Source organism: Podarcis cretensis (genome assembly GCF_951804945.1).
Source record: "Podarcis cretensis genome assembly, chromosome: 14".
Lineage (NCBI taxonomy): Eukaryota > Metazoa > Chordata > Lepidosauria > Squamata > Lacertidae > Podarcis > Podarcis cretensis.
The window spans coordinates 787807-895289 of NC_137183.1; the positions used below are offsets into that span (position 1 = coordinate 787807).

The window sequence follows — 107483 nt, forward strand, 5'->3', positions numbered from 1 at the left end:
GCTGTGCCAGCCACTCCTTGAAAGCCCTGCCAGGCTGAGAGGGGGGAGTGAAGTGGGTTCAGGGTTGAAATGTAAAAAACAAAACAAAAAACAGGAAGGTGAGGGAACAGATAGGCTATTTTTCTACCACAGGCTGACACAATATCAGTTTGTGAAGAATTTATATTTCATATATGCACAATACTAGCTGCTGGAAACCACAGGAGGAGAGAGGGCTGCTCTTGTGCTCGAATCTTGCTTGCAGGTTTCCCACAAGCATCTGGTTGGCCACTGAGAAAAGAGGAGACTGGACTAGATGGATCTAGCAGGCTATTCTTCTGCTGCCAGGTTCAAGAAGGTAGTTCCCTTTTCCTTCCCATTACAGAGACCAAAACAAAAACACCCACCCACACCCCGAAGTTAAACCTTGCCAGGAATTCCCTATTAAAATGCCATTTCTGGGCAGCCTTGGTATGCTCAGAAGCCACCCTACATAAGAGGAAACCCACATACAGCTCCACAGACATATGGCTACACTTGTGCATACAGACCATGTCTCACTCACAAGGGGTATTTTTTAAAAATTGCACATTGCTGCAAATATGTGGAGAACTGAATTTAAGATTACAAAATGAGAAAGTGAGGGAACTAACAGTCCAACTCCCATCATTCCTGCCCACTGGCTAGGACCAGCCACCCATGAGGCAAGCTGTGGTGACTCCTCAGGTGACAGGATCCACATGGGTAGCAGATCCTGATGCAGAGGTTTACTTTCCCCTTGTTTCTGATCTGCCCTCACTCCTTCTTCCAGGGGGGAGACGGCATTTTGTGGTTTGCCTCAGGTGCCAAAATGTCTTGGGCTGGTTCTGCCATTGGCTGGGGCTGGTGCTAGCTGGGTCCAAGAACATCTAACAGACATGAAACCCCCCCCCCCAACCGACCCAATACTTACCAGGACCAGATTAACTGCCTTCTGCCCTCAGGTGGATGGAGGATCCTGTCTCACTGCCAGTGTTAAGTAAGACCCAACTACCCAATCCACTCAGTTTCAGGACCTGAAATGGGAACATGCCCCACAGAACTTGGCTGGAAAACTGCACTGCAAAATTTGGAAACTTTCTCAGGGTGGTTGTGTTTTGGTTTACGTATTGTTTTGGAAAACACAATTTTGGCAGGTTCACTTTCAAAAGTGAACGTAATTTAATTTCTCCCTCCTCCCTTGTTGTAGTCCAACAATGTCCAGAGGGCTCCACATTCCCCACTCAAGGACTCCACAGGAACCTCCATGGAAAAGCCCAGCTCTGCTTGGGACTTGTCTTGCAGCAAAGCGACAGCCTCCGGCAGTAGAAAAGCAAGATTGATTATAATGTGCTGGTCCAGGGGGGAGATTACCGCGGGGCGAGGTCCAGGACCTGAGTCGAGGGTTGGCAGACAGTCCTCCACAGCAAGGAGCCGGGCAAGGACAGGAACTCTGGGGGAACAGGACTGGGTGCTGGCTGAAACAGCTCTTCAATGACGTTGCTCCTGCAAGCTGGGACCGAGCTGACTGGCCTTTATCATCTCTGAGGCCAGGGGCGGTCCCGGCCCCCAGGTGACCCGCCTCTCCTGGCCTTAAGGCGAGCACTCCTCCTGGGAGAAACCAGTTCCCTCCGCCTCTCTGCCCTGAGCCTCTGCAGCTCAGGAGAGGCCGGTGGGTTACTGGACCCAGGGGAAGACTCACTTTCCCCTGACAGGGCTGGGAGAGGAGCACCTGCAGGCAATGGGTCCTCAATCACCCCAGGAGCCAGAGTGGATTCATCTGGTGCCTGCTCCTGAGGATCCGGCACAGGTGCAGGCGCTTCAGGATCAAGGCCCTGCCCCAGCTCAGCCGGCCCTGGAGGCGGAACTCCTGTGTAGGCTGGGATTCTTCCGGTTCAGCCTCTGAATCGGATTCCCAGGCCATCACAGATAAGGTGGAGGGAAGCAGACCTGATAAGGAAGAGACCAGGAGGAATACGGTCAGGCAGCAGAGCAGCTGGTGGAACCCCATTGTTCATGGGTCTTTTTAAAATAAAATAAAATATGCCAATAGGAAACATCTCTTTGTGACCTGCATGACACTGGAAGACCATCGCAAACTGCAGGGACACTGGTGACCCTTTCCCAGGAAGACTTGGGGGGAGGCCCATGGTCCAGTGGCAGAGCATCTGCTTTGTGCAAAGGCCACAAATTCAATCCCAGACATCTCAGAGAGATGTAGGAGCAGCTGGACATAGAGAATAGGGCTATTTTTTCATGGACACGAATCACCCCAGTCTCAGATAAGCCAGCAGGTGCAATGTTAACTAAGCCAGTTGCTATGGCAACAGCCCAGTGCCCTCTATAGATGATTAAGGGATATCAGCTCAGCAGTCTGGGCTCTTGAGCTCATTGGCCAGTCAGTGAGTCTCTCTGTGAGTCGGCGTCTGCGCTACGTCTTGAAGCTGGAGCAACAGGGAGACCACAGGAGGGGAGAGGGCTGCTCTTGTGCTCAAATCCCGCTTGCAGGTTTCCTTGGGGGCATCCGGTTGGCCACTGTGAGAACAGGAGGCTGGACCAGCTGGACCCCTTTGGCCAGATCCAGCAGATGCTCTGCTTTGGTTCTTAAGAGAAGGTCTCCAGAGCTGCATCTCTTATGTTTAACTTTCTTTCACTAGCAGCAGCAGCAGCAGCAGCAGCAGCAGCAGCAGCAGCGGGAAAATAGGCTTCCTCCTGCTTGCCTCTCCTTGCAAGCAACAGGGGAGGGAAGGGGTGTTTGATTCCCTGAGACTCGGTCAGAAAGGAAGAATGTGATCTGAAGGGAGGGAGCTGGAGGACAGGCAGACTCGGAACGTCTGGTTCCAACATGTGGCGCAAACAAGTTGTTAAGCCCTCTTGCACAACAACAGCATGGAGTCTGTAAGCAAATCCAACACATTCCCACTTCCTAACCTGATGCCTCTGGGAAGCCTGTCAGGGCAAAGGCCCTCTTCACCTGAGGTCCCCACAGACTGGTATCCAGAGCCTGCTCCCTCTGTGTGCTGGAAGATTCAGGACAGAAAAAAGAATTTTTTCTGTGCACAGTGCAGAGTTAAACCATGGAACTCACTCCCACTAAATGCAGTAGAGGATTAGACAAATTCATGGAGATTTCTGAGTTGGGGTTGAACAAAATGACTCTCGGCTTCCCTTCCAATTCTATCTGGTTGGCCACTGTGGGAACAGGATGCTGGACTAGAAGGGTCCCACTGGCCTGATCCAGCAGGCTCCTCTTACATTACTAGGTGCTTATGTTATTTAAATCTGGAGGTAGCATTTAGCCACAATGACTAAATAAGGCTATCAGGCCACTGATAGCCTTATTATTTACTTATTTGTACTCTGTATTAATTGTATCAACTATTAATCCCACTCTTAAGCCCCAAAATGCTCCCACAGCGACTTACACGTTGCTTTATTATTAATGCTCCTTACCCTCAGGCTTAATTTTAAAAAAACACACACACACACAAGAAAATAACACATCACAGAAGGAAAATGGACTAGGAGGATGGAGAACAAATCACAGACTTTGGAGTTGGAAGGGACTTCCAAGGCTCATCTAGTCCAACCCCCTGTAGTGCAAGAATCTCAGCTAAAGAATTCCTGGCAGATGACCATCCAACCTCTCCTTAAAAACCTCTAGTGAAGGAGAGTTCTTCCTGATGTTTGGTCAGGAAGCCATCCTACTCTTCGGAGCAGCAGAAAACAAGCATGCTCCATCATCCATATGACAGCTGTTCAGATATATGAAGGTGCCTATAATAGCACCTCCATGAATTTTTCTAATCTTTCCTTAAATGAAGTTGCTAAGTTCCCATGGTTGGGATTCTAGAGATTGCCCCCCCCAATCACCCTCACAAGCTGGCACCTCTAGTGAAGCAGCCACTGTCCCTCACATCCTCCGGCCTCTGGCCAGCCCTATAGCTTCAATCTGAGTTGTGGATATTTTTGGATATAGTATTTTTTGATATGGATTGAAACGAGAGTAGCAGAGGACTTTTAAAGAATGTTTAGAGAATGCTCCCCACTTTACATGCTTTCACTTTTGCACAGGGGGCCAGAAACGTAACCCCCACATAAGTGGGAAGTCGTCTGTAGTCTATTGCCAGAGCAACACCTGCTCTTCTGCTCTTAGATGCCACCTCTGCAGGGAGCTAACCATGGTCCTGTTCTCCTGCAAACTACCCTGGACTCCATCAAAGCTTGTCCTCTGCAAACTCCAACCTGGAGCAGGTCAACCTCTCTGGAGCGAGACTGTGTGTGTGTTGCTTGGTGAAATTGCAGCAGTGGTTGTCGTGTTGTAGTCAGGGGTAGGTGATGCTTCAGTGCTCTGCATCTCTCTCTTTCCAGGGTTAGCAGAGCTGGAATATATGGGGCAACTTGCATGCCCCCCCCCGATGTTGCTGGATGTTGCTCCCATTGGCCCCGACCACTGGTCACACTTGCTGGGGCTGTTGGAAGTTGTAGCTCAACAACACCAGAGGGCCGCAAGTTCCACCTCTGTGAATGAAGCTTAGTGAATCCCAGCTCAAAATCCCAGCCATCATGTCAGAAACTGGGTCTGATGATATGGAGGACAGGGAAGGGAACATAATCAGAGATGGCTGCCCGCCTTCCAGCTGGCAGGGTTAAAATATGAGGTGGAGCTGTCAAGTTCCTCATAGCTACTTAGTTATGCAGCGGGTGAAGGGGACGTTGCCAGGGTCCTGCCCTGCTGCTGCTAGCAAAAATCCACTGAGAAATCCATCCCCCCTGGAAACACACACTTCTGTAAGGGACGCTATATTGGAAGACTGGTTGGATCAGGGCAGTAGAACTCTGGCCCTCCAGATATTATCATTAATGTCATCATCATTATTTATTAAATTTGTATACCGCCCTTCATCTGAAGATCACAGGGTGGTTCACAACATAAACATATGAAACAAAAACACAGAATACCCTGTATACCCATCGTGTTGTTGGACTCCCATCATTCCTGACCATTGCCCATGCTGGCTCAGACTTGAGGATCCTGGAGACCAACATCATCCTATACCAGGGATGGGGTGGGGGTTCAGATTGAGGGTCACACTGCCTTCTGGACAACTTTCCAGGGGCCACATGCCAGGCAAAAGTAGCAGAGCAACCCAGGAACATTTGTGAGGGATGATGGGTGTTGCATTGCAGGAACATCCAAAGAGCCGTGGGCAGTGGCAGACCTTGGGGTCTCAAATTTCAGTGGTGCCGTGTGTGTGATGCCAAAATTTGGCACCCCGGCCTCTAGTCTTCCATTCTACATCATAATTGTGGCCCCATGAGATTCTGTGTCCAGTGCAACTGAACCTAAATCTGCCTCTGCCAGAGGCTGCCCATCACTGTCTTAGAATCCAAAGTGTGCAATCAAAGTGTGCGAGACGATCTGAGGTTTGTTTGCTGGCTTAAGTGTCTAGTTCTCATGATTACAGAAGTTTGAAACTCTTCTTTCGGAATGGGCTAAATGATCTGAAACAGGAGCACAAGTAGAAGGAAGCTTGTTGTTCCAGAGGCCTCATGCGTCAGAGGTCTAGGCATAAGCACTGTGCCAGGGCTGTGTGGTATTTTGACTGGGACAGGAAATTCATGTTGCAGAACTGGTGCACATTGGGTCTGCCTGGTTTATGAAAATGACATGGAAATCACAATGCTGACATAAGAACATCGGTAAGCAAATTACTTGTTGCTTCTCTGCATTTTTCAGCAGCAGGAGTTACTGACTCAAGGCTTAAAACAACATTCTGGTACCGCGAGAAACTCTGGAGTAAGTCCAAGCCAGGCCTGGTTTCCTTTCTATGCTGTAATTTATTCTCAATATTTCCCTGAGAAAACAAAGCCCACGCACCAGGCCAATCTATCAGCCAGCAAGTGTTGACAGTAACTAACTCCACTAACTTTGACATCCTCCCAATCAGCCAAGGAAAGGCGCCTGCCTGGAAGCAATTTATACCTACGGACGTGGACATCCACCCCTCTTCTCAGAATCCTGTCTTGTAGGCACAATTGTGAAGTAGATTTGAATAACAAGAGGTCACGCTCCACCCATAGCTCTTTGCTCCTGTCATTGCTCCCTTTCCTGCATTCGCCCACTCCCACCCCAATCCACTGCTTCCCAATCCACTGCAGCGAGGAAGGTGAATCTCTGGTTCATCGGCTGGGTGTGACTGCAGGGCACCCCTATCTGGCCGGAGGCCTCCCATCACTGCTGCCAAATCCTTTCCATTCTGAAATCTCTTCATGTCAAGTCCAGGCTTGCTAATCAAGGTTGACACAGACATACCTATCTGCCTCTAAAGTATTTGCAAATATGTCCTCTTTCCCCCCCATCCCTCTCTGCCCCTCCCACTTTCTTACTGACCACACCTGCTCAGAATACACATTTGGGGAGGATTCAGATGCTGCAACAGCTTCTGCAAGGGTGAGAAAACACACACTTGAATATGCATGACTATGCTTGGTGAGCCACAGGAAATGCAAAAGGTGGTTACAGGAGTACCATCTCACCTGGCAATAAAGCACATGCTCTGCATGCAGAGCCCCAGGTTCAATCATTTGCAGTTAGAACAGGGGTGGCTAATCTGCAGCCTTCCAGTAACTGCTGAATTACAATTCCTGTCATCCCTGGTCATGCTGGCTGGGACTGATGGATTTGAGTCCAAGCACATCTGGATAGCGAACCTGTGACTCTCAAATCCATCAGCCCCAGGCACTGTCAAGGCCAAAGGCTCTCCGAGTTAGATGGCTCTCAAGTGGGACAGCTGGAAATGACCATTCTTGAATGAGAATATACGAAATGGCCTTATACCAAGTCAGGCCATTGGTCTATCTAGCTCAATATTGTCAACACTGATTGGCAGCAGCTCTCCAGGGTTTCTGACAGGAGGCATCCTTGGTCCAACCTGGAGATGCTGGAGATTGAACCTGGCACCTTGGACAGGCAAGGCAGACACTCCACCACGGAGCTACTGCCCTTATGGAGACCCTACCAATCAGAGTCCACAATACTGGGCCACAGGGACCAAAAGCCTTTCTCATTACAAGGCATTTCAGTATGTCCAAGTGCCTCTTAGAAGCTGTAGAATGTGCATTGATGACATGGGGGCAGGGAGAGGCATGCATGGTGTTCGGCTGAAGCTCAGATCAGACTGTGTGTCTCCAGCTCATTTCATGCTCTCAGGAACCCTGAAAAAGTTCACAGAATCATAGAATTATACAGAGTTGGAAGGGAATCAAAGGGTCATGTAATCCCTGTGCATCAATGTGCATGCTTTGATGCGGGTGGGGAACTTATCTGACACATGGGATTCTCCCCAGCCCCGCCCCCTTCTTAGCCCCCCCCCCCTTCCTGCATGTATTGCATCCTGGAACTCCCATGTTGCCTCCTACTTCTTTGGGTGGAGGATAAAAGAGGAGTGTGTAGAAACCAGCCTCATGTTTCCTCTGCCCACTGTTGCCTTTGGCTCTGCCCACCCCTGAAATGTGGCCCTCGGGAGCTTGTCCAGAATGGGCTTAACATCCCGAGTTCAGGGAGTGCGTTATGATCTTCAAGATGTCAAGAGCGAGTCTCGTCCCCAGGCTATGAGCAAAGGCTCCTCAGCCAGGGCTTGTGCTGGTTGCATTTCCAGCCACAGGCTGGCAGCTCCTGGGAAGTGAGGGGGAAGAGCAGGATAGAAATAGGGGCCACCCACCCTTTCATATCACTAGCCTGAGTACAAAGAGTCAAATGGGATTCCCCCCCCTGTGCAGCCTCCCTCTGCCAAGGCAATGCAACATGTCAACATGTCTGAGCCTTTTTCAGACCATCCTTTGCCCCAGTTCACCATAAACAAAAGCTCCTGCACCCATTTTTAAAAACTAATTAATGACGATACAACAGACCCTTTGAATTTTGCCCCAAAATACACTTTAAGTAACAAACCAAGCAGAACATAAAAATTGTGGTTCCCAAGTATTGTTTTGATTTTAGAATACAAAAATTAATAATCCTGTAGTTATCTCTGTGGACAGTTTAGAAAAAAAATACAAAGGTGCTGATACCTTGTGTGTTTGTGTGATTTCCCAAAAAGATCCATTCTGTTGCACCAAAATTTACATTCCAATCCCTCTGCCTTTAAAAAAAACCACTTATTTAAGCTCACCACAACCGATCTAGAAAGTACTGTTGTGATAAGCAGCAAACAACCCTGATCTCATTCACCAATTCAGTGGGGAACTGGGCACAATTAGGATGAGAAAACTCTAGAAGATCAAGCCTGAGAAGCAGCAGAAAACAAATAATAAACTCTAAGATGACAAAAGTTCTGTTTCCAATTCGTCTACAAAACATATTTTCTCACTTCCTCTGTAAACAATGCAGATTGGGAAGCCAGCAAACCCTGAGCAGAGGAAGACAGGATGGTGTGTTCGCTGGAATGCCGTTTTGCCTCTCCGTTCAGTTCGGATGAAGAGAGAAGCTACAACATGGAGTTGGGTTGCTGATGCTGCAAGCTTCCCTTTTTGATTGTGTGCATACTGAGGGGCCTTGAAGGCACCCAAGTCCACCTAGCAATGAGGCCTCCACCTCACCTTCCCATTCCTAAACCCCCTTAAAAGTACAAGCCTGGCTGTATGGTAGGAAGGCACACTTCTCATGCCCAGATGTACTCTTGTCCAGGCACAGAGGAAAATGCAAGCCCAGCTCATCCTCCTGCCAGGCAAATGAGAGCCAGGAGGTACTAGAGGCTGTCATACATCCGCAAGGTCTTCTCCAGCTGCTGACTGACTCTCTGGTAGAAGATGATCTGTTGCTTGAGGTATGACTGCATCATCCTCTTGAAGTCCAAGATGCGCCTCTCGTGGAAATGGTTCATCTCCGCCTGCAAGGCAAAGCCCACCACGCGGCAGCGCTTGCGGATCCCATCTGCCTCCTCCTGGTCCATCTTCCCCTCGTCGCTCATCCTCTGGCTCTCCTTCACCTTGGCAAAGGCACCTGCCCGGGGGGGAGCGGGGCAGAGAGAGACAGCAGGCAAAGGCAACACCATTAGATGGAGGGTACCCCACTCATAATCCTCGGTCTCCCCTTTTAAAAGGCACCATTTGCTTTGGATGTGATTTTATGAATGCACAGTTGTTTTAAACCAGTTCCCAACTTCATTTTGGGCGACCCCCCCCACCCCTTTGGTTCATCCCCAGTGCCCCCTATCAAACCCTATAAAAGCATCATTCAAAATAGCAGTTTGCATGACCCACTAAGGAAGATATTAACACAGTAAAATTCAGACCAGTAACAATTAATTGCACATTTATTCAAAATCAAATTAAAGCTATTTAGTTTAATTAATTCAACAAAACTGATGAACACCCAGGCCCAAGGGAAACCTGAGGTTTACAGAAGCAGAAATGAGAACACAGTCTGAAAACAGTCCAATGAGGACTGAGCACGCTCAGTGGCTGCAGAATAAACTGGGTATTAATCCCTCTATCAGCGTTTCTCAAATTTGGGTCCCCAACTGTTGTTGGACGACAACTCTCATCATCTCCTACCACTGGTCCTGCTAGCTAGGGATGATGGGAGTTGTAGTCCAGCAACAGCTGGGGACCCAAGGTTGAGAAACACCGCAAGTGGATACCTGGCACATTTTTATCAGGGCCAATGAGAGCGGGGTGTGGGGACCTGGTACAATTTTCTGGTGCCTGACTGTCTGGCATGTTTTATGTAATTCTCAACAGAATATACAGTTAATGTCCAATGCATGCACAATCCTGAGTAACATTCTTGTAAACTTGTGCTGTGAACCAAGCATTTTCAACTCTATACAGATATTTGATTCTGCATTTTGACAGTGTGACAGCCCAGACACATCTTACTATGCACAGTTGCATTTGTATGTTTTTCTAAGTGAACACTGTGCAAATGCAACAAAGTTGTATAGTGCACATTGTGTTGTGTTACATGTACAAGTTTAACATTTAAAGTATAAGGTTTGTTTGACTACCATCATGGGGGTGTTGATATTATTGATATTAGTCATTAGGATCTTAATATTCTCAACAAGTACAAATATTATCATATCTATTCTTAACATAAAAATAAAATTGCACATTTATTTTATAGCCTTGTAAAATAAAAATAAAAATTAGCCATTCCGCCCTTGCTGAGGGGCCCATTTTTTATTTTATTTTTTACTGGTGCCTAAACCTGCTCTCAGTCGTCCTGATTCTTATTTTATGCTAATGCAAACCATTTCAGTTCTACCTAACCATCTCAAATAAACTGTCTCACATTCCAAGGTAGTAATGATTACCACAATATTTACCATGGTCTTAACAGGTCAGGGTTTCTTGTTGGCTTAAGTTAATTTTGGAACCAGAAGGTTGCAAAAAGACTGCTCTGTGTTCTGATCTTGCTTTGACTTCTTGACTTCCTTATATCTTCCTTAAAATCACTGTCCCCCTTCTCCAAGCTAAGCATGATGCAATCTAGTTCTTAAGTGTGGAAATAAATAATTAAAAGTGCAGTTTGACCTCAAGCAAGACAGACTGGGAAAATCAGAGAGGGGCCACATTTGGATTGTCATATCAATAACCTTTGATATAAACAAGCTTTGTGCATTTGCCCACGCAAGCAAAAAAGCCAGGAAGCTACAGTTAACTATAGTTTCCTGTTGCACCTAAACTAGAAAACTGTGGTTGATCTAAAGTTTACTAACAGTGGAATCCTATATGTGGTCTGCTCAAACATATCTTTTCTGTAAACTGCTTTTTTTGTTTTTTTACAATCAAGCAGTTAATTAATTAATTAATCTCCTAGCTAGCTAGGAGAAGTGGGGTGAGCATGCCAATATATTTTCTAGTATTTCTTTAAGCACACACAGCCCAGAAATATCACCAGATATATGGAAATGGATGAAGCTCTTACAGGAAACATCTCTCATGCTCTCTTTTGGGGTATATTAAAGAAGCAGTTCCAGCATGAGATAGGGAGATGGTTCTTTATTTGCTCAGATTACCATGACTTATAACTGGGGGGAGACTCAACCACCAAGCTTGGAAGGCTGGCTAACATCAATGCCACCCGAGTGAAAAGGACTATTGGTCTAAGACAAGGCCAAGAACAAGGCTGGCCCTACCATTAGACAGAATGAGAATCTGGGGGCCGTAGCCATCTCCATTTTCCCAGGGTCTCCTCAAGTAGCTTGCTCTGGGGCCCCTAAGCAAGTCTGCAACCCTCAGGTACAGTGGAAGATGTTGCCCCATAATCACAAATAAAATTTAACTGCTGGTCTCGTAAGAAGATGCATGCAGAAGGAGAGGAAGGCACCATCTTATCCTTTGCTTCAGGCAACAAAATGTCTTGGGCCAGCCCCCTAGCAAGCAAGAGGCATCCCGTTAGCCACTAGGGACTTCAGCAGGACTCTCCTCGTGTTCGCAAGATTCTGAATCTATAAAGAATGAAGCCAAGAGTCCTCACTATCCAGCTGCCACCTCACGCTAATGCAAATGAAGAAATAACCCAGTTTTTGGCAATAAATAATTTAGATGGACTGTCTAATACACGAGGCAGGCACAGGGGACTGCCTTCTGCTCTCGCTGCTGCACAGTGGCCACCCTTCGGACTTACTCAGGCATAAAACCGCATCTTCTGGGCACAAAAAGAAGGGATAGCATTGGAAGAGTGCAGAAACCAGGCCACCTGCTGTCATTTGCAATGTACTCCCCATCTATAATTGATTGGGTTTTGTACTTTCTCACTGCATGCACCCATTCACATCTGCTTGCAAAACTTGTGCCACTATTGCCATGGCATCTGCATTTGCACCAGCGAATTTATTCTGTCTCGAAATTATTGTATTAGATAGTTAGATTTTGAAGACTGCAAATCAGGTAACTGTGCAGCACGATCCTCTAAGTTTGATGGTACTTATTCCCAAGTACTTAACTCACAAATAAGAAAAGATTGCCATCTTATGATGCAGTCTTGTCCACTCGCCTGTTCTCACAGGGGCCAGCCAGATGCCTCCAAAGGAAACCCGCAAGCGGGATCTGAGCACCAGAGCAACTCTCCCCTCCTGCGGCTTCCAGCACCTGGGGTTCAGAATCATGGAATCATAGAATCATAGAGTTGGAAGAGACCACAAGGGCCATCGAGTCCAACTCCCTGCCAAGCAGGAAACACCATCAGAGCACTCCTGACATATGGTTGTCAAGCCTCTGCTTAAAGACCTCCAAAGAAGGAGACTCCACCACACTCCTTGGCAGCAAATTCCACTGTCAAACAGCTCTTACTGTCAGGAAGTTCTTCCTAATGTTTAGGTGGAATCTTCTTTCTTGTAGTTTGGAACCATTGCTCCGTGTCCACTTCTCTGGAGCAGCAGAAAACAACCTTTCTCCCTCCTCTATGTGACATCCTTTTATATATTTGAACATGGCTATCATATCACCCCTTAACCTCCTCTTCTCCAGGCTAAACATGCCCAGCTCCCTTAGCCGTTCCTCATAAGGCATCGTTTCCAGGCCTTTGACCATTTTGGTTGCCCTCCTCTGGACACGTTCCAGTTTCTCAGTGTCCTTCTTGAACTGTGGTGCCCAGAACTGGACACAGTACTCCAGGTGAGGTCTGACCAGAGCAGAATACAGTGGCACTATTACTTCCCTTGATCTAGATGCAATACTCCTATTGATGCAGCCCAGAATTGCATTGGCTTTTTTAGCTGCCGTGTCGCACTGTTGGCTCATGTCAAGTTTGTGGTCAACCAAGACTCCTAGATCCTTTTCACATGTACTGCTCTCAAGCCAGGTGTCACCCATCTTGTATTTGTGCCTCTCATTTTTTTTTGCCCAAGTGCAATACTTTACATTTCTCCCTGTTAAAATTCATCTTGTTTGTTTTGGCCCAGTTCTCTAATCTGTCAAGGTCATTTTGAAGTGTGATCCTGTCCTCTGGGCTGTTAGCCACCCCTCCCAGTTTGGTGTCATCTGCAAATTTGATCAGAAGCCTGTCTGCCTTCCATTGTGGAGGCACAGCAAAGCCACCAAGCCTTCAATTAGGTTTAACTGTGAAGAGAATGGGGCTTGCAGAGTGATCCTTGGTGTGGGAACAGGAGTGCCAGGAGGACGTCCTTATTTTCCTCCGTGGAGGATGTTCTGCCCAATCTTGGCTGCCCTTCAGTCTCATTTGGGGCAACACCCTTCCTGACCTGGTTAAAAATTCTTGGGCATTAGGCTCTCCTCTCCAGCTACTTTCTTCAGCCAAATCTTCTCTGGATTGAATCTTGCCTGTCTTTATTCCAACTCTTGTTATCTTCACAGGGACTTGGGGTTTTTTCAGTGAACAGAAAGCAGATAATCAGACCAATTCCAAATTAATCCAGCCCCCAAATCCCTACGTAGACAAGCTTAATTTGCTCCTCAAATCCTTCCTCTGCCAGTCTGAAGGAGAACAAAATGAAACTATTCCAAAAATAAGCAGCTAAATTTCAAAAATAAGTGTCTAGACAAAAAGATTCAGCAAGATTCTGCATACTCTCGACGCTTCCCATGTGCCAACAGAATGTTGCCTCACTTCAGGAAACCATGACTTTTCCTGCCTCCTGGTCTTTCCTGAGTATAGGACTTTGGGGCAGGTGGCAGCAGGGGTAGAAAAGCCCCCACAAAGGCAGCAGGGCTGGGAGCTGACATAATACAGATCACAGTTGAAAAGCCACCATCTAAGTTCATTGGGCTGCACCCAATGCTAGTTGTACTTAGAATAGGCCCATTGGCATAAATGGGTATCATGATCTAAGGTATTTGGATACACCCCATCAAACCCAGAGCTTAAGCTTACCCAATTGCACCATTGTAAAAGCAATGATCCTACCCCTAACCCTACTTTCCTGGGAGTAAGACCGATCCAGCTCCTAACAGTCAGGGTTGGTGAGCTTCTCCTTGGCTGGATGGCCTCCTGTCTGGGATGCTGCAGTTGCAGGATTCCTGCATTGAAGAAAGGGGACAGACTGGATGGCCACTAGGATACCCTCTACCTCTATTAATTCTATTAATTCACCAGCATGTCACTGTTTACATTAGCAAGATGCCAAGAGAATATGTGGTTGGAAATACCCACGTCCTGCCCTTCTTTACAAACTGTCAACCTTAGATGGGTGGGGAACTGCTTCAGATGTTGCTGGACCAGAATTCCCATCCTCCCTGACCACTAAGCATGCTGGCTTGGGTTGATGGGAGGCCAGAACCATCTGGAAGGCCAGAGGTTCCCCAGCCCTGTCCTAGGAGAAGAATGGCAGAGAAGAGAATATGATATAGAAGAGGTCTGAAATAGAATCCTGCAATACCCCAAAAGCCCACTGAACGCATAGGCTTGCTCTCCCAGGGGTGGTGAATTCTCCCACCCTCACTGGCTCCAGGGAGTGGGAGCGGGCTGGGAAAGGGCCTTCTCTGCGGTGGCTCCTGAACTGTGGGACCCACAGAAGTGAGTCTGGTGCCTTCACAGTGACAGATTCTGGAGGATGCTGCAGACGGCTTCTCACCCTGGCCTTGGGCACCTGAGGACAGGCCTTACTTTTATGGCTTCAAGTTGTTCTTTTAAACTGTTTTAATAATAATAAATTAAAAAATTGTCCAGCAGCACCTTAGAGACCAACTAAGTTTGTTCTGGGTAAAAGCTTTCGTGTGCATGCACACTTCTTGAGATACACTGAAACAGAAGTCACCAGACAGCGCATGGAAATGCCGTTTATCTTCCCACCGGAGCAGTACCTATTTATCTACTTGCACTTTGACGTGCTTTCGAACTGCTAGGAGCTGGGACCGAACAACAGGATCTCACTCCATCGTGGGGATTCGAACTGCTGACCTTCTGATCAGCAAGCCCTAGGCTCTGTGGTTTAGACTACAGTGCCACCCATGTTTAGTTGTTGTTGTTTAGTCGTTTAGTCGTGTCCGACTCTTCGTGACCCCATGGACCAGGCACTCCTGTCTTCCACTGCCACCCTCAGTTTGGTCAGACTCATGTTTGTAGCTTCGAGAACACCGTCCAACCATCTCGTCCTCTGTCATCCCCTTCTCCTTGTGCCCTCCATCTTACCCAACATCAGGGTCTTTTCCAGGGAGTCTTCTCTTTTCATGAGGTGGCCAAAGTCTTGGAGCCTCAGCTTCACGATCTGTCCTTCCAGTGAGCACTCAGGGCTGATTTCCTAAAGAATGGATATGTTTGATCTTCTTGCAGTCCATGGGACTCTCAAGAGTCTCCTCCAGCACCATAATTCAAAAGCATTAATTCTTTGGCGATCAGCCTTCTTTATGGTCCATGTTTAGTAATAAGTTGTAATTCAGTAACTTCTCTTTCAAGTCTATTTCTGAAATTATTTTATAATAAGACAGCTGCTTTGAGTTCCTGTATTGAATGTCCTGGGAGGTTGAAGTGTTCTCCTACTGGCTTCTCTGTCTTGTGATTCCTGATGTCAGATTTGGCGTGGGTTTGGCCTGTTTGTCCAATATAGAGAGCTGTAGGGCGTGCTGGCATTTGGTGGCATACACAATGTTGGAAGATGAGCAAGTAAATAGTCCTGAGATGGTATGTTTGATGTTGTTGGGTCCAGTAATGGTGTTGTCTGGGTTTATGTGGCAGCAAAGTTGGCATCTAGGTTTATTGCAGGCCCTGGTACCAGTGTCCATGTTAAGCCTGGTTGCTGTATTATTGTGGGTGAGGAGTTGTTTAAGATTGGGTGGCTGTCTGTAGGCAATGAAAGGTCTTTCCTCCCAGAGCTTGAGAAAGAGAACTGTTGTTGTCTAGGAGAGGTTGCAAATCTCTGATGATGAGTTGAACTGTTTTAACTTGGGAGCTGTATATGGTAACTAGTGGTGTTCTGTTATTTTCTCTTTTGGGTCTGTCTTGCTTTCAGTCTGGCTTTTTTTTATCTGTTCAACAAATCTGTTTGACTTCATCAGGTGGGTATTTTAGTTCCAAAAAGGTTTGCTGTAGATCTCTTAGGTGAGAATCCATGTCTGTAGAGTTGGAACAGCTGCAGCTGTATCATAGAGCCTGGCTATATACAATTGATTGTTTGGAATGTTTGGGATGGTAGCTGGAAGAATGTAGATATGTTTGTCGGTCAGTTGGTTTTCAGTATAAGGTGGTGTCTATGCACCCATCCTGTATTTTTATAGTAGTGTCCAGAAAATATATTTCTTGCATAGACCAGGTCACTGAATGTCTGGTGGAAGGTGTCCAGGGTCTGCTGACCATGTGTCCAGATAATAAAAAAAATTGTCAATGTACAAGAGAGGTTTGAGTGGGTAGGAGTTTAGGAAGCGTTGCTCCAAATCTGCCATGAAGATGTTGGCATACTGGGGGGCCATGCGGGTGCCCATTGCTGTGCCGCTGATCTGGAGGAACAGGTCATCTCCAAATTTGAAGTGGTTGTGGGTGAGGACAAAATGGCAGAGTTTGGTAGCAAAGTCCACTGTGATTTTATCTGAAATGGTGTTCCTGTTTTTAATATTGTGTTTTAATGCTGCAGCAGACCCTGGGCAGTAGGGTGAAGGGCAGGTGATAAGTGAATACTGTAATTATAATAAAATATGGTGTAGTGAAGTTAGGAACTTTCAGTAGGCAAACTTTGGTCAAGCTGAAGAAAAGCACTATGGGAAAACCAAAGGCCAAATGATTTATGGGAAATATACGTCTGTTGCTTTACAACTGTAGACTAACTGGCTCTGGGAGTGTGAATACTTATCTCATGCATCTGCAGGAAGGAAAACTTCCAGTTGATTAGTGGTGATTTAACACCTGGTTACTAAGAGCTGTCCCTGTGTGAATAAGGGCTATGAAGCCTCATTACAGGAGAAAGGAGGATCTGCTGTGTCTCTGAGAAGTTTGGGAGGAACCCTTTGATCCCAAGGTTTTGAGTACAAACAAGCTTCAGCTGTCACAAGCTGAGTTATTATCCAACTCGGTGACCATTGGTAAATTTTGAATTAATTAGAAATTCTGATTGGTCCTTGTGGGTCTGATTACACGTGGGGTTTTAAGGATAAAAACCTTAGGAAAGGAGCCGGCAAGCAGGCAACATCCATCCGCCCTTCTGCCAAATTCACTACCTTGTCGGCAGTCGTCATTCATATGTGTGTTCTTTGTGATGAAGAATTCCTGTTGTCTTCTTGAGATGCGGATTCAGTCGAGAACTTTACGAACTGTCTTAACTTTTCTTGTGTTCTCGTTTTGTAAGTACTGTATTTTTCGCTCTATAGGGCGCACCTGACCATAGGGCACACCTAGTTTTCAGAGGGGGAAATCAAGGGAAAAAATATGATCCCCCCCCCCAGCTCTGGGAGCAGCGGACAGGCTGCACGCAGCCTGTGCACTTCTCCCAGACCTTCTCCCTGCTATTGCGGGAGGTGGGGGAATTCCCCCATCTCCCATAAAAGCCCACAGGAAGGAGAAGGGACTGACTCGGCCAGTCAGTCCCTTCTCCCTCCTTGGGGAAAAGCCCCCAAGAGCGGCACGCTCTTTAAAGGCTGCACGGCTCCTGCGGGCTTTTCTGCGAGGTGGGGGAAATCCCCCACCTTGTAGAAAAGCCCACAGAAGCCGCACAGCCTTTAAAGAGTGTGTGGCTTCTGCTTGCTTTTGCGGGAAGTGGGGGAATTCCCCCATCTCCCGCAAAAGCCCACAGGAGCCATGCACCCTTTAAAGAGTGTGCGGCTCCTGTGGGCTTTTGGACCGAGCGCTGCGTTCCCCCACTGCCAGCCTCCAAACCAGGTCCGGGAGCAGCGCGAAGGCGTCCCACGCCTTCCCGCTGCCCCCTGAGCCTGTGGGGCTGGCGGTGGGGGGAAGCGCTGCTTTCCCCCACCGCCAGCCTCAAAGACCAGACTCTCCTGGCTTCAGCGAAAGCAACGCGAAGCCTCCGGAGCGCAGGCTTCGGAGGCTTCGCGTTGCTATCACTGAAGCCAGGGAGCCTGCTTTTGCTCCATAGGATGCACACATTTCCCCTTCATTTTTGAAGGGGAAAATGTGCGTCCTATAGAGCGAAAAATACGGTACGTTTAGCTAGCAGTGCTTTACAATGTTGTTATTTTCTTGTCTGAACCACATAAGAGATGTGCCTACTTTTAAGTATGTTTAATCTTGTTTTTTAAATAACTTTTAAAAAAGGATTTTCCTATTTTGTTCTGTGTGCCTTTCTGGGGAAAGTTTGAATCCAAAGTCTGACCGCTTAGCCTCCTACTGAACCTGTTGAATTTCTGCCTGCGATTTGTGGTAAAGCAATGCAGGGTGGGGGCAGCCGGTAACAAGGAAGAGTAACCTTCTCCCTTGGGTTAATCTTCTGGGCTATCCCCGGACAAGGGAGTGGTGGCAGCAACTACCCCTTCTGTTGTGTTTTGTCCTGAAAAAGTAAATGTTGTGGCACCGCCTTCCCTCTCCTAGCCGGGCCCCGCTGGATTGTAGGACAGGTGGGGAAGGTGGGTGTGGCCCAGCATTACTACAGATGGGATGCACTGTAATGCTGACCTTATTCACCATCCGCCATTCATTTCCTCCCAAGGAAGACAGCAAGAGCATTTGCCTTTTGGGAAGGCAGGCCAGGCATAAGCCCACATAAGACACCAGAGGGTGGGAAGGGGCCTCTCTGTCTACTGCCCCCCTCCCGCTTTTAAACCATGTGCTGAGAAGCTGCTGGGACTCACTGCTTTCCTGCTGTCCTTTCCCTTTCCTCCTGGCACTTGCGTGCAAGTAAACAGGATCTTGCTTCCCTAGGAGTTCATGTCCTCCCTCACTGCTGACCGGAGGTTATATAATCCATTGTGGCAGCCCAGGAAGCAGTTATGGAGCTGGCCTCATGACACCCCCCACCCCCACCCTGCTTACGATTCCTGCCTTTCTTCAGCAGAAAAAGAACATCTTACAGAACAGAAAGCAGAGTTTGGGTAAAGCTCCAGAGACCTCGAGATGCTGCTGCACCACAACTCCCATCATCCCTGACAGTTGGCCATGCTGGCCTGAATTCATACCGACACTTGGAGGGGCCCTCTGCTCCCTCCCCCTGCACTCACACAGCCGCAAAGGTTTCACTGATGGCCATGGCGGGGCGGGGGGAAGGGTTTGGTCTGGAAGACCCCTTGGCTACCTTTCACAGTGGGGACACAGGTTTCTGGGCAGGAGTTGATCACGGTGAGGGTTTGCCTTGCTCTTAGCACGTTTCTCCCTTTCGTCCCGAGTCTGCATGTCTTCAAAGTCCATGACACTTTGGGTGAAGGCTGTTCTCCAATTGGACTGGCAGCTGTATATAATACAGCTCGGCAGCTGTATCCATGACTGAGCAGCCCTATTTAGGATCCACTCTGCTCACCCTGAAAAGGGGGAGGAGCTAGAAAAGGTGCCCTAAACATAGTCTGCCTCCCTTTTTCCCTGACTGGATTACCACGCCCAGTGGGGGCAGCAGTGGTTGTAAAAGACAATTGAACTTTGGAACATGAAATATACGGACTGTGTTAGATAACTCTCACAATAAAGTAGGTTCCGTGATGTGATGTAGATTTCCCAGAACATTTTGACTTTAAACTTTCCAGAAGAGAATCCTATGCAAACTAGGGAGATTTGCATAGGGAATTTTTCCAGTGCCCTAGAGTGATCTAAATTCAGCATGTTTATTTTGTCTCCCATAAGCAAAGCTCAGAAGTTCAAACAAAAAAAATTCCTTCCAGTAGCACCTTAAAGACCAACTAAGTAAGTTCTTGGTATGAGCTTTCGTGTGCATGCACACTTCTTCGTGTATCTGAAGAAGTGTGCATGCACACGAAAGCTCATACCAAGAACTGACTTAGTTGGTCTTTAAGGTGCTACTGGAAGGAATTTTTTTTGTTTTGACTATGGCAGACCAACACGGCTACCTATCTGTACTCAGAAGTCCATAACTGCCAAACTGGATTTGAACTGCTGTGAGCAAAATGGATTTGTGGGAAATGCAGCGCACCAATAAATTGGCTGTGGTTATGATCCTAGGCCACCTTTTCAAACCCATCTGGCACGGATCACCACCCACCTCGCTTTTCAGTGGGAAACAAGGCAGCTCTTGCCTCTGAGCTCAAACATGACTTCTCCTTTTCCCCTGCCCTGATTCACGGGAGTGTCAGCCTACTCCAAACCCCACCTTCAATCCACAGGTGTGGTTTAGATTCCATGTGTGTGTCACCTTAGTGAGGCATGCAAACAGGAGAGATGCCCACATTGTCTGCAATTCTCTCCTTCTCTGCTCCCATCAGCCATAAGGAAGAGATGGAATCTGCTGCCACAAGGTGCAGTGACAGCTGCCGGCATTTTGGCAATGCTCTCCAAAGGGAGCCTCGTTTCCTGGACTTTTAAAGTCAGCTTTATTGAGAGTTTTCCACATAGAGTACAATAAAGAGAACTGTGAGTCAAGAAAATAAATAGAAGAGAAGCAAGAGAGAAGAATAAAGTAACAGAAAAAGAAGAGGAGAAGAAAGAAGCTCAAGGTCCTCTGCCATGATGGTATCTTGACCCTCATTCCACACACACAAGAGGGAGCTCTCCCCCCCCCCTTCCGCCAGCCTCCCACCTGGGAGATCCTCTGCACACTTCCTGTCATGCAAGGCCCCTCATCTTCCACCCACCACCTTCTGGGGTGTCTCTTCATTAGTCCAAGAAAGAAAATGCCAAAAAGCAAAGCATAAATATATATATATAGTTAACATAGACCAAGCAAAGATTAAAGACCACAGAAAGGGAAGAGAAAAAAGCAAGAAAAAACAAAAATGAAAAGAGTGCACTCAGGTAATTTTTTTTTTTCTTACCCCGCCCATCTGGCTGGGTTTCCCCAGCCACTCTGGGCGGCTTCCATAAAAACCAAAAATACACTAAAATATCACAAATTAAAAACTTCCCTGAACAGGGCTGCCTTAAGATGTCTTCTGAATGTCAGGTAGTTATTTATCGCTTTGACATCTGATGGGAGGGCATTCCACAGGGCAGGCGCCACGACCGAGAAGGCCCTCTGCCTGGTTCCCTGTAGCTTTGCTTCTCGCAATGAAGGAACCGCCAGAAGGCCCTCGGCGCTGGACCTCAGCGTCCGGGCAGAACAATGGGGGTGGAGACGCTCCTTCAGGTATACTGGGCCGAGGCCATTTAGGGCTTTAAAGGTCAACACCAGCACTTTGAATTGTGCTCGGAAACGTACTGGGAGCCAATGTAGGTCTTTCAAGACCGGTGTTATGTGGTCTCGGCGGCCGCCCCCAGTCTAGCTGCCGCATTCTGGATTAGTTGTAGTCACCTTCAAAGGTAGCCCCACGTAGAGCGCATTGCAGTAGTCCAAACGGGAGATAACTAGAGCAAGCACCACTCTGGCGAGACAGTCCGCAGGCAGGTAGGGTCTCAGCCTGCGTACCAGGTGGAGTTGGTAGACAGCTGCCCTGGATACAGAATTGACCTGCGCCTCCATGGACAGCTGTGAGTCCAAAATGACTCCCAGGCTGCGCACCTGGTCCTTCAGGGGCACAGTTACCCTATTCAGGACCAGAGAGTCCTCCACACCTGCCCGACCCTGTCCCCCCAAAACAGTACTTCTGTCTTGTCAGGATTCAACCTCAATCCATTAGCCGCCATCCATCCTCCAACCGCCTCCAGGCACTCACACAGGACCTTCACCGCCTTCACTGGTTCTGATTTGAAAGAGAGGTAGAGCTGGGTATCATCTGCATATTAATGGACACCCAGCCCAAACCTCCTGATGATCTCTCCCAGCGGCTGCATATAGATGTTAAAAAGCATGGGGGAGAGGACGGAACCCTGAGGCACCCCACAAGTGAGGGCCCAGGGGTCTGAACACTCATCCCCCACCACCACTTTCTGAACACGGCCCAGGAGGAAGGAGCGAAACCACTGTATAACAGTGCCCCCAGCTCCCAGCCCCTCTAGACGGTCCAGAAGGATGTTATGGTCGATTGTATCAAAGGCCGCAGAGAGATCCAGCAGAACTAGGAAACAACTCTCACCTTTGTCCCTAGCCTGCCGGAGATCATCAACCAGCGCGACCAAGGCAGTTTCAGTCCCATGATGAGGCCTGAATCCCGATTGGAAGGGATCCAAATGGTCCGCATCCTCCAGGCGTGCCTGGAGTTGTTCAGCAACCACGCGCTCAATCACCTTGCCCAAGAAAGGAAGATTTGAGACTGGGCGATAGTTGGCCATACTGGCCGGGTCTAAAGATGGTTTTTTAAGAAGCGGTTTAATGACCGCCTCTTTCAGCGGATCTGGGAATGTTCCCTCACAGAGGGAAGCATTCACCACCCCGCAGAGCCCATCGCCCAGCCCTTCCCGGCTTGCTTTTATTAGCCAGGATGGGCAAGGATCCAGGAGACAGGTGGTTGGTTTCACGCGTCCAAGCAGCCTGTCCACATCCTCGGGGGTAACGGATTGAAATTGATTCCATGCAACTTGACCATACAGAGCTCTAGCACTCTCCCGCCCCGGCACTGCTCCCACGGTGGTGTCTAGCTCCTTCCGAATATGAGTGATTTTATCTGCAAAAAACTTTGCAAAATCGTTGCAGGAGATCTTGGGGTCTTTACAAGGCCCCGGTGGTAAAGGTGGTTCCATTAAATTACGAACCACCTGAAAGAGTCTCCTGCTACTATTTTCTGCAAATGCAATAGAGGCGGTGAAGAAAGTCTTCGCCGTCGCTATCGCCACTTGGTAGGCTCGACGTTGAGCTCTAACCTGTGTCCGGTCAGATTCGGAGTGAGTTTTTTGCCACTGACGCTCTAGCCGTCTCAGCGATTGTTTCATCGCCCTCAGCTCCGAAGAAAACCACGGAGCTGTCTGGGCTCCATGCAATCGGAGAGGGCGCTTCGGAGCCAGACAGTCGATAGCCCTGGTTAACTCCGCATCTATATCTATAACAATTATTTAAAGTATTCAAGGTATAAGGGACACGGGTGGCACTGTGGGTTAAACCACAGAGCCTAGGGCTTGCCGATCTGAAGGTTGGCGGTTCGAATCCCTGCAATGGGGTGAGCTCCCGTTGCTCGGTCCCTGCTCCTGCCAACCTAGCAGTTCGAAAGCATGTCAAAGTGCAAGTAGATAAATAGGTGTCAGCCTACTTCTCTGGCGGGAAGGTAAATGGCGTTTCCATGCGCTGCTCTGGTTCACCAGAAGCGGCTTAGTCATGCTGGCCACATGTCCTGGAAGCTGTACGCCAGCTCCCTGGGCCAATAAAGCGAGTTGAGCGCCGCAACCCCAGAGTCGGCCATGACTGGACCTAATGGTCAGGGGTCCCTTTACCTTTATTCAAGGTATACACTCAAAGATAATTCTGCTTCATCCTGTTTAAAAAAGGGAAAGGGATGCGTCTTCCATTTCTTCCCATCTTTTCCCACAGCAACCACCACAACCTTCGAGGCTTTTTGTCCTGTGCTCACTTCCACTTGTGCCCTGGAACCTTTCTTCAAGTCCATCTCTGCTTGTCTCTTGGCGTTTCTGGTCATCAATCCATTTATAACGTCCTTAGGAGGACAAGCAAATTTAAGCACAAATTCGACCCACAGCTGCAAGGCATTTGCAAGCTTTTTTGCGGAGAAAGTCCTGTTGCTCCGCTGTGACCTCCCTGCCAATTTAGATACAGTGACAGAACTGGAGGCCCCTCAACTGTCTTCGGGTCCAGTGTTGGACCATTTCGATCAGATACTCCCTGCTGATGTGGATAGATTCCTCCAAGCTGATAGGCCCACCACCTGCCTTCTCGATCCGTGCCCGTCTTGGCTGATTAGGGCGTGTCCAGATGTTGCACGGACCCCCCTGGTTGAAATTATCAATTTGTCCCTTGACACAGGGACATTCCCAGGGGAACTGAAGGAAGCAGTGGTGTTTCCGCTCTTAAAGAAAACTTCACTAGATCCTTTAGACCTATCCAATTACCGCCCAGTTTCAAATCTTCCATATCTGGGTAAGGTAATTGAGAGAGCAGTTGCTGAACAGCTTGGTAGGTTTCTGGAGGAAACATCAGCTTTAGATCCATTTCAGTCCGGGTTCCGTCCTGGTTTCGGGACCAGGACGGCTCTGGTTGCCCTAACAGATGATCTCTGTAGACAACTGGATCGAGGTGGGTCAGGAAGGCTGATTCTTTTAGATTTGTCAGCAGCCTTTGACATGGTCAATCATGATCTTCTGGACCACCGCCTCACCAACATGGGGATACAGGACAAAGCCCGTAAATGGCTGTGCTCTTTTATCTCTGGTCGGGGACAGAGGGTGGCGCTAGGGAGGGAGATGTCGTTGCACCACTCCTTGGTGTGGCAAGTGCCGCAGGGTGCAATCCTCTCCCCAATGCTTTTTAACATCTTTATGCGCCCCCTTGCCCAGACTGTCCAGAGCTTTGGGCTGGGCTGTCACCAATATGCTGATGACACTCAGCTCTATCTGCTGATGGATGGCCACACCGACTCGGCCCCGGATACACTGACCAGATGCTTGGAAGGTTTTGTGGGAGCCGACTGAAACTAAATCCTTCAAAGACAGAGGTCCTATGGCTGGGTCGGGATGGCATGGGGATGAGAGACCAACTCCCTTCTCAATATGGAGGCCAAATGGCCGAAATATTGGGAAATTTTGGAACAAGATGGAGACAGAACAAAATTGCAGAGTTTTGAAAAATTGAAAAATAAAGTCAAAACAAAATAAAAAAATTCCTTCCAGTAGCACCTTAAAGACCAACTAAGTTAGTTCTTGGTATGAGCTTTCGTGTGCATGCACACTTCTTCAGATACACTGAAACAGAAGTCACCAGACCCTTCTATATAGTGAGAAGGTGGGGAGGGGTATTACTCAGAAGGGTGGTGGGATTGGGTGATTGGCAGATAGCTGTGATGAGCCTGTTGACGACTCTTAACGACTGCAATAAGTCTTACAGGAAAAAGCAAGGGGTGAGAAGGTGAAAAATGGCTTTGTCATGTATAATGAGATAAGAATCCAATGTCTCTATTCAGACCAGGTCTCTCCATGGTTTTAAGTTTGGTAATAAGTTGCAATTCAGCAGCTTCTCTTTCCAGTCTATTTCTGAAATTCCTTTGTAATAGAACAGCTACTTTGAGATCTTGTATAGAATGTCCTGGGAGATTGAATTCCGTTACCTTGACGCCTCCCTTTCCATGGAGGCGCAGGTTACAGCAACAGCCAAGGCGACCTTTTTCCACCTTCGCCGCATCAAGGAATTGGTCCCTTACCTTTCCCGCCCCGACCTGGCCACAGTGATCCATGCGACGGTCATCTCCAGGCTTGACTACTGTAATTCGCTCTACGCGGGGCTGCCCTTGAAGCTGTCCGAGAAACTCCAGCGGTTGCAGAATGCTGCAGTGAGGCTCCTCACGGGGTCTCTGCCATGGGAGCATATTCACCCAGTGCTTTTCCAGCTGCACTGGCTCCCAGTGGCCTTTGGCTTAGAATCAGTTTGATTCCCTCCCCCTCTTTCTTTTTCCTTTCTCCTCCTGTGATGAGGCTGCATTTTCAATATTTTAATGTATTTTAATCTTGTTTTTAAGTTTGTATTCATTCAACTTGTTTTTATTATTGCTTGTTAGCTGCCCTGAGCCTGGCCTTGGCTGGGGAGGGCGGGGTATAAATAAAAATTATTATTATTATTATTATTATTATTATTATTATTATTTCTCTCTTCAGGCATCTCAACAGCTTCCTTTGTCTTTCCAGTCCTCCAGGCAGTCCACACCATCACCTGCTGCTGCCTCACGTGCAGGCAGAAATTGATCCAAATCTCCTCGGGCAGATTCCGCGCTTTCTGCCATCTGAAGTATCTCCAGTTTGATCTCTCTCAGAATATCCACACAACATTATTTTTACCAAATTCTGTTTAGTCACACACCCTTTGGGAGTCTCTGCTTCCAAGAACTTGTGTCTGCTTACACATTCCTTTCACACAGGAATCAAACACAGTTTTGCTTTTCATAGCAAACAAGCATGCTCACAATGGAGAGTTATAGACAATATATGTTGAAGATTTAAAGCAGGTTCAGACTTTAAGTGTTTTGGTTCATTCTCATGCCTGTTAATAAGTGCTTTCTCATCTCCCAGCAGCCCATTTCTTTTCTGAGTAGCAATTAACTGGCAGACAGAAAATCCCATTCTTATTTGCTTCCAGTCTTAAAAATTGTTAAAAGGAGGTGGTTTGCTGACCTGGTGCCCTGAAAGGGTGGGCCCCATGGAAAGTTCCTTGCTCAAGACGTTCACCCACCCCCTGGAAACTTCCTTGCCTCAGGGAAGCAATTCCAACAGAACACCAGAAATATTATTGATATTTTAGAATATCTGGAATTTAGAAATGATAAACAAATGGCCTTAATGCTAATAGACGCTGAAAAGGCTTTTGATAACATTTCTTGGTGTTTTATAAAAAAAACAGATAAAATTAATGGGTCTGGGAGAGAGATTTGAGAGAGGAATTGAGGCCATCTATACAAATCAAAAAGCAAGATTGATTATTAATGGCATTACCACAGAAAATATAGAGATTAGAAAAGGCACAAGGCAAGGCTACCTCTAATAATAATAATAATAATAATAATAATTTATTTATACCCCGCCCATCTGGCAGGGCTTCCCCAACCACTGTGGGTGGCTTCCAAAAACAAGCAGGATTTAGATTAAACTATAAAATACTAATTCATTGGTTAAGAACATGAGCTTAGAGGAGAAGAAAGATTTACAAGAAAGCACACGTCTAGAGATTAAGAATAAAGTAAAATACCTAGGAGTTTGGTTCTCAGCTAAATGCATAGACTTGTATCAAGAAATCATAGAATGAAATTAAGAAAAGTTTGGAAATCTGGAGCAAACTTCACCTCTCCCTTTGGGGTAGGATATTGGCAGTTAAGATGAATGTTTCACCAAAAATGATTTTTTTATTTCAAACCATTCCCATTTTACGAGGTATGAATTGTTTTCAAAACTGGAGAAGGGCCATCGCAAGGTTAAATGGAATGGTAAAAGGCCAAGAATAAAACATCTAATTCTTATTGACCAGAGGGAGAGCGGGGTTTTGCTCTACCTGATCTTGAATTACCGTATTTTTTGCTCTATAAGACACACCTTTTCCCTCCTAAAAAGTAAGGGGAAATGTGTGTGTGTGTTATGGAGCGAATGGAGGCTGCGCAGCTATCCCAGAAGCCAGAACAGCAAGAGGGATCGCTGCGCAGCGAAAGCAGCAATCCCTCTTGCTGTTCTGGCATCTGGGATTCAGAATATTTTTTTTTCTTGTTTTCCTCCTCCAAAAACTAGGTGCATCTTATGGTCTGGTGCGTCTTATAGAGCGAAAAATACAGAATACCATGCTGCGACTGGGCTGTCATGGATTAGAGAGTAGATCATACTTAAAGACATAGATTTATTAGATTTAGAGGGCTTCAACAACAGGTTTGGTTGGCACACGTATATGGTTTAGGAGAAAGTTAAGGTACACAAGGGGTTTCTAAACCATATAATTAGAAATCACTCTATAAAATCTGGGACAAATATAAGAGAATATTGGAACCTAAAATCCCCTTGTGGACCTCCCTGATAGAGGCCATGGCAGTAAAAAGAAAAAATGCACAAGGTGATTGGGCAACGTATAGAATGCTATTAGAGGAAAATAACAATAATTTTAACCTGAAAAAAATTGATGAAATTAGTTTAGCCTTATGAGGCTTTGCCCTCGGGTGGGAAAAATATTGCGCCTGGGAAAGGGAAGTGGGAGTCAACAGACACTCAAGGAATAGTTTCGGAGAAAAGGCTTTTATTTCTACCATCCATGAACTGGTAGAAGGAGCAAGTGTGATAGTTCACAAAAGCATGCACGAGTTCACAATCATGTGAACAAGCATATATACCCCTTTCCAGTTCCCTCCCCCTTTCTCCTCCTTCCAGAGTCCTGCCCCATGAGTTCCTCTGAGCATGAACAGAAAGCTTTCTTGGGACTATTGGGACTCTTGGCACCCTTCCCAGGAAAGGGGTTTCAGAGTGTTCAGATATGTTTCAATCTCTTGTTCTGGCATGGTTCCCGGACAGAAAGTAAGTTGCAATGTGGTTCTTTAGCAAGGCCAGAAGGCATCAGAAAGGCCTGAGAAACAATGGACTGTGTTCCCTACCTTTGTTGCAATCTTTTTAGTTACAGCAAGCGGAATGTTTCTGATGCTTAGCTAATGCCTTTTAGCTGCTGAGAAAAATGATTTTGAAAAGCTCTGAGAAGCTTTGAGCCTGCTTTGGTGGGGGGTGACTTCGGGCCTAGGTGAGGTCACCTGTCCTCACCTTCCTTTATTAGAAGGTATGTGACGGATTGGCTACAATACTTTCGAATAAACAAGAGGTGGATCATTGATAGACAAACAGGATTTGAAAAAGAAACATCAAGACTAGAAAAAGAATTAGTACAAGCCAAAAGTAAGCATATCTCCAAAATATAATCTCCAAAGTATAATCTTCTACTCGAGTGGGAAACTAAAGAAGAAGAAGTGAAAAGTGGAATGGTAAGTTGGGCCTGAGACCTTGGCCATAATATCTATATGAACCAATGGGAGAGACTATGGAAAGAAGATGTCAGGTTCACAGCGTGCTATAATTTAAGAGAAAATATTATGAAAATGTTATATTGGTGACACCTCACTACAGCCAGACTGGCCAAAATGTATAAGAGTAGATTGGAAAATTGTTGGAGATGTAAAGAGGGGAGGAGGGTCATTTATGCATATGTGGAGGGAATGTGGAAATGCATATGTGGAGGGAATGTGGAATGTGGGACGTTATAAATAACGAACTAAAAAAGATGTTAAAAATCCCATTCACAAAATGACCAGAAACCTTCTTATTAGGGATAATGCCAATTGAAATAAAAAAAGAAGACCTCTCTTTATGTATGCAACATCCGCAGCCAGAATTTTAATTGCAACGTATTGGGAAAATGAAATTACAACTACAAAATCAGAATGGCAAGTTAAACTATTAGAATATCTGCAAATGGCAAAAATGACAGGGAGGGTAAAAGGGTATTAGAAGCAAAAAGTAAATCAAGAATGGATTATATTCAAGGAATATCTTAAAAATTACTGTGACAGCAAAAACCTCCTGGCAGATCTTGAATGAGTCTTGCAATGTACAGATAATATAAGTAAATTTATTGTTTCTATTTAATTTTTCTTTCTTTTTCTTTATCAAAAAGATTTATGAAAATAATAATAATAATATATTTATACCCTGCCTATCTAGCTGGGTTTCCCCAGCCACTCTGGGCGGCTTCCAACAAAACACTAAAATACAATAACCTATTAAACATTAAAAGCTTCCCTAAACAGGGCTGCCTTCAGATGTCTTCTAAAAGTTTGGTAGTTATTTTTCTCTTTGACATCTGGTGGGAGGACGTTCTACAGGGCCGGTGCCACTTTGGAGAATAGTATGAAACTGCGTAAAATACAACAAGAGTAATTCAGGTTTTTTTAGAACATTCAGAAGTCTGCTTTAGGTCTTTTTAAATGTATTGCATTTTTTTAATTTTTTTGTTGTATGGGATGGGATATAAATTGTAATATATTATATTGTTGTATAATTTTGTGAAATATGTTTAATAAAGATTTTTTGAAAAATAAAAAACCCTAAAACGTCCTTGTCTCCAGTGTGATGTCATCTTCTTCCAAGACACTGAGGTTTCCTCTCTTATCTCAAAAGGGAATTATGCCTTGATTACCTCTGACCACCGCATAATTATCTCTGCCAATGGGATCACCAGTACAGTGGTGCCCCGCAAGACGAACGCCTCGGAAGACGAAAAACTCGCTAGACGAAGGAGTTTTTCGTTTTCTTAGCCGCTTCGCAAGACGCATCTCCCTATGGGCTTGCTTCGCAAAACGAAGCTTGCCCCACAAGCTCCGGGGATAGCGGGGAAGCGCAGCGCGTCTTCCCTGCTGTTCCCGGACCTCTTTTGAAGCAAGGGGCAACGGGGAGAAGTCTCCGCGTTGCCAGCCCCGCAATCTCCGGGGACAGAGCGCGCCTTCCCCTCTCTCTCCGCGCGTGCCTTCCCCTCTCTCCCCGGCCCCCTTTTGAACCAAGGGGCGGCAACGGGGAGAAGTGATCTTCTCCCCTCCGCCCCTTGCTTCAAAAGAGGGGACAGAGGGGAAGGCGCGCACGCGCCCCTTCCCTTGCTTTAAAACAGGTCCGGGGACAGAGGGGAAGGCTCACGCGCCTTCCCCTCTGTCCCCGGAGATTGCGGGGCAGGCAACGGGGAGAAGCAATCTTTTCCCTGCTGCCCCTTGCTTTAAACAGGTCCGGGGACAGAGGGGAAGGCGCGCGGCGCTTCCCCTCTGTCCCCGGACGGTCTCCCTAGGAACGCATTGATTGGTTTTCAATGCATTCCTATGGGAAACCGTGCTTCGCAAGACGAAAAACTTGCAAGAAGAAAAAACTTGCGGAACGAATTAATTTCGTCTTGCGAGGCACCACTGTAGCTGATAACTTAGTCTGCCATCTTTCTTCCCCAGAAGTCCAAATGGAACCTCACTGCCCCGCCCCCTGGGCAGCTCACCCCGCTCCCAGGTGCACAGCATGTGTGCTGCTCTGGGTGCCGGAGCAGGCAGCTCCGCCTCTGCATAGTCCATGTATATGGAGGGCTGCAGTGGCACTTTTATGAAATTCCTATTAACCAAAAAGGGCCCCCACTTACCTGGGAGTAAGCCCCCTTGAACTCAGCGGTATTTACTTCCAAGTAGATGCATATTGGATTGCGGTGTAACAGCACAACCCCAAATGTGCATTAAGATGGTAATCATGTTAATTTCAATGGGGCTTACTCCCAAGCAAGTGGGTGTGGAATAGTTTTTCAGTGGGGACTACAACCCTGCAAACTAGTCTGAAATGGGGTCTCTGGGAGTCCTTTTTTCTTTTTTAAAAAATCTTGCACCTGCCATGTACTCACTAGAGGGCCTTACATCTCAGTTGCCCCATCTGCAACAATAATACTGGTCTACCTTATGGTTGTTTTAAAGATTACAAAAAAGGAGAATGCATTTGATATTTTTCATATCCAGCTTAGTCGTACTCAAAGTAGACCCACTAAAATTAATGCCCATTCCTAGTTTAGGTCCATTAAGTTCAGTGGGTCTGCTTTGAGCATGTCTTGTTCAATACAACCCAATGGACAACTCAAGGAAATTGTACAATCACAATCACATGCAGATTTATTTAGGCATTAAGTTGTACTGATTTCAGTGAGATTTACTTCTATGTAAGCATGCAGCCTTTATCAATTAAACGCACATAAATTGGCATTCTTACTCCCAAGTAAACATGCAAATGTCTAACTGATTTGTGGATTAAACATTGCCACCTTGGCACTATGGATATAAAACTCATTGCTGGAGTTCTGAAAGCACAACCCAAATGATCAAGGGGATGGAGCAACTATGAAGAAAAGCTGCAGTGTTTGGGGTTTTTTTGTTACTAAAAAGGGGACATGTGAGAAGTTTGCCAGGAGTGGAGAAAGAGAAGTGTTTCTCCCTCAACACCAGAATGAAGCTGCATGTTGGGAGATTCGGGACAGCTGATAGAAAGCCCTTCTTTCCACAGCACACAGTTGATCTATGAGACTCCCTCCCACAGGAGGCAGGAAGGGCCACCAACTGGGATGGCTTTCAAAGAGGGTTCAGCAAATTCTTGGCATCTTCCCATAAAAGGATCCCTCTTTCCTGTGAATAAGCCCTTTGACCTCATGAAGACTTTATTCTGAGCAGACATGCCTAGGACTATATACTGTCCATCTCCTACGTGGAGGAGAGGCCTATCGATGGCTCGGCTCTGGGATTCTTCTGAAAACCAGTTGCTGGAAGGGAGGGAAGAGGGCTCTTGGCCATGGTGAGAACAGGATGCTGGCCAAGATGGGCCATGGGCTGGATCCAGCAGGCTCTTCTTATGCTTTTACTACAGTGTCTGCCTGGGACAAGAGCCTCCCCAATCTGAGGGAAGCAGAGCTGAACTGGAAAGGCCCTTGGCAAGGCCCTCCTTCTGCACCCCCTGCAGAGCGTGGCAGCCTCGCCAGGTCTTGGCACCAAGAGCCACCACAATGCTGCCTGTGCAGTGACAAGCTCTCTGTGTAACCATGCCCATGTGCCCCTGTGAGCTGCTGATCTCTGTGTAACTGTCTGCCTTTTTTCTCAATGCCTGGGCACAGTTCCAGGGAGATAAGTCTCAGCCAGCCTCTGTCTCTGTTTCTCTCACACACAGAGACAGTGGCTCTTTGTAATGAAACCAAAAGGCAAGGCAGTGGGTGTCATGGAATCCTTTCAGATCCCTTGTTTCAATTCTGCTTTCATGCCTGACTGTTACATTTATTTATTTATTTTACCTATATAACAAAATTTATATGCTGCTTGATTACAGAAAACCTCTAAGCTGCTTACAAATTATCAAAAAAGTAAAGTTCTCAAACATATTTTAAGCAGGTGCTGAAAGGCTGCAGTGAGGATGCCTGCCTAATGTCAACAGACAGGGAGTTCCAAAGTGTAGGTGCTATTCCACTAAAGACTGACTTCTTACGAGTGCGGAGCAATCATGATGTGGACCTGTAACCAGTTCTGCAGACTGACATGATCAAAAGGGCATGTCTGGGGTAAGGCAATCCTGAAAGTAACCTGGGATTGTACTTCTTTATTGTACTATTGTCAGGGACTCAGCGGGAGCGCAGGGAGGAGAGGAGATGGAGAGCGAGGGGGAGCAATCCGAGGGCAGCGTAGGAGAAGATGACAGCAGCCCGATAGATTCCATGAGCCTCTCCAGCGAATCGGAAGATTCACAGAAGGGGGCGCCGATGGGCAGGGCAAGGGGCTACCCAAGGGGGACACCCCAGAAGCAAGGGGCCAGCGGGGACTCCCAGAGCAGCAGTTGGAAATCAGGACCAGCTTCCCCACCAGAGCGTAGTGGGGGGGAGGAGTCCCAGGTGTCAGAGCCCACATATGCACCACCAGCGAGAGAAGATGAGTCAGGGTTGACCACGCCTCCATCGGAGAGCGAGTTAACGGTCAAGAGGAAAGTTGCAGGCTGGGCGCGCGCGCCAAGTTCAAATGTACAGGCGAGCGGCACAGAAGGTAGCCCGGATAGGGAACCAGGTCCTAAAGCCCGCCGGAAGGAGGGGCAAGAATCATCAGGGTCAGCGTCAGAGGAGTCCAGGAAGGATGAAACCCTAGCGGGCAGGAGGGCCCAGAGGAGAAAGGAACTTAGGAAGAGGTGGAGCAAGGCGAGAGTCTTAAACTGGTGTGGAAGGGGAGGAGACTCAGACGGGACTTCGCCGGTCTAAGGTCGAGACGTAGAGCTGCACGCTGCGGCTTTAAAATGGAAACTGAACCTCAATAAAGACTTTTGTACATAACTACAGCCTAGCGTTGGTCCTCTGTGAGCTGGGACCTGGAGGCAGCTCTGACAACTATATTTTAAATTCTAGTCTTCCATTAACTTAGTTTGTGAGCTATTCTGCATCTGCATGCATTAACAGCTGGAAGGGAGGGGGAACCCAGGATATGAATAAAATTAATTATGTTACAAATAAATAAAATTCCCATAGGGAAAGCTGAGCGAAATGCATGCAACAAGGGGTTGAGATCAGAGCATTAATAAGCTTCCAGAGAGACTGGCTTGGTTCAACAAGCTAGCAAACAGGGGCAGCTCCAGAACTTCTGTGCTAAGGCCTCAGATCTGCTGCCTCTTTCCTCCCTTTTAAAAACTTTGTTTTGTTTTGTTTTACTTATTTTACAGCTGGGCAAAGTACAGTCCCTGCTCCCCTTCACTTTAATCTGCCAGAGGCATCTCTACAGATAATTTGCATATGCAAATTTTTATGCTGGGGGGAATAGGGCCTCAGGTCCTTTAATTCCCCAGAAATGTTCCTGTGAAAGAGCCAGTTTCTCACCCTCCCAACTTGGCCATCCTTGTTCCATCCTCATTGGGGATTGCGAGGACACTGCAGGTTAAGCCACACGGAAACTGCTTTGAGACATGGACACAGAATTCCCACCGTGGATTTCCGGTTTGCTGCGGATCGCATTGGAGTGTGAGTCTAGTTCTCTGGGACAGACTCGATCGCCGCAAGGGATTTAGGGGAAACACAAAGGCGCTGTGTACCTTTGGAAGAAGCCCGAAAGGATGTTTTGGGCGCTGGGGATATGGCTGCGCACTTAGCAAGCTCTCTTGCCCCCGATCCGCCCTATAAAGAGCAGGGAAGAAGGGCGAGATTGAGCTGTGAGTGCTAGGATCCATTCGCTACCCCATGGTGAGAAGCCTCAGGCTCCAAGCAAAAAAGCTGCAAGCTCTCCGATAAATTAAAGCTAAAAGCCAAAAGGATTAATTAATTGGCAAAAAAATCTGGATTATAATTGGCAAAAAAGATGGGATGAAAAAAGGAGGTCTGTCCTGGCTGTGATGAGCTCTACTCTGCATGGGGACTTTCTACAAGTGCTAGAGTAGCGGATTGCATTTTGTTTTTCTTTTGCTGCCAAATAACTTTCACTAAATAATTTACAGGGTTGGAAAATAAAGATGGACTAACTCCCATCCCTGTACATAAAGGGGGAGCTATAATTTGGAAATAAAGACTTACTTGAACTCTGGAAGTACGATCTTTCCAATGGGAAGTATAGATACAAGACTGCTCTACACATAGCGAGGAAACAGAGAAAAGTCTTAACAAATAAAAGATTAGGAAAAGAATTCATAACATCAGATAAGACAAAAAAGAGTAGTAATTTATGTATAGACAAATATGACCCGCAGCAAATTTTTAAAGATGAGGAGGGAAGAATGATAGCCAAACAGATAACATCACAAGGCAAAAAAAAAAAAATGTAATAGAATATACACACTGAATGAAAGAAAATTGGAACTTTATAAACTGTTAGAGGAAAAATTATTTGAATTTACAGATCAGAAAATAATATTTACGGGTGATACTAATGGGGTAGTGTCCCTGGATATAGATAGAACAATAAGAAAGACGGATTCGAAAGAAGGGAGACTACTTGCCACCTTTTTTTAACCTGGTGGAAAATCTTACATTAACGGACATTTGGAGATTCAAACACCCTTTGGAAAGGGAATATACTTTTTTCTCAGAACCACATCAATTTGCTAGAAGAATAGCCTCAATATGGATTTCCAGTGACTAACATTAAGAACGAGAAAGGTGGAAATACAACCAAGGACACTTTAGGATCATAATGCAATTTTATTGGAATTAAGAAAAGAGAAGAAAACTCACCATTTAGGTGGAGGCTAAATGAAGGACTATTAGATAATCAAATGACCTTGCAGAAAGCTCAAAAAACCCTGAGAGATTATTTTGAATTGAATTTGAATCATGGTACAGACTTAAATGTGGTTTGGGACACAAGTAAGGCAGTGATGAGAGGTTTCTTTACACAACAAAACACCTTGCAGAAAAAGGCAAGGGAGAAGAAAAAGAGTTATTAGATGAGTTGATTATGAAAAGTAATTAATTAAGAAACCCGGAAACGAACTGATAAAACAGTGTATTAAGATGTTACAAACCCAATTTTCGATGCTAATAAATCAGGAAGTTGAGTGGGTGAAAAATTGATGAAACATAAAAATTTTGAATTTCTTAATAAACCAGGGAAACTTTTAGTGTGGCAATTAAGGAAGAAGGTGTCATGTGACAAAGGTATTTGAGAGCAGAAGCAGTAAAGGAGTCTAGAAATGTGAAATGCTAAAAAGCTTCAGAATCATTTAGCATGCTGAATCACTGTGACTCATCTTGAGGATGACTCATTCCCTGAATCTGCTTGCAGGCAGACTCAGTGACTCAGTCAGTGTCTGCAGTGTCTCAATCTATGTGTGTGGTGGAGCCTGTGAAGCCTGTGCTCAGGGGAAACTCTGTGTATGCTCTGAAGCTAGTTTAATCTTCTGTTCACTATGCTGTTATTTGCAAACAAGTTTATTTTAACTCAGTAAAGCTTTTATTCTTTTACTGAAGAAGACTCTGCATTATTAATTTACGCTGTGTGTCAGAAAGGTATAAATACAATTAATAAATTGAAAGTAGAAGACAAAATAATAGATAATCCAAAAGAGATTAGGAAACAATTTGTAAGATTTTATATGGAACTATATTGGGCTCGAAAAGAAGATATAGTTAAAATCTAGGACTATTTAAAGCAGAATAAATTACCAAAGATTCCAAAAGAAAAGATATACCAGCTAAATGCACCTATTACATGATGGAATTACAACAAGCAATGGGACAAGCCAAATCAGGAAAATTGCCAGGACCAGATGGACTCTCAGCTAAATATAATAAAAAAATACAAGATCAACTAGTTTTCCACTCAAAGATATGATGAATAACAATGAGTAGAGGTACCGTATTTTTCGCTCTATAGGACACACCGGACCATAGGACGCACCGGACCATAGGAGGGGGAGAACGGGGGGGGGGGGGGAATTCTCCCCCTCTCTGCGCAGCGCCCCTTCAGTGAAGCAGTAGGAGAAACGGAGCCCCTTCCATTTCTCCTCCCGCTTCGCTGAAGGGGCGCTGCACAGGGAGGGAAAACTGTGCAGCGCCTCTCCAGCAAAGCGAAGCCTGGAGAGCAAGAGGGATCGGTGTGCACCGACCCCTCTCACTCTCCAGGCTTCAAGCGGCTATCTGCAAGCCTTCGGAGCACAGCGGGAACTCCTGCTGCGCTCCAAAGGCTTGCGGATAGCTACCTGAAGCCCCCGGAGCGCAGCCTTTGAAACCTCTCCAGAGCAGCGGGGTGCCTTCACCCCGCTTCCCTGCGGAGGCTTTGAGCAGCTAACCCCAAGCTAGAACAGCGAGACGGAGCGTTGCGGAGCGCTCTGTCTCCCTGTTCTGGCTTTGGGCTTAGCCACACAGCCTGCATTCGCTCTCTCTCACACACATTTCCCCTTAATTTTTCACACACACACACACATTTTGGAGGGGGAAAAGTGCGTCCTATAGAGCGAAAAATACAGTAAATTACCAGATACTTGGAAGGAGGCCAATATTACATTATTTCCTAAACAGGATTCGGATTTACAGTGGTACCTTGGGTTAAGAATTTAATGTATTCCAGAGGTCTGTTCTTAACCTGAAACTGTTCTTAACCTGACTAATGTGGGGGAGGGAGACAGTGCTCCTGAAGGTAGGAGTCTATCAACTGATGAAGATGATCATCCAAATGTCATAGACCAAATGGAGCAAACAGCACGCAGACCTAGTGGTGGGAGGAAAAAATCCTTAAATAAGAGACACGGGGGAATGATTAATGGACTTCAATGTCTGTACACTAATGCACAAAGCATGGGTAATAAACAAGATGAGCTTGAGCTCTTGGTACAGCAAACTAAATATGACATAATAGGCATCACTGAAACCTGGTGGGATAAGTCCCACGACTGGAATGTAATAATGGAGGGATACAATCTATTTCAGAGAAACAGACCAGACAAGAAAGGAGGAGGAGTGGCGTTATATGTCAGGGTTGTGTATACCTGTGAAGAGATCCAAGATTTAGAACCTCAAAGCCAAAGTGAGAGCATTTGGGTCAAAATTAAGGGAGAGAAGAATAACAGGGACCTCATTGTGGGAGTTTACTATAGATCCCCAAGCCAAACGGAGGACATAGATGATGCCTTCCTGGAACAGATGGCCAAGCATGCAAAAGGAAGGGAGATAGTAGTAATGGGGGACTTCAATTACCCAGATATTTGTTGGATGTCAAACTCAGCCAAGAGCATAAGGTCAAACAGATTCCTCACTGGCCTTGCAGACAACTTCATTGTCCAGAAAGTGGGAGAAGCAACAAGAGGAACAGCCATTTTAGATCTGGTCCTAACCAATGTTGATGACCTGGTTAGTGGGGTAGAAGTGGAAGGATCATTAGGCACGAGTGATCATGCTCTTCTGAAGTTTACTATACAGCGGAAAGGAGCAGCCAAGCATAGTAAAGGTAAAGGTACCCCTGCCCGTACGGGCCAGTCTTGACAGACTCTGGGGTTGTGCGCCCATCTCACTTAAGAGGCCAGGGGCCAGCGCTGTCCGGAGACACTTCCGGGTCACGTGGCCAGCGTGACATCGCTGCTCTGGCCAGAGCCAGAGCCAGAGCCGCACACGGAAACGCCGTTTACCTTCCCGCTGGTAAGCGGTCCCTATTTATCTACTTGCACCCGGAGGTGCTTTCGAACTGCTAGGTTGGCAGGCACTGGGACCGAGCAGCGGGAGCGCACCCCGCCGCAGGGATTCGAACCGCCGACTTTTCGATCGGCAAGCCATAGGCGCTGAGGCTTTAACTAAAGCGGAAAGGAGCAGCCAAGCATACTAGGACTCAATTTCTTGACTTTAAGAAAGCCGACTTCATAAAACTTGGGGAAGTGCTGGGTGAGATCCCATGGACAGTAATACTAAAAGGAAAGGGAGTTCATGATGGCTGGGAGTTTGTTAAGAGGGAGATAGTAAAAGCACAACTTCAGGCAATACCAATGAGACGGAAACATGGAAGGTTCCTAAAGAAGCCAGGGTGGCTATCTAAAGAACTTTTAACTGAGTTAAGATTAAAAAAGGATGTGTACAAAAAATGGAAAAGGGGGGAAACCACCAAAGAGGAATTCAAACAAATAGCCAGCACGTGTAGACACAAAGTCAGAAAAGCTAAAGCACAGAATGAACTCAGGCTTGCTAGAGAGGTTAAAAGCAACAAAAAAGGCTTTTATGGGTATGTTCGTAGCAAAAGGAAGAACAAAGAAACAGTGGGGTCACTCAGAGGAGAAGATGGTGAAATGCAAACAGGGGTCACAGAAAGGGCTGAACTCCTCAATGCCTTCTTTGCCTCAGTCTTCTCCGATAAAGAAAACAATGCCCAACCTGAAGAATTTGGAGCAAATGATTCAGCAGAGGAAACACAGCCCAGAATAACTAAGGAGATAGTACAAGAATACTTGGCTAGTTTAGATGTATTCAAGTCTCCAGGGACAGATGAACTGCATCCAAGAGTATTAAAAGAACTGGCAGATGTGATCTCAGAACCACTGGCAGTCATCTTTGAGAATTCCTGGAGAACAGGCGAAGTCCCGGCAGACTGGAGGAGGGCAAATGTTGTTCCTATTTTCAAAAAGGGGAAAAGAGAGGACCCAAATAATTACCGCCCAGTCAGTCTGACATCAATACCAGGGAAGATTCTGGAGCAGATCATTAAGCAAACAGTCTGTGAGCACCTAGAAAGGAATGCTGTGATCACCAATAGTCAGCATGGATTTCTGAAAAATAAGTCATGTCAGACTAACCTGATCTCATTTTTTGACAGAATTACAGGCCTGGTAGATGAAGGGAACGCACTGGATGTAGCCTACCTTGCTTTCAGCAAGGCATTTGACAAATTGCCCCATGATATTCTTGTAAAGAAGCTGGTAAAATGCGGTCTTGACTATGCTATCACTCAGTGGATTTGTAACTGGCTGACTGACCGAACCCAAAGGGTGCTCATCAATGGTTCCTCTTCATCCTGGAGAAGAGTGACTAGTGGGGTGCCACAGGGTTCTGTCTTGGGCCCGGTCTTATTCAACATCTTTATCAACGACTTGGATGATGGACTCAAGGCCATCCTGATCAAATTTGCAGATGACACCAAACTGGGAGGGGTGGCTAACACCCCAGAGGACAGGATCACACTTCAAAATGACCTTGACAGATTAGAGAACTGGGCCAAAACAAACAAGATGAATTTTAACAGGGAGAAATGTAAAGTATTGCACTTGGGCAAAAAAAAATGAGAGGCACAAATACAAGATGGGTGACACCTGGCTTGAGAGCAGTACATGTGAAAAGGATCTAGGAGTCTTGGTTGACCACAAACTTGACATGAGCCAACAGTGTGATGCGGCAGCTAAAAAAGCCAATGCAATTCTGGGCTGCATCAATAGGAGTATAGCATCTAGATCAAGGGAAGTAATAGTGCCACTGTATTCTGCTCTGGTCAGACCTCATCTGGAGTACTGTGTCCAGTTCTGGGAACCACAGTTCAAGAAGGACACTGACAAACTGGAACGTGTCCAGAGGAGGGCAACCAAAATGGTCAAAGGCCTGGAAACGATGCCTTATGAGGAAGGGCTAAGGGAGCTGGGCATGTTTAGCCTGGAGAAGAGGAGGTTAAGGGGTGATATGATAGCCATGTTCAAATATATAAAAGGATGTCACATAGAGGAGGGAGAAAGGTTGTTTTCTGTTGCTCCAGAGAAGCGGAAACGGAGCAATGGTTCCAAACTACAAGAAAGAAGATTCCACCTAAACATTAGGAAGAACTTCCTGACAGTAAGAGCTGTTCGACAGTGGAATTTGCTGCCAAGGAGTGTGGTGGAGTCTCCTTCTTTGGAGGTCTTTAAGCAGAGGCTTGACAACCATATGTCAGGAGTGCTCTGATGGTGTTTCCTGCTTGGCAGGGGGTTGGACTCGATGGCCCTTGTGGTCTCTTCCAACTCTAGGATTCTATGATTCTACCTGAAGCACCACTTTAGCTAATGGGGCCTCCCGCTGCCAACGCGCCACCAGAGCACGATTTCTGTTCTCATCCTGAAGCAAAGTTCTTAACCTGAGGTACTATTTCTGGGTTAGCGGAGTCTGTAACTGAAGCGTCTGTAACCTGAAGCATCTATAACCCAAGGTACCACTGTACTTTAAGTTTAAAACTATAGGCCAATCTCGCTCCTAAATAATGATTAGAAACTATGCCAATATCTTAGCAAATAGATTAAATACTGTATTAAAAGATATTATTCATCAAGATCAAGTGGTCTTTCTTCCTGGCCGACAGATGAAAGACAACATAATATAATAGAGATATAGTGGTACCTCGTTTTGAGTCCGGGATCCGTTCTGGAGCCCTGGACGCTCGACAGAGCGTCACTCTGCACACGCGTGTGGAGCAGTTTTGCACTTCTGCATATGCGTGAAGCGCAATTTAGCGCTTCTGTGTGTGAGTGAGTGGAAAACTTCCAGGTTTGCCACGGATGTTCCACGGAATGGACGACCGACAGAGCAGACTTAAACCGAGGCATCACTGTAATAGAATATCTGGAGGCCAAGAATGATAAGCAAGCAGCTTTGATGTTTATTGATGTGGAGAAGGCCTTTGACAATATTTCATGGACTATGGAAAGGATGGAATTTGGAGAATCATTTCTCAAAGGAATTGGTACTATATACTCTGAGCAGAAACCATACTGATTGTTAACAATGTACTGACTGAAAAATGTGACATTACTAAAGGAACTAGACAGGGTTGTCCCCTGTTGCCATTATTATTTACCGGTATTTTAGTCCTAGAAGTCCTGACGAGAACTGTAAGAGCAGGAGTGAAAGGAATTTCGGTGGGGGGCAAAGAATATAAATTGAAAGCCTTTGCGGACAATCTTGTAATAACAGTTGAAGAACCTTTGACTAGTGCAACAAAGGCACTAGAAAAGATTCAGCAGTTTGGACAAGTTGCTGGTTTTAAACTTAATAAGACAAAACCCAAAATGTTGGTCAAAAATATGACAGTACAATATAAATAATTGATCATAGAAATAACTGTGGGGGAAAAGGTCAACTATTTAGGGGTATAGTTAACTTCAAAAAATATTAATAAATTTAATGATAATTACATACCTATGTGGAAAGAAGTAAAGAGAAACTTGGAGGTGTGGGGAAGGATGAATTTATCATTTTAGGGAAGAATATCAGCTATAAAAATAAATGTGCTACCAAGAATACTATTTCTGTTTCAATCAATACCACGATCAGTGTGGTAGGGCACTTTAAAGAATGGCAAAAAACAATATCTAAATTTATCTGGCAGGGGACTAAACCAAGAATAAAATATAAGTTACTGACAGACTCTAAAGAAAGAGGTGGCTTCTCTTTGCCAGATTTGAAGTTATATTATGAAGCGTCCTGCCTTTTCTGGCTTCAGGATTGGATTTTGTTTTTAAAAACCCCAGATCTTTAGACGTGGATGGTGATGATAATAGGGTCAGGGATCATGTGAGTTGCAGTCTGGCCTCATCTGCAAGTGCCACCTTAGCTCCCTTGCTCTGGCCTCTCTCCAAGGAAAAAACAAATATCTTTACAAGCCTGTCAGCTAGCAAAGGAGGGCTGCTCAATCCAGCATCTTGTGCTTCAGCACAGCCTCCATCTGCTCGGCATCCTCCAGGCCTTGTTGGACCACAATTCCCATCAACCTTGACCACTGGGCTATGGTGGGAGGGCTTCTGGAGGGCACCAGGTTGGGGAAGGCTGCTCAGTTATCCGAACCTTGTTCTGTGCACTGCTATTGCTGCTGCCGCAGAGGCAACTAACGCCGGCTGACCCATCTCCTGCCTGTCCTGACAGCCTGTAGGTTTTGTCATCAGCCATTTCATGCACTGTTTATTTTGATTTATTATTTGCGTTTCTTTTATGGCCTCAGGGAAGAGGGAAATAAAGCAGGGCTGACTTTTAAAACCATGCAGGGCAGACACAGCAAATGTAGACAACAGGCACAGCTGAGCCTCCGGGATAACATTATGGGGGCAGGGAACAGGGAGGCTCCCTATCTATCAGATACAGGGGATGTTAGCATACATGTCCCAGTTTTCATCCAAGTGATCTGCTTTTACTGCACTTCAGCCCATGCCATGCTTTTTTTGAATCAGAGGGCAATTAGGGCATGTGACTAGAGAAAAAGCCTGCACTGGAGTCCTTAAGCACAAAATCACAGGGCGGTAGTTGTATAACATGGGAACAGCATCCCTGCCTCCTATTTCCAAAGCTCAGTGACACTGCCAGGCTTGCAGGACCCACTTGATTCAGATTATTCACCACTATATACACATGCAGTGCAATGCTATGCAAGATGACTCTGGAGCAGGGCGGGGCAATTGCTGCCCTCCAAGTGTTACTGGACTACAACTCCCATCATCCCTGACCACTGGGCATGCTGGCTGGGGCTGAGAGGAGCTGGGAGTCCCAGAACAGGTGGGCCACCCTCCCTCTGGAGCAAGGCCTGCTGAGGGTATGCCTAGGAGTTCAGTCACAGAAAACTAGCAGATCAAGATGAAGGCTGGGCTGCATTCCCTCCTCCCTGACAGACTCTTTTTCTGTATGGAAGGGATTTGGGGCAGGGAAAGGGGCCCGAGAAAAGCACTCCATCCTGCGCCAGTCCTGAAATGGTACATTCTGGCTAGAGATGTAGAGATCTTGGTCACAATCTGCACAGCATAGGAAAAGAAACTCCAGGTGTAAAAATTATCCCTGCATCACACAACCACCATCTCAATATAGCCACCCCACAGGCCTGATCCTGCAGCCTTTACCTGGGTGGAAGCACAGCTATGTCTAACATTCCCATCCTTCCTGGCTTCTGCCTCAAAAAGGGGGACACGGCAGGGCTGATGTGCTACTTGCCATCACCACAGAGGCCCCACAGGTCACCTTGTGAGCCCGCCAAGAAAAGTGTGCAGCAGTCAGATGGCCAGGCCCTTTTCCCAGAGATGCTCTTCCCCAGCACCACACTCAGTTCCTGACCTTGTTATGCTCAGTGTTCTCCCTGGGAATTTCCTGGCCCCAAGTGAGGCTCTGCCCCCAGCAGACCCCCAGCTCTCTGCCTTCTGATTGCATCTGGTCTGAGGGATGGCCCTGCCAGTCACCTTCCTCCTCCTTGGTCCCAGAGCCAACTTTTTGGAAACACAACAATGATGGAGACAAAATTAGGATGGGGAGGCTGCACCTGCCACTGGCTCTGGTGCCACCTGCTGCTGGGCTCTTTGCTTTCCCCAGCAGGCCCCAGGCACCACCGCTCAGACCAGGCCAGGTACTTGTCAGTATTGTCTACTCTGACTGGCAACAGCCGGAGCAGCACGTCCCATTTTGCCGCTTGAGGCTCCTGCAACCACTTGCTCTGCCACCGCCATGTGCCTTGCCCCCTCCGCTGCGGGCGAAGAAGCAACATCGCCACCTCTGCCGATATTGGGCAAGTTCGCTCCAATTTTGGGTGAGATCTTGCCCAACATGGCTGTGATCTTGTCTAAAATCAGTGCTGATGGCAGAGGTGCTTCTCCACCGATGGTGGAGGAGGAAGGGCAGGCGGGGCACCCCCAGGAATGTCACCTAGAGAGCTTCTAAAGCCTCACTGGCCTCATGTCTGGGCCAACTCTGGCAGCAGCTCTTCAGGGGCTCCAGGAGCAGCCCTTCCTCCCACCTGCAAGTCAAATTTTTAAACTGGACATTCCAGGGACAGAACCTGAAACCTTCTGCATGCCAAGCAGGTGTCCTAGCTTCTAGTGCTGGGCTAGGGTCCCTTCCCTATTCTCTAGCAAATGTGTGTTTTGAGATCTCAAGACTCCTTTGCTGGACTCACTGCATGCAGTTCAAAAAATTCAGCATTCAGGAATTGGGTGGAGAACAGTTCAGACCCTCCAGATGCTCAGCTGCTGACAGGAAGGTCAATGAAAGACCTTCCAAGGAATATTCCAAGCAAGAAATTGCCAGTTGGTTTCTATATGCTTAGGCCTCAGTCTGAGTTAAGCTGGTCTCTCCCACTTACAGGTGTGAAATTGCCAAAATGCCACAGCAAGGAAGATGGTGTCATTGTCAGTGATGGCTGCAGTGAAGGTCAGGGTGCTTATCTTGCAGCTGAACTTTGTACTGAAACATCACAGACAGTACATCACAGACGGTGATGAAAAGAGTTTCATCACCTTTCAGCGCTGCTTCAAGGACAGGAAATCTGTGACCCTGCAGGTGCTGCTGGATGTCAACCCCCAAAAGCCCCAGAGGCCAGACGGTCATGCAAGCTGGGAGTTGTAGTCCAGCAATACCTGAAAGACCACAGGTTCCCCCTCCCTGCCTTAACCATTTACCATGATTTCCTGTGTGTACTGAAGATAATGATTCCTGCGTCCAATGGAGGGTGCTCTAATCCTTGAAAGCCTTTGCCACCAATAATTCTAAGGGCTGAATAATTCTAGGAGCTGAAGGATGCCTCCTTCAGCAACTCCTGCAGCGAAGATGGTGCCCAACGTCTTGTTCTGCTATGTAGTCAACTACACTGAGTCAGCTTTCCTCAGAGCAGACCCACTGAAGTAGTGAGCCGGTGGTTGTGTAGTGGTCAGTGTCCGACAAGTGTCATCAGCCCAATGCATCCTCTGCACCCTTCCTTCCTCTTCCTTGTCACAGGGTTTATTCCCGCTTAGCCTCCCAGTCCTGCTCTGCAAAGCTGCCCTGTCTTTTGAGACTGCATGAGGGTGTTAACCCCAGCCAAGCTAGCAATGTCCCTTTCCTTCACAGAAACCAGACTGCAGCATGAGCAGCTGCAAGGCTTCCAACCACGGCATGCTGTCAAACCAACTTAGGCAATCAGTTGCAGAGGCTCCACAGCAACAAACCAACACAGAGCAGATTTACCAAGGCAGGTGGTGCAAAAAAACCTGACTTAAGGCTACCTACACACAAGAAAGAGCTTGTGAGAAAAAAAACACTGGATTCATTGGGACTTGCTTCCAAGCAGACACGCCTAGTGTAAGTGTGATAAAAGGAAGTGTCCCTTGTGAAAATGGTCCCCCTTCCTCAAGGGAATGAGTCCAAAAAATACCCACAATCCTTTGCTTATGCTTCCTGGGATTCTCAGCCTCTCACTTATTGTCTGGCCTTAGGGAAGCAATAAATGCCATGGCACTGTAACTCCCAAATAGCTTCTACACTAGAAGTGGGATCAGTTCCAACAGTTAAATCCCAAAGGAGCCAGGGCCCATTTCCTATGGAAAGGCTTCTAATATTTTTCAGGCAGAAATAATTCTTTTTAAAAAAGAAAAGAAAAGAAAGAAGTCTGGTTGTGAAATACTGATGGGTTCAGGAATTGTCTCCGGGGGAAGCTAGTAAGTTCAAATTCTAATTTACTGGGGGGAGGGGGATCTTATGTAGGAAACTTATGCCCCGCTGGATGTTGCTAGACTCCAGCTGCCACCCCCCTCCAGCTGGCTGGTGCCGAGTGGAGTTGTGAGACCTGCAATGTCTGGGAGGCCACAGGAAGCCCAGCCTGGTGCAGAGTTAAGTGAAATAAATATGTCACCCTTGTTATTGGACCAACACCCTGAGACTCCGTGCTTACTCCAAGGGATGCAGAGGATGCTGAACTCTAACTCACATCAGGCCCAGTCAACATGGCCAGTGGTCAAGGGAGGGTAGCTGGAGCCCAGCATCATTTGGAGATGTCCATGTTCCTCCCTGTCTCTGCTCTGCCATCGATATGGATTGGCAAACCTGCTTGCTCACCACGGAGAGTAGATTGTATGGTTCTGTTTTGCATTATTGAGGGTTTTTTCATTGTTTCTATCATCTATTGAATGTTTTTATCTTTTGCACACCATTTTCAAGGAATCAGCAACAAGCATTTTAAAATAAAATAACAATAAGTGAAAGAATTACATGTTCCTTCCTCATTGGGTTCAGATTCTTTCCTAAGAACAGCCTTCTCCAACCTGGTGCCCTCCCAGATGTTTATGCTTATAATTCCCATCAGCCCCATTAAGAGGAGCTGTAGTCCCAAGCGTCTGGAGAGGGGGCGGGTTGTAGATCGTAAGCCCCTTGGGACCCGACTTCCTCCACTCTGCAAAGCACCATGCGAGCCAATGGTCCTGTAGCAGCAACACACAATAACGTTTCACACACTCTGAGATGCTACAAGGAGGCACCACTACAGACGGCCTCTCACTCGGTTGTTGAACGCAACACCCGAGCCACACCGGTTGCCTCCTCCTCCCCAGCAGTGTTTTGCCCCTAAGGTGCACTTGGCAGCACCCTCCTGGATGGCTGCGCGCTCTGCACTTACCTTTCTGAAGATGGATGATGTCTGGGAAGTTGGAGAGGAGCCCCTGGTACAAGGAAAGCGTGTCCAGCATGAGGAACAGGTCGTTCTTGGGCTGCTCAGCAAACATCTCCCCCACGGCCTCGTAGGTCTTGCCCGTGTGCGAGAGGGCACCGTTGAGCGCACTGAAGCTGTAGGGAGGGTCCATCTGGAAGGACTGGCTCACAGCCTGAAAGGCGTTGCCCAGCTTCTGGAACTCTTTGCGGAAGCCGCCCAGGTGCTTCCGCACCAGCTCAGAAGCCACATTGGTCAGCTGCAGCACACTGTCATCCATCTTCTTGCTGAAGGCCTTGAACGTGTCCACTCTGTCCTCCACGTCCTGCAAATCCTGGTGCTCCGTCGGGATCTGGAGGGTCAGCAGGAAGCTGGCGCCCACCATCTCATCCTTCTCTGCCCGGCGCTTCCCCAGCTTCCACTGCTTGTCATCGCCACAGGTGAGGAAGTGCTGGAAGCCCTCGTACTGCGACAGCGTCGGGTGGCTGGTCATGTGGTCCATCCACAAGATGAGCCGCCGCTTGCGCTTCTCAATGAAGTCCTCCTCAAAGCGCCCCGTGGCCTGCTTCTCGGGCAGGTGGGGCACAGAGACAACGGTGAACTTGTGCAGCAGCCGGTTGTACAGCCAGTCAAAGTGTTTGTACCGCCGGTAGACTGGTGAGTTGGTGCTGCTGGGCGTCAGCCGGTAGGAGATGTAGCTCTTGATGCCTTTGAACTTGGTCTGTTTGGTGGGATCCTCCACGGAGCAGACCAGAGGGTGCGGACTGGGCCTCCACTGGGGCCCACTGGGGCCCATGTCAATATAGTAGGTCTCTGAGATCTTAGACATCATGGGGACATCGCCCAAGATGAAGGCCTCCACCCCAGACCGGACAAAGCAAGAGAAGCGGTTGAGGTTCCTCCCCACCACGCTGCCCCTCTTGGAAGACCCAATGCTGTCCTGCCTCTCCAAGGAAGGCTTGGGCCGGTAGCCCATATTGTACGGCCCAGAGCAAGACAGGTGCGGGGATGGGTGCCCGTTGGTGCCAGGCCTGCTCCTGGGCTCCTCCACCACAGTGCTGCCGTCATCCCACTCATCCCAGTCATCGTCATCGTCATCTTCGAAGCTGCCCTGGTGGGAGACACTGGTGTTGGACGGGGTCCCATAGCAGGAGGAGCCATTTCCAGGGGACCTGGCTGGGCTGCTGGAATAGTCTGAGTAAGTCGAGGCTGTCCTGGAGCGAAGGATCTCCACGTAGGACGCGGGAAAGAGGCCTGTCTCGCCACGGCTATTGGTCCCCTGCAACCACCCGTCCAACGAGTTCTCACTGAAGATGACCAGCTCTTCGTTCTCCTCGATGCTGATCTCCTCCTTGTTTTCGCTGCGGAAGCTGTAGAGAGCTCTGGCTTTCATTGCCATGGCTGCTCACTGTGGCACAACCCGCTGCTGACACAAAAGGTCTCCTCACCACAAGCACTGCCGTTGTTCCTTGAATACTTAAGTCCCTACTTAAGCACAGCACTTGCCATGTGCCTTAAAATCTGTAACACTTTTGCGAAATCAAAGGGGTTTCATAGACTTTCCCGGAAAAGACCAAAACAATTTGTCTCTTTCTTCAGAATCAGTCCTGAGGTTTATCAGGTCCAACAAGTCGGAAAGCCCTGGTCAAGGGTGACCCGCTCAGGGCAAAGGAAACAGCATTGTCAACCCCTGCCCCCCTTTCAGGTTATACAGGACTTGGTCAGATCCATGAATAATTTAGAAAACTGTCAGTCCTGTATTGATTTTATCTTGCAAACAAGTTATTCCTGAACCAAACCTGAGGTATCCATAAAAGTTAGCAGTCTCCCATTAGGTGAGTGATATCAAAGATAGGGCTTTTGTAAGGAAAGTTTATCTTTCAAAATGTATGTATATTTTTAAAATTAAATAATTTTGCTCAATTTCATCTGAAAGTAAATCCAGCATAATACACGATCATGGTGCTGGGGGGAAAAACGCCTTCAAGAAGAATTAAAAAACAACAACTGAAAAAACCCTACTGTTGTTATTACAGATTGAAAATGTTTTGCAAGCCTTTTGGGTCTGATTCGAAATCCACAACCCTCCAGAGGGGGGGGGGGATTAAAAGTCGCAAGTCCATCCAAAACTGAATGGGTCACGCCTTTAGTCCTCAGAATAACACAAACATGCACAGCCCCTCCTATTTCAACGGGGCACAGAGTTCAAGAGGACTTGTTGATGTCTTTTGCCAGGAGGGAAGAAAATGAAATAGAAACCAGAAGTAGTTTGCTGCTTTGCAGGCCTTGGGAGGGCGAAAAAGCAGGAGGATTCCACGCAGCAACGTGACTTTCTTGCCCCCCCCCCCCCCAGCTCTCCAAATAGATCTCCTCGCTTCCAGGGATTCCGCTCCGCCAGCTGAGCGTTAAATCCCTTCAAGGCCGCAGGTGCCTTTTGCTCTGGACTCCTTCAGAGCGGATCCCGCCAGCCTCGTCCGAGGGGTCTCCTGTTTCTTGCGCGGAGAGAAAGGGGGAAAGGGGCGAAAGAGCGGGGCAGGACAGTCCTTCGCGCGAGGCGGTCGCCGCTTCCCGGCGCCTGCGGAGTCCAAGTGTCAAGGGCAGCCTCCGGGCGGGCGAGCGCGGGTTCCGTCCCGCCGCGCAAGGGGAGGCCGAGCGCCGAAAGTTTCCGCGGAGTTGCTGCGACGGAGCCCGGCTGGTTGCGCCGAGAGCAGGATCCGGGCCAACGGGAGCCACTTCCGCCGGGAACGAGGCCGGGGCTGCGGGGAGGCGGAGCAGCCCTCGCCCGGCCCCCCGGCGGCCCTTGTCCGCGAGGCTGTCTCAAGCCCCGAAGGTCCCCGGGGCCCCGACCCTCCGCGGCCTCCGCCTTCTCGTCGGGGGCGCAGCGCTCCGTGACGCGCCCCAGGAGCCGGGCAGCCTCGGAAGTTTGGGGCGCCGGCTGGCCGCCGCGAACACGCGCGCACGCTCCCGCCCAGCCGCGACCCAGAGCCGCCCCGGCAGGCAGCGAGGACCGCGGCTGCCCTCTGCAGCCCGCTGCCGGAGCCGCGCCCGCTCTCCCGGGGAAGCTCGGCAGGCTCCTCCAAGTCCACGTCAGGCGGACTTCAAGAAAAAGGAAAACACAACCTCTTGTTTGTCTTCTGCTGCTACACCTCCCATCATCCGCAGCCAGCTGAGAGCTGCGAGTTGTATTTCGCAAGCTGTGCTCTACAGACCACCGGGGGCCTGTCGGCTTTGTTCAGGTGACCCACCGCTATCTTTAAGAAAAAGTGGTCCTCCCGCACCCTCACTGACCACTGACGTAGCTGGGATGGAGACTCCAGCTTTTCAGTTTTGCTTTTAAGTTATTCCAGCCAATTAACACAGACTTTGCTTAGGAATTACAGGGGATGGGAACATTTAATTGAAAGCAGTCATTTAAATTGGGCTCCCTGTGGTTTTCTATGCACAGGGAATGAGTGAAATATGGAGGGGCACGCATGTCTTTCATTTGCTTGTGCACCTGCAGTCCAAACACTGAATGATTGCATCAGTGAAAGGCAGACCCCTGGAGTGAATGTTGCACCCCAGTTCTCAATGCACACCAGAAAATCCTACACTTATTTTGAAGTTCCACTGAATACTGTGTTAAGATTATAGCTGTACAGCCTGATCCTGTTTGTTAGTGGTACTCACTGCCCTGTTGTGCTTACGTCTAGGTAACCATGTTACCTAGAACAATACTTCTATCCTATACGGATTTCAGGCTCACTTGGATAGACGTATTGTTTATTTAAGTGGAACTTGCTTCCAAGGAAATGCATTTTAGGGATTCAGGTCAGACTGGCTTGGTGCATGCTAATCCTATATGCAAAGAAAGAACTGATGCGCCAAGTGTTAAGTTGTGGGCGAACATAGCAGACGACACAGCGATTTCTCCAGAGCAGCTCTTTATTTGTAAGCTGGACAGAACTGAACAGCAAACAGCTCAGCCAGCCTGCTTTTATAGGCAGCCGGCTGTCAACATTGTAGCAACAACAACCCAGGGTTTCCCGCCTAAAATAACTGATGTGGACCTGAGTGAAAACTATCTACAGTATCCCCCTGCTGGCCCAGTGTGAGAACTTCAGTACATAACACCAAGGGTGGCTCTTTGTGTAGACAAAATGGCACCCCTCCCACATAAGAAGGAGGCATCAGCAAGCTGGGGGGGGGGCAGACTCCAAGGTCTACAAAATACAAAACAAAAAACACCCTACCAGAGTAATCCAATGTACGTCTTCTCATAAGGAAGTCCTACTGTGTTCAGTGTGGCTTGCTCCCAAATTAGTGTGCAGGTCAGAGAACGGGTTGCAGTCTAAGGAAAGGGCATGAGGGGATAAAAAAACCAACCCCATGAGGAATGAGCATGCTCAGTGGGCATGGATTGCTTACTGAATAATGGGAGGGCCCCAAAGAAGACTGGTGGGGTGGAATGGAGCACCCTGGAAAGGGGCATAGCTGGCACCCTGAGCAAGAGCACTCTGCGCTGCAACATTGTGCTGCAGGTTTTATCCCACCCTGTAATGCTGATGAAGATCTGATGCTCTTCCTGCTGCCCCTTTCCCCTTATGGCAGTTGTGGGTATCTGAACAAGTGTGCATGCACACGAAAGCCCATACCAATAACAAACTTAGTTGGTCTCTAAGGTGCTACTGGAAGGAATTTTGTTTGTTTGTTTTGACTACGGCAGACCAACACGGCCAGGCAATTGTGGGAGGTAGTCTAGGCCATGAGAGAGAGAATGACGGGCCCAGGCAAGCTCTCTGACAGAATGGGGATTTAAACCCAAACCTCCCAGGTGAGGGGTTAAATCCAAAGAGAGTCCTACTCAGAGTAGACCCAATGAAATTAATGGGTGTGCAGATTAATTTCAATGAGTCTGCTGTGAGGGGCAATAACTTGATACTCACCTCCATCCATTGCAGTCTGTTGCGGTAAATATGATTATCAGAATTGATTTGCAGCTGGTTGTTCCAACTCTCATTTATAGCTATTTTAGATTCCAATCCCATCAGGAAAGACTGCTGCCCCCAGGGACTTTATCAAGGGCCATATGCATGGATAGTGCAGTATAAATGACGCAATAAAAATAATAAGGTCCACAATGCCAGTCAGGAAGGTCACATGTGGATGCCTGCAAAAGCACATTTCATATTAGCTCTGCTTCTGGGGGAGCAACTGCCAGGTAGTGCCATCCTATGCATGTTCAACCAGAGGTCCGTCTGTGCCCCATGGGGCTTATTCCCAAATGAATGGTGCATGGCCTTGCAGCCAGGATACCATTGCGCTCTATCCATTATGCCACACATCTAGCAGCCGCTGATAGCCTCCATGAATTAGTCTAATCCTCTATGAAATCCATCCAAGTTGGTGGCCACGGCTGCCTCTTGTGGAAGGGAGTTCCACAGTTTAACTATGTGAAGAAGGACTTCTATTTATCCGTCAGGAATCTTCCCCCATTCAGCCTCAATGGATGTCCACAGGTTCTAGAAAGAGGGGAATCTTTTCTTTAGACGCTTTCTCTGTGCAGTACACAATTTTATAAGCTGGCTGTCTCCTTGGGGCAGGCGCCCTCTTCATTTCCGCCTTTACCAAAACGCTTTTGGAAATACGACCTTAAGCAAGCGGCCGAGGGGCGGGGCGGAGAATGCGCATGCGTCCCCCCGAGGCGGGGAGAGGCGAGCCGGGGGAGGGGCTTTTCCTGGCCCAGCCCTTCCGCCTCGCCGAGCGGCGAACTCCGGGGAAGAAGCCGGTTGGCCGAGGCTAGACGGAGGCCGCGGGCGCGTGACGGTCGGCCGCTCTGCACTCTGCTGGTTCGAGTCCCGCCGGGAGGCAGCGAGGCTCGCCTGGTAAGGGCGCCTGGGAGACCCGCCTCCCGCCTTGGATGGTCCAGCGGGGAAGGTGAGCTCCGGCGGGAGACTGGGCGGCTTGGCGGGCGGGGGGAGGCGGAGGCGCAGCCGGGGGGGGGGCGGATATCGGGCGGCCGAGAAGCATCAGCGCCGCCCGCGCCCAGCCGCGGAGCCCCGCCGGGCGACGGACCAGGCTTCCTCGGAGGGGTGCGATGCTGTGCGACTGGGAAGCCCCCCAGGGCGTGTCATCACAGTCGGAAGGGGTTAACTTCGGATCTGGGGCTTATTTCCTACATACAGTGGTACCTCGGGTTAAGAACTTAATTTGTTCTGGAGGTCCGTTCTTAACCTGAAACTGTTCTTAACCTGAAGCACCACTTTAGCTAATGGGGCCTCCCGCTGCTGCTGCGCCGCTGGAGCACAATTTCTGTTCTCATGCTGAAGCAAAGTTCTTAACCCGAGGTACTATTCTGGGTTAGCGGAGTCTGTAACCTGAAGCGTATGTAACCTGAAGCGTATGTAACCCAAGGTACCACTGTATAGAGAGAGAGAGAGAATAAAGATGGTGATGCAGTGCCGGGCTCTCCCTACCTACATGTAGGTCTACCCACCCGCCACTGCCCAGGAAACTCCAGGAGCCCCCAAAGAGGCCGGTGTTTCAGTAGGTAGTGTAATTCCTGAGTTTGCCATCACCCCCAACATCATGTGAAGCCAAAGTCCCGCTTTGGTCCCCTGCCTTTATTCAGCTTGGGGCCCAAGTGTGGACAGGCCCCGTTTCCTGTCTTAGGAGCCCTCGCCAAATGCTACCTTGAGAGGTGGGCAAACCTATGCCAAAAAACCAGGCAAAGTTTCAGCCGCCGTTTGGACTCCATATGGTGCCTTGCGTCCAAGTGTTGATAGAGACCACCAAGTCTCATGCAAGTTTGGCAGCGGTATCTCGAGAGGCAGATGAACCTATGCCCAAAAAAGGACGAAGTCATGCCACGCCATGTTTTGGTCTCCCATCTTGATTCAAAATGGCACCTGGCATCCAAATGTGGGTGAAGAGGCTGCCCCAACTTGGGAATCCTCATGCTGAGTTTGGTGATGACAAGAGAGACAAGCTAGTTAGCAGAGACGCAAAGATAAGCTAGTTAGCAGATTTCAGTCCGTTAAAGACAAGACTTTCTGCACCTGATGAAGCAGACAGATTCATCGCCGTATAAACGTTTATGGACTAAAAGGCCATTGTAGCAATGAGAGTGAATCTAATTTTGGTCCAATAGGCTGCTTTCTTCACACACACCTTTGACCTGCATCCAGAGAAACAAGTGGGATCATCAGAATTCAAGGACATGTTTCAGCCAGGCAAAAACTCTGGGGCCAGTAAGGGGCATGGCCTGGAGAGAGTGACAAGGGCCAGACAGAGTTCTGAAAGGCACATTGGCCCCTAGGTATGAGACATTCCTGGCTCAGAGCAGTCTTCCTCTCAATTTAAGAGCTGTGAGCTTCATCTTTGGCCTTTGGGCTCCCTGGAGGTATCCTGGGTAGCCAATGTAGGAATCGTAGAATCGTATACAGTGGTACCTTGGGTTACAAACACCTCGGGTTACAGACTCCGCTAACCACGGAAGTAGTACCTCGGGTTAAGAACATTGCTTCAGGATGAGAAAAGAAATCGTGCGGTGGCAGCGGGAGGCCCCATTAGCTAAAGTGGTACCTCAGGTTAAGAACGGTTTCAGGTTAAGAACAGACCTCCAGAATGAATTAAGTTCTTAACCAGAAGTACCACTGTAGTTGGAAAGGACCCCAAGCATCATCTAGACCACTCCCACAGGATGCAGGACTAGATGGACCTTTGGTTGTGTTTGCATTGGCTTGACCTACTCTGAGCTGAACCAAATTAATTCTGCTGTACCTTGGTCTGGCTTTTTTTCCCCTGTCTCGCCTACAGAAACAATGGAGGAGCTGAGCCAAGCTCTCGCTTTCAGCTTTGCTGTCTCCCAGGACCTCAACAGCACAGCAGCACCACACCCCCGGCTGGCACAGTACAAATCCAAGTACAGCTCCTTGGAGCAGGCAGAGAGGCGACGGCAGCTCCTTGCATTTCAGAAAACGTAAGGGGCATCTCTAAATGGCTATATTTCCATGTTGTTGCGGGTATTATTTATTTATTAATTTTCTATCCTGCCTTTCCTCCAAGGAGCCCACTGTGGCACACATGGTGATTCTTCTTCCCATTTTATTCTCACAACAACCCTGGCAGGTAGGTGAGGCTGAGAGACAGAGACTGGTGAGCTTCATGAATGAGTGGGGCTGGAATCCTGGGCTCTCAGGTCCAATACTAACCAAGCAATGTAAACCAAACCATCAATATAACATGGGAATGCAAATTCCACGTTCAAAACGAAAGAATGCTAATCATAGTCATTCCACATAATTAGGCAACTATAAATCTCCCAAAGCGGCATAAAAAAGAGCCATGGAAGCAAATTATATATGAAACATTGGATTGTATCCAACTAAGTTCTCCTTGGAGTAGACCCATTGAAATTAATGGACCTAAATGAATAATGTTCATTCGTTTCATTGGATTGGCTCTGAGCTCACACTGACTACATCTCATTGTCTTCTTGTTAATCTGTACAACAACCTTGTAAAGCAGGCAAGTACCGTTACTGCCATATTGAAGACAGGGAGTGGGGAATTTGAGAAGCAGACACATTTGCCACTCATTTACCTGCCACACTCGCCTGTCGCTCAGGAAAGATAATAGTTAATATATTTTAAATATATATATAATTGTCTGCAGGCAACATGCCAGGTGCTGTCTCTTAAATTCTTAAATGCTTATCATTTCTGGCCTTTAGCTGTTGTATCTGAAATGGACTCTACCTGTAAGATGATGTAGTTCTCTTCTATCCTCTTCTCATATTTTTGACTAACATTTTAGTTTTTTCTTTCTTAAGTTTAAAGCCTGCAACTAGCCCAAATTCCGTAATCTTCTGTATTACTATTGGCACACTTTCTTTTGGGTTCTCCATGGTTATAGTCAGGTCACTGGTGAAGGCTTTTACTTTGAAGGTCTTGTTTCCAACAACTATACCCCTTATTATACCCCTTCTTTTCTTTTCTTTTCTTTTCTTTTCTAATGTTCGTATTCAGAATTTCCAACACCAATACAGTGGTGCCTCGCAAGACGAAAAGAATCCGTTCTGCGAGTCTCTTCGTCTAACGGTTTTTTCGTCTTGCAAAGCAAGCCCATTAGCGGTTTAACGGATTAGTGCTATTAGCGGCTTAGCAGATAAGCGGCTTAGCGGCTTAGAAAAAGGGGGGGAGGGGAAAAAAGTCGGAAAAACTCGCAAGACATTTTCGTCTTGCGAAGCAAGCCCTTAGGAAAATTCGTCTTGCGAAGCACCTCCAAAACGGAAAACCCTTTTGTCTAGCGGGTTTTTCGTCTTGCGAGGCATTCGTCTTGCGGGGCACCACTGTATAAATAACAATGTGAATAAAGGACACCCCTAGCTTGTACCTCTCTTTATATTACAATTTTCTGTTAGATTGTTATTTATAACTAGTTGAGCTCTTTGTTGCAAGTATATTGCGTTTATACCTTTATAAAAAATTCTCCCACTCCTATCATTTTCACAAACCTCCAGGAGACATTGTCAAATGCCTTCTCTGCATCAATAAACCGTGCCACCTGTTTTTCGATTGTGACTTCCAGATACTCTAGAGCAGGGACATCCAGCTCCCAAGAGACTGCGATCTACTCCCGGGGGGGGGGGGGGACTGGCAGTGATCTACCCATGGGGGGGGAGTTCAGAGTTGTTGAACTTTTTTTAGGGGGGCAGGTCAAAGTTGTTCCCCCTTTTTTAAACAGTAAGTGTGCAGAATTAAAATAAATTGCTCACCAACAACACATTTACTAACTCACAAACACAGCGACGCAGGGAAAGGCAGAGGGGCGGAGACATGATTCTAAACAACGCAATAAGGATCCTACGGTTGACCACGATCATCCTGTGGTCAACCTGTTGGATACTCCAGCTCTAGAGTATCTATTACATATCTCATATTATTTTTCATATGGCTTCCTGGGAGAAATCCTGCTTGGTCCTCATGAATATAGTCTTTCAGTATACGTTTCAATTTACTTACTATTATATCTGCGAATATTTTATAGTCATTTTTAAGGAGAGATATAGGTCGGTAATTCTTAACTGATGTTTCCTTAGGGATTAAGGTTATATAGGCCTCCTCCCATGATTCTGGTAGCTTCCCCGTACAGTGGTACCTCGGGTTACATACACTTCAATGTCAGGGAAGAGATGGACTCAAGGGCATCCTGATCAAATTTGCAGATGACACCAAAGTGGGAGGGGTGGCTAACACCCCAGAGGACAGGATCACACTTCAAAATGACCTTGACAGATTAGAGAACTGGGCCAAAACAAACAAGATGAATTTTAACAGGGAGAAATGTAAAGTATTGCACTTGGGCAAAAAAAATGAGAGGCACAAATACAAGATGGGTGACACCTGGCTTGAGAGCAGTACATGTGAAAAGGATCTAGGAGTCTTGGTTGACCACAAAATTTACATGAGCCAACAGTGTGACGCGGCAGCTAAGAAAGCCAATGCAATTCTGGGCTGCATCAATAGGAGTATAGCATCTAGATCAAGGGAAGTAATAGTGCCACTGTATTCTGCTCTGGTCAGACCTCACCTGGAGTACTGTGTCCAGTTCTGGGCACCACAGTTCAAGAAGGACACTGACAAACTGGAACAGGTCCAGAGGAGGGCAACCAAAATGGTCAAAGGCCTGGAAACGATGCCTTATGAGGAAGGGCTAAGGGAGCTGGGCATGTTTAGCCTGGAGAAGAGGAGGTTAAGGGGTGATATGATAGCCATGTTCAAATATATAAAAGGATGTCACATAGAGGAGGGAGAAAGGTTGTTTTCTGCTGCTCCAGAGAAGCGGACACGGAGCAATGGCTCCAAACTACAAGAAAGAAGATTCCACCTAAACATTAGGAAGAACTTCCTGACACTAAGAGCTGTTCGACAGTGGAATTTGCTGCCAAGGAGTGTGGTGGAGTCTCCTTCTTTGGAGGTCTTTAAGCAGAGGCTTGACAACCATATGTCAGGAGTGCTCTGATGGTGTTTCCTGCTTGGCAGGGGGTTGGACCCGATGGCCCTTGTGGTCTCTTCCAACTCTATGATTCTATGATTCTAAGAGTTAGAAGTTTCCAGTTTCTCAGAGGGAGAAAGCATTCCCCCGGGGGGGAGGGGAGCAGTGAATCTAATAGAAGAGAACAGAAGGAACAACAGGGAGGGACCGGCTGTTCCCAGGAAAGGCCAGGGTTCAGTTCCAGCTCAGATTGGGAGGAGGGGAGATACAGGCCAGCTCTAGCCAGGAGGGTAGGAAAAAGAGCGGGAAAGCGAAGGGAAGGGCGCCTTCGCCATTTTGAGAGTGGCTGGTCATGGAGAAGCAGAGCTCAGAAGGTATCTGAAAGAAGTGACTCTGAGGAATAATAGTTAAGAACCGTTTATAAGATTGTTTTGCTAATACGCAATAAAAAGTTTTATAAAAGAACAAGAAGTGTTTGTGTGGTGATCTGAAGAGGACAACGACCAGGCCTGACATTCAGGCTACATTCGCTTGTGGCCTCCTGATGCCGATGCGCGATTTCTGTTCTCATCCTGAAGCAAAGTTCTTAACCCGAGGTAATATTTCTGGGTTAGCGGAGTCTGTAACCTGAACTGTCTGTAACCTGAAGCATATGTAACCCGAGGTACCACTGTACTGATTTATTAGACTTAAAAAGGTAAAGGGCCCCCTGACCGTTAGGTCCAGTCACGACGACTTGGGTTGTGGTGCTCATCTCACTTCATTGGCCGTGGGAGCTGGCGTACAGCTTCCGGGTCATGTGGCCAGCATGACTAAGCCGCTTCTGGTGAACTAGAGCAGCGCACAGAAACGCCATTTACCTTCCCACTGGAGTGGTACCTATTTATCTACTTGCACTTCGATCTACTAGGTTGGCAGGACCTGGGACCAAGCAATGGGATCTCACCCTGTCGCGGGGATTCAAACTGCAGACCTTCTGATCGGCAAGCCCGAGAGGCTTAGTGGTTTAACCCACAGCACCACCCGCGTCCCAACTTATTAGACAGAGGGTTTTAACAACTGTTTGGCTGGCATGCTTACTTATGCTACGATAAGGCAAGAGTTCACAGAGATTTTACGACTCATGTAATAAAAAGATCTCTATATGCAGTCTGGACAAAAAATAAGGGTATCCTGGAACAAAAGAATCCCTGGTGGTTGTTGCCGATGGGAGCCATGACAGCAAAGAAAATTAACAAGATGGTTGAATGGGTTATGTATAAAGAAATTATCTGTGAAGAAGGCAACCAACTAAGACTCAAAAATTTTGAAGAAATAAGAAGTAAAGTCAACAATTGGTTACAATACCACCAAATACGTGACTTATTTAAACAAGATAAAAAAGGGCTTTAGTAAAGAACCTTCAAGATTCAAAAGTGACTTGATGATGACTTGTGAAGTGATAAGGGAAAATTTAATAAAGATGTTTTACAGATGGTATTTAACACCAACCAAAATATGTAAAATACATAAAACAAAATCAAATCTGTGTTGGAGGTGTAACAAAGCAGAGGGGACATTCATACATATGTGGTGGACATGTGATAAAATCAAAGGCTTCTGGGATATAGTGCATGAAGAGTTAAAGAAAATGTTTAAACAAAACTGTTAAGAAAACAGAAGCTTTTTTTATTGGGGATACTAGACATAGATATTGCCAGAGAAGATAAGAAAATATTCCTTTACGCCATGGGAGTGGCGAGAACACTAATTGCCAAAAATTGGAAAAAAGAAATAATCCCGACAAAAAAATAATGGCAAAACAGATTATTTTATTATATTAAATTGGCCAGATTGACAGAGGCAATTAGGGGTCAAACCAAACAAAAATTCCAAAAAGAATGGGTAAAACAAAGAGAATATTTTTAATAGCAGTGCCCTCAAATTAATACTTGGACTTATTTTGATTGATTTCTGCAAAATAATTTATGGTACTTAAGTTAAAAACAAAGAAAAAGTAATAATGAACTAAAAAGGAGACGGTTTACCAAAAACGATAAAAGAACCATGTTGAGGATTAAATCAAATGGAAGAAAAGAAGAACTGAAATGTGTGTGTGTGTGTGTGTGTGTATGACTATTTGTTTTGTATAAGTTTTCGTATGTTATGTTTTATTTGTACTTTTTTGTTTTGTTTTATGTCTTGTTGTTTGTTTATCTCTTGATTCTGTATTATTTTTATGTTCAGTTTGACAAGTGTGTGTATACGTGTTGTAAATAAACTGAATAAAATTTAAAAGATGATAGATAGATAGATAGATAGACAGACAGACAGACAGACAGACAGACAGACATAGATGATATATAATGACAACAAAACACTGTCCAAAAAGGATTAAATTTTATTAGAATGGTCAGTGAAGTATGAGGAGGTAAAATCAGCCATGGTAAAGTGGGAAAGAGATCTAGGTCATAATATACAACTCTCAGAATGGCAAAAATTGTAGAGGGAAGATCTTAAATTCACAGCATGGAATAAAATTGGTCAGCTCAGATTGAAACCAACAGACCATAGCAAGACATCAAAGTCAGTGTTAATTAGGATTGCAAAAATTTAAAAAAAAAAATTCAAGATTTTGAAAGAAAAAAAAGCTGATCAACTTTTCTGTCTGAATTTTCACTTTTTGAAATATGGCAACCCTGTGTTAATGAAAAGTTCAGATGAGACAGAAAGTGTCAGCCTGGCAGGCAGACTTACGAAGGCAGGATGCTACCATATAAAAGCTGGACGGTACATTTAGTATAATGGTTTTAACTATGGAATTGATCGCTTTAGGGCTATTGCATTTCTTCCTTAATTTATTGTTCTATGACATTTTCCTTACTATCTCTGCTTTGGAATGGTGGTTTGTTCTAATACAGTAGTTGCATTGTTTACTGATTTTGTTTTGTTTTGTCTTTTACCTTTGTTTTATTGGATTTTTAAAATTTTTGTATATATATTTTAAATAAAATATTACTGTTTTGTTTGTATGTTACCCTGAAAGCTATTGTTACTGGGCAGCAGGAAAAGAATATAAAGAATTTTCTTTCCTCTCTAAGTTGGTGGGAAATTTCAAATCTTTCCTTCTTTTTCTTTCTCCTGACAAGTAAGCGATTGGATTATGTCAACCATGCTAGGAGGCTGGCAGAGGATGATTGGACAGGCACCGAGGAGGAGGAGGAGAAGGAGGGGGCAGGTGCAGACAGTGCAGACATGGAGATGGAAGTCGGGACGAAGCTACCAAAACGCTACGCCAACCAGGTGAGGGGGACTGGTAGCAGAGAGGAAAACTGGGCTCCAAATAGAAGCCAGCCCTTGTTGCTTTTGTGTATATGAGGTATCATTCTGATTATTTCCCTCCTGGGACATAATTTTCCCCAGAGCCTTATTTGTTAGCAAAATGTGAATTCAAGTTTCTGGCTCTTTAGAGTGGAGGCAGGAGGCTGTAGACTTTTTTAAAAAATAAATATTTATTGGCATTTTCAAAAAAGAACAAAAATAGACAAAGGAACAATAACAAAAATACATAAATCCAAAACTTAAAAAACACTTAAAAACACATAAAATTTCAGTTACTTATTTTCATTTAACTTATTTCTCAGACCTCCTCACACCTCCCCTTCTTGTATTCTAATTTAAATTGTTAACTCAGCAAATCCTTATTCCTTATTTCTCAACTTTAGCTTAATAATTTATTTTAACATGTTATAATTTTATTTTTCCTCCTCTTCCATTTCCTCAATTTATTTTTACAAACCTTATTTTTATTTAATTTAAACCATTTTGAGAACCGATTTTAACTTATCCAATCTTAAACATAAATATTTATACATCGTTCCTCATACTTAAACATTTTCCTAAAGTCGACCAATATTTCCCTTCCACAGCTTTCCCAATTTCCATGCAGATAATAAAACAAAATAAAAACAAAACAAGTTATAGTTATATACCCTTTGGATTCCCAGACTCCACCCACCCCTTTCCCAGTTTCAGTCCCCAACAGTCCATCTGTCTCAATATACTGTTTAGCCTGGAGATCTCACATCTGAGGCTCTTAAGTCTCTTTCAATTCCTCTCTGCCGGTCTTTTTGATAGTCCTTAATATTAAGTCCCAAATCTCGGAGAGATTTCTTTGTTTCTTCCAGCCAGACCTCCATACTTAAAAGTAAGACCTATGGGGTACTCCAAATCTTGTTTCATGCTCCTTTCAAGTCCAAATATCCCCAAAGCTCCAGCTTCCACCTTGTCCAAGTTTATAATTCTTCGGTCTTCAGATCTCCACATAAGGAGATCTCTCAATTTTCCACTCTCCAATTCAGGCCAGGCTTTCCACATCAAATTTTTATTTTCCTTTGTTGCTATCCTGTCAGACCACAAGTTGTGGCTCTCCTTTAACATCTGCAAAATTGCAGCTCCTCCTGCCTTTTCTTCAGGGGGAACATATGTCTCCTCCATATTCTCATGGCTCTCTGGTAACTGAGAGCTCTCAGGTTTCTCTAATTGTTCAATTGAATAGGCTTCCTGCTTCATATCCTTATCAGGTTTAACCACATTGTTTACTTTTAAGTCCAGAATTGTGACGCTTCTAGCCAAAGCATCAACTTGGCCTTGTAACTTTCCCAAGAGAACAAATGTTCTGTCCAATTCAACCTGGATTTTCCCTCCTCCAGCCATTGTAATGTCCCTAAACCCCCTCTAGGGGGATTTTAGTTCCTTAATGTACCTTTCAGCTCAAAGTCCAAAAATCAAGTTAGTTTGTATCAGCCCTTTCTTATTTTCCAGAAATTGTAACAAATATAACCAGCAGCAGCAACAGAAACAAAGTTCTCCTTTTTCTTCTGACAGCTAGCTTGACAGCTGTCAAGCTCTTGAATACTTCATCAACAGGCTCTCTCGCGGGACGCTCCCGGGTCCGGGGGGGGGGTGAAACTTCAGCTCCCAAAGTTAATCTTTTATCCTCCAGTAAAATTTCTTATAATGTCAAACCGTGAAAGTTAAAGTCTTTTTTTTTAAAAAAAAAAAAAGATTCTCTCGACCTTAGATGGCAGATCCTTTGCTTTAGATTATTTACAAAGGGGGGGGGGGCGGACTTCCTTTTTAACCCTTCCCCGCTCCTTCCTAATTCAAGAAAATTTTCTTTAAATTCCAATTTCCGTATTACTCACGGGTTGTTGCTTTAAAGTCCAATCATTCCAAGGAAAACGTCAGCGCTCTCCGACAATGGCTTGCGGCTTCACTCCGCAGAAGGAGCAATGTACTCTCAGCACCGCGCCGCACCCCGTTCCGGAGCCTTTAAAAAGGCTCCTTCGCAGTTTGGGGGGGGCGCAAATGGTGCCCGCCGAGTCACCAGGTTCACAGGCATCCGCGCCTGTGATTTTTAAGGGTCCCCGCGTTGCCGCCGCGGACAAGACCCGATCCTGCGGAGCCGATTCCCTCTGGAGCTCGGAGGGAATCCGCCATTAGTCGATGGCGCTAACCCGGAAGTCTCCAGGAGGCTGTAGACTTGTGGTTCTGAGAGCAGAACCTAATGGTTGATCTACCTGAGGAAGCGGGTCAGAATTAAAAAGATGAGGTACAAATACTTCCCCCAATCTAATCTGACAAACTGGGAACTTAATAAAAAATTATCTCTGTTCAAACAATTATAAATTAATTCCCCCCCAAAAGGCTGAGTTATATATATTGAGAGAGAGAGGAGCTAAGCCAAAAGTGTCTCTGAAAAGCACTTTTCTTATCCCTAATTTGCTTCCTGTGTTTCTTATTTATAAATTCCTTGATAATCTTTGGAGAGTGATTTGTCTTGATTTTTCTGGCGTATTTGCAACTGTAGGAGACTTTTTACAATCCCAATCAAACCAATTAGTTTGGTGTTGGTATGAACTAGATTTGTACCTCCCTTGGACAATGCATGGTTTCAGTTCCTCTATTATTTGCTGATACGGTCCTAATTAATATGTTAGGTGCATTCATATAGTCAGCATAGACTTTCACACTATATTTTAAATCCAGGTTGTGAACAATCTTTCCTTTCTTTAGGGAAGGAAATATTTTCATGTCATTTGCCATTGGTTTTTAATGCTATTCTATATTGTGTTGTAAGCTCTCCAGGAAATGTTTATTGATGAATGACTATAAATCCAACACCATTTAATGTGTTTGTGACCAAGCAGAGGTGGAATATACTGTTAATATACTGTTATATTGCTCCTTGTATATAACTACCGTAGGGTTTTAAATAGGATTTTTGGACAGTTTTCTTTTTGAATTGCTGGAAAGAAATTTTCCAAGTATTGATTGTTAGAGATAAATTGTGCTCTGTTTGCTCTAGGTGCCCTGAAAATCAGACAAAAAATTCTAGTATATTGGGGGTCACATGTGCTAGACCAGTGTTTCCCAACCTTGGGCCTCCAGCTGTTTTTGGACTACAACTCCCATCATCCCTAGCTAGCAAGACCAGTGGTCAGGGATGATGGGAATTGTAGTTCAAAAACAGCTGGAGGCCCAAGGTTGGGAAACACAGTGCTAGACTATAACTTTCTCAATCTGGTATTTTGTAGTGATCAAGCTTTTTTTAGCAAATAAGTTTGTCTGACTGATTATAAATCTAAGAAATAATAACCACCATTAAGAGAGTGGGTTGTTGTTTTTTTTGTATAGTTGGTACAATGTTAATAGATTTTGGGTTATATCGAATCCTAAGAATACTTGGAGGAAATCCATTGAAATTAATGGACATGACTAACTTGAGTACATTCATGTTAGTGGATCTCCTCTGAGTAGAACTTGGTTGACTACAACCTTATTTGATTTTTCTCCTTTGTGGCTTTGAGTACAAGCAATGGAATTATGGTCATCTGGGAGCATTATAGAAAGAGAAAGTGGAACCGCAGAGGGCCACAGATTCAGGCTATGTACACACCATACATTTAAAACCCTGGGAACTGTAGTTTGCCTCTCACAGAACTCCTAGGACCTTTAGCAAACTACATTTCCCATTGTTCTTTTTGGAGTTAAGGGGAATGTTCTTTAATGTATGGTGTTTATACAGCTTGAAAGTTGTAACTGAAACTGAGATCCAGTCGAGATTTCTGCATTGCAAGGGTTGGACTAGATGACCCTGAGGACCCTTTCAACTCTACAGTTCTATGCTTAATTAAAGAGTTTACTCATGTACAATGGTCAACCTAGGAAAAGTGGGAAAATAAACATAAAGAATAAACTACTTGAGGGATGACCCTTATGTGATATTAATGTGACTATTTCTCATTTATTGATTTTATTTCATTTATGAGTCTCCTAATAAAAAATAGTCTCCAGATGACTTACAAAAATGCGGGGTTGCTTGCTTTTTTAAAACTAAAATGAAAATCAAACCCTGCATTTTAAATTATCCTAATCATTACTGTGAGTTCTGAAGTAATTTAGCAAGAAAGAATCACAAAAAGGGAATGATATAATACTCAGTGTAATAAATAGGAAAGGAATTTTTAAAAAGTCATATGAAAATGATAGCAAAAGCCCACAAACCACGAGGACAAAGCTAGTCTCCCCCTACGGATGGTTCCATCCTCAAATCCCTCTAGCCCTGCGACATAAGAGTTCCTGGGATGCTGAAGTTTCATGGCAACTTTGAAGCAACAAAGCATTTTAAATTTGAAGAGTCCTTCATAGTTGCCAGTGCAGGGCTTACTCAGTGAGCCCTTGGGGTGAAGGCGAAAGGGAAGCCTTGGTTGGCTTTACTGTGAGGGCTGTTGAGGGCCTTTGACTTACTTGTTTGCTTAGTTTTCTAGGGACAAATGCAGCCAGGGTTCTTTAAGTTTTATACCCTAATTCCACTGGTTTGGGAAGCACGTTCTGTTTCAATGCTGTCCATAAGCAGGTGCCAGCTTGTTATGGCTTTCTCTGCAAAAGGAGGCCTTTCTTATCAGCCTTTGCTGAGCGATAAGCTTTCTCTTTCTCCCTTCTTGCCAGCCAGCCAAGGAAGTGGCTTAGAGCAGCCTTCCTCAAACTCAGCCCTCCAGATGTTATTGGCCTACAACTCCCATGATCCCTAGTGGTCTGGGATGATGGGAATTGTAGTCTCTGGTGGGCTGAGTTTGAGGAATCCTGGCTTAGAGCTACAGCAGTAGGCAGGAATTGTAATTTTAGGGGGAGAAACTTAATTTTTGTACATTTCTTCAGTGAGGGATCTTAAAAATATGTTTTTGGGTGTGAGTTCACACTTGGAATTATTTTTGTGATTGGAAAACATTTAGCTTAGTAAGTCTACCTTTGATTAAGAAGCATATAAACAGCTTTCAGAAAATGAAAGACTTTTACTTTTACCTTCTGAAAAGTGATTAATAATAACAACAATAATAATGAATAATAAAACTTCAAGCACTTGGCAATCATTTTTTTGTTTTCTATGCAATTTTACACATATTTTACTTACCAAGCAGTCAGTCTTATCAATCAATCAATCAATGAGTCTTATCAGTCAGTTTTACCAAAGTATCTTTAGAATTCCTGAGCCACATTGCAACTTTTTAGCACCCCTCATTCTTGGAATTTGAAACGTCAACACTCCTGACCACAGCAGCTTCCTCCATCTCAAACCCCAAGAGGTGCCTAGAGCTCTGTGGTTTGCTTCATTGTGGCAGCTCTGGGGTTTGCTGCATCTAGTGGCTCTTTGGGCCAGGATTAATAAAAATAAAGAGGAACAGAGAAGGTATCCTCAGATCATCAATCCAGTGCTGGCTCAGTACTGACTGGGTTGCCAGGCTCTTGGGCGGAAGTCCTTTCCAGGGGAGAATGAACCTGAGGCCTCCTGCATGCTAAGCAATTGCTCTGCCGCGGGGTTATGGCCATCTCATAGCCTTGACAGCTGTTCAGGCCTGGCTTTAACCAGTAAGGTTTCTGGTTGCATTTCTCCTTCTGCGCCACGCTTTCCCAGCCTGGTGTCTCCACTTTTTTCCAGCTGCATCTCCCATCATCCCTGACCATTGGCCATGCTGCTTGGGGCTGATGGGAGTGGTAGTCCTACAGTGTCTGGCAGGCACCAGGCCAGGGAAGGCTGTGACATTTGCCATTTTCCCTAGTGCTACAAGTGAACAATTTTCTTTACTGCCTTTGTAGCTGATGCTGTCTGAATGGCTGATTGACGTGCCCCCAGATTTGGTGCAGGAGTGGCTGCTGGTGGTGTGCCCTGTGGGGAAGAGGGCTCTTATTGTGGCATCTCAGGTGAGAGACCATGGCTTCTACCACAAGACAAACCAAGGAAGAGTTTTTATCTTGCTGCTTTGTAAATTGTCTTCCTGCCACATTCTAATAGCTTGGCAAGCTGGGGTTGAGGAACCTTTGAAATCAGGCAACTCTCGCGTCCGTGTCCAAAGGCTTATTGCATGTGAAACTCCTCCAAGACTATGAAATGGATCTGTTCCATCTCACCCCATCTGAACAAGCTGCATTTTAACAGGGCTTAACAGAGCATTTTTTTTTTAATTTTTAAAAAACACACTCCATTTTAAGAGGTATTTTGATGATTTCTAAGAACTTGTTTTCCCTGCTGCTTCTTATCTACTGTTTTGTTGATAGGTTTGTTTAATTGTGCATTGTGCTTGTGGCCTTTAACATTTTTGTGATCCCAGCCTTGTTTTTAACAACTTGCATGATCACTGTAGGTGACAAAGAATTACATATAGGTGAGTCAGCAAGCTGGCGGAGGGAGGAGCCAATCTCTGCATCCTTCCTCCAGCATCCACTTGGCATCTGTTGGCATGGCTTGCCAGGAATGGCCTGGCAGGCCAGAGTTGGCCCATGGGCTAGAGGTCCCCCACTCCTGCTGTTAAAAAAACCATAATTTTCTCTTAATATGTTTCTTTTTTAAAAAAGAAATGAGAGCAGCCATCACTGCAATGAGTTTCAACAGTAATACAGTTCCAAGGTACAGTCTCAAGTAATGGTCTTCAACTTTTGGGGAAGGACCCACTAGTGGGTTACAGCCTGATCCAAAGTGGGTCACAATAGGAGTACTACCACCATGCAAATATATGGTAAAAATATTAAGAAATAGGTCCCCAAATGCATATTTGGGTTGCAAGTGGGTCCTGAGTGTGAAAAGGTTGAAGCTAGCTGGTCTAAAGGCACATGAGGCTAAAGCTAAGCAGTTCTGGGTCTGAACATGCGGTTGTTTGAAAACCTGAAGGAGCATCTCCACCCCCATCGTTCAGCCTGGACACTGAGATCCAGCGCCGAGGGCCTTCTGGCAGTTCCCTCACTGTGCGAGAAGCGAAGCTACAGGGAACCAGGCAGAGGGCCTTCTTGGGAATGCCCTCCCACCAGATGTCAAGGAGATAAACAACTATCTGGCTTATAGAAGACATCTGAAGGCAGCCCTGTATAGAAACAACCCATAGTGCCTGTAGCAACCCAGACAGATGGGTGGGGTACAATTATTCTTGTTGTTACTATTATTATTATTATTACTACTACTACTACTACTACTACTACCACATGCAATACTGCCTTGGGCTCCACAATGGAAGAAAAGGAAGGATATAAACATAATAAAATATATGTGGGGTTTGGGGGCCTCCCCCCCCCCTCCGCTGTACTTGGAGTATACAATTTAGGAAATCCTTTTACAGTGGGGGGGAATCACTCTTGTTTGTTCTTGATCCCTTCCTCCTCCTCTTCTCTCCTTCCAGGGCTCCACTGCAGCTTACACCAAAAGCGGTTTCTGTGTCAACCGATTCCCTTCTCTTTTGCCAGGTGGGAGTCGCCGTACTTCAGCAACAGGGAAAGGTAACTTCTTGATTCCCCTCCCTTTTTGCAATCTCCCAATGGGCAAAGATCTGCTTGAAAGAGACACTCCAGGTCCATACTCAAAACCAACTTTCATGTACCATTCATTACCCACTTTCCATGGGTTTTTTCTTTTCTTTTTGCCATTGCTTGAGCGATAAGTCATTAGCTATAACACGTATTGTTTGGAACAAGAACATCATTCTGGGCAATATATTAATCTTTATCGCAGAAATTCTACCCAACAAGGACAGTTATAATTTATTCCATCTTAACATCTCTTTTTAAATTTCCACCCATGTCTTAACATAATTATTTTGAAACAACATACAATTCAAATTTCTCATGGTTAATACCTAAGTACTTTACTTTTTTGTCAATTTGGAATTCAGTTTTCTCTGTCAAAGTCTTGTTCTTCTGTAGTCATATTCTTTATTTTCTAATGATTAACCTTAAAACTTGCTAGCTTGCCAAATTCCTTTAATTTATTCATAAGAGTTTCCACTCCCTGTAATGGGTTTTCCAGAACTATCATCAGATCATCTGCAAAACTCCTAACGTAGTTTCCCTTTTTAATCTTTATCCCCTTAATTCTCTCATCTTGTCTAATATCTCTAAGCAAGACTTCCAAAACCAAAATGAAAAGCAATGGTGACAGTTGGCACCCTTGCCTTGTTCCCTTCTGTATCTCACAAGGTTTTGTTAATTCTCCTTTAACAATTATGTGAGCTGTCTTCTGCTTAATAAATCAATTTCACCCATTTAATGAAATCTCCAAAGTTCATTTCTTGCAAAGCTCTAAACAGAAATTCCCAGTTCACAATGTCAAAAGCTTTTTCTGTATCCCAAAAAATCAACACAGCTTCTTGTTCTGACAGTTCGAATACTCCAAAATATCTAACATATTTCTGACATTGTCTCTTAACTGTCTTTTAGATAAAAATCTATAAATAAATCTATAAAAAAATTATACATCATGACCAGTCTTGTAAAAAATAAAAAAAACCTTGCTGCCAAAATCACTCCAAATAATTTATAGTCACTGTTCAGTAATAAGATTGGCTGATATTTTTTTACTGAGGTCAAATCTTGTCCCTCTTTAGGTATAAGTGGGATGTTGGCCTCTTTTTAGCTATCTGGTATATGAGTATATTATTCATTGTCCTTGTTGTAAGGGTTGTAGAAGTTCTTCAAAAAATTGATAGTTAGCAGCTGGCCACTGTACCTTTTCTTTCTTGGATTTTTTAATAGCATTGCATAACACCTGAATTGTTAAAGGGCCATTGATTTTTATTTATCTATTTTTGGGAGAGTGTGAGATTTTTGCTGGATGTTGTTTTTGCAAGTAATCATCTACCCGACCCTGCCCCCCCCCCAAGATTGTTTGAGCTTTATACAGCTTAGAGTAAATTTGATCAAAGTTTCTTCATATTTGTATTGTTCATTGTTATAACATTGTTTTCTTGCAACTTCAGGATCACTTTCCTTAGTTTGGCTGAATTAACTAAAGCAAATAGTTTTAACTGGATTTTAAATGTGTAATTATTCATTCCTATTTTGAATTTTGCCTGTTGTCTTTGTCCATGGAGTTTTTTTGGCAGGGATACTGGGGTGGATTGCCAGTTCCTCCTCCAGGTGGATCACGTTTGGTCAAAACTCTCCACTATGACCTGTTCATCTTGGGTGCCCTGCTCGGCATAGTTCGTAGCTTCTCTGAGTTATTCAAGCCCCTTTGCCATGGCAACTTCGCCACAGAAGTGCCTGGCGTGCTCTGGTCCATGGGGTCACGAAGAGTCGGACACGACTAAACGACTAAACAACAACAAAATTTTGAATTTTATTGTGTAATTCTCTTCTTTAGTGGTTGTGCAAACAACTATTCTGAATAATGCCTCTTATAGGGTAGGGAGCACTGGGGATAAGTGTATGGAAGCAAGGGACAGTGGCCCAAAGAAGTTTGGGAACCACTGGCCGAGATTAATCTCTTGCCTCTTGTTGTGTGAAGAATACACAATCCTGGACTGCATCTACAGCGAGGCCCAGCAGATGTACTACATCCTCGATGTGATGTGTTGGCGGGGACACCCTGTGTACGACTGCCAGGTACCTTTTTGCCTCTAGTCTGCCACTGGCTTGCATCCCTGGCAGCTGTTTCCTCCTCTCTGTTCCCTTTCTGAGACACTTCCTGGATTCTGCTAAAACTCACCTGTAATGGTGTTTTTGGAGATGTTGCCCCATAGTTAAATTTTAATTTTTTTTATTTAATTGGGGGGCATATAAGAGGTAAAACAATTCTGGGAGCAAAGTAGACCCAAGCCATTATGGGACTTAAATACTATTAGTGACACCTTGAACATGGCCCAGTAACAAATTGGCAGCCAGTGCAGATCTCTGAGCAGAGGTGTTAATACGCTGACAGGGCCTCGCTCCTGTCAGCAACCATGCTGCAGCATTCTGCGCTGGCTGCAGCTTCCGATCTTCAGCTGACTGCGGTTTTTGGCATGGCGACCAAGACTAGCCCTAAATAGTGGATCCCTGTTTGTCTTGGCCATCTCTCCATATACTTTCTTTTAATCTATAACCAACAAAAGAGCTTAGCAAGATAAGAGATTCTGTTGAAGTCATGATAGTTTGCTTCACAATCCAGAGCAGAAGCAGTTGCTCTGCTTCTACAAAGCTTCTGTGTTGCCTCCTTTTGGGGTTGTTCCATGCGGAGCTCATAGAAATTCAGATGGATTTCCCATATTCAGGGCAGAGCTCTTGAGGCTGCTGCTTATCATTTAGTCCCCTAACATGACCCTCCTGGCCAGCATGGTGTAGTGGTTAAGAGCGGTGGACCCGTAATCTGGTGAACCGGGTTTGCTTCCCCGCTCCTCCACATGCAGCTGCTGGCTGACCTTGGTCCAGTCACACTTCTCTGAAGTCTCTCACCTCACAGAGTGTTTGTTGTGGGGGAGGAAGGGAAAGGAGATTGTTAGCTGCTTTGAGACTCCTTAAGGGGAGTGAAAGGTGGGATATCAAGTCCAAACTCCTCCTCCTCCTCTCTTTCCCCCCCCAGACAGACTTCAGGTTCTATTGGCTGCATTCAAAAATGCAGGAAGAGGATGGCCTGGGAAAGAAAAGCCGTCTTAATCCAGTAAGTCCTTTTTGCCCAGAAGTGTGGATGTTCTAGACAAGTGAGACCTGCAAGGAAATAATCTGCTGTGAAGTCTTCCTGTTCAGGGCCCCCTTACAGGATACTCCATTCCATTTACCCTCCCCATCCCTGGTGTTCTGTCCTGTTCCCCCCTCCCCTGCCACCAGCCAGCATGCTCAGCCTTCAATCTGCTTTTTTTTCTGGTGCAGGGTGTTCTTCCCTAAATATTTTTTAATTATTATTTTTTGTTTGGGTGCTTCTGCATACCTTTGGGTTTACCCGCAAACTCGCTGATGCCTTCTCCTTGTGCTTGGGTGTTGTTGGTTTTGGATGCGCAAGGGCTAGCAGGCACATGGAGAATAGAGTTTGCTGTGGCAATATATCGGAGGGGAAACTTTCTCAGGTCAAGGGCCACATTCCCTTCTGGGCAGCTTTCTGAGGGCCACATGCTGCTGGTGGGCAGGGCCAGAGGCAACAGTGTGCTGAGAACAAAGCTATAGACTTCGCTTTTGCACCATGTGCTAGCTTCTACACAGGATCATCCACCCTTCTTTGTCATCCGCGACCCTTCCCCTCCGCAGGGAGGTGGGACCGATTCGGATGGTCCGCCCCCACCACTTAATGGATCCAAATGGTTTCCAGAGAGTGGCAGGCGATGCTTTATCCCATGTTGATGGCCTTTCAGCTGATTCCCTGGTGGCCTGCTGGAATGTGGAGTTAACCGGGGCTATTGACTGTTTGGCTCCAAAGCGCCCTCTCTGATTGCATGGAGCCCAGACAGCCCCGTGGTTTTCCACAGATTTGAAGGCAATGAAACAATCGCTGTGATGGCAAGAGTGCTGGTGGCGGATAACTCATTCTGAAGCTGACCGGACACGGGTTAAAGCTCAATGTCGAGCCTACCAAGTGGCGGTAGCGACGGCGAAGAAGACTTTCTTCACCACCTCTATTGCATCTGCAGAAAACAGAAGCAGGAGACTCTTTCAGGTGGTTCGCAATTTAGCGGAACAACCTGCTACATCGGGGCCCAGTATGGGCCACAAGATTTCCTGCAATGATTTTGCAAATTTTTTGCAGATAAAGTCGCTCAGATTTGGGAAGAAGTAGACTCCTAGACTCCACCATGGGAGCAGGGCCGGGGCGGGAGAGTGCTAGAGTCCTGTCTAGTCAAGTTGTGTGGGATCAATTCCAATCTGTTACCCCCGAGGATGTGGACAGGCTGCTTGGATGAGTGAAACCAACCACCTGTCTCCTTGATCCTTGCCCATCCTGGCTTATAAAAGCTAGCCGGGAAGGGCTGGGCGATGGGATTCGTGGGGTGGTGAATGCTTCTCTCTGTGAGGGAGCCTTCCCAGATCTGCTGAAAGAGGTGGTTATTAAACCCCTTCTTAAAAAACCATCTTTAGATGAGGCCAATATGGCCAACTATTCTTGGGCAAGGTGATTGAGCGAGTGGTTGCTGAACAACTCCAGGCATGCCTGGAAGAAGTGGACCATTTGGATCCCTTCCAGTTGGGAATCAGGCCTCATCATGGGACTGAAACTGCCTTGGTCGCACTGGTCGATGATCTCCAGAGGCAGGCTAGGGACAAGAGTGAGAGCTGTTTCCTAGTTCTGCTGGATCTCTCAGCGGCATTTGATACCATCGACCATAACATCCTTCTGGATCATCTAGAGGGGCTGGGAGCTGGGGGCACTGTTATACAATGGTTCCGTGCCTGCCTCCTGGGCTGTGTCCAGAAAGTGGTGTTGGGGGTGAGTGTTCAGACCCCTGGGCTCTCACTTCTGGGGTGCCTCAGGATTCTGTCCTCTCCCCCCATGGTTTTCAACATCTACATGCAGCTGCAGGGAGAGATCATCAGGGGGTTTGTATTGGGTGTTCATCAATATGCGGATGATACCAAGCTCTACTTCTCTTTCAAATAAGAACCAGTGACGGCGGTGAAGGTCCTGTGTGAGTGTCTGGAGGCAGTTGGAGGATGGATGGCAGCTAACAGATTGAGGTTGAATCCTGACAAGACAGAAGTACTGTTTTGGGGGGACAGGAGGCGGGCGGGTGTGGAGGACTCCCTGGTCTTGAATGGGGTAACTGTGCCCCTGAAGGACCAGGTGCGCAGACCCGGAGTTGTTTTGGACTCACAGCTGTCCATGGAGGCGCAGGTCAATTCTGTGTACAGGGCAGCTGTTTACCAGCTCCATCTGGTATGCAGGCTGAGACCCTATCTGCCTTGCCAGAGTGGTGCATGCTCTGGTTATCTCCCGCTTGGACTACTGCAATGCGCTCTGCGTGGGGCTACCTTTGAAAGTGACCCGGAAACTACAACTAATCCAGAATGTGGCAGCTAGACAGGTGACTGGAAGTGGCCGCCGATACCATATAACACTGGTCTTGAAAGACCTACATTGGCTCCCAGTACGTTTCCGAGCACAATTCAAAGTGTTGGTGCTGACCTTTAAAGCCCTAAACGGAAGCCACCCAGAGTGGCTGGGGAAGCCCAGCCAGATGAGCGGGGTATAAATAATCTATTATTATTATTATTATTATTATTATTATTATCCATCCAGACAAGCAAGAGGCGGGATCAGAGTTCAAGGACACATTGCAGCCAGGAAAAAACACTCTGGGTACAAAGCAGAAACAGTGAGGGGAATGGCCTGGGGGGACTTCCTTTTTTTTTTTTTATAAATATTTATTGAGATTTTTTGAATACAAAATGCAAAAATAATAAACAGTATAGCATGGATCATAACACATTTGTCAGAACTTCTTTGGACTCCCTCGCGTCTCCCACTCCCACTTACATCATTATAAATTTTTTTCCAGCAATTTATCATCTTATTTATATTCTTGAATCTTGTTCCGTTAATTTAATCTAATCTTCAAAAATTTTATATTTCCCTCAATCTCACTTATCATCAAGTTCAAATCTAATTCAATGGTAGGCAATTATTTATGATCTAGCATCCTTCTTAGCATTCAACCAAATTACAATACTTTTGTAAATAAATCTTGAATTTCTTCCAATCTTCTTCAACCCTCTCTTCTCCCAGGTCTCGGATTCTGCCAGTCATCTCGGCCAGTTGCATATAGTCCATCAGCTGCATCTGCCACTCTTCCAGTGTGGGTAGATCTTGAGTTTTCCAACTCTTAGCGATGAGTATCCTTGCTGCCGTTGTTGCATACATAAAAAATGTTCTGTCCTTCTTTAACACCTTCTGGCCGACAATGCCCAGAAGGAAGGCCTCTGGTTTCTTAGTGAAGGTATACTTAAATACCTTTTTCAACTCATTGTATATCATTTCCCAGAAGGCCTTCACTCTAGGACAGGTCCACCAGAGGTGAAAGAATGTTCCTTCGTGTTCTTTACATTTCCAACATTTATTGTCAGACAAATGGTATATTTTGGCAAGTTTAACTGGGGTCATGTACCATCTATATATCATTTTCATTACATTCTCCTTCAAAGCATTACATGCAGTGAAGTTCAGCCCAGTGGACCACAACCTTTCCCAATCCTCAAACATAATGTTATGCCCAATATCCTGAGCCCACTTTATCATAACCGATTTAACCATTTCGTCTTCTGTATTCCATTTCAGCAGCAAGTTATACATTCTTGATAATACCTTAGTTTTTGGTTCTAACAATTCTGTTTCCAACTTCGATTTCTCCACCTGGAACCCTACCTTTTTGTCATTTTTGAAAACTTCTTTAATCTGAGCGTAATGTAACCAGTCTCGCACTTTATCTTTCATTTTCTCCAAACTCTGCAATTTCCAATTGTCTCCGTCTTTTTCTAATATTTCCCAATATTTTGGCCATTTGGCCTCCATATTGAGTCTCTTTCGGGCCTTAGCTTCCAGAGGTGAAAGCCACCTCGGAGTTTTGTTTTCCAGTAAGTCTTTGTATTTTGTCCAGACATTAAAAACTGCTTTCCTGACAATATGGTTCTTAAAGACCTTATTGATCTTAACCTTATCATACCATAGATATGCATGCCAACCAAATGCATTGTTAAACCCTTCCAAGTCCAATACGTCAGTGTCTTCGAGAAGTAGCCAGTCTTTTAGCCAGCAGAAGGCTGCGGCTTCATAGTACAACTTTAGGTCCGGCAGGGCAAAGCCCCCTCTTTCTTTCGCATCAGTTAGTATCTTAAACTTAATTCTGGGCTTTTTGCCCTGCCAGACAAATTTAGATATATCTCTCTGCCACTTCCGGAAGCACTCTGTTTTGTCCACAATCTGCAATGTTTGAAACAAAAACAACATTCTTGGCAATACATTCATCTTAACAGCAGCAATTCGGCCTAACAAAGAAAGCTTCAATTTTGTCCAACTATCCAAGTCTCTCTTAATTTCAAACCAACATTTTTCATAGTTATCCTTAAATAGACTCAGATTTTTTGCTGTTATGTTTACCCCTAGGTACTTTACTTTTTTAACCACAGTTAGTTCTGTTTCTCTCTGAAACTGTTCCGACTCTACATCTGTCAGATTTTTCCCCAACACCTTAGTTTTCTGTTTATTTAGTTTAAATCCCGCCACCCGACCAAAATCTTGGATCAGTTGTAATACTCTTTTTGTACTAGATTCTGGCTCCTGCAGGGTCAAAACTAGGTCATCTGCAAAAGCTTTAAGTTTATATTGCTTCACTCCGACCTGAATCCCTTCCACCAACCGGTCCCCTCTAATCATATTCAAGAGCACCTCCAGAACTGATATAAATAACAAAGGGGAAATCGGGCAGCCTTGTCGTGTTCCTTTTTCAATTTTAAACTCTTCCGTGACCACATTGTTTACTATCAATTTAGCCTTTTGTTCTGAATATATTGCATCAATCCCATTCTCAAAACCCCGACCCACTCCCATTTCTTTTAAATTTCCCTTCATAAATTTCCAAGAGATATTATCAAAGGCCTTCTCTGCATCTATAAAGATTAGCACTGCTTTTGTATTTATATCAGTTTGCAAAAGTTCCAAAATGTCAATAATGTTCCTTGTATTAGCAAACATGTGTCTACCTGGGAGAAAGCCTGCCTGGTCTTTATGAATTACTTCGTTTAAAACTTTTTTAAGTCTACTTGCCAAAACGTCTGCAAATATTTTGTAATCCACATTTAAAAGGGAGATGGGACGGTAGTTCTTAAGTTGTGTCTTTTCAGCTTCCGATTTTGGTATCAATGTGATGAATGCTTCCTTCCACGACTCCGGCGCCCTCCTCCCCTCCATAATTTCATTGCTAACCTCCATCAATGGTTGTATCAAATGGTCTTTTAATATCTTATAGTACTTGGAGGTTAGCCCATCTGGTCCTGGAGATTTGCCCAATTTCATGTTTTGAATGACTTGTTCAATTTCTTGGCATGTTATTTTACTATTCAGGAGAGATCTATTTTCTTGTGACAACTTTTTAAGTCCATTTTTCTCTAAAAATTGTTTGATCTCGACCTCATTCTGCGGCCCTTGAGTGTATAGTTTTTTGAAGTATTTCCAAAAACACTTTCTAATCTCCATGGGGTTCTGAATATTTCTTCCTTCAATTTCCAAATTTGTAACTGTATTCAATTTTTGTCTCTTCTTCAACTGCCAAGCTAGCAGTTTTCCACATTTGTTTGCCGATTCAAAGGTTTTTTGTTTCATTAATTTAATCTTCCACTCTATTTCCTGATTTATCAGTTTAGAATACTGTGCTTGATAGAGTTTAATTTCTCTCAAGGTCGGCAGGGACTTCGGGTTTGATCTTAGCTTCTTCTCTAGTTCTTTTATTTTCTCCAAAATCTTATCTTTTCTGTCATTTTGTGTCCTCTTCATTGCAGCATTCTGTTGTATCAAGAACCCCCTCATCACAGCTTTACTTGCATCCCAAATAATTCTTTTTTCCACCGTAGTGTTCATATTTATCTCAAAGTAGTCCTTCAATGCTTTCTGGGCCTTCTTAATAATCTCCTGATCTCTGAACAAATTGTCATTCATCTTCCATCTAAAGGAGCCAGTTGGTAATAGTGTCATATCCATTCTCAGTGCATTATGGTCGGAGCAAGTTTTTGGGCAGATTTCCACCTTTCTGACCTTCGGTGCCAGACCTCTAGTTATCCAAATTTGGTCGATTCTTGTCCAAGTCAGCTGAGCTTCAGAGAAGAATGTTCCTTCTTTTCCCAAAGGGTTCTTCGTTCTCCAAATGTCAATCCAGTCCATATTGTCAGTCAATTCAAAAAAGGTCTTTGGTAGTCTGCCATCTTTTGTAACATTCTGGCTTTGTGACTTATCCATGTTAGTTGATATGACCCCGTTCATGTCTCCCATCATGATGATGTTGTCATAATCCAGATATTCCAGCATAGTCTCATGCAACTTCTTGAAAAATTCCGACTTCCCTTCATTTGGTGCATAAATTCCTAATATCAAAATCTTTTCTCCTTGATGTTGTATTTCGATTGCCAAAATTCTTCCATGTTCATCTTTAAATAAAAATTTAGGTGACAGGCTCTCTTTTGCATATATCACCACACCTCTCTTCTTTACTTTGTCTGAAGATATAAATTCCTGACCAAGTCTTTTGTTTATTAGTACTTTCCTGTGGAGCCTAGTCACATGTGTTTCTTGTAAGCAAATAATGTCCAATTGTTCCTTTTTCAATATATGAAAAAATTTCCTTCTTTTTTCCGGAATGTTACAGCCATTTATATTCCAACTCAAAAGTTGCAGAGACATCCTGGATAAGTCTGGTTATTTTTCTAGGGGTAGTACCTTGTTCGCTGGGTCTTCAGAATCCGAGGGTGCAGGCACCTCTGGTACTACAGGCCCCGAGGGTAGTTCCAGTCCTTTTTGGAGGTCCTCTCCGTACGCAGTCAAAAATTTGTCTCTATCTTCCGGTGATCTAATTTTAATCTTCTTCCCTCTAAAAGTGAAAGATAATCCTTGAGGAAAATCCCACCTGAAGATAATTGTATTACTCCTTAACAATCTTGTTAGTTCCAAATAGTCAGATCTAAGGTCCAACAGTTGTTTAGGAATATCCTTGTAAATTTCAATTCTTTTGTCCAAAATATCCAGTGACTTTCCGTAATGTAGACCCAAAATCTTGTCCCTTTCCTCCTTTGATCTCAGTATTATTAAACAATCTCTGGGCTTCTCTCTCTTTATAAGTCTTCCAAGTCTGAAGTCTTTTTCCTCTAAGTTCCAAAACTTGGAAAATTCTTTGGTCAAGAACTCAGCTAAGTTGCCTTCTTCCACCTCTGGTACCGATCTTATCCTTAAATTGGTCTGTCTATTCTGTAGTTCTATCATAGAAAGATAAGTCTGATGTTCACCTACTTGTTTGCTGAGTGGCCTTACCTCTTTCTCTAAATTTCCCAATCTTTGGCTGGTATCTTCAGCCAATTTCCGATTTTCACCTGCAGTCTCCTTCAATTCTCCAATTGCTTGCACATTCTGTGCAACTTGTCCAGTTAGTCTATTTAAACATTCAGTATTTTGATCAATTTTAGCTGTTTGCTGATCAGCTTTTTTATCCAAAGATTCCACTTTTTTATTCAAAGATTCCAATTTTTCAAGAATTTTCTCTAAAGTAGAACTAATTTCTCCTGAGGCCATCTCTTCCGATTGAAATTCCTCAGTTTCTGCCCGTGGCAGAAAAGCAGCTTCTTTCTCAGAAGTCTGAGTAGGCAGAGTAAGCACAGTAGGCACAGATGATCTGCGTGCCTGGGAGACTGCGGTTAGGGTTGTTTGTCTAGTTCTCGGTCCCTTTTTTCTTGCACCACTCATTCCAGAGTTATCTAAAATTCAAGGTCAAGCTGAGTTGTTCCCATGAGAAAGCAGCGGCCCAGATGGTAATAGTCAAACAGGAGGCCGGGAAAAGGAAAGTAAAACAATGTCACTGCTATTAATCCCAAATCCTCTAGGGGGAACTTAAAATGTCTTTAGGAAAGAAGACAATTCCAATAAAAATAATATAGTCCCATTTAATGTCCGAGAACCTTCTATAAGGTAACTTTTAGCAGAGTTAGCATTTAAAAAGTCACAGTGTTTCAGACAGTGCTTGCTGGTATTCCAAAAGGTGCTTCAAAGTAGCCAGTTCAAACTCCCTCAGATTGTTTCAAAGTTTAAGTTCAAAAGTATCCAGCCCTGCAAGCTGGCTGCTCAATTACTCAGGCAGTTCCAGCCCCTGGGTTTCTTGTTTAAATTGTAATCCAAATAGAAGAAAGGTATCACAGTCCACATAAGAGTCATGTAATCAATGCTTAAAGTCCTTATTCTACTTGAAAATAATTTCCACGGGTGTCCAGATCAATTAAATTAAAAGTTCACTTTTTGCCTCCACTCCTCCGGCTCTTTGCTTGGTAATTCAATGACAGCGGAAGACGGACTTCCTATTTTTCGTCACTCCGCTTTCAGCCAAATTGAGTACTTTAAGTACTTTAAGTCCCGAAATTTTAAAAGTCCATTTACTCACGGGTTGTTGTTTTCCGATTCTGTAATTTAGGAAGAAAGGACAGCGCTCACCGGCAGCAGCAACGCGGCTTCACTCCGCCGATTGCGGAACGATCCACAGCGCCGCAACCCCCTCCGCGATCCGGAGCCCCTTACGGGGCTCCTTCAACGTTTTGGGGGCTGCTCCTGGCGCCCGCCGGACCCCAAGACCACAGGCTTCTGCTGCCTGTGGTTTTCCTGAATGGGTCCCCGCTTCGCCGCAGCGGGAGACCCTTTTTCGGCGGAGCTTCCCTCCCCCGGCTAGGAAAGGGCAGCCATTGCCGTTCGCGCCGCCTCCGGAAGTGTCGGCCTGGGGGGACTTCCGGGGGCCAGGCAGGAGGTCTAAATGTTTATTACTGTGACCAAGCTGCGGGGGGCAGTGGAGGACAGGAGTGCCTGGCGTTCTCTGGTCCATGGGGTCACGAAGAGTCGAACACGACTAAACGACTAAACAACAACAAAGTAGTAGTATTATTTCCAGTTGCTAAGCAGCTGCCAGCCAGCAATGCAGCAGCCTAGTTGCAAGGTATACAATTTTGTTCTCTTCTCATTGCAAAGAAGAAATTAAACATCTATAAAACAGCTCCTCTGGCTACAGGCCTGGGAAGGATTTGGCCCCCTGACTGAGGTTCCCCACCCCAGTGTATATGATGTAGATCAATTCAGTAAAGAATTGCTTATCCTGGACCTGCCAATCTTGGACACAGTAACATCTCCCAATGGTGAAATATCACCTTCCAGGCATAAGGCAAACCTTCCGGAAGATTAAATTGTGTGTGCCTCCTTCCTTACTATTTGGGTATTAGCTGACTTCATCCCTGCTTTTAATCTCCCTGTTACAAAGGCAGATGTAAACAGAAACCACCTACCTTCTTTGGGTGGGGGGGGGGCGTTCTCCTGGTGCCTATACTGTGGGCAGGAGAAGCTGGCAGGGGCAGAATCTGTCTGCCTTCTGTACAGGGAAACTTTAGCAAATAGCACATCTCTCTAGGTTTCAGTTTGTAGAAGGCTTTGATGAAGAAAAGGAACACTGCTTGATTTGACCCACCGTGTGCTAAAGAGCCCCTTAGAACATTAGTCTCAGGTGGATGACTTTTATGTTTGAAGGACTAACTCATGGGTAGGCAAACTAAGGCCCAGGGGCCGGATCCAGCCCAATTGCCTTCTCAATCCGGCCTGCAGATGGTCCGGGAATCAGCATGTTTTTACGTGAGTAGAATGTGTCCTTTTATTGAAAATGCATCTCTGGGTTATTTGTGGGGCATAGGAATTCGTTCATTTCCCCCCCTCCAAAATATAGTCCAGCCCCCCATAAGATCTGAGGGACAGTGGACTGGCCCCCTGCTGAAAAAGTTTGCTGACCCCTGGACTAATTGCTGCAACAAAATGCTGCAGCATAGGGTGCTCCTCTTCAGGATTCTTGCCAGCTATGCTCTTTCTTGGACACTCCAACCCCCACTTTTCTCTGGTTTACACACACAAAGATACGGTTTCCCCCTTGTAACCACACAGGGCTTCTGGTCTGGAAAGATTTCAGAAATGGCTCTTGAGATTTTCCTCTCCACTGCCAGCTGACTGCTTCTCTGGGAAACTTTGGAGAGCTGAACACCGTTTAAAGGCTTGTTGAAGAAAGAAATGTGGGTCCCCAACTCCATGTGTATGTTCTGTGTCTAACACCCATCTTCACCATCTATTTATTTTATAGCAGTGTATAAATTAAATTATTAATAATAATAGCAACAACAACAATAATAACCATCATAATGCTGGCTGGGCTGGTGGGAGTGGGAATCCAAGCCCATCTGGATGAGGAACCTCTGGCCCTCCAGCCACATAGCCCATGGCTCAGCCACAGGTTATCAGAAGGCTCTCCAGTGGGAAAGCTGGGTCCCTCGGGCATGCCCCCTGGTTCTTCAACACAGGCTGCCCCTCTAAGATGCTTTGCTGTGGGAGCTCCAGGTCACCCACCAAAGAGGATTCCTCCAGTGAGGAGAGCATAGCCCTTTCCTTGTGTGCAGCAGCCTTCTCAGCAACAGGGATTCAGAGATACACTGCCTCTGAATCTGGAGGTTCCATTCAGCCATTGAGAGATTAATGGGAGAGTCTCAGATGTGAGCACTTGTAGTTCTGATCTTTCTTTTTTTTTTCCTCCTTCCCTTTCAGTTTAAATTTGTGGGACTGCAGAGTTATTCCTGCACACCGGAAAGCCTGTGCAAGGTTCTGGCCACAGGTTTCCCCTTTGAGGTAAGCAGTCATCTGTTGGCACCACAGCTCTGTCTCTTTCAACCCCAAGACTTGTATTCCTGGTGGAGAAGACCCCCCCCCCAAAGAACCTGGAGAGTAGGAGCCCCAGGGGCAACAGGTTCCAGCTAAGCAATACTGCTTACTGCCCCCCCCCCCATTAATAAAGTTTTCAGGACCAATAAAAAAGTATTTCTTCATGCAGCACATAGTTAAGCAATGGAACTTGCTCCCACAGAAGGCAGTGATGGCCACCAATTTGGATGGCTTTAAGGAGGATGCAAAAGATTACCCGGGAGGGACTGCAGGCCTTGGACTGAAAAAGCCCTCAACCCCTTGCTTGATGCAGACAGCCCAGAGCTGTGATTGGGCACCCCCAAGTATGGCTTCCGGCCTGTGCTTGACCGTCCAAGCGAGGGAGAGCCAGCCTGCCCCCAAGGGGAGTCGGCTCTGATGTCCTGCTGCTGTTACGGTTTCAGAGTTTTGTCCAATGTTCTGCTGAAATTGCCTTCCTTTAACTTAAGCCCCAAAGATCTGACCCTGTCCTTTTGAGGGAGCAGAGAACGTGTGTGCCACAAATATTCGGATTAGCAGGAAGGAAGAGAAATGGGCCAGTACCATGTGGATGGGGAGCAGATGGCAGCTGTCAGTCACTCGCGAACATGGCTGGGGCTGGCACAGGCATCAGCTACAGCTCAGGAGGTGGTTTTTATGCTGTTGCCCTCTAGAAACACTCATTCTCTCCACTGGACCAAACTGTTAAGAAGCATTAGAAAGAACTTTCTGATGGTAACAGCTGTTTGGCAGTGGAACAGACTACTTCAGCAGGTGGTGAACTCTTCTTTATTGGAGGTTTTTAAAAAGAGGTTGGGTGCTCTTCTGTTGGGGATTACTTAGCTGCTGTCATGAGAGCCTTTGGGGGGCTTAAGAATGAGTAAAACAGTTCTCTAAGCAAATGAGTAAATAAGGCCATCAGTCGCTGCTGTCATGATGGTTCTATGCCACGTCCAGGTTTAGAGAACAGAACCACTAAGAGGAGCCTGCTGGATCTGGCCCATGGGGGCCCCTCTAGGCCAGTATCCTGTTCCCACAGTGGCCAGCCAGGTGTGTGGGGAACCTGCAAGTGGGATTCAAGCACTTGAGTCCCCTCCCCTCGTATGATCTCTACCAAATGGCATTCACCACCCTAAGACCTCCAGGTATAGGGTGGTATATAAATAAAATAAAAATCCAGAAGCATGGCTGCCTCCGACCATGGAGGCAGAACATAGCCATGGTGGCCAGGAGCCATTGTCAGCTCTCTCCATGAATTTATCTGGTCCTCTTTTAACCAGGCAAGTTGGTGGTCATTACTGCATTTTGTGGGAGTGAGTTCCATGGTTTAACTCTGCACTGTGCACAGATGGACTTCCTTTTATCTGTCCTGAATCTTCCAGCACACAGAGGGAGCAGGCTCTGGATACCAGTCTGTGGGGACCTCAGGTGAAGAGGGCCTTTGCCCTGACAGGCTTCCCAGAGGCATCAGGTTAGGAAGTGGGAATGTGTTGGATTTGCTTACAGACTCCATGCTGTTGTTGTGCAAGAGGGCTTAACAACTTGTTTGCGCCACATGTTGGAACCAGACGTTCCAAGTCTGCCTGTCCTCCAGCTCCCTCCCTTCAGATCACATTCTTCCTTTCTGACCGAGTCTCAGGGAATCAAACACCCCTTCCCTCCCCTGTTGCTTGCAAGGAGAGGCAAGCAGGAGGAAGCCTATTTTCCCGCTGCTGCTGCTGCTGCTGCTGCTGCTGCTGCTGCTAGTGAAAGAAAGTTAAACATAAGAGATGCAGCTCTGGAGACCTTCTCTTAAGAACCAAAGCAGAGCATCTGCTGGATCTGGCCAAAGGGGTCCAGCTGGTCCAGCCTCCTGTTCTCACAGTGGCCAACCGGATGCCCCCAAGGAAACCTGCAAGCGGGATTTGAGCACAAGAGCAGCCCTCTCCCCTCCTGTGGTCTCCCTGTTGCTCCAGCTTCAAGACGTAGCGCAGACGCCGACTCACAGAGAGACTCACTGACTGGCCAATGAGCTCAAGAACCTGGACCATCAATCGTCCCCTATCTGCCTCATTCTTTTTTAAAACCATCCAGTTTGGTAGCCATCACTGCTCCTGTGGGAGCTCCATAGTTTAACTGTGTGCTGCTTCCATGTACTCCCATGAAGAATGGAGCCCTCAATGGCTCCAGCAACTGGCAGAGCTCAGATCAGAATGATCCTCCAAATCCAAGTGGAGAGTCTCCTGTTTCTGAGCAGCCCCCAGCCCCAGCTATTGAACATTGCAGATTCTGACCAGGCTGGTGTAGCAGTAGCTGGATTTGAGCAGTATTTGGCAGGTCCCCGCTTTCCAAGCCGTCCTGGGACCAAGGGAGGCGCCGGAATTGCTGGCTAGGATCCAAGGAAACTGCTGAGGAGTCCCTTGCATGTTCTAACTGAAATGCAGCTGTGCCAGCAGAACTTGGCCAATGGAAGCCCATTTTGACCACACACACAAACGGAGACTCCGTTCTTCCTCATTTAAGTTTAGTGCAGCTAAGCCTAGCTTGGGAGCAAAGGCTCCTTTTTTGTTAATGACTTGATTCAGTAATATGATGCTACACTTGGCTGTGTGGGTGACTTATAGATGTTGGATATCACAGCACTGCCCAACCTGCAAAGCATGGTTTGGTGATCTGGGATTTCCTGCAAGCTCAAGTGGGCTCTGCCCCTTCCTTTTCCTTGGGGCACGTGCACTTGTTGGCTCAGTGGAACATAGAAAGAAGCTGCTTTATCCTGATGAATAGACCATTTGTCCATTTAACATCAGGATAAAGTATTGTCTTCATGCAGACTAGCAATTTCATATTTTTTTAAATAGTATTTATTCAAATTTTAAAGATTACAAAGAGAAAATTAAAAAAAGGAAAATAAAAAATACAAAAAATACAATACAAAAATACAAACAATTCGAAAAAAGAAAAAAAACAGCTCAAACTTTTACATAACTTTCTTTCCTTTGCTTATTTCCTTGACCTCCTCACACCTCCCTTTTTTGTATTCTAGTTCAATTAGATATTTCAGAAAATCCTTTCTAGCTTTGTTTTTATCCTAATAATTTATCTTAATATACTGTAATTTTACATTCTTGTCTTTCTCCAATTAAAAAAATCAATTTTTACCTAATCCTTTATATCATTTCTGCTAAAACCACATTACTTCATTCCAACATCCTTCTAACACTCCTTAATTTTGCAATATTTCTGTAAATAAACTTTAAATTTTTTCCAATCTTCTTCCACCAACTCTTCACCTTGGTCTCGGATTCTGCCAGTCATTTCCGCCAGTTCCATATAGTCCATCACTTTCATCTGCCATTCTTCCTGGGTGGGTAAATCTTGTGTCTTCCAATACTTTGCGATAAGTATTCTTGCTGCTGTTGTTGCATACATAAAAAAAGTTCTATCCTTCTTTGGCACCAATTGGCTGACCATGCCCAGGAGGAAGGCCTCTGGTTTCTTCAGAAAGGTATATTTAAATACCTTTTTCATTTCATTATAGATCATCTCGCAGAAGGTCTTAATCCTTGGGCACGTCCACCAAAGGTGAAAGAATGTACCTTCAGTCTCTTTACAATTTCCAACATTTATTATCGGGCAAATGATAGATTTTTGCAAGCTTGACTGGTGTTATGTACCACCTGTATATCATTTTCATTATATTCTCTCTTAAGGCATTACATGTCGTGAACTTGATACCTGTGGTCCATAACTGTTCCCAGTCAGCTATCATAATGTTATGTCCAACATCTTTATCATAGCAGATTTCCCATTTCATCTTGAGTATTCCATTTCAACAGCAAGTTATACATTCTTGACAAGTTCTTAGTTTTAGGATCTAACAATTCTGTTTCCAATTTTGATTTCTCCACCTGAAAACCAATTTTGTTTTCCAAATTATAAGCCTCCATTATTTGATAATAATGAAGCCAATCTCGTACTTTGTTTTTTAGTTTTTCAAAACTCTGCAGCTTTAATCGGTCTCCTTCTTGTTCCAATATTTCCCAATATTTCGGCCAATTGGCCTCCATATTGAGCTTTTTCAGAGCCTTTGCTTCCATTGGTGACAACCACCTTGGAGTTTTGTTTTCAAGCAAATCCTTATATCTTATCCAGACATTAAACAGTGCTTTTCTGACAATATGGTTTTTAAACGCTTTGTTCTTTGGCCTTTTCATACCACAAATATGCATGCCAACCAAATACATTATTAAATCCTTCCAGATCCAATAGATCAGTGTTTTCAAGAAGTAGCCATTCCTTCAGCCAACAAAATGCGGCTGACTCATAATAAAGCTTAAGGTCTGGCAGGGCAAATCCACCTCTTTCTTTAGCATCAGTTAGTATTTTAAATTTTATTTGGGGCTTCTTGCCCTGCCAGACAAATCTAGAAATATCTTTCTGCCACTTCTTCCATTTTGTCCAAAATTTGCAATGTTTGAAACAAAAACAACATCCTTGGCAATACATTCATTTTTATCGCAGCAATTTGGCCTAGCAATGATAACTTCAAATTTGTCCATATTTCTAAATCCTTTTTCACTGCAGACTAGCAATTTCAGACTAGCATTGTCCTAAGTTGTAGCTGGAGATTCAGACGGTTCAAGACATACAGACAGTTCTGGCCAGATAAAAGAAAGGACTTCTTTACACAGAACATGGTTAAGCTATGGCACTCACTCCCACAGGAGGCAAGTTGGGTGGCTTTCAGAGAGGTTTGGGCAAATTCATGGAAGAGAAGACTATCCATGCCTCCTGGCCATAATGCCTCTGCTCTGCCTCCCCTGTCAGGCAGGAACACTTCTGAATGCCAGTTGCTGGAAACCACGGGGGGGGGGGCTCTTACACTCAGGTTCTGCTTGCAGATTTCCCACAGGCATCTGGTTAGCCACTGGAGACAGGATGCTGGAAACAGGTGAGCCATTGGCCTGATCCAGCAGGTGCTTCGTATGTTGTATGAATGCTGGTAATCTCTAGCTCCAGTTAGTTTAGGAATGATTATGTTCCACTGGAGAGAGCCCGTTCCGTCGCAGCCAAGCCATACCTCCCTCCTGTGATAGGAACTGCCTGGTGTCTTCTGCATCTGAACAAACTCAGCACCATTTGCATGAGAACAAATTAGATCCCTGACTTCTTTGTTAACGAGAAATAAGCTTGGTACGTCTCTTTCGGGAATGTGTAATTAGTAAGAAATGGTGTGGGGTCATAGCTGGGAAATTCCAGGCTATAACATGTCATTCGGCCTGCTGTTTGCATTGTTTGGCAGTGTAAGAAAGAAAGTACTCATGGATGATAGACAGATGATGATTTGTTACTAACGGCAGCCAGGCGGGCGATTGGCCATAAGTGGAAACAGAGGGACCTGCCATCACTGAGAAATTGGATGAGTGGGATCTGGGATGTGCAGTAATGTTGAAGCTTGCAGATATTTTTAAACACAGACAGTAAAACAAGCATTGTAGACTACAAGCCCCATCATCCCCTGAGCATTGGCCATGGTGGTCAGAGCTGCTAGGAGTTATAATCTCACAGCAATCTGTAGGTTGGGGGAAAGCTGTGACTTTTCCAGAGTACTGCATGTAACAAGTCAATGCATCAGTTTTGTAGAGAAATGCTCCATGTTCATGATGCACCAAAAATAGGTACAGGATAATACTCAGCCCTGTAGTTTATTAAGAGTTGTGCAGTGCATATAATTAGGATAATACAGGTAATTAGGTTATTTATCCTACTTTCCTCCCTTCTCTATCATTTTAGAAACTTCTAATTTCCAAGGATGATTATTGTTCAGTGTATGATTGTGTTACTATGTGTTTGATTTTTCTCTCTGCAAAAAGAAAAAAACAATGTTAGCACAAACCTGAGAAACAGACTAAAGTAAACACAGAGAAACAGGGCTGTTTCCAGAGTAAATTAGGTCCCTGCGCATGGAGGCAAAATGGAGCCTCCCTATCCAGAGGCATTGTACCACTGAAATACCTGTGGCTGAGTGAGCAACAGCAGGAAGGGACTTTCCCCCTCATGTCCAGTTTGGAGGCTTCCTGAAGGTGGACGTGATGGGCCTCTCGCCTCATATCTGGCAGAACTCTTCTCGTGTCCTCTTGCAGCGTTTACTGCCCTGGGTCGGTTGCCCTGAGCCATCCAAAATTCTGGAACTTTTCCCAGAACACCTCAGCAGTACTAGATGCCCGTCCTCTTTTGCTCCCATTAATACAGTAGTATTCCCCATTTTGCAGAGGGAGGGGCTGAGGCACAGAGTGTAGCCCAGGGTCCAAAGGGAGCTGTTGCTCAGCCAGGCAAAGTCCTTGCCAGCAAGGCAAGCTGCTGGCGGAAACGCAGTAAGGCAGGAGCTGAGGCTGTGGCTTTATAATGCTTGGCGGAACCTGATTGGCCCCTGGGAATCAGCTGAGAGTGTCAGCTGACTGAGCCCCATATTGTACTGCAACCTAGGTGGTGCTGTTGAGAGGGGACCCTCCAAATCGTGTTGGACTCCAACTCCCATGAGCTTCAGCCAGCATGGTCAACCGTCAGGGAGGATGGGAGCTACAGTCCAACAACAACTGAAGGGGCCATGGACACCCCCCACACACTGCCACATCCCTACTTGCATGGCTTGTGGCGATGGAAATGTGTCTCTGAGGAGCCCCTTTTTAAAACAAAAGCACCCCTACCCACAGTTCCTTGGTTTGAGACCAGCATCATGTCTGGCTCTAAGCATGCCTCATGCATGGCCATTTTGCTGCCACAGTTCGCAGCTCAGCTGCTTCTGTCTCGTCTAGAGAGTCTGGAACCTCTGGCTGTCCAGAGAGCAAAGTGCTGATGTTACTCCTTGCCGGTCAGACCCCAGGCTTTTAGGCAAACAGTAACTTCATCCATCCTTCCTGATTCAGCTGGCGTCAGTGCCGTGAGTCAGTGGGAAGGAGGCAGACGGTGCATTAAATAAACACGAGCAGCTTCACAGGATGGAATAATCTGGGCTACTGAAAAGTGGAGAGGCTATTAACAAAGGCAGCGCCTTTGAGCCTCCGGATTCTTCTGCTCTCCAGGGACTTTCCCTAAATGCCTTGATCTTGGGGGGGGGGGCACTGAGGCGGGAGAGTGTGGTTTGATCCTCTTCGTTTTGGAGTGACCAACTCCAAAAAACCTTCAGTCTTCTTTTTTAAAAAAGCTAGGAGAGGGCAGGCATTCCCCACTTTGGGAAGCTTTTTTCTTTGTTTGTGTCCCAAACAGTATACCGTATTTTTCGTCCCATAGGATGCTCCGTCCCATAGGACGCACCTAGTTTTTTTGGGGGGAAATAAAGGAAAAAAAATTTCCCTTTATTTCCCCCCCAAAAGCAGGTCAGGGAAACCGAACCAGGTCGAGGCGCTGCGCCTCCCTGCTGTCCCCCAAGCTTGTGGGGCTGGCCGATATCTGCCTCAGGCGGCAGGCTGCTATCTGCAGCGTGGGGAGCCCTGCGGGGAACTCCTGCAGGGCTGCCCATGCTGCGGATGTCTTCTCTCCGGGAAGCAGGCTGCTATCCGCAGCCTAGACAGCCCTGCGGGACCTCCTGCAGGGCTGTCTAGGCTGCGGATGTCTTCCTGAAGCCTGGAGAGCGAAAGGGGTCGGTGCGCACCGACCCCTCTCGCTCTCCAAGCTTCAGCGAAAGCCTGCATTCGCCCCATAGGACGCACCCAGATTTCCCCTTCATTTTTGGAGGGGAAAAAGTGCGTCCTATGGGGCGAAAAATACGGTAAATAGTATGAAACTGATTTATACACTTAGAAGGGTTGAAAGTGTCCATCCTGGTAATTCTCATCAGCCAAGCCAGCTGGCTCCAGCTGTTGTGAGGTCTAGTGTGAAATGTTGGTTGGAGAAGGCTGTGGTTGGGCAAGGTCCAAAAGCGCATGGTACAGCCAGCCCCCATCCTGAAAGCAAGCAGATTTTGGTCTGGCCAGTGTCTGAACTGGAGAAGGGCTGGCAATATGAACAACCTCAAGTATATACCATCTTCCGTTCCATATGGGGGATGCAGGATAACCATGCAGTCATTAAACAAGTGTCCCCTTTAGTTTTGGACTGCAACCAGCATGCGCTGGGGGGCATCAGAATCCAAGAGCTGGAGGGCGCCAGCTGGGGAAGGCTGGCTTAAGACATAGCTGTATAGTTTTGACCTAAGGGGTGCAGGTACTGAATTCTTGTAAGTATTTTAGTTTTTAAAGTAGCAAACAGAAACAGTGTGTTTTTTGGGAGGGGGTTAGGGTGACAATACTTCCTTTGCCCCTCTGGTTGAATTGTGTACATACAAGGCAATATTTTTCCAAAGTCTCCAAAAACAGATGGGAAATAAGATGCCAAAACAATTAACCTTGTTTGGGTCACATGTTCTGAGCTTTTTTAAAATAAATGACTAAATGAAGGTTGTTTTGTGCAAGAAAAACTCTCAGCATCCAATTTAAAAGGTGCAAAGGGACAATGGAACCCGACAATCCTGTGAGAACTGAGTGCCAGGGATACAGAGGGAGTGAGGTGCTGAAACCCTGGTTAATGGGTGTTGTGGTGAATGTGTGGGTGTAGCACATACTGTATGTTACATGCACATAGAATCTTAGAGTTGGAAGTGACCCCGACATATGGCCACCCAACCTCTGCTTAAAAACCTCCAAGGAAGAAGAGGCCTTCCGATAGTATCTTCTCTCAGGCTCCTCTTTTCCAGGCTAAATATGCCCAGCTCCTTCAACCGTTTCTCATAAGGCTTGGTTTCCAAACCCCTGACCATCTTGCTTGCCCTCTGCACATGTTCCAGCTTGTCAACATCCTTCCTAAATTGTGTTGTCCAGAATTGTACACAGTATTCCAGGTGTGGTCTGACCAAGGCAGAAGAGAGTGGGACTGTGACTTCCCTTGATCTGGACACTAGATTTCTGTTGATGCAGCCTAGAATAGCATTAGCTTTTTTTGCTGCTGCAACCCTGTGTGAACTCATGTTTAGCTTGTGGTCTACTAAGAGCCTTAGATCTTTTTTTCATGTGTTGCTGTCAAGCCAGGTGCCACCCCACCCCCCACCCCCGCCGTATGTTCTGATACACATACTTTAAAGCATGCACACCAAACCTTTGTAATGATGCTACAAGCTTTGCATTCATCCAGTGAAGCTGAATGTTGAAAGAGTCAGGACAGTCAAAGGAACGTATCCCCCCCCCCCAGCTCATAGTTAAACTGCGGAATGTGCTTCCACAGGAGGTATTGAGTGAAGGAATGAAGGAAGGAATGTGATGGCCACTGACTTGGATGGCTGCTGGCCCTGATGACTCTGCTCTCCCTCCATTGGTGGAGGCAACAAGCTTCTGAGTGCCACTTGCTGGAAGTTGCAAGTGGGGAGTGTGTTGTTGTGCTCAGATTCTGCTTGTGGGCTTCCCAGAGGCATCTGGTTGGACCACTTCAGGAAACAGGATACCCGGTAAACAGGCTTCTGAGCTGATCTAACAGGGCATTTTCTTTTTACAAAATCCAAGGTATTACCCATGACGTCTCTCTCGGAAGGGTCTTGGCTTGGCACCCTGGGAAGCTGTAGTTTGCCAAGGGCCCCCATACAACGCAGTGTGTCAGTGGGTCTGGCTGTTAACCAGAAGGTTGGTGGCTGGAGCCCCCCCAGAGACAGTGTGGGCAGGCTTCCTGCATTGCAAGGGCTGGGATTAGATGACCCTTGGTGTCCCTTCCAACTCCGTGATTCTGTGATTCTAAGGTTGATGCTGCTGGCTTTGGCGGCATTGATCAAAGCTGCTTCTTTCAAGCCAGAGCTCTTAAGGAAAGACAATGCTGGAGCGGGAATGAGGAGCCCCCCTCACTGGCCAGAAATGCTTGCAGAGAGTTTGTGTCTTTTGTCATCATTCCCTCCCCCCAACTTCTTCCCAGCTGAGTCATCACTTCCCTGCACACAAATTGCCTTTAGCTGAAAGTAGCAAAAGCTCAAATCTTAGGAAACTCCACAGCAGGTTATCTGTAAAATTCTGTTCCCCTTGGGGAGCTGAACATGAGGGGTAATAGAAAAATCTTTTCTTTTTTTACTGCCAAAGGGGGAATGTATGTACATGGGACTAGCAGGAGGGGTGTGGAGTATTCGCCAGCTGCAGTATTGCAGCAAGAGGAAATGATGGAAAGAGTTAAGGCTTGTTAAAGCACAGGATGCTCTTAATTCACATTGATTGTCAGAGGAGAGGAGGATCCTGAGAATGTTAAGGATTCCTTCAGCCTGAGCATGCAGGAAGATACAAAACACAGCCACTCTCCCCTCCCTCCCCACCCTTATGAAGCTGGAGGTACCAGCAACTATTTTTCACATTCTAAATTCATTGGGATGCAAATCTCAATTCCCACCCCAACCCTCCTGGAATCTCAATGGAATGGAAGTATTTGCATCCAAGGAAGCACACTTTAAATTATTTAAATTATTATTATTTAAATTATTATTAAATGCATGTTTAAGGTTGCATTCAAGCCAGTGCAAGGCTTGACTTGTCCCTTCCATTTTTATTAGAAGATTTGGTCACTCAGCATTCACTTCCCTGACATTGTTTCAGTTTCAAGGGATACAAAAATTGCAGAACTTTTGCGTTCTAATTTAGTGTGCCCCAAATGCCATTTGTTAGATACTTAGAAGTATTTCCTAGGTGCTGCCTCTGAAAATGATAGTTAGAACATTTGAGACTAACCAGTCTGGCTGGTATTATTTTCATGAAACAATGCACTTTTAGAAATGGGGACATCCCCCAGAGGAAGCTACAGCAGGGGATTTGCATATGAAGTGCTTTGAACACTTGAAAATGCTGTGGAAATGTTGATTGTTTCTTAAATGTAAGAGCTTTACCAGTTCAGATGAAAGGCTCATCCAGTCCAGCATCCTGTTTTCCAGGATAGAAAGCTAGATGCCTCCATCAAGCATCCAACAAGGGTCTACATCATCTCCCTTTGCCCCCTCAGCAGCTGGTATTTGGAGGTATACTGCCTCTGAACCAGGAGGTTCTATGGAACCATTATGGCTAGTAACTTGCTCCATAAAATTGTCCTAAAAGGTAAGGTAAAGGTAAAGGTACCCCTGCCCGTACGGGCCAGTCTTGACAGACTCTGGGGTTGTGCGCCCATCTCACTTAAGAGGCCAGGGGCCAGCGCTGTCCGGAGACACTTCCGGGTCACGTGGCCAGCGTGACATCGCTGCTCTGGCCAGAGCCAGAGCCGCACACGGAAACGCCGTTTACCTTCCCGCTGGTAAGCGGTCCCTATTTATCTACTTGCACCCGGAGGTGCTTTCGAACTGCTAGGTTGGCAGGCGCTGGGACCGAGCAGCGGGAGCGCACCCCGCCGCAGGGATTCGAACCGCCGACCTTTCGATCGGCAAGCCCTAGTCCTAAAAGGTAAAGGACCTCTAATAGTTAAGTCCAGCCACAGACGACTCTGGGGTTGTGGCACTCTTCTCGCTTTACAGGCCGAGGGAGCCGATGTTTGTCCACAGACAGTTTTTCCGGGTCATGTGGCCAGCATGACTAAGCCGCTTCTGGCGAAACTAGAGCAGCACACGGAACACCATTCACCTTCCCACCAGAGCAGTACCTATTGATCTACTTGCACTTTTTTTGGGGGGGGGCGTGCTTTCAAACTACTAGGTTGGCAGGAGCTGGGACCAAGCAACGTGAGCTTACCCCATTGCAAGGACCTTCTGATCGACAAGCCCAAGAGGCTCAGTGGTTTAGACCACAGCCCATGTCACAAAAATTGTCCTATCCCCTTTTAAAAACTGCAAACTTAGTGGCCACCATTGCACCTTATTGCAGTGAAATTCCATAAGTTAGCTTTGCATTTAAGAACTGTCTTGAACAACATAGAAGCAAAGTGATGGATTAAAAAATTAATTTCAGTGTTGCTGTTTTCTCATTCCACAATGACTGCACTGATGGGGCTTCGGCAAAGGCTTTGTAGACCCAATGGTCAACAAAGTAGGGTACTAAATCTTTAAAATTGGACTTAATAGGAGCTTGCTTTTTAAATCTCACATAAGCGTTATTGCCTGGGAAATGTCTAATGGTGTCTCCATATTGGACAGAAGCAATAGCATAGCTAATCTTGTCTTGCAGGCAACTCTGCCCCAATGGCAAATATATTGTAGAAGATGCTTGTGGAATTAGGAATTGATCATCATTTGGTGATCTTAATACAGAATTTATATTCCTTTAACATTTGCCAAATCAAACTCAATGCCAAAGGTCAGCTTTATTCCAACATCCTGAATACGAAAGGTGTAAAACAAGGGTGTATTCTTGCCTCTTTTCTTTTTAATTTATTTTTATCAGATCTTCCAGAGCACATTGAAAAAGTAGAATCACATGCCCCCAAAATCAATCAAAACCCGGTCCCATTGTTACTGTATGTGGATGATGTGGCCTTATTATCACTGACGATAGGTCTGAAACATCTTTTACTTTCCCTGGTTTCCTATTATGAAAGCAATACATTTTCAATAAATTATGAGAAGACAAAATTTCTGATCTTCTTTAATTCCTGGAAATTAGAGAAATGGAAAATTAGAGGACAAGAAATCCGAGTAAAGTAAAGATTCAAAGATATCTCAGAATTTTATTCCAGAGCAACTCAGGTTGGTCAAACCATCACATAAGTGCTATGAAACAGGCAAAGTTTACCTCCTCAACAGTAGCTCGCTTTTCTTTTCAGAAAGGTAACCAATTTATACCAGCTGATATTCAGATTTTTCAAACTAAAGTGTCGTCCCAGATACTTTTTGGGATCCCAATATGGATACAAGCATATAATAGTGATTTAGATAAGATACACTCAAGTTTCTTGAGACGTATCCTGGGGCTCCCAAGTTCAATCAAGTATGAGATTATGTGTGCAGAACTAGGTATACACACAATGGAATATTGGGTGTGGGCTAGCACTGGAAAACACTGGTTGCGTTGCCATTTTCGTTGCCAACCCTCGAGTCTGCTCTCTGACTTGAGGACTTTTATAAATCCAAATGGTTCTAACTCTTACATAACAAAATCAGATCTATTGGCACTGACTTGGAACTCATGTATAATTCAAGTGAGCAATATATCACAATAGTCAATCCAGATTAAGGGTCATTGAAAAACGAAACATCAAGTCAGCTGTAAATAAAATTTGTTCCCCCAAGTTCTATGGTTTAAATACAACAGATAACAGGGTCACTTATATTTCACAATAATTCCAGTCCAACACAGGGCCTTTATGTTAGCCCAACTGAATGTTTTCCCCTCAGCTTTTGTCAAGGGCAGATATTCAAACATCCCCAGAAATAATAGACATTGTGGATGTTCTTTGAATGTGCTAGATGCTGTAAAACATATTCTTTTCTACTGTCCATTGTACAATCAGCTACGCAAACGTGTGCTATCCCCCTTTTTGGGTAGTCTAACATCACGGCATGGTGAAAATAACGGATTCAATCTGTCTGACATTAACCCGGAAGTAACTGCAAAGGTGGCTGAGTTTTTTGTCAATAGTATCTCAGAGTGGTGAATAGCACTATTTAGTGGGAAGAAACTCTAATGAAAACCCTTGTTATTACATATTTTACATGGCTGTTTATTTGTATATTTTTTAAATATGGATGTTTGATGATGGCCTATATTTGTAATGTCTAATAAAGGTTTGGGGAAGTAAGTAAGTAAAGAGGCAAATGTTTTTTTGTTTTCTCATTACATCACAACCAATGGGGACCTTGCCAGATGGACATGCTAGCAGGATTATGCAGGCAGCTTTAATTACTAAGCAGCACTAGATATCCAGGTATCTTCTCCTTAAGCTGTTAGATTTGCAAATACAAAACCCAATCATGTATCTATTTAAAAAATAACCCAAGTGTGGGGGTGGGGTTGGAGTTTTTTACAGAGAGACTTTTGGCTAGTTGATGAAAAGCCACTCATGTGATGGCATACACAAGAGAGTTATAAATCTGTATTGCACCTTACAGTGGCCTGGTGATTAAAAGAAAAAGACAGGGCTTCTGCAGCTGTAATAGTTGTAGAGAAGAGGGGATTCTCACCACCACCACCACCACATCCTCTTTTTACTTGGCTACCCTATCAATGCACCTCATTTTTCATATTATTTATTTGGTAACACTTACATGCTGTGCCAAAGTGCTCAAAGCATTTTTCAGTTTAGGATGGCGGGAGGGAACCTGGGGTCCTCCAGCTCCTGCTGGACATCTGACTCCCATCAGCCCCTAGCCAATACTCTGGGAAAAGGGGGCTGTAGCGCAGCAGCATCTGGGAGGACACAGGTTGCCCACTCCTGGCTTGAAAGAATGTTTTCTGCTCCACAAGCACAACCTTTAACATATTTGCTCAGTGGGACAGACTTCCAGGTAAATGCACATTGGATTTGAGTTCAACCGGTGCAGCTCTATTCATTTTTTTTTTTTAATAATAATTTTTTATTGATTTTCCAACACAAATTATAAACAAAACAGCACACAGAGAAAAAACATACAAAGACATATAAACATGTATAATTTCAAACCCTCTTTTTCATTAACCTTGCTTCCCGGACTTCCCCTTACCTCCCCTTTTCTGCATCCTGTTTTAAACTTTTTTTCCAACAACTCCTCACGTCAGTCAAATAATAGCATTTTCTTATTTTAATTTCATTCTCATACTTAATTGATTACAGCTGTAATTCTATATTTTCCTTTCCCTTGACATTTTAGCCCTCATTAATTTTGCAGCAGTTCTTAAGATATACTTTAAATTTCTTCCAATCTTCTTCCACCGTCTCTTTTTCTTGGTCACGGATTCTGCCAGTCATCTCCGCCAATCCCATATAGTCAATCAATCAATCAATCAATCAATCAAACCTTTATTGCATTAGCATACAGCCATAGCAGGATAAAACAAAAATGCTAGTCAATCACCTTCGCTTGCCATTCTTCCAGCGTGGGTAGTTCTTGTGTCTTCCAATACTTTGCTAAGAGAATCCTTGCTGCTGTAGTAGCGTACATAAAAAAAGTTCTATCCTTCCTTGACACCAATTGGCCGACCATGCCCAGGAGAAATGCCTCTGGTTTCTTATGAAAAGTACATTTAAGTACCTTCTTAATTTCATTATAAATCATTTCCCAGAAGGCCTTAATCCTCGGGCAAGTCCACCAAAGGTGGTAGAAGGTACCTTCAGTCGTATTACATTTCCAGCATTTGTTGTTGGGCAAATGATAAATTTTTGCAAGCTTGACCGGGGTCATGTACCACCTGTAAATCATTTTCATAATATTTTCTCTTAAGGCATTGCATGCCGTGAATTTTATACCGGTGGTCCATAACTGTTCCCAGTCAGCAAACATAATGTCATAACCAAAGTCTTGTGCCCACTTAATCATAGCTGATTTAACTGTCTCATCTAGTGTATTCCACTTCAACAGCAAGTTATACATTCTTGATAGATTCTTAGTATTGGGTTCTAACACTTCTGTTTCTAGTTTTGATCTCTCCAACTGGAAGCCAATTTTCCTGTCTTGTTTAAACACCTCCATTATTTGATAATAGTGAAGCCAATCTCTTACTTTAGACTTCAATTTCTCGAAACTCTGTAATTTAATTTTCCCACTATCTTGCTCTAAAATTTCACCATATCTTGGCCATTTAGATTCCATATTAAGTTTTTTCACCTCCTTAGCTTCCATTGGTGACAGCCACCTAGGGGTTTTATTTTCCAACAAATCCTTATATCGAATCCAAACATTATACAATGCTTTCCTAATGATATGGTTTTTAAATCCTTTATGAATTTTAACCTTGTCATACCATATATATGCATGCCAACCGAATCTATTATCAAACCCTTCCAAATCCAAAATGTCCGTATTCTCAAGAAGTAGCCAATCTTTCAACCAGCAGAAAGCTGCCGATTCATAGTAAAGTCTTAAGTCCGGCAGGGCAAACCCCCCTCTGTCTTTTGCATCAGTTAATATCTTAAATTTTATTCTGGGCTTTTTGCCCTGCCAGACAAATTTAGATATGTCTTTCTGCCACTTCTTGAAACAGTCCATTCTGTCCACAACCTGTAAAGTCTGAAACAAAAATAGCATTCTAGGCAATGCTTTGTTTTTGTTTAGTCGTTTAGTCGTGTCCGACTCTTCGTGACTGTATTGGACTGTCCACTTGTTAATCTCTTCAAGGAATTGCTTGGTTGCCTGTTCCGGAGAGAAGAGAAAAGAAAAAGACACCGTTAATTAAAATCATCATCATGGTCCTTCATGCTGAGGTCCCAGGGCAAGCTACAACAATTTTTTTTTTTAATGTGTTGTTAGTTTTAAAAATAAAACAAAACAAGTACAAAACAAAACGCAATGATCAACAAAAGGCAATCCAAAATCAACACTCATTACAAAAAAAAAGAAAATATTGAATTCGCACATCACAAATTCCGACATGACTTCCAGTCCCCCCAATTGTGGTTCCTAAATTACATTACAACTGCACACTTAACTTTATCTCTCATAGGTTGTTCAGTTGTGTTAATTTTGTAAAATTCTCTTATTTCATGCAGAAGTCAATTCAGGCCTGCGAAATAATTTAGATTATTACACTTATTATTACAGATTTCTTGTAGATATTCTCTGTAAATATTCCACTCTTTATTAAATATTTGATCGGTATGGTCTCGGAATCTTGCTAGCTCTGCATATTCTAACATTTTATTGTTGTTGTTTAGTCGTTTAGTCGTGTCCGACTCTTCGTGACCCCATGGACCAGAGAACGCCAGGCACTCCTGTCCTCCACTGCCCCCCGCAGCTTGGTCAGACTCATGCTGGTAACCTCGAAAACACTATCCAACCATCTCGTCCTCTGTCGCCCCCTTCTCCTTGTGCCCTCCATCTTTCCCAACATCAGGGTCTTCTCCAGGGAGTCTTCTCTTCTCATGAGGTGGCCAAAGTACTGGAGCCTCAGCTTCACAATCTGTCCTTCCAGTGAGCACTCAGGGCTGATTTCCTTCAGAATGGAGAGGTCTGATCTTCTTGCAGTCCATGGGACACTCAAGAGTCTCCTCCAGCACCATAATTCAAAAGCATCAATTCTTCGGCGATCAGCCTTCTTTATGGTCCAGCTCTCACTTCCATACATCACTACTGGGAAAACCATAGCTTTAACTATACGGACCTTTGTTGGCAAGGTGATGTCTCTACTTCTCAAGATGCTGTCTAGGCCTGTCATTGCCCTTCTCCCAAGAAGCAGGCATCTTTTAATTTCGTGGCTGCTGTCACCATCTGCAGTGATCATGGAGCCCAAGAAAGTAAAATCTCTCACTGCCTCCATTTCTTCCCCTTCTATTTGCCAGGAGGTGATGGGACCAGTAGCCATGATCTTCGTTTTTTTGATGTTGAGCTTCAGACCATATTTTGCACTCTCCTCTTTCACCCTCAATAAAAGGTTCTTTAATTCCTCCTCACTTTCTGCCATCAAGGTTGTGTCATCTGCATATCTGAGGTTGTTGATATTTCTTCCGGCAATCTTAATTCCGGCTAGGGATTCATCCAGCCCAGCCTTTCGCATGATGAATTCTGCATATAAGTTAAATAAGCAGGGAGACAAAATGCAGCCTTGTCGTACTCCTTTCCCAATTTTGAACCAGTCAGTTGTTCCATATCCAGTTCTAACTGTAGCTTCTTGTCCCACATAGAGATTTCTCAGGAGACAGATGAGGTGATCAGGCACTCCCATTTCTTTAAGAACTTGCCATAGTTTGCCATGGTTGACACAGTCAAAGGCTTTTGCATAGTCAATGAAGCAGAAGTAAATGTCTTTCTGGAACTCTCTAGCTTTCTCCATAATCCAGCGCATGTTTGCAATTTGGTCTCTGGTTCCTCTGCCTCTTCTAAATCCAGCTTGCACTTCTGGGAGTTCTCGGTCCACATACTGCTTGAGCCTTCCTTGTAGAATTTTAAGCATGACCTTGCTAGCGTGAGAAATTAGTGCAATTGTGCGATAGTTGGAGCATTCTTTGGCACTGCCCTTCTTTGGGATTGGGATGTAGACTGATCTTCTCCAATCTTCTGGCCACTGCTGAGTTTTCCAAACTTGCTGGCATATTGAGTGTAGCACCTTAACAGCATCATCTTTTAAAATTTTAAATAGTTCAGCTGGAATACCATCACTTCCACTGGCCTTATTATTTGCAGTGCTTTCTAAGGCCCATTTGACTTCACTCTCCAGGATGTCTGGCTCAAGGTCAGCAACCACACTACCTGGGGTATATGAGACATCCGTTTCTTTCTGGTATAATTCCTCTGTGTATTCTTGCCACCTCTTCTTGATGTCTTCTGCTTCTGTTAGGTCCTTTCCACTTTTGTCCTTTATTATGGAAATCTTTGTACGAAATGTTCCTTTCATATCTCCAATTTTCTTGAACAGATCTCTGGTTCTTCCCATTCTATTGCTTTCCTCTATTTCTTTGCATTGCTTGTTTAAGAAGGTCTTCTTGTCTCTCCTTGCTATTCTTTGGAAATCTGCATTCAATTTCCTGTATGTTTCACGATCTCCCTTGCATTTTGCTTGCCTTCTCTCCCCCGCTATTTGTACGGCCTCATTGGACAGCCACTTTGCTTTCTTGCATTTCCTTTTCATTGGGATGGTTTTCGTTGCTGCCTCCTGTATAATGTTACGAGCCTCCATCCATAGTTCTTCAGGCACTCTGTCCACCAAATCTAAATCCTTAAACCTGTTCCTCACTTCCACTGTGTATTCATAAGGGATTTGACTTAGATTGTATCTTACCGGCCCAGTGGTTTTTCCTGCTTTCTTCAGTTTAAGCTTGAATTTTGCTATAAGAAGCTGATGATCTGAGCCACAGAGCTCCAGGTCTTGTTTTTGCTGACTGTATAGAGCTTCTCCATCTTTGGCTGCAGAGAATATAATCAATCTGATTTCGATGCTGCCCATCTGGTGATGTCCATGTGTAGAGTTGTCTCTTGTGTTGTTGGAAAAGCGTGTTTGTGATGACCAGCTTGTTCTCTTGACAGAACTCTATTAGCCTTTGCCCTGCTTCGTTTTGATCTCCAAGGCCAAACTTGCCAGCTGTTCCTTTTATCTCTTGACTCCCTACTTTAGCATTCCAATCCCCTATAATGAGAAGAACATCCTTCTTTGGTGTCACTTCTATAAGGTGTTGTAAGTCTTCATAGAATTGGTCAATTTCAGTTTCTTCAGCACCAGTAGTTGGTGCATAAACTTGGATTACTGTGATGTTAAAAGGTCTGCCTTGGATTCGTATCGAGATCATTCTATCATTTTTGAGATTGCATCCCAGTACAGCTTTTGCCACTCTTTTGTTGACTATGAGGGCCACTCCATTTCTTTTACGGGTTTCTTGCCCACAGTAGTAGATATGATGGTCATCCGAACTGAATTCACCCATTCCCGTCCATTTTAGTTCACTGATGCCCAGGATGTCAATATTTGTTCTTGCCATCTCATTTTTGACCACCTCCAACTTACCCATGTTCATGGTTCTTACATTCCAGGTTCCTATGCAATATTTTTCTTTACAGCATTGGACTTTCCTTTCGCTTCCAGGCATATCCGCAACTGAGCGTCCTTTCGGCTTTGGCCCAGCCGCTTCATCAGCTCTGGATCTACTTGTACTTGCCCTCCGCTCTTCCCCAGTAGCATGTTGGACGCCTTCCGACCTGAGGGGCTCATCTTCCAGCGTCATAACTTTTATATGCCTGTTGTCTTTGTCCATGGAGTTTTCTTGGACAAAGACAACAGGCATATAAAAGTTATGACGTTGGAAGATGAGCCCCTCAGGTCGGAAGGCGTCCAACATGCTACTGGGGAAGAGCGGAGGGCAAGTATACATTCATCTTAATAACAGCAATTCGGCCTAACAAGGAAAGTTTCAAATTTGACCATTTGACCGGTGCAGCTCTATTCATGCCTACTCACAGGCAAGTCCCACTGAGTTCAGTAGGACTTGATTCAGATTCTGTTATCGTTTCCCATCCAAGGAGCTCAAGGTATCAAGGCCTGCAAGGTGCCTGTCATCACACCTTGTCCTTCCAACGGTGCCGTACAGTAACCTGGCCTCCGTAGAATTGGAGCTGCAGTTAGTAAATTACAGTATATATTGCCAGGGGCTTGGAGGACCCTGAAAAATTCTGTGCCGTTTGGTGGGATTTTATCTTATATACAGGAAAGCCAGACTCACAGAACTCCCTTTCCATAGTACACTGTGAAATTTGGCCTTTCCTGAGGGTCTTAAGTTCTTTACTAACCTAATAGGCAGTCTCTCCTAGCTATACTGCACTGTTTTTATGTACTTCTGTCATTTTTATTCTGTTGGTTTGTGTGATTTACTTCCATAAAATAAAGGTGGAAATTTTAAAAAGGTGTAGGCTTTTTTAAAAGAAGAAAATTGTCATTATTTTAAAAGAGGCTATAGCTGATTCCCACAGCAAAAGGGGTGTGCTTTGAATCCACAGGATATCCCAATTGTCACCAAAGGCATACCCATAGGGTCCCCTCTTCTCCTGTTGGATTTAAGCTTGAAAGAAGCATTTCCTTCTAACCAATAGAACAGGAGGTGAGGGTTAGGGTTAAAAGGCAGGTTACCCCTGGACCATCCTGTAGTAGTAGTAGTAGTAATAATAATAATAATAATAATAATAATAATAATAATAATAATAAATTTATTTATATCCCAGCCAAGACCGGGCTCAGGTAAGGCCTCATGTAAGGCCATGGACTGTATAGACCCAAGGCTGCTGCCTACCTGGTTTCTCTCTGTTCTCTTTCCTAGGTGGACGGGCTCCTCTTCTATCACAAGGAAACTCATTACAACCCTGGTAGCACCCCATTAGTGGGCTGGCTCCGTCCGTACATGGTGCCAGACATCCTGGGCATACCTGTCCCCCTCTGCCCACTGACGGCCAAGCCAGACTACGCGGGACTCCAGCTGCAGCAGATCGTGGAGCGTAAGAGGAGCCTACAGCAGGCCGCCAAGGAGGATTCTTCCAGTGTCAGCACAGCCCCCCAGGACGGCCACTATGAACTGGAACACTTGTCCACACCAAAAGCAGAAGGCTTTCCCTCGGCTCTGAGGGACTCTGCGAGCAAGATGGAGAATTGATAGGTAGCCTGGGGTGGCTGCTTTTCCATGTTCAGGAGGAGAACAAAAGAAACTTAACATAGGAGCAGCTCTGTTTTGACAGTACTTTGGGTAGAAGGGTGTCCACTTCCATAATAATTCTCCAGGCGTCGCAAGTTATTTAGCTGAGGCCTGAGATGTAAATCCTAATTGCTAGCAGCAGGGCTTGTTTAAAAGAATTAAAGCTGTGGAGCAATATGTGGAACCGTCCTGTTCAGAGGCTTCTGTTGGTGAACTCATTCCGTTCTCTGATCAGTAGGGGGAAAGGATGACTAATTTCATGTATAAATATATAAATAAAAACCAATGAGCCTTTCTAGTAGGAAAACAGATGTCTAGTTTAATAGGAAGAGTGTTGAATAAAATACATATAATAAGAAGAAATAAATTGAAAACTGGTATAGTAGCATTGGATATCTTTAAGACTTTTGACTGAGTAGAATGGCTGGCATTAAAAAATGATTATATAGTTTATGATTTGGAGAAAGATTTAAAGGATTAATAAATCAATTATACTTGAGGAACAAGGCATATAACTTAGTGAACGATGGTATAACATAACAAATAACACTAGCCCAAGGTACAAGACAAAAATGCCCCCTTCCCCCAATTTTATTTGTATTGGTCATTAAAACTCTGGCCAATGTAATTAGAGAAGATGGAAATATAAAAGGAATAAGCAATAAAGAAAAAGAGAAAAGAAGGTTATTTGCAGATGACACCTTGCTAACAATTGAAAATCCGTTGGAAAAATTGCAGGTAATAGAAGCACTTTTGGAAAAAATATTGAGAAAGAACAGGGTTATTAATTAATTGGTCCAAATCAGTCAACATGTGTGGAGAGAACACAGAGCTGTCCATGCAGCAAAAAGGAAACTATTGGATGTGAAGAGTACATGTGAGAGTCAATGTGTCCGTGATAAGCAAGTACTAAATGCATGCTTTTGTCTGTAGACTAAAGTGGGTGGGATCAGAATACAGTGGTACCTCTGGTTGCGAATGGGATCCATTCCAGAGGACCATTCGCAACATGTAAAGCCCGCAACCTGAAGTGCCGTATCGCGATTTGGCGCTTATGCACATGCGTGAGCGGCGAAACCAGAAGTAACCCTTTCCGGTACTTCTGGGTCGCTGCAGGACACAACCTGAAAAAATGTAACATGAAGCAAACATAACATGAGGTATGACTATAATTGCAGAATCTGCCTTGCAGGATCCAGCTTCCTCAGGACCTCAGCATCCAGTGTTTTTAAAAATAAAAATGTCTAGCCTTTGAATGCAAAGATATATTAGCAAATGTATGGTCAGTTGGTCTGTTAATACTCCAGGTGGGGTCTGTGAGGCAGAATAGAGTGGGGCTAGGACTTCCCTTGATCTGAACACTACACCTCTCTTGATTCAGCCTACAAGTGCATTAGCTTTTTTTGCTGCTGCATCACACTGTTAGTTTACGTTAAGCTGGTGATCTGCTAAAAAACCCCAAGATCCTTTTCTTCAGCCAGACACTCCTCCTGCGCTGCTGGGATGGGTGACTTCAGCACATTATTGAGTTAATGGCTGTGGTCGGACCCCATAATTCTCTGTGATGCTGCAAGGGAGGCATGTTGCACATTTGGTGAATTGTTCAAGCTCTGTAATTGCAACACGTGTAGTTAAAGCCAGGCTGCGTAACATCGTAGCAAGGCTTCCTTCTAGGGAACAGACTGCAGGCCTGATGGAAAATTGTGTGCCTTCAGCTTAGGGGTTTCATAACAGAAGAGCCTTCTAGATCAATGCAGTGGCCCCTCTAGCCCAGCATCCTGTTCTCACAGGATGAGCAGAAGCCTGTGGGAAACCAGCAAGCAGGATTCGAGCACAAGAGCTTCTCGCCTCCCCCATGATTTCCAGCAACTGGCATTGCTGCCCCAACGGCAGAAGCAGAACATAGTCATCGTGGCTACGAGCCATCGACAGCCCTCTCCTCCTCCATGAATTTGTTTAATCCTCTTTTAAAGCCATCTAGGTTGTGCTGTGGCAGGGAGTTCCATGGTTCAACTGTGTGCTGCCTGCTAGGAAAGACCCCTGAGACCAGAGAGAGCTGCTGCCTGTCAGAGCGGGCAGTGCTGGGCCTGATGGACAAACAGTCTGACATGGTCTATGGCAGCTTCTGTCTCTTGTACTATGGAGGTGGGGAACCTTCAGCCCTCACGGCTAATTAGGCGTGCCAGGCCTCAGAGGCATTCTTTTCATTCATTTTATAACACATATCACCTTTTCCTCCAAGGAGTACATGGTTCTCTCCTTCCTCATTTAACCCCCTTAGCAACCATGTGAGATAGCTTAAGCTCAGAGGCGGGGACTGGCCAAAGGTCACCCGGTGAGGTTCATCTCTCCCAGGTCCTAGTCCAACACTCAAACCACTATACAACACTGTCCCCCCTGCTTGCTTGCCAGGCTGTTTAGGGCAAACGCCACCCTCTTTTGCCATGTTTGATGCCAGATACAGGGAGCCTTCAAGACATAGTTAGAATGATTTCAAGCAGGTAATGATTTCAAGCAGGTCTTCCTCTGCAGACACAGCTCAAACCCTGTCACATTGTTTGGTGCTACCACCCTTGTGTCAAAATGGCCCAGGATGCAGAGGGAGCTCAGGATCTGGTCCCGCTTATGCTATTCATGTGATGCTCACATTATTTATTTCAAGTGATTTTTTGCACCACTTTATTGTAAAAGAAAAGCCAAAAAACCCTCAAAGTGGTTTACAAAGAATAAAACAATAAAATTATCAGTAAAAACAGTTAAAATTACTCTTGGAAACATTCAAAAAGAAAAGAAAATCAGCAACAAACTAAAAACATTGACATTCTACATGTCTAGGTAGGGCTACTTAAACAAATATGTTTTTAGCAGGTGCTGGAAAAAATGCAGTGAAGATGCTCACCTGATAGTCAGGGAGTCCCCAAGTGTAGGTGCAGCCACACTGAAAGGTAGGTTGTTTACAAATGTGGAAGGGGTATTATGTGGCACCTGTAATGTGGGTCAGTTCCACAGACTGAAGTGGTCCAGAGGGCATCTATTGGCTAAGGCGATCTGGTAGAGCTTCGTTTACTAATAGCAACACCTTGAACCTGTCTTGGATTTGTAGCTGGGTCTAGTTACAAAGGGGCCACCGGGAGATACCTTCCCAATGCCAGAGCATTCTCATGGGCGCTGGGAAGTTTAGATCAGGACCTCATAGGAAAAGCTTATCTAAAGAGGCAAAGCCAGTGTAGGATTCACACCGCGAAGCACATTGACTCAAAAGCAGGTTTCTATTCGCTTCAATGGGATTTTCTCCTTTGTGCATGGAGTTGCCACCTTGATTTTTAGAAATTGCCAGGGCAGGTTGCTGCGTGGGTATTCGTTTCTTGTCTGTCTGCTGCCGATGCCTTTTAGGGCTCTCTCCCCCCCCCCCGCCGCCCCCTTGGGAGCCCTCCATCCCGGCTCGTCCTCGGCTTGCTGTTGCCGCTGCTGCTGTTTGTGAATGAGATTCAATTTCTGAATGGAGCAAGCAGAGAGGGGGAGGGAGGCTTGGCAGCGAAAGGAAGCAGCAAAGGAAGCAGGATTGGTCTGCGACGGGGGGGGGCGGGTCAACTGGGCTTACTTCCTCCCTCCCTCCCTCTGCTCTGCCTGCTGCTTTTGAGGAACAAGCACTGCAGAAAGGAGAGGGAGGGAGGAGGCCCCACGACCCCCC

General features: G+C 45.4%; 2 protein-coding genes and 2 long non-coding RNA genes across 12 annotated transcripts; 1 reads left to right on the plus strand and 3 right to left on the minus strand.

Annotated features, from left to right (window-relative positions):
* Positions 1 to 1735: 1735 nt before the first annotated feature.
* SNX33 (sorting nexin 33) lies at positions 1736 to 49764 on the minus strand. Of its 4 annotated transcripts, none has more exons than XM_079953324.1 (2): positions 46888 to 49763; positions 1736 to 1947 (listed from the first exon to the last, which is right to left on the minus strand). In XM_079953324.1, exons 1-2 carry the CDS (start codon positions 48314 to 48316, stop codon positions 1751 to 1753), a joined length of 1626 nt encoding a protein of 541 aa, XP_079809450.1. In that variant the 5' UTR covers positions 48317 to 49763; the 3' UTR covers positions 1736 to 1750. The 4 variants fall into 4 exon arrangements, with proteins under 4 accessions (XP_079809450.1, XP_079809448.1, XP_079809449.1 ...); XM_079953322.1 differs by lacking the exon at positions 1736 to 1947 and adding an exon at positions 7914 to 9001 and having other exon boundaries at positions 46888 to 49757; XM_079953323.1 differs by lacking the exon at positions 1736 to 1947 and adding an exon at positions 12993 to 13983 and having other exon boundaries at positions 46888 to 49764.
* LOC307202673 lies at positions 25861 to 28721 on the minus strand. Its single transcript, XR_013832969.1, has 2 exons — positions 27365 to 28721; positions 25861 to 27102 (listed from the first exon to the last, which is right to left on the minus strand). It is a non-coding gene; the product is annotated as an uncharacterized lncRNA (long non-coding RNA).
* Positions 49765 to 52653: 2889 nt separating the features above from the next.
* On the plus strand, positions 52654 to 104238 carry SNUPN (snurportin 1). Of its 6 annotated transcripts, none has more exons than XM_079953434.1 (10): positions 52654 to 52833; positions 54715 to 54877; positions 61027 to 61176; positions 67033 to 67137; positions 68604 to 68700; positions 70706 to 70803; positions 71759 to 71836; positions 82469 to 82549; positions 83983 to 84071; positions 87882 to 89067. In XM_079953434.1, the coding sequence occupies exons 1-10, from the start codon at positions 52817 to 52819 to the stop codon at positions 87931 to 87933; spliced, it is 930 nt and encodes a 309-aa protein (XP_079809560.1). In that variant the 5' UTR covers positions 52654 to 52816; the 3' UTR covers positions 87934 to 89067. The 6 variants fall into 6 exon arrangements, with proteins under 6 accessions (XP_079809560.1, XP_079809559.1, XP_079809555.1 ...); XM_079953433.1 differs by lacking the exon at positions 87882 to 89067 and adding an exon at positions 103424 to 103619 and having other exon boundaries at positions 52655 to 52833; XM_079953429.1 differs by lacking the exons at positions 83983 to 84071; positions 87882 to 89067 and adding an exon at positions 103424 to 104238 and having other exon boundaries at positions 52662 to 52833.
* Positions 74311 to 81811, minus strand: LOC307203035. The gene is made up of 3 exons (XR_013833089.1): positions 80765 to 81811; positions 80616 to 80661; positions 74311 to 74491 (listed from the first exon to the last, which is right to left on the minus strand). It is a non-coding gene; the product is annotated as an uncharacterized lncRNA (long non-coding RNA).
* Positions 104239 to 107483: the final 3245 nt, after the last annotated feature.

Bases quoted from the DNA above. Each gene is read 5' to 3' on its own strand.
- SNX33 (XM_079953322.1), bottom strand. From the start codon at position 48,316: ATGGCAATGAAAGCCAGAGCTCTCTACAGCTTCCGCAGCGAAAACAAG. The intron at 9,002-46,887 runs GTAAGTGCAGAG...CCCCCCGGGCAG, and splicing joins CATCATCCATCTTCAGAAAG to GTGCCTTTGCCAAGGTGAAG.
- SNUPN (XM_079953429.1), top strand. The intron at 61,177-67,032 runs GTGAGGGGGACT...CTGCCTTTGTAG, and splicing joins CAAAACGCTACGCCAACCAG to CTGATGCTGTCTGAATGGCT. The intron at 70,804-71,758 runs GTACCTTTTTGC...TTCCCCCCCCAG, and splicing joins ACCCTGTGTACGACTGCCAG to ACAGACTTCAGGTTCTATTG.